The sequence below is a fragment of the Hemibagrus wyckioides genome, unplaced genomic scaffold (genome assembly GCF_019097595.1).
Source record: "Hemibagrus wyckioides isolate EC202008001 unplaced genomic scaffold, SWU_Hwy_1.0 Contig2, whole genome shotgun sequence".
Lineage (NCBI taxonomy): Eukaryota > Metazoa > Chordata > Actinopteri > Siluriformes > Bagridae > Hemibagrus > Hemibagrus wyckioides.
Window position 1 is genome coordinate 864,988 of NW_026690780.1, and position 144,179 is coordinate 1,009,166.

The following is a 144,179-nucleotide window of genomic DNA, read 5'->3' on the forward strand; positions in this document are numbered from 1 at the left end:
ACTATTTTCTTTAATATCAGTTCATTAGAAAACTATGTTATATCTTGAATTATATCCTGATCACACTCCCACACCTGTCAATATATACCTACATTCATTCATCTTCAATAACTGCTTTATCCTGGTCAGGGTTGCAGTGGATCTAGAAGGCCACACCCAGGAAGTGATGCTGTTGGAGCATAATTTTACACAGATCATCACTTCACAGTATCAGTGACAGTGAACTGAGTCACTAATACAACACAGAACTATTCCACTGTTGCTGATCAAACCACTGCATCTGACTTCACCTCTTAAACATATCTTTCGGAGTTAGAGGTCAGGGCTGTCTCCAAAGGACACAATAACTCACTATACTTTAACCTTTGATACTTGAACTTTTGAAAATAAGTACATTTCCAAGTATGTATTTTACTTCATTTAAATAGAAAAGCTATACTTGTATTCAGGCTGTATAGGTAACAAGAGGTTTTGTGTTTTTGTTAGCTGATAATTCTGAACTACTGTATGAGTGCAGCATTTGACTCTGCAAGCTACTATTATAAACAGACATAGCTAATGTTAGCTTGCTAGCTAGCTATTGTTACGGTTACATCAGAGAACAAACAACTCCTGAAATAACTTAATATATAACTTTTACTGTTACATGTGACAGGTTACAAATGACAGTTGCAACATATACCTTGAGGAATTCAAGCTAGCTAGAAAGAAATACTGAATGGATCATTAACTTAGGGAACGATCTCACTTAGAAGTTTCCTAAACAGACTTGCTTTCTTTTACAGGTTCCACAGATGCAGGATTTCTATGGGGAACAGACACATTCCCAAAACCCACAGCAATTAAGTGCTGAAGTATTTCAATTAATGTCAAAAACACACTGGGAAATCAAATTAGGAGACATTCTTTATTGTTCAAGACTCAAGACCAAAGTAAACCTGCAAAGAAACATATGTTGAACACATCAGATCTCAAGCACAATAAAGAAAGAAATAACTGTTCATTGAATAATAAACATTTAATATCATTATTCCTGAAATGATGAAATGGGGTATTTCTGGCATGTGAACTTTACACTGTCATTTTCTAAGCTACCTAAAGTCAGTGAGCTAAATGCTGCTACCGCTGGCTATGAGAACTTGTGATTTAGTGAGATATTTTTGGATGAAGATCTTTCTGTCAGCTCAAAGGGTTTAGAGCAGAGAAGTCTTTTCTGTTCAGCATGGCCTTGTGTTTTAATTAGTTTGCTAACTTGTGCTGTCAGCCCTTGACTGATCACAAATAACATGCAACACCAACACTAACAGACAGAAGGAGCACACAGCTGCCTGAGAAAGCTGACTGGCTAATATCAGTGCTGGATCAAGTGCTATTTTATAAACTACTAAATAATGAAGAGTGAAGTCTTCAGGTCACTAGTGTTACATTAAAACTCAGTATCTTAAATTATTTAATACATATTGTTAATACATATATTGTTTATATATATATATATATATATATATATATATATATATATATATATATATATATATATATATATATATATTTATAAAAGCATTTATCAAAAGTTTGTGTATAATATAAATGACTTACCAATGTTTTTAACAACTATGAAAATAAAGAAGAGTAACATGACTGTTGTGTCTCTCTTGCAGTAGGTATAAATGACAGGATCTCTGAGAAACTTTCTAAACTGTATCTTACCACATCTAGCTCCACCCACTTTTACTTACTCATAGTCATGTCAGCTCTGGTATCATATATGCTAAATTCATTGTTTAAACAACAAGCAGTGAATGTTCATAATATATTTTATTGCTTGTTTAAATTTGTTGAGGCTAAATTTAGATATGTTTAGTGATAATATTTAGCTGTTTGCTAGCATGACAGCTTCTTTACTAATTGTTTGCATTTTGTGTCTGTAGTATAATAACTGCATTCAATCATATATTCAAATTAATATCAGAGGTTATTTGGTTGAATAAAGCATGGATCTTGAACCTCTTGAGAAACAAGCAGCCAGCCCTATAAGTTTTCATTAGTTTTATCCCACCCAGTCTATTCCACTTAAAATCAGGGTTTTGAACCCAGGACCTCTCACACCCTAAGTAACAAGCCACGACATCCTTCTCTCGCTTGCTGTATGCAGACGGATGTTCACTGTACTCTGCAACTGTACGGCCATCCTGTTTGTATGGACTTGGGTCTGATCAAAAGGTTACACAAAGTCAAGTTAACAATAAAGCAAGGGCTCTTGTAGGATTTTAACCTTTCTGCAACCCTCAAGAACCCAGCAGCCAAGTGTGAACCAAGTAAGCAGCTCTTGGCATTGGGCCAAATACATCATGAATCTTGGTTAACATGATAAGCAAAATCCAAGTCTTGCAGAACAAAGAGTTAATGGGAAAGCATAGGCTCATACAGGATTTGAACCCAGGACCTCTTGCACAAAAAGGATGAATCATTCCATCAAACCAACAAGCCAGAATGCTTTTTACTGGGTTGTCAAGCACTGATGCTATTGTACTGTACCATGCAAATGCACGTCTTCCTGTTCTATGGGCCTGTGCAAAACTTTTCAGTTGACTACTATTGCAAGTCCAAAATGCTGGAAAGGAGACATCATCAAGTAGTGTTCTTGGGTATGTGCCCAAAGAACACAAAAAAATGAAAGGTATTAAGTTGCAGGAACTTTATTTAACTTTACGTTTATTTCACGTAAATAGTCAACATTAACTAAGTACAAGTTGGTTTCTTTTCATCAAGTAGCACTGGTTCCAGTAGCCAACATAAAAAAATGCTTACACATGATTTGTGTTAGTGTCCATGTGCTTGATTCCGTTGCTATGGTGTGTTCCCTCTTTGTGCCTAGTGTGTCCATGATAGGGAGCCACCGTGACCCTGATCAGGATAAAGACTTTACTGAAGATTAATGAATGAACCCATTGTGGAATTAAGTTATGTAATGATACCAGTGGTGGACTGTGCATTTCAGACCTAGGCCTTCACTGGTGACCTTCCTGAATTAATCCACCTCTATACCATCATTATGACGCCACCATGGGCGTTGCTAGGCCATTTTCTACTCAGCCCTCTACAATTCTCTATAAATTGTACACAAATTGGTGATCGCCTCGGTCCCCTCAAAATTTCATATGAAAACGGCAGCAGACTTCGGCTCCTCCCCGTCTTTCAGCGCGTTCTTCAATCCACAGACTGCTGCGTCGCAAAGCAAGGATCAGAGGACAAGTGTGTGTGTGTGATCAGGAAGACTCGTATTTGGCTTGTTCAGTACTGTGTTATACATATCTATGCAATACAGTGGAATGCTGCAATAAGTTTACCATCTTAACCTGTTAGTCAAACCTTTATTTTATTTTATTTTTTTATTTTATTTTATTTTATTTCTATTATACCCTCACTGGGGGCTGAGCCCCCCTTAAATGAAAATTCTAGAATCGTCCCTGGATGCTATGGCAATAGATAATAATCAACCGTTAAATAGCAAAGTAATAAAGAAATTAGGCTACAGTATTTCACACCTCACAAGGAATAGTCAATTTTTTTACGGTTACATTTCTCAAAAAAGACATTCTTGATGACATATGCAGCAAAGAGCAATCTCCTGAGGACGCAGCATCCGAAATGAGACACAGCGAATATAGAAACAATGTTTATGTGCAGTTCGCTGCCTCTCTGACTACTCCAATTATCCAATCAAAGGACGGGAAATTGCTGACGTAATCGTATGCCTGCTAGATGGCCCCAGTGATGTAACAGTTTCATTGCCACTTATTTTAAGCTACGGGTGCCTGCACTATTGATTCTGAAGGCCTTAAGGCAGATTTCTTTCACCCTGGCAACACATGATATCAGCTACTGGCTGAAATATGATTGGATAAATACTCTTATCATAAATATACACTACTGGAAGCAGCGCAACCAAGAGCAAAGCTATGAAATGTAGAGAATAGACTATGGAGAATAATTTAATACACATTCATGGAAAAATATTTTAATTATATTAAAATGCAAGTCAGTGATTCGGATCACTGCTGTTTAGGCCAGCAGAGAAGGCCTTGCTGGCCCTGACAGCACACCACTGAATGATAGATATATTTTTTATATAATTAAAAAATAAAAAATTATTAAATTAAATTATTAAACTATTTTATCCCTATTTTATTTTATGCCAAATGAGCAAGCCTGTGGTGACGGTGGCAAGGAAAAACTCCCTGAGATGATATAAGGAAGAAACCTTGAGAAGAACTAGGCTCAGAAGGGAACCCATCCTCATTTGGGTGACACTGGACAGTAAATAATGTAACTGTAGCTGATTAATGTCCTTTTTACAACAGCAATAAATGGCTCATGAGGAACTATTAGGTCACTGTAGTTTCTGAGGTCATTAAAGACACTAATTCCTTGCTGTCTCAAGCTGACAGATGTAATGGCAGATCTGTGATGGTGTGAAAGTCCCCAAGTGGCTCTGTCCATGGCTGTCTCCTGGGTCAGGCTGTCCACACAGATCCATCCACAGCATCAGTGAGCACCACCAAGCGACAAGACTCTGACCAGGGGTAGAGGCAGTGGTCACACCGGAAGCTGGAAAATAGGATATTAAGATATTAAGATTAATAAGATATTAAGTATGCTTCTGATCATGTGATGTTTAAAGACTCCGGCAAGACTAGCTATGACAGCATAACTAAAAGGGAGAGCCTGAAGGTGACAGACATGAAGGCTTCCCGGGACATAAAGCATCCAACCACTTCACAGTCAGCAAACCTGAGCGACTGACCTTCCAGATCTGCTCCTTAACTTAAGAAAACTATACATTAAAAGCTTGACTAAACAAATGCATCTTCAGCCTAGACTTAAACATTGAGACTGTGTCTGAATCCTGAACACTAATTGGAAGGCTGTTCCATAACTGTGTGGTTTCTACTTGAGGTACTACCAAATAACCTGCACCCTTTGAACAGAGTAGGCGTGTCGGATCATAAAAGACTAAAGATCGCTCAGGTACTGTGGCGGGAGAACATTTAGTGCTTTATAGGTCAGTGACAGTATTTTATAATCAATGCGAAATCTGACTGGGTGCCAATGTAGTGTGGCTAAGATAGGAGTGATGTGTTCATATCTTCTGGTTCTAGTTAGGACTCTAGCTGCTGTGTTCTGGACTAACTGGAGCTAATTTATGCTCCTACTGGTACATCCAGACAGTAAGACATTACAATAATCCTATTGTAAGGACTCGTCTGAGACCGGAATGTTCGAATCCATGCGCAGATCTTTACTGATAAATCCACATGCAGAAATCGGAAACCATAAAGCGAGGCACAAGTCAAAAACCGGAAAGCAAACACTAGAAACCAAAACAGAAACTCGTAGTCAGATAATAACAGGCAAGGTTCATAGCAATATCAAGGTAGTAATTCAACAAAGGCTTGGTACATCTCGAGGGAATGATACTTTGCGTATAACAAAGGGTGTGTGCTGCTTAAATGCCCAAGCAGACCCGGAATTGAGTTTGTGTGTGTTAATACTCGGGTGAGGGCTCCCTCTGGTGTTCTGGATCTGGGCATGCTGTTACACCAACCTAGAGGTAACAAAAGCACTAAATAGCAACTAGTTTTTCTGCATCATGAAGTGAAAATAAATAAAACATTACAACTTAATCCCTATATTGCATGAGTTTAATACTGTTGCATGAAGTCAAACACATTAAATGATGTGCTTGGCCACGGAATTTCTCTCAGAAGCAGATTAAAACAAGCAACAAAGAAAGTAAACGTGTGGAATTCATATTTAACTTGGTGTGAGGTTTTATTGCGTGTGATGGAAGCGTGAAGAGCGCGTTGCCCTGCAGGCAGCTGAACACGGAGCGCGAGCCTCCATCAGGATACGTTTAAAAAAAATCTTAAGATTCTACAAATGCGCCCTTCTTCTACTTACGCACTCGTTTTGAGTGAAATGGATAAAACATATTGTGCCTAAAAGCTATTTCAAGCCATTGTTATAATATTATAGCAATATGTAAAAATTTGTTTATGGATTGGTCAAATGGCTCTAACATTTTTATGGCTCAGTTATTAATAGTTTTTACATCATACGCGTTTGATCGTTACTGTAGCACTTATATATTATCTTATGTCACGTTTATATATTCTCTAAAACACTTCTAAATATGAAATATATCTATCTATCTGAACATGGTCTCTGTTTAATAATCACTGCAGCATCTCCCTCCCGCAGCCCGCTGCTATGTACAGTACTGTAAACTCATGCACTCTGAATCTTACTTCCCACATTCATCTGAGTTTATGTAGCGCATTTCTTTGACATTAAATGGCATATAAAAAAGCTTTACAGGAGCCTCCGCCTACTACAGTAGTTCTGATATACTATCTGATTTAATATTGTTTGTTTATTGTTTCACAGCTTAAATATACATGAATATACATAGACAGCAGGATGTTTGTTAGTGGATTAAATTAGGGGAAGTTTTAGGATGTTTTTGAGGCGATCTCTTCGCCTTTCTTCCCCAAAGAGGTGCTAAATGTAATTTACATGTAAAAACCGGTTCGAGCGGTGTTCAGACTATCTGAGAGATCCTCCCCCACACTGACTTTTAGGGTTGGGGAGGGTTTACTCTTATGAGTTAGATTGTCAGAACACGGTGCCGAATTCGGGGATAAAACTGTACAATAACTCACCTTTGTATGTCACAATCTAGTCTTTAGTTAGTTTAATCGGTTTAATACTTTCTAACCAAAATGATGAGCAAGCTGAAGAGTCTGCATAATGTTTATTTTTTATTTAATGCAATCAGACCACATTTTTATTATTTTAAGGTTTTTATTGAGTGATTACATTGGTCGGCGGTTTCTTTTATGATAGCTTCCTCGAAGAAAGACCGGTCCATTATCCCTTCAAATATTGCAATCGCTCCTGGTCCAAGTCTGGATATCGCCCCCCAAACAGTGCTTAATTTGTAAATGAATAATTTCCGGAACAAAACCAGCAGTGTCTCGCCGCTGTGACCGACACCAACCACACAACTTCAGTTTTCCCGGAACATGACGTCACTAACCGGTGGTAGCGCAATTATAAACATTAATCCATTGCTGAATGGTCTCGTGTATTATTCTGTTCCATATTGATCATATATTTCAGATGATATGTGTTCCTAAATACTGACGCCCGCTACATTAGAATGTATATATGCCCCAAGTTGAAGCCATTTAACTCTTTGCCAGGGGCGATTCTAGGATTTTCATTTAAGGGGGTCTCAGCCCCAAATGAGGGTAAATAGTAAAAATAAATAAATTAATTAATTAAAATAAAGGTTTGACTAACAGGGTAGGATGGTAAACATTTGAGTACTGAACAAGCCAAATACGAGTCTTCCTGATCACACACACACCCACACCCACCCACACCCACACACACACGTCCTCTGATCCTCGCTCTGTGACGCCGTGGTCTGAGGATTGAAGAACGCGCTGAAAGACGGGGAGGAGCCAAAGTCTGTTTTTATGTAAAATTTAAAGGGGATTGGGGAGATCACCATCCTACCCTGTTAGTCAAACCTTTATTTTAATTAATTAATTATTATATTTTTACTATTATACCCACATTGGGGGTTGAGCCCCCTTAAATGAAAATCCTAGAATCGTCGCTGGTATAGAGTTTATGGAGAATGGCAGAATTTTAGGAGGGCTGAGTAGAAATGTTAGGGGGGCTAAAGCCCACCTTAAAATGGCCTGGCGTTGTCCATGCTGCTACCATATGCGATATAGTAGGACTGTGCTCAGTATCATTTATCTGATCAGTGGAGGTTTCTGTCTCCGTTACTGACCGGTGTAACTCGCTTTGCTTCTGTCTCCCACTATCTTGATAAAAGGTGTGCAGTTCCATCTTCTCAGGATCTCTTTTGATCAGGCACACCATCAGCTTTTCTCATGGATTTTAAAAAATGAAAAAATATGTTTGACAGTCTCTTTGACATTTTTAAAATATCATATTTATTTAGGTAGATCAATAAACCATTCTTTTTTCCGCTGCTCTCTGCGCGCGAAACAATAATCACCAACCAATGAGAGTAACTGTAACGAGTAAAGTTTCACTTTTATGCGTATTCTCAAAGTAGCTTAATGCATTAAGTCGTTTTATTAATACCTTAATTTCACTATACACAAATAGGCCTAATATATTATTCATCACTCTAAACATGTTAATGTAAATAATGACATTATTCTCAAAATATCACGAATTTAATCCTGTATTGCTACGAATCTCGTGATTTTTACGTTATTCTCATAGTGTTAACTTTCTTTGCGAAATATTACTACTTTGTCACAATTTTATTTAGTTTGACTTTTTTTCTGGAATAACTACCAGTTAAATTTTGCATTATAATGACTTTAATCTGAAGAGGTTTTCCATTTTAATTTTTATCTTTGCACAGGCATCTTTAAAGTTGAACAAAAACAAGTTATGTGCAAATGGCGGGACAACACCAGCGCAATTAAGTATTTACAAAGCACATAAAATACTTCGCAGCTTTACACTCACACAGTCACGGGTAAATTTATACATATTCATTTAAAATGTAAATATTATTATATATGTATTAAAGTATTAAAATATATATATATAAGAACTGCATTATACTGTATAATGTGCTCAGGCCAGAGTTGTACCATGTGCCACCTGGTGGAAATTCGGTGAAGTACAACACATGCATTTAAATACCAAAGCGCCGACTCGCAGGATCTCGCGGCACACTGCGGGCGGAATCGCGGCATACCGTGAGAAAAAGCGCGCATTTTTAAATGCCACATCTGTAGCTGCATGTGCTCCAAGTACAAGCACCTCTGTCTTGTCAGAGTTGAGCAGGAGGACGTTAGTGTTGCACAAGGTTCTGCTGCATATAGATGGTGTGTGCTTTTTTACAGTGGTTTTACTCCTAGTTAGTTTTGCTACAGTACTAAATAAAAATTTAGGATTGTTTTTGTTATCGTCGATTAGGGCAGAGAGATATGCTGATCTAGCTGTACTAGAAAGATACTTGTTGGGTCCTGTGTTACTACATGTTCCTCCGTTCAGACACGGCTGCCGGGTGCCACACGTGTTTAGGTCTAAACCGCACACACACACACACGCACACACACACACACAAACACGCACACGCGCACACACACACACACACGCACACACACACAAACACGCACACGCGTACACACACACACACACACGCACACACACACACGATCACATCTCGATCCACACCCCGCTCCAACGATCCACTGATATTAATATCAGTTAACATGTGAGCGTTAGTTATATGCTAATAACTTTAAAGTATATGGTAATATCGCGCACGTTTCCATGGAAACTGGACTACCTTTGTCACAGAGCAGTCCTCCCCAGTTGGTGTCGCAGAGACACTGCCACGGTTCCTCACAGGTACCATGCACACAGCCGGGGTATGGGATACACTGATTGCAGTACTCCCCCTGCCACCCATACGAACACCTTCACACACACACACACACACACACACACACACACACACACACACACACACACACACACACACACGGTGCTTATGGTTAGACAAGATAACCAAATGTCTCTGTAAAAATTTGCACACCAGGAATAATTTAAAGGCTGTGGATATTTGGCTAGCTATCACATAACAGTTTAGTACGAGATAGAAGTGCAGTGAAGGTGGAAATGAGACAGAACTATCAGGAACGTCAACATGTCGCTCCATACAACCAGAGTTAAACTGTAGCTAGACCTAGCATCAAGTGCTAGGAAAAAAAAAAATCCTTCATAATGAATAAATCAACATTCAGTGGCATTTATGAGCCAGGTGTTTTAACATTATGCTATTTTCCAGGTTAGCATTTAACTACACACAGAATTTGGTTAGCGCTTGATGATAACATTAGCAACTCTGAGTGTAGCGAGACTTTTCCTAGTAAATGACTACCACATCTGAGGAAAAAGTTGATGTTCCTAACGCGTCTGTCTTACTTGCAGAGTCATCGCACTTTGCATAAAACAGTTATATGATACACTATATTGCCAAAAGTATTCGCTCACCCATCCAAATAATCAGAATCAGGTGTTCCAATCACTTCCATGGCCACAGGTGTATAAAATCAAGCACCTAGGCATGCAGACTGTTTTTACAAACATTTGTGAAAGAATGGGTCGCTCTCAGGAGCTCAGTGAATTCCAGTGTGGAACTGTGATGGATCTGGAACTGGATGCCACCTGTGCAACAAATCCAGTCGTGAAATTTCCTCGCTCCTAAATATTCCACACTCAACTGTCAGCTGTATTATAAGAACGTGGAAGTGTTTGGGAACGACAGCAACTCAGCCACGAAGTGGTAGGCCACGTAAACTGACGGAGCGGGGTCAGCGGATGCTGAGGCACATAGTGCGAAAAGGTCGCCAACTTTCTGCAGAGTCAATCGTTACAGACCTCCAAACTTCATGTGGCCTTCAGATTAGCTCAAGAACAGTGCGCAGAGAGCTTCATGGAATGGGTTTCCATGGCCGAGCAGCTGCATCCAAGCCATACATCACCAAGTGCAATGCAAAGCGTCGGATGCAGTGGTGTAAAGCACGCCGCCACTGGACTCTAGAGCAGTGGAGACGCGTTCTCTGGAGTGACGAATCGCGCTTCTCCATCTGGCAATCTGATGGACGAGTCTGGGTTTGGCGGTTGCCAGGAGAACGGTACTTGTCTGACTGCATTGTGCCAAGTGTAAAGTTTGGTGGAGGGGGGATTATGGTGTGGGGTTGTTTTTCAGGAGCTGGGCTTGGCCCCTTAGTTCCAGTGAAAGGAACTCTGAATGCTTCAGCATACCAAGACATTTTGGACAATTCCATGCTCCCAACTTTGTGGGAACAGTTTGGAGCTGGCCCCTTCCTCTTCCAACATGACTGTGCACCAGTGCACAAAGCAAGGTCCATAAAGACATGGATGACAGAGTCTGGTGTGGATGAACTTGACTGGCCTGCACAGAGTCCTGACCTCAACCCGATAGAACACCTTTGGGATGAATTAGAGCGGAGACTGAGAGCCAGGCCTTCTCGTCCAACATCAGTGTGTGACCTCACAAATGCGCTTCTGGAAGAATGGTCAAAAATTCCCATAAACACACTCCTAAACCTTGTGGACAGCCTTCCCAGAAGAGTTGAAGCTGTTATAGCTGCAAAGGGTGGACCGACGTCATATTGAACCCTATGGATTAGGAATGGGATGTCACTTAAGTTCATATGCGAGTCAAGGCAGGTGAGTGAATACTTTTGGCAATATAGTGTATGTATGTATGTTTATATGACATTCTTGACATGGTTTATTTTTTTCTGGTCATCCACGTCATCCAGATGTTCTGTATTAATCATTTTATATTAGATCATATAAAATTGCATTTACAGCACTGGGTAGTGTGATGGATTTATAATTCCAAATGTATTTCTATCTGAAATGTTGCTGAGTTTGTATTTGGGCATGTTATTGTTTTAAAGAGTTGTTGAAAACAGTGATAAACCTCAATAACTAAACTGTATTGGTTGTTTCAGAAATCTATCAATTCACATGATATACTTTCTGTCCAATCAGGGGATTAAACACACAAAATTCCCTTTAGATGAATTCGCTTAAACGCCTGATCATAAATCACAGCAGGATATTTTAAACCATTCAGAAGATTTAAGAGATAATTCTGTCTTTGCTTCACACTTTCTTCTTTTTCCAAACTTTTGCTAGAGTCTCTCTAACTCAAACTGAACACTGTGCACAAGACAAAAAAAAAACTGATGGACTAATATATAAAGGCAGTTCTAGTCACTTGTGTAAAAATACCAGGAATTGGTCTGTAGTGGTTATACCATCTGAAGAGATAATTCTATGTGAAGTGCAGGTTTCCTGTGTAATGCTTTAACACAAACAGATTAAAGTACACACAAAATATAAAATGAATTGACAAAACACTGCAGTGTTAAATTACACAGATATACTCCATCCCAATAGAAGCAACAAAGCATGAGAAGTCTAATTCTTATATCCTGCAAAGCCTCAAACTCATTCCTTAGTTCTGGAGATTTCCTCATTACTTCATCACTGGTCTGAGTGAATTATCCTAGATGCTATATATAGTTCAATGTTATATATCTGGAGCCATAGCTTGTCTTTAGTGCACTTCTAATTTAATTAGAAATTGCCCCTAAGAGTGAAGGAGAGTGTGAATGTGTGTGCATGATGCACTGTGAAAGACTGGCATCCCATCAAGAAAGGAGCTGTCTCTAAATAATACAACATTTACCAGTAATATAAACTAAATTAAAAATATACATTTTGAGAGAGAAAGAAAACAGTGTCAATGTTTTTGTACAGTGCAGCTGGATTTCCTGTCACTGTGGGCGCCAGAGCACAGTAATATAGTGCAGAGTCTGATACAGCAGCAGAGGAGATGATCAGATCCACTTTCTTATCTTTAAGTGTAGCATTCATTCTTGGGGGACGGTTATCACTTAGAGCTCCATATTGGTGAATATAAAGAAGGAACTCAGGTTTAGATTTTGGATATTGTCTGTACCAGTGCAGAGAGAATCCTGTAGCACTTGTTTCATATTCACAGGACAGAGTAACATCATCACCATCATCTACAACATTCTGAGTGGAAAGTGGCTTTATTGAATCTGCCATGGAGTCACCTGTCATAGAGAAGAGAACATAAAGTTTAACACAATCAAGCCAGAATTACACACAGAAATCATGCTTTCTATAACACCAGACAATTAATAAACAATACATAATATCTAAACTAACAAAAGGTGTTAACTCACCTAGTGAAAGCCACAGACACATGAATATAACAGTGAACATGATGACTGGTTTTAGCTGAATGAAAAAGCTCTTTCTGTACTCTAATATATTACCATGATAAATGTTCAGGAAGCTCCACCCCCCAGCATCACATGACAGTGTCTCCAGTGTTGATGACGGTGAAACATCCTGGCTTTACATTAAGCCTTGTTTGGAAACTGTGCTGAAATTGTTTACATAATAAACAAACAAAAACTGACAGCAAGAAAAAATAATACTATTAATTAAATTGAGTAAATATTTGATTTTATTATTGTTTATATTTTATAAGTGGTGTCTGGACAATAAGGTATTTGAAAGCATGTTTATTAAATAGGATTACATTTTCATGAGGTGGTATTTTATTATGTGAGGAACAAACCAGGCTCTTTTCATTCTGTTATCTATTATTCTTTATTGCCATTTAACTCATTGCTTAATAAAACCGCTGTGTAAAACTAGTTGACTTGATCTCATATCTGCTGATTGGTCATTTAAACATGAAACTGTGTTTATAAAGAAAGGGTAAAGTTTCTTATCCTATGATGAGAGAATCTGTCCAGAGCCCATTTTATTCAATGCAGCTGTAATGTGCTTGTCCTTGCTGGAGACAAATATATTACAAATATAAGTCAAACATTTTTAATGATATTGTATGTAATAACTGCAAATTCTACATATAGGTCTAGCACTATGTATGTAGGATTGAACAACAGATAGAGTCTATATTATTTTGCAAAGAATTATGTATAATCACAGAAGTCTACATATTTGGGCATGTGAGCAGGGTTCTAGTATTTGGCCCACAATAAGATAACTCACTACACCATCTTCTAACATCTCTAGTGCATTGGTTTTCACTTAGAGTGTGTTTAGTAAAGTGAGAGTAAACTGAAAGTCTGCACTTTAATCTCATATCCATTCATTAATTTCAGCTCCAATATTTCACTTCACACAGTTACATTAACCATAATAATATTTGATTTTCTGTCTCAGATGTCTCCAAATGTAGCTCTGCCCACTCATATTTATTCATATTTATTACATTCTGCAATGTAATATTTCACTCATCTACTACACCATTAGTACAGCCTAGAATGAAAAAAAAACTACAGCTTTAAACCTTGTGGAACCAAGCCCCAGATCCACCCTGAAAAATCCCCAACCTTGCTATGAGGAGGAGGAGGACAGAAAACTGATACAGGACTTTGTTGCATGGTGTGACTGTAACCATCTGCACCTCAACACAACAAAGACCATGGAGATGGTGGTGATGCTTCAGGAGGCCCAGGCCTCAACTGGAGCCTGTGACCATCAACGGTGACTGTGTGGAGTTTGTCAAGACCTACAGATACCTTGGAGTACAGCTGGATGATCAAATGGACTGGACTGCCAACACAGACACTCTGTGCAGGAGAGGACAGAGCCGCCTGGACTTCCTTAGAAGGCTGGCGTCCTTTAACATCTGCAGATAGATAGATAGATAGATAGATAGATAGATAGATAGATAGATAGATAGATAGATAGATAGATAGATAGATAGATAGATAGATAGATAGATAGATAGATAGATAGATAGATAGATAGATAAAACTTTGTCATTGCAAAGTACAGGTACATAGTGACAAAATGCTGTTTAGCATCTACCAGAACAGTTGCAGATAAATATGTAAATATGTACAACAATAAATAAGGCTATGTCAGAGTGTGCATAGAGAGGTATGTGCAGTTTGTATTTACAACAGATAAAGTGTAACGTGTAATCATAAAGCACAGTAGTATAGAGCAGAGTCTGATACAGCAGCAGAGGAGATGATCAGATCCACTTGTTTATCATCATGAACTTTAACAGACATTCTTGGGGGAGTGTTGGGACTTAGATCTCCATTGTGATAAATATAAAGAAGGAACTCAGGTTTAGATTTTGGATATTGCCTGTACCACTGCAGATTCTCTACAGTACCACTGAAGTGTTTGTAGCTGCAGGACAGAGTAACATCATCACCTTCATCTACAACTTTATGAGGGAAAAGTGGCTTTATTGAATCTGCCATGGAGAAGAGAACATTATGTTTTTAAACTTTACATAATAAAGCCTAAACTGCAAAAGTCAGACTCATATTTTGCCTTGGACTAATTAATCACGAAATCAACACATATTTTAATAATAAGAAAAATTCAAAACTTTATGCCAGAATCAAGCCAGAATTACATACAGAAATCATGATTTCTAACAGCACACAATTAATAAACAACACATAATATATAAACTAACAAAAGGTCAATGTTAACTCACCTAGTGAAAGCCACAGACACATGAATATAACAGTGAACATGATGAATGATTTTAGCTGAATGAAAGTTAAAAGCTTCTGAACTCTTTTTGTACTCTGAAATATTAACATGATAAATGTTCGCGAAGCTCCACCCCCCAGCATCACATGACAGTGTCTCCAGTGTTACTGACAGATTGTTGATCTTTACTGAAACATTCTGCCTTGTTTGGGAAACTCTACTGAAACTGTTTACATAGTAAACAAAGAAATTATTCTATTATTGTATTTATTCAATTTTATACAAATTTACTAACAATTAAAATTAGTAAATATTTTAGTTTTTATATTTTATAAGTAGTGTCTTGACTTGTGGCATTTATTTGTTTGTTGTGATAAAGCATGTTTATTAGAGTTCATATTATTCTGCAAAGAAGTATTTATAACAGAGTCTACATCTTTGGAGGATGTGAGCAGAGTCCTAGCACCTGACCCACAATAAGATAACTCACTACACCATCTTGTGGAGAAATAAGAAAGACTTGGTTTTTAAGGTAATTGAAGGTAATTTATTTATTAATGACATTAATAAATAAACTTCTGAACTATAATTAATATTATATAATGTATATATTTAGTATTTTTTGCATTTCTTTGTATAGCCTTCCCATACAGAGTTCCATAGAGTTCCTGGACTAAATCGCTGTTCCAGTTCACTTCAAATATTTTTCCATCTGATTTTATTCAGTAGGGTTAATTAAGTGTAGTGACCAAAGAACAAAACTGGAGCTATGATTGCACTGGTGTTAATTACAATCATACAGGTCTCACAAACAGAATATTGTCTATAGAGAAAAAGAGCTGCAGAGGAACAGAAACTTTTCCTCCAACAATTTTCTTCATCTATTGATCAAGAGGAGAATAAACTGTGCACCTGAGCCTTTCCTCATTAATGTTCAAGAACACGTCTGTTATAAACAATCAGCTAAAAGAACATTCTCACTCTAACTACATTTCACTGGCAATCAGAAACTGATATGTATTTATTTTATAGTTATGTTTGGTTACTTAAAGATGATTGTGATTACATTAAACAGTGTATTCTGGGTGGATGAATTGTTGTCAACAGCCTTTAATATAAATACACCAATTTATTTGAATTTATTGACAACAATTTATTATTAAGCAACTTTTTAAAATACTTGTTCTTTTGGTTTGTAACTTGCAAACTAAAGGACTTAGCAATATCAGCAATAGTGAAGAAAACCAAGTGGGCATAATAACATTGTTATCCTGAGTGTTTAGTTAGTTTGTGTTTATTTTTTGAAATAAACATCATATTTATTCATATTCATGACAACTCTGCTTTACCTCACACAGCAACTCTTTCTCATCTACTAGACAATTAGCAAATCTTAGTTTGCTAAAACTACAGTAAAACCAAGCCCCAGATCCATAAGCTGCAGCTGCAACCTAATGAATGGTCATTCAATCAGAGTTTATTTTTAGTACCTACTTTATCCTGGTCACAGTTCCACAACTGTCTATATACATTATATATACACACCTTCATTCATTCATTCATGCTTTGTCCTGGGCAGGTGAATCTGGAGCTTTTCCCAGCAACACTAGGGATGATGCAGGAATACACCCTGGATGATACAGCAGTCTAATGCAGGACAAAATGCACAGACACATTCACACACTCATTCAGACTTAGGGGAAATTTAGTGTCAGCAGTCCACCTTAAGTTGGAACGTTTAAATCACAGTACAAATAAGAAAACAGAGGACAAGCTCAAAAGGCTAGAGTCATCATCCCTCCATCAAATAATTATGTTTAAGATTATAGACATTACCCTTATGTGCAATCAAATCTTGTCACTAATTTTTTTTATATTATTATATTTATCTGTATGATCAAACTCACATCTGTTCAAATGAACATGCAGAATAAACATTTAATAAATGAATGTAGATGTAGATTTATGAATTAAAGTATAGTTGTGTTAATCCCTCATGTTTCTTTTCAGGCTATTAGCTCCAGCTGCAAATGTTTTCACAAATGTTGTTTGTGTCTGTGGTTAACTGATAAGTTGGTAAAGTGAGTCTCTTTCATCTTCTGTGGTTTTAGAAACTTAATATACCATGTTGATGTTTTTGTAAAGCCTTTCAGTGACTCTGTATCACTGTGTTCCAACTCTAAGAGCACAAAGATAGAGTGCAGAATCTGAGAGCTTTAGACCTCTGATAGTAAGTTCAGTAGAGTCTCTGCTTGTTTTCGACTCTAGTCGACGATCATCAGGAGTGCTCCCAGTACCTGCATTTGACCTTGCACCTTTATACAGTAAAAACTGTGGTGCGCTGTTAGGATATTGTTTGTACCAGTAAAGCAAAATATATTCACTGCTTGCCTCATATGAACATTTCAGAGTAACAGTCTCTGCTTCTTTCCTGACAATGTTTGCATCTGTTGGCTGAATTTTATCTGCAAAGCTACCTGGTGTGACAAAAATATAAAGAAACATGTCAGTGAAGTATTTTTTGTAATTCCAATATTGACTTAAGGAATCAAGAAATTACTAGATTAATACAAACATGCTTATTAATTAATGCAATTATTTAACTGATTAAATATCATTGTAATAATTAATAACTGATTGAAAATTACCTGTAACTAGAGTGAGAATCAGTGGTATGTATCTCACTATGTACAGTAAGTTGTATAGTTGATCCATTTCTGAACACAGCTCTGTGAGGATTCTGTATAATAGTGCTGTATGTGCTGAACTTTACACGTCTCTAGAAGGCCACACCCAGGAAGTGATGCAGTTGTAGTATAACTTTTTACAGATTATTACTTAACAATATCAGTGACAGTGAACTGAGTAACCAGTACAACACAGAACAAAAACACTGTTACTTCACAAACCATTGCATCAGACATGCTATTTTATCACTGTAAAATATTTATTCCTAAATAAAAGGATATAAAGGTTTGACAGCGGCACACGCAGCACCGCACGCGAGTGGTCTCCTTGTTTGTAGCAGTATCCATTGTTCAACTTAAACTGAATTGACTTTATTTTACTGTGAATACTGTGCACAAGAGCAGAAAACAAATGATGCACTAATAAATAAGGCAGTTATAGTCACTGCTAAAAAACCCCAGAATTGTTCTGTAGTGGTTATACCATCTGTAGAGATATTGCTATGTGGAGAGCAGGTTTCCTGTGTCAAGCTTTAACACAAACGAATGAAAGTACACACATTGCAGTGTTAAATTACGCAGATATACTACATAACTAATAAGACTAATTAAATCTAATTAAAAACAATTTCTGAATCTACAAAAATCAATGTTAACTCACCGAGTGAAAGCCACAGACACATGAATATAACAGTGAACATGATGGATGAGCTTATAAATGAAAATAAAATTTCTGCAGTCTGATATATTAACATTATAAACATTCATGAAGCTCCACCCCCCAGCATCACATGACAGTGTCACTAATGTTACTGACAGATTGTTGATTCTTACTGAAGCTTTCTGGCTTTACATTCAGCACCACATGGATAAATTTTCCTGAACACATGGTAAACAAACACAAACTGATAGCATGAAAAATACTTAAATAAAATAAATGAACTAATGAATGTGGAAGTGAGTGTGCATTGTGGGAAGTGGAGTCTGGTACAATGCAGGATGGGAAATGGAAATTTAGGTGTGTGTAGACCTAATGACCTGTTTATTAAATAGGATTACAAACAGTTGAGGAGTATTTTACTGTGGTGAGGAACAAACCAGCCTCTTTTCTTTCTCTAATCTATCAATTTTTATCAATATCATCTGTATTGATGGATTTTTATATCATTATTTTTCATTTAAGCATGAAACTGTGTACAAATAAAGAGTGTAGTATTTATATTATTTCATGACAAACATCCCATTGCAAGTGAACATGTACATTTCATTTTTACAGAAATTGCATGTATAGCCCTACAACAAGTTCAGTTTCCTTTCTGGATTCAAGCAAACTCCTTTCAAGGCTTGATGATGTGTTGAAAATGACACTAATTAGCTTGATTGTACAAGCAGAGATTATTAAAACATTCTGATTGGTTCTAGACTTTTTTATATATAAAAGTATTATCTATGTAAGGCTGAAGAATAGCTGTAGTCTTTATAATTGTGTAAAGTATTCATAATCATAATGTCAGCATCTCTGGGGGATGTAAGCAGAATCCTAGTACTTGTCTAACAATAAGATAACAGCCTCCACCATCTTGTGGTGAAAGGAAAGAGACTTTAACACACCAAGGTCTTTTCTGTTTGAACTTAGTTATTTATTTATTTTTTTACTCAATCATAAAACTAAATCCCAATTTGCACATAAAAAAGCCTGCTGGGAAAAAGAAGCCATGGTTTTGTTTGATTGTTTGTTTTTTTCACAAATTATGACAATAATAATTTTCAGAACATTACTTTATTCAACTCCTGAACTTGTACAGAGCCTCAGCTGCTTCACTGAAGTTCAGAAATGGTCCCATTTGGACCCTCTGAGTACCTTTCTGTTTAACTTTCTGTCTAATGTAACTTCTGGTTTCCTGGCCAAAATAGAATAGTTATAGAAGAATAGAAGAAGAATGAATGAATGAATGAATGAATGAATGAGCTGTCTACTAATAATCAAATATTATAATAATATAAACTCTTTATAATATAAATCTTGAGAAAGAAAGAGAGACTTCCCCAAAAGGACATGTAGCAAAACTGTGTGAAAGTTTTTGTACAGTGCAGCTGGATTTCCTGTCACTGTGGGCCTCAGAGCACAGTAGTATAGAGCAGAGTCTGATACAGCAGCAGAGGAGATGTTCAGATACACTTGTTTATCATCAACTTTAACAGACATTCTTGGGGGAGGATCAGAATTATAAGTTCCACTTTGATCAATATAAAGAAGGAACTCAGGTTTAGTTTTTGAATATTGCCTGTACCAGTGGAGGTAGTTGTTTGCTGAACTTGTGCTGGGTTTGTATTTGCAGGACAGAGTAACATCATCACCTTCATCTACAGCTTTATGAGGGAAATCTGGCTCTATTGAATCTGCCATGGAGTCACCTGTCATAGAGAAGAGAACATAAACTTTAAATAATCAACAGGAAATACTTAAGTCAGACCCACACTCTGCATTTTCACACTGCATCACCACACAGACTAATATTTAATATAATATAGTTAATATTTCTGCAATAACAAAAAGTCAATGTTAACTCACCTAGTGAAAGGCACAGATACATGAATATAACAGTGAACATGATGACTGGTCTTAGCTCAGTGAAAATAGTGGAGATCTTTCTGTAATCTAATATGTTAACACCATAAAGCTTCAAAATTGCTCCACCCCACAGCATCACATGACAGTGTCACCAATGTTGTTGTCAGATTGTTGATTCTTACTGAAACATCCTGGCTTTACATTCAGCCTCATATGGGAAACCTGTCCAGAGGACATTTAAGTAAACACATACTGAAAGCAGGAAATTAATGTATTTATGTAAAAATGATCAATTAAATCTAGTAAAAATCTAATCTAATAATTACATTGTCAGTATTTTAATTATATATGTTAGTGATGTCTCTAAATTAGAGAATTATTTTATAAACACCAGCAGGCAGATTAATGTTAGAAACACTAAGTGGAAGAGAATCAGGTTTAATTGAGAATAAGGAATATTTTTTTTACTTGATAATTAAGGTTTAAACTCACAATAGCATCAGAAGAAGAGAAAGAAGAGTAAAGGCAGATTTACAGATAAGTTTCCAGTTTTCAGTGTTTCTGACACAGAAGGTGCTTTTGCTTGTCAGAGAAATGACATTAGATGATTATTTATTCTTATGACAGTTTAGTGTTAAGTGGACAGTTGTGTTGTTTAATCAGAATGGTATCTCTGAAATTAGCTTAGGCACTAAGAGTAACCAGGGCAGGGGTTAGGATATTATATCAGCAGTATGTATGATAGAAGAACAAGTATACTCTATGTCACAAAGGTTTCACTGTGAAAAGTAACTTCCATCATCTCAGAGAATGTGAGCAGGTTGTGTGGTAGTGTCTCTAGAACTTAACCCACAATAAGATAAGTGACTGCACCATCTTGTGTTCACTGAAGAGAAAAACCTTAACTTGGACAAAATAAAAACCTGCAAACAGTTCATACAGCCATACATATATATTCATACTGTGGATTAGTAATTATATATTAGAACTTACATTTAAATTGTATTTACAACACCAGGTTATGTTATTTAATGTAAAGCACAAAAAGAAATAATAATAGAAAACTAAAAGGAAACAGATGTTGAAAAGAGTTGTATATCTCAACAACTAAACTGAACTGGCCATTGAGAAATACTTTATGTTCACATGACATACTTCCTTTCCTATCAGGGGATTAAACACACACACACACACACACACACGCACACACACACAAACAATTCCCTTTAGATAAATTTACTCAGATGCTTGATCATGAATCACAACATAATGATTATTTCTCACACTGAACACTGCAAAAGAGCAGAAGACAACAATGCACTAATGAATAAGACGGTTCTAGTTACTTGTTTGAAAATACAAGGAATTGGTTTGCTGATAATAAGATAATCCTTAGTTTTGAAGATGATCTCCTTCTGTTGAGGTTGAACTTGTTGAACATTGGGCTATAACTGATTTGTTTGACTATTATATATGTGAAGTTACGACACTTAGACAATAAAATGCCCTTCATCTGCAGTGTAATTACTCCAGACAGAACAGAGAGGATCATGAGTCCACTGGCATTGTGGAATTCTGCTATGAGGATTGACCTGAGCCTTGTCTTTAGTGCACTTGTTATCAGTCAATATGGAATTGTACCATGAGGGTAGAAATCTTTCTTTATTACAAAAATTACACCATACTGCAAGAAAATACTTTAAGCAGAAGGATTTTAACAGGAGTTTAGGTTAGTGTCAGTTTGTATGCACTTTTGCATCACTTCCAAAAAAACATGACAGTAGGAAGATTTGCTAGGAGAAATTGCACTTTAGTGTGAATGAGTGTGTGAAAGGGTTTGTGGAGTGCAAAGGACTGACATCCCATTCAGGGTGTTTTCCCACCTCATGTCTGGGACAGACTCTGTATCTACTATGACCCTGACCAATAGAGAAAAAGATAGAATCCCCCAAAAGGGCATGTAACTTTCTCTAAACCATTGGAAGAGCTGCTTTTAATATAACAAAACTGTGTGAAAGTTTTTGTACAGTGCAGCTGGATTTCCTGTCACTGTGGGCCTCAGAGCACAGTAGTATAGAGCAGAGTCTGATACAGCAGCAGAGGAGATGATCAGATCCACTTTCTTATTCGTTTTATCTTGCTCTTTTTTAAGTTGTATGGACAATCGTGGATGAGGTGGTTGAGCCTCAGTGACAGTTTCACTGGCTTCAAGAATCAGCAGCAGAAACTCGGGTCTTGATCCAGGTTTTTGTCGATACCAGTGGAGACTGTAAACTGATCCAGTATATGTGCAGGACAGTGAGATGTTGCTGCCTTCCATTGAAAATACATTGGTGTGATCTGGTTTAATGTTATTGTCAGCAGCCTCTGCTATAAAAACATTACAACAATATTGTGATATTTTAATCATAAATGACACATTTCACATGGAAAATTGTGTCTTCTTAATTAGAAAAAATAATATTTTGTGTGCAGTGTATATGACTTACCAACATCAGCAAGAGTGAAAAACACCACGAAGAGGAACAACATTGTTTTCCTGAGTGTTTAGTTCAAACCTCTAGCTTTAGAAATGAATGTCAGTGTTACTATTTGATGTACATCTCCACCTCTAGCTCCACCTACTTGTATTTATGTATATTCATGATAACTGTTGTATACTGTAAACTGTTTATATAAATCTGTAGAAATGTTTTTGCATCAAGGGTGTAACTTTGGTTTGAGAAGTGTGTGTGTGTGTGTGTGTTGTCTTACAAAATGGGGAAAAATGTTTTTGATTTGAATCCTATTTCCTGCATTTACATACATTTAGAGACTATGGTGATACAAAATCCAGGAAATAATGAAGTTATTAAATAAATTCGGCCAAAAACAATAGTAGGCGTACTGTGTATATAAAAGGGCTTTTATCTGATCTTATAACTGCTGGTTGTCATGTAAAGAGTTGGGTATTTTCATTATCCCATGACAAACACCCCCATAACAAGAGAACATGTACAAAGTTGCTTTTATTTATTGTAGCTGTAATGTGCTTGTCTCTGCTGGAGTAAAAATATATTAGGTCACACTTATTTAAAGAAATACTGAAGCCAAAACTGGAAGGAGTGGAGTTTACTGAAACTGAAGCCAAAGCTTTCTTTAGTTGCTTAAGACTGCAATAAAATTGTAAATCATATACAATCTATTTTTATGCAATGCATGATATCTGAAAGTACTATGTGTGTATGATTGAAGAAAGGGTATAGCCTATATCATTGTGTTATTCATAATCAAATAAATCTACATCTCTGGGGTATGTGAGTAGGAACTAGTACTAGTATTGTACTTAGCCCATGATAAACTAACTGACTTTGCCTTCTTGTGAAGAAAGGAGCCACTAGCACAAGTTAGTTTCCTGAGTCCTGTGTGTGTTTTCTCCAGGTTATCCAGTTTCCTATCACCTTCTTAAAACACGACAGTAAGTGGATTGGAGACACAAACAGAATATCATCTAGACAAAAAAATTGTTAAGGAACAGAAACTTTCTCCTACAATTTTCTCAGTTAAAAGAACATTCTCACTATAACCACATTTCACTGACAACCAGAAACTCATAAACAATTCATTTTGTATTCATCTAATAGTTATGTTTTGCTACTTAAAGATGTCCTGTGTGACTTCATTAAACAGTTTATTCTGAGTGGCTAAATGAGCAGAATGTTCCACCAATCAGGCATAACATTATGACCACCTGCCTAATATCATGTTGGTCCCCCTTTTCCTGCTAAAACGGCCCTGACCCGTCATTCACTGTGTATTCTGACACCTTTCTATCAGAACTCACATTAACTTCTTCAGCAATTTGAGCAACTGTAGCTTGTTTATCAGATTGGACCACATGGGCCAGCCTTCGCTCCAACCACTGTTCCTTCCCTGGACCACTTTTGATAGATAATGACCACTGCAGACCGGGAACACCCCACAAGAGCTGCAGTTTTGGAGATGCTCTGATCCAGTCATCTAGCCATCACAATTTGGCCCTTCTCAAACTCACTCAAATCCTTACACATGTCCATTTTTCCTGCTTCTAACACATCAACTTTAAGGACAAAATGTTCACTTGCTGACTAATATATCCCACCCACTAACAGGTGCCATGATGAGGAGATCATCAGTGTTATGTCACTGGTCATAATGTTATGCCTGGTCGGTGTATACACTCAATAAATGTAGAGCTGTGAGGCTATTTTGTTTAACATCAGTTCATTAGAACAGTATGTAGTTTTTGTTGGTCATGTACTATACAAAATGCACAGGACTAACACATTAATGAGTAAGAAAATGGAAAGGAGAATCTTTTTCTCTGTTAGCTTTGCTATCACTCTGTCCCTCTTCTCTCTCAGCTCTTTTTCCTGCTTTCACCAAAAGAGCCTGAGCTGCATCTACCAACATAATATAAAGAAAGCATTTCCACAGAATGAATGAATCATGTGTAGTACATTGTCTACAGTCTAGTTGGGTTTCCTGTCACTGTGTGCACCAGAGTAGTACAGTTTAGAGTCTGTCACTGCTGCAGAGGAGATGAACAGATCCATTTTGTCAAACTTAATGAACAATCATGGATGATGTTGTATGGCTGGTGTTACATGTTCACTAGCTTCATTAATTAGCATCAGAGGCTTTGGTCATAATGCAGGTTTTTGTTAATAGGTTTGCTAGGATTTACTAGGTTTTTGTTTGCTATGAGACACATTGCATGATCACACCAACTATACCTTATAAATAATATAAACAGCTGCTTACTGTCCTAATAAATGATCATTAACTCAGAAATTGGAATAGAAAAGCTGTACTTGTATTCAGGCTGTATAGGTAACAAGAGGTTTTGTGTTTTTGTTAGCTGATAATTCTGAACTACTGTATGAGTGCAGCATTTGACTCTGCAAGCTACTGTTATAAACAGACATAGCTAATGTTAGCTTGCAAGCTATATTCTCACAGTTATATCAGAGAACAAACAATTCCTCAAATAAATGAATACATAACGTTTACCATTACAAATGAGATATTAAATAACAGTTGCAATATATGCCTTGAGGAATACAAGCTAGCTAGCAAAAATAACTGGAAAATGCTAACTGGAAGTCTTACAAAAAAAAGCACAATTTTTTGAAAAAGGCATCAAAGTTTTAAGAACATTTGAAAACAAGAATATAAGATAATGTTACATTTACGAAATTTCTAAGTTTTAAAGTTTTGGTAGACCAACATTAACCTGCTCTGGCTAGTCAGCATTATCATCTCAGCTAGTATAATTGTCTCCTCATGGTAACTAGCTAACATTAGCTAAACAATGGTTTCAGTTATACTTAGCATGAAAAGCTAACAGGACATTACTCTTGAAAACTGCTATAGCATAAGAAAATATGATATGCTATTATTCATAATGTTAGCAGAAGCAACTGAATAAACATCATCTAATTAACATGGTGAGCTAACATTAGAGATAATCTTAAAGGTTAAGTTTAGCCTTCTTTCCATTTTAATTAACTTTAGAAGAGTCCCCCATTATAGACTGTAATAATGTCATAGAAAATTACAGTGGAAATGTGTTCCTGTAGTCAAACTGGTAGATGAAGGTGCTAGCAATGCCAGTAGTCATGGGTGTGAAAGTTCAGATTGAGCCAGCCTCTGAACTTTCAAACCCATGACCACCTAATGAAATGGACCTAATGAAAATTCACTTGTTTATGATTATTGATCACTTCATTTATTAAATATGTTCATGATTTCTTAACTATAAACAGCCTGACAGTAGTTACAGGGTCATTTACATGTTTCAGTGTCTGAAAATCCAGCCTTGTCCAGTCCAGTGGAGTGTACCTCTGAGCAGGGAAATGTTCACATCCAGTGAGTATTCATCACATTAAACCAGCTACCTTTTCATTTATCAATCAAACATTAAATCTAAGTACATTCTTTGTGTGTTTTTGAGACTCTCTACATGCAAAACCTAAGAAAGCTAGAGGTCTAAAATCCAGTGACAGATCCAGGCTCAGTGTCAGGTCAGGGTATAGTGATGGTTCCAGACACAGTGACATGGTCAGGGCACACAGTCGGGCACAGTGTTAGGTCATGATAATATGACACTTTATTAATCTCCTAAAGGGAACTTGTTACAGCAGCAGCATGTAAAATAGACAAAATAGACATGTGACATAATAGTGCCATAATAAAGATGAACAGAATATGACAATTAGACTAATAGTAGACATAATATAGTAGTAAACATGCAGCAAACAAACAAATATACACTTAACATGAGGTATTTAAGACTATAGTTTGAAGCAAAGGAAAATGTACATTTTTTAATTGCCCATACTATGCCCCAGTAACATCTGATAAAACAATTCTGTTATTGTCATTAAAATAGCATGATGTTTGTGAATATACTATGATTCTTGTGTAGGTGTTATTTTAATCTCTTTTCATTTTTTCCCCACCAGCTGCATGTGTTACCACAAATGTTGTTTGTCTGTGGTTAACTGATATGTTGGTAAAGGGGCTTCTGTGGCTTTATAAATTTAGATATTCCATTGTTATGTTTTTGTAAAGCCTTTCAGTGACTCTGTATCACTGTGCTGCTACTTGAAGAGCACAAAGATAGAGTGCAGAATCTGAGAGCTTTAGACCTCTGATAGTAAGTTCAGTAGAGTCTCTGCTGGTTTTCGACTCTAATCGACGATCATCAGGAGTGCTCTGGCCAGTACTTGACCTTGCGCCTTTATACAGTAAAAACTGTGGTGCGCTGTTAGGATATTGTTTGTACCAGTAAAGCAAAATGTAATCATTGCTTGTCTCATATGAACATTTCAGAGTAACAGTCTCTGTTTCTTTCCTGACAATGTTGGCATCTTCATCCTTTGGTCCAATTTTATCTGCAAAACTGCCTGGTGTAAGAAGAACATAAAAAATATATCAGTGAAGTATTTTATGCAAATCATATAATAAAAAATTTAAAAAATGACTAGATTAATACAAATATGGTAATTAATCAATATAATTTATTAACTGATTAAATATCATTGTAATAATTATTATAACAGATGAAAAAAATGACCTGTAACTAGAGTGAGAATCAGTGGTATGTATCTCACTATGTACAGTAAGTTGTATAGTTGATCCATTTCTGAACACAGCTCTGTGAGGATTCTGTATAATAGTGCTGTATGTGCTGAACTTTACACGTCTCTAGAAGGCCACACCCAGGAAGTGATGCTGTTGGAGCATAATTTTACACAGATCATCACTTCACAGTATCAGTGACAGTGAACTGAGTCACTAATACAACACAGAACTATTCCACTGTTGCTGATCAACCCACTGCATCTGACTTCACCTCTTAAACACATCTTTTGGAGTTAGAGGTCAGGGCTGTGTCTCTAGAATCTAACAAAAAATGACACAATATCTGACAATACTATAACCTTTGATACTAACTTTTAAAACTAAGTACATTTCCAAGTTTTTTCTACTTTATTACGAGTAGAAATTGGAATAGAAAAGCTATACTTGTATTCAGGCTGTATAGGTAACAAGAGGTTTTGTGTTTTTGTTAGCTGATAATTCTGAACTACTGTATGAGTGCAGCATTTGACTCTGCAAGCTACTGTTATAAACAGACATAGCTAATGTTAGCTTGCTAGCTAGCTATCCTCAGTGATATCAGAGCACAAACAACTCCTTTTGTTGTTTATACTTTTATATATTTTTTTGTATATTTTTGAAAAATGTGTAATGAATTACTGTAAATATTTACTATGATAATGCATTTAAAAAACTAACAACAGTCAATTTAAGCAATTATTTAATGTACATTTGATGTACAATAATATCCTGTTCATGAGTTTATTCTGCTGTGTGAGTTTATTTCACTTGAAAATTGTGAGAGTCAAAAACTAGCAGAGTTCCTGATTTGATGGAATGTAAATTATTGAGTTTAAGCAGTTTATCTACCTTCAATATAACAAAACTGTGTCAGTGTTTTTGTACAGTGCAGCTGGATTTCCTGTCACTGTGGGCACCAGAGCACAGTAGTATAGAGCAGAGTCTGATACAGCAGCAGAGGAGATGATCAGATCCACTTGTTTAGTTTTATCATCAACTTCAGCAGACAGACGTGGTGGCATAGGGTCAGTTTTATCTCCATTCGGTAAGATGTAAAAAAGGAACTCAGGTTTAGATTTTGGATGTTGTTTGTACCATTGTAGGCTTTTTACTGTAGCACTGTTTTTGTAGCTGCAGGACAGAGTAACATCATCACCTTCATCTACAACTTTATGAGGGAAACGTGGCTCTATTGGATCTGCCATGGAGTCACCTGTCATAGAGAAGAGAACATAATCATTTTTATTTTTCAGTTATATAACTCATATTATAATTTTTCTTAACATCATAAAGGCTAATTAATCATTAATGTAACACTTCCTTTCTGAGAAGGTCAATGATAACTTACCTAATGAAAGCCACAGACACATGAATATAACAGTGATCATGATGAATGGTGTTAGTAAAATGACAATATTCTGAGGTCTTTCTGTACTTTATTATATTAACATTTCAGAGGTTCATGAAGCTCCACCCCTCAGCATCATATGACAGTGTCACCAGTTTTACTGACAGATTCTTGACTTACTGCATCCTGACATTACATTCAGTCTCACATGTGGAACAAGACATTTATCATTCATCTAATAATTAAGGTTTTACATATTATACCAGGGGTCTCTAACTCCTTTTTGGACTCTTAGTCAAATATTAAGTGGTTTAGACAATCAATAATTCAATTAACCAATTAATTACTTTTTGTGTATTTATGTGACTAACAACATTACACTTAAATGTGTTCATTTATCAGCTTTTATCTGAAAGCTTTATCTTTAATGTAAAAATAAATTAATTAGGCAAAAAATGAAAAAATGTACAAAATCTACAATGTTGAGTTTGTTGAACATTTCCTGATAGAGACATGGTTACAGAGTGACAGCAGCACATGTTTATTAGTGGCTGGGTTTATTGTTTTATTCTGCCTCCTTGTGGAACAATAGAAACTGGCGCTGTTTTCTGAATATTTTCATTCAATTACTTTCAATAGATGATTTTAATGTAGAATAAAGTTACTTTCTAAATTTATTCAGTAGGACAGATTAGCCAGGATACCACTGGATAAATGGATAAATGGTAATTGCTAAATTTTGTATAGCTAATATTCATTTATTACATTCTGGCTATTTAAAATCAACTTCAATTACTTTATAAAACCTTATAAAAATATGCATGTAACATGTACAGTTCTTTTTGTTATTGATCTAGACATCACTCTGCTTCAGTAAAGAAATTAAATTCCCTAATGTCTTGTCTTTTGTTGTGTATGGAACACGGGAGCCTGTGTTAGCTACACACACCATTTTATTCTTTTTTAAAAGTTTTTTTATTTTGTGTATTATATCACTTTATGGATTTGTTATCTTTTCTTTCTCTTTTTTGTGTTATTTTGTTTAGCTTTTTAGGAGGTTTTGTTTTCCTTTTGCTCTCTGGATCTTCATAAAGCTTCTTGAAGCTCCACCCTGCAGTATCACATGACAGGGCTGATTGTTGATTCTTACATTTGAATCCAGGATTTATTGAATTTATTTTTTGAATGAAAATTTTTTTTTGTCAAATTTCTTGCTAATGTTAACATCATAAAGGTTCATGAAGCTCCACCCCACAGCATCACATGACAGTGTCAGCAGTGTGGCTTTACATTCAGGAGTGAGGTGGACTGGAAGACTCTAACAACACAAGGTTAAAGGTAGTTACATATGAAAAATACAGCATTAGTACAACTGCACTAGAGATTTTAAAAACAGTTGTGGAGAGTTGTTTTATGTGGACTGGTATATCTGAAATTATCTACTACTGAGATGAACCATGGCAGGGGTTAAGATAATATGTGTGCAGTATGTATGATAGAAGTAGAGGTAGAGTCTATATCACAGAGGGTTTATTGTGAAAAGTATGTGAAAAGAATGTGCAGGTTTATATGGTGCTCTAGTATTCGGCCCATCATAAGATAACTGAGTTCACCATCTTTGTGTTCATCAAGGAGAAAACCCTTAAGACACAAAGAAATGTTCACAGACAAAAAGAGGCTTGAGTCATCAAAAAGAGTATTTAAACTTTGCACTTCATATATTTATAAAGGATTTTTTCTCTGTAACACTGTAATACATTATGTGTTAGTTTTTGCCTCTTCAAGGCAGTGGTGGTGAACTTGCTGTTGTTCACTGCAACAAACTCAAAAGATTCAGTGCTGCCTTCCATGATATAGTGTTGGTATATTGTATATTGTAAAATTCTGCTGTGATGATTGAACCAAGCTTTTACTTTTTATTTCCAGGTTATCAAGGAATATGGAATAGTATCATCAGTGTATAAAGATGTATACCTGACTATCTGAGTAAAGTGTCTGGAAGAGGCTCGGAGGCAACATCCACAAAGTTGTATATATTTTCTGGTAAGGATCCTCAATGGTGGATAGATAGACCCTAATCATCTTTCTAGTGGTTTTCATTATCTTCCATAGAGTCTTCTGCTCTGACACGGAGTGCAGTTTAATATTAAACAGCTGAATTTTCACATGATGCTATCAATATTTCCCTGAATGTAATGATGAGGATGGGAGAGAGGGGTCTGCTCTCCTATCTCTACATGAAATTGAGACACTTCTGGGATTTTCTGGCTCAGATAAGATCCTATGTGATGCACCATAAAAACTGTCATCACTGTGATGCCAACAGTCATGTATTTTTTAACCTGTGGATTGTTGCTTTTACATGGCTTTAAGCCTCTTCTTCTTCTTTCTGCATGTAGACTCATCAGAGCATCTAAAGAAATCCCCAAGAAGATTGAATACCAAAATAAGGAAAAGCTACTTTTAAAAGTTATATTAATAATCCCTCTCTAAACCAAATATTATACAATTAATGAATGCAAAATATTTAACTAATTTTTACTTTTCAGGCACTGATGAACTGTCAGACAAAGACAGCAGATAGTATTGCTGCCTCACAGTTCCATGGTCCCCAGTTCGAGATTGAGCTCAGGTTTCCCTCATTTCCAGTGTTGCCAAGAAAAGCTATAGATCTCTGAACAGGATAAAGTGGTTAATGAAGCTTAAAAAACAATTAGCTATCTCCTAATAATCCAACATTTGTCAAACTATAACATATTTATGAACCCTTTATAAATTGCAAGAGAGACAGAATTCGCCAAAAATAGCATGTAAATAGCAGCTCAACATCATCAGCAGAACTGCTTTCAATATAATAAAACTGTGTGAAAGTTTTTGTACAGTGCAGCTGGATTTCCTGTCACTGTGGGTGCCAGAGCACAGTAGTATAGAGCAGAGTCTGATACAGCAGCAGAGGAGATGATCAGATCCACTTTCTTATCTTTAAGTGTAGCATTCATTCTTGGGGGACGGTTTTCACTTAGATCTCCAGTTTTGAAAATATAAAGAAGGAACTCAGGTTTAGATTTTGGATATTGCCTGTACCAGTGCAGGTAGAAGTCTGTAGCACTTGTTTCATATTCACAGGACAGAGTAACATCATCACCTTCATCTACAACATTCTGAGTGGAAAGTGGCTTTATTGAATCTGCCATGGAGTCACCTGTCATAGAGAAGAGAACATAAAGTTTAACACAATCAAGCCAGAATTACACACAGAAATCATGCTTTCTATAACACCAGACAATTAATAAACAATACATAGTATCTAAACTAACAAAAGGTGTTAACTCACCTAGTGAAAGCCACAGACACATAGGACTCCAAAAAGACTATCTATAGTGGAGAGATGTACAATAATATCCTGTTCATGATTTTATTCTGCTGTGTGAGTTTATTTCACTTGAAAATTGTGAGAGTCAAAAACTAGCAGAGTTCCTGATTTAAAGGAATGTAAATTATTGAGTTTAAGCAGTTTATCTACCTTCAGTATAACAAAACTGTGTGAAGGTTTTTGTACAGTGCAGCTGGATTTCCTGTCACTGTGGGCTGCAGAGCACAGTAGTATAGAGCAGAGTCTGATACAGCAGCAGAGGAGATGATCAGATCCACTTGTTTAGTTTCATCATCAACTTCAGCAGACATTCTTGGGTCAGTGTTGGAAATTAGATCTCCTTTTTGGTCAACAATAAGAAGGAACTCAGGTGTAGATTTTGAATATTGCCTGTACCAGTGGAGGTAGTTGTTTATTGAACTTGTGCTTGTTTTGTATTTGCAGGACAGAACAACATCATCACCTTCATCTACAGCTTTATGAGGGAAATCTGGCTCTATTGAATTTGCCATGGAGTCACCTGTTATAGAGAAGAGAACATAATGTTTTTAAACTTTAAATAATCAACAGGAAATACTTAAGTCACACTCTGCATTTTCACACTGCATCACCACACAGACTAATATTTAATATAATATAGTTAATATTTCTGCAATAACAAAAAGTCAATGTTAACTCACCTAGTGAAAGCCACAGATACATGAATATAACAGTGAACATGATGACTGGTCTTAGCTCAGTGAAAATAGTGGAGATCTTTCTGTAATCTAATATGTTAACACCATAAAGCTTCAAAATTGCTCCCCCCCACAGCATCACATGACAGTGTCACCAATGTTGTTGTCAGATTGTTGATTCTTACTGAAACATCCTGGCTTTACATTCAGCCTCATATGGGGAACCTGTCCAGAGGATATTTAAGTAAACACATACTGAAAGCAGGAAATAAAGTTTTGTTGTAAATCTGAAAAATAAAACTTTCCTGTACTCATGATAGCATCAGAAGAAAAGAAAGTAGAGTAAATGCAGATTTACAGAAAAGTTTCCAGTTTTCAGTGTTTCTGACACAGCAGGTGCTTTTGCTTGTCAATGAAATGACATTAGATGATTATTTATTCTCATGACAGTTTAGTGTTAAGTGGACAGTTGTGTTGTTTAATCAGAGTGGTATCTCTGAAATTAGCTTAGGCGCTAAGAGTAACCAGGACAGGGGTTAGGATATTATATCAGCAGTATGTATGATAGAAGAACAAGTATACTCTATGTCACAAAGGTTTTACTGTGAAAAGTAGCTTCCATCATCTCAGAGAATGTGAGCAGGTTGTGTGGTAGTGTCTCTAGAACTTAACCCACAATAAGATAAGTGACTGCACCATCTTGTGTTCACTGAAGAGAAAAACCTTAACACCAAAAAAAATTGTTTTTTAACTTACCAAATTTATATATGTGCAGAAATATAACTGAAAAAAATAATTGTTTCTCTTTCTCTCTCTCTCTCTCTCTCTCTCTCTCTTTCACACACACACACACACACACACAGCCATTTGCTCACCCATTCACACGTAGGGGCAATTTAACATTATCAATCAATCTACTTAGACTAGCTTTATTTAGATATTACTTCAAACTTGTTGCAAAATATACACTAATAATATTAAAAATTAGATGATTGTTCAGTAAGTGGCAATATACAGTATCTCACAAAAGTGAGTACACCCCTCACATTTTTGTAAATATATGGCAACCTGTAGCTCTGGTGAACTCCATGCCCAAGAGGGTTAAGGCAAAGCTGGAAAATAATGGTGGCCACACAAAATATTGACACTTTGGGCCCAATTTGGACATTTCCACTTAGGGGTGTATTCACTTTTGTTGCCAACGGTTTAGACATTAATGGCTGTGTGTTGAGTTATTTTGAGGGGACAGCAAATTTACACTGTTATACAGGCTGTACACTCACTACTTTACATTGGAGCAGAGTGTCGTTTCTTCAGTGTTGTCACATGAAAAGGTATAATAAAATATTTACAAAAATGTGAGGGGTGTACTCAATTTTGTGAGATACTGTATGTCCATGTGTCCATACAGCCCTAAAACATCAGGCATGTGTGGCTTGGGGTGCAGTCAGAATTCTAATTCATCCCAAAAATGTTGAGTGGGTTTGAGTTCAGGGCTGTGTGCAGGTAACTCAATTTATTCCACACCAAACTTGTAATAAACATCTTCATTGAGCTGGAACATGTTTTTGTAAGAATATAAAAACATCCTATACAATTGTGCAGCAGTTTGGAGAATGCCCACATACTGGTGTGATGGTTAGGTGTCCACAAATATAGCCATATTGTACATATTCAGGACTTTGTTAGAATTAGTATTGTTGTAATAATGTTGTAATAATTGGTTGTGCATGTCAATAAAGAAACATATGTAAAAATATGTTAATATAAATACTGAACCCTTCTCAATATCTCAGTACCTCAGGTGTGAGACTTTGTTGACCTGAAGTGCTGCCCAGATGGCAACAGGTCAAACAAGTGATGAGCAGGATGTGAGGAGTCTCCTGTGATGGCCTTGATTTTTCTGAGGCAGCGGGACCTGGACATGTCATCCAGGGAGGGCAGAGGGCAGCCGATGATTTTTTGAGCTGTTTTTCACCCTCTGCTCAGTTTGTCTGTCCTCATCTGTGCAGCCTGTGTACCACACACCCAGACAGTATGTCAGTGTGCTCTCCACAGAGGTCTATAAGGCTTGAGCTCTCGGGTAGAGTGGTCGAGTGGTCTGAGGAGCTGGATTTAGGATTTAGGCTCCAGTGGGTTCAAATCCCACTGCTGCCATCTGAGCCTTTTCAAGGCAGTGGTTGTGGGCTCTGGCACCACAAAGGCTTTACAGGGGTTGTGGCTCCTGTGCCTTCTGCAAATGTGCTTAAGAGTTGCCATTAGCTGGCTGCCTGGCTGCAAAAAAACACGAGCACGCTCACACCATACCGGAGCCCCCAGACCCGGGTGCTGAAATAGCTCCCCGGTTTCGGCAACTGGTGTCAACGCCTGGCTTTGAGATGCTGCTCTGTTTCACACCTTGCTTTTTCAAACAGCAAGTCCAAACAACCACAGAACGGTACGCAAAACACGGTTTCTGCGTGTGAGCTGCATCAGTCGTGCCCTTACCATGGTTACGAGCTACCAACAAAACAACAATTCAACCAAGAATAAAAAATCGACATAAGAAGTGGTGCCCAAGAGGTTTGGGCAATGGAGTGCAAGTGCCAGGTGCACTGAGGTGTAAGGTCATGTGGGTGAACTAGGACGCCAAGAGGTTAAGGAGACAGACTGCTAATCCACGTGGGATGGGCTCCAGTTGCTTTGGGAACAGGCTTGTTTAAACGTGTTGGGTTACGGCGCTCCTCTACAGAATTGTCGCGGTCTCTGTGGACATTTGGCCGTGGGTGCCACACCTGCGTCTGACGAGGTGGCTGAGAGGTTAAGGCGATAGACTGCTAATCCATTGTGCTCTACACGTGTGGGTTTGAATCCCTTCCTTGTTGCTTGTGTGCCCTTTAACCTCCTCTTTACCACAACTCCTCATGCGGACTGCTTCGTACCTGGTCTGTGAGACTGCGCTAGAGGGGAGTGAGAAAAGCTAGCCCTGGGTCTAGGGTTTCGCAAACGTGGGCTATATTTCCATGATGGTTGGACACAGATGCTGTAAGTCTGACGGGTCGCCACTGGAGATCCATGCAGATCAATGCAGTGCACAGTCCCGAAGACAGCGGCACGGATCGTGCACCTTGATTGCAACAGACTGGGATTCAAGTTCATATCAGCAAACCTTGTCAACAAGAGCCTAAGGCTGTCAATCCACTTTGCCAAACCTTTCCTGGGTTTGGATCTTGAATCACGTCTGGTAATGGAAGCGTGCGTGGTACAACCATTGCGACCGCCTGCCAGAGTGCCTCTCTTTCCCAACCTGGCAGGCCTCCCTTGACCACAGCCCCCAACCATTCAATTGCATGGGTAGTGTGGCCGAGCGGTCCAAGGCGCTGGATTAAGGCTCCAGTCTCTTCGGGGGGCGTGGGTTCGAATCCCACTGCTGCCACCCAAACTTTTGGGTCGACGACAGCAGAAGGTTGTTCCTTCACCCACACCTTCAGGGGTGTGTGGTTGAGTGCGAAGCCTTAATGCTGAGTTCACACTGCAAGATTTTCAAAGTTTTTGGGTCACCATTGTTTTCACACTGCACGACTATCTATCGGCTTTATTTCTGTTTATTTATGATAAAAACCTATAACCTCTGATTAACTATAACATCGTGCTCCAACACTCCGTCCAGCGTGTATCCAGCCTTGATGCCCAATGATGCCTGAGATAGACACAGGCTCCCCGTGACCCGAGTATAGATCAGATAAGCGGTACAGACAATGAAATGAAATTGTGCTCCAACCAAAGCCATGTTTGCTGATATTGAATAGAATAGAATAGAATAGAATAGAATAGAATAGAATAGAATAGAATAGAATAGAATAAATTTTATTGTCATTGCACATAAGGAGTACAACGAAACTGTGGGTGCTCTTCTCAACAACAGTGCGCTGAAATATAATACAATGAAGAGCATAGCAAGTAGTATAGAAAAATAAGAAATAAATAGGAAAATAATGAAATATTTAAATAAATACAAAAAACATTAAACTGTCCAAGCATTTCCTATGAAAATGATACAAATCTAACCCAAAAATAATCTGTTTGCTGTTTAAAAACAGATAAATTATATAGTTTAGAGATTTCTGTTTTTCAGGATCCTTTGATAAATGCAGTCTGCACCTCGTTGCTCAGGCTAGAATCTGTCAGTTTTGTATTCAACTGAAGTTGTGAATACTGTCACTGTCCAATCTTCTGCTGTAAGTCTGTTTCCAGTGTAACCTCAGAGTCCTGCTCTTCAATAACAGCAGAGGATCCTGAAGTCCTGTAGCTCATCCACATCAAGATTGGACATCTTTTATTGTTATAGATGCTTCTCTCTTCACCGTGATTGTAAAGAGGGGTTATTTATAGACTGTTGTATCAAAATCCAAAAAAATTCTGTTCAGAACAGTTTCAGAAATACTCAAAATCCTCATCTTAAACCAAAAAACATGCCACAAACTCAGTCAGATCACATTTCCCTACATTTGGATAATTAATATGAATAAATCTGGATGATTAAACCCACATCTGCTCTGATTGTTTGTAAAAGGCCATTGCCTTAGCACACATCCTGCAAAGCAACACGCATTTCCAGGATGTACATGCATAATTACACATGAACAAAAAAAATAATGAATGAAAATGCAAGAGAAAATGTCAATAAGTTTTATTAAAAATAGACAGCAACAACACGTGACCCAATGGCTCTGATAGCATCAGGAAAATATATTTTAAGCCTGAAACATGTAGATTTGTGAATTTATTGTAATTAATGTGTAGTTGTCATGTCTGAACCCACTTTGTTTTCATTTACTATTTCTTTCAGCTGCATGTTGCCATATTTTTTTTTATTTATGTCTGCGGTTAACTGATAAAAAGTTGCTGTAGTTTTTAGAAACCTTTTGTATGTGTATGTGCTATTTGATGTTTTTGTAAAGCCTTTCAGTGACTCTGTATCACTGTGCTGCTACTCTAAGAGCACAATGATAGAGTGCAGAATCTGAGAGCTTTAGACCTCTGATAGTGAGTTCAGTAGAGTCTCTGCTTGTTTTTAACTCTAATTGACGATCATCAAGAGTTCTCTGATCAGGTCCTGACCATGCTCCTTTATACAGTAAAAACTGTGGTGCGCTGTTAGGATATTGTTTGTACCAGTAAAGCAAAATGTAATCACTGCTTGTCTCATATGAACATTTCAGAGTAACAGTCTCTGTTTCTTTCCTGACAATGTTGGCATCTTCATCCGTTGGTCCAATTTTATCTGCAAAACTGCCTGGTGTAAGAAGAACATAAAAAATATATCAGTGAAGTATTTTTTGCAAATCATATAATAAAAAATAAAAAAATGACTAGATTAATATAAATATGGTAATTAATCAATATAATTTATTAACTGATTAAATATCATTGTAATAATTATTATAACAGATAAAAATGAATTACCTGTAACTAGAGTGAGAATCAGTGGTATGTATCTCACTATGTACAGTAAGTTGTATAGTTGATCCATTTCTGAACACAGCTCTGTGAGGATTCTGTATAATAGTGCTGTATGTGCTGAACTTTACATGTCTCTAGAAGGACACACCCAGGAAGTGATGCAGTTGGAGCATAATTTTACACAGATCATCACTTCACAGTATCAGTGACAGTGAACTGAGTCACTAATACAACACAGAACTATTCCACTGTTGCTGATCAACTTTTTTTGTCTATTTCTGCACCTTAGTTTATTAGTTATTCCTCTTTTTTTATGTTTTTTTTATTTTTTTTTTATTTTTTACCATGAATGGTCTTAGCTGAATGGAAATATTCTTTCTGTACTCTAATATGTTAATTTCATAAAGATTCATGAAGCTCCACCCACAGCATCACATGACAGTGTCACCAATGTTACTGACAGATTGTTGATTCTTACAGATAAATCCAGGATTTACTTACAGTAAATAAAGTAATTAAAGTTATTTAATTACACATTAAATTAGTGGTGTCTGCATCTACATCTGGAACCAATATTCCATTTAACTCCAAACTAGTTTCGAAAGTAATCAAACATAACATTTAAAACTAATCCATTTGACATAGTCATGTTGTTTGTATGTATTTTTCAGATTCCATCTAGAATAAACCAAATAAATCAAATGTAGCATTAATATTCTAACTTTAATGGTACAAGAATGTCCAGAACAGAGCATTTACTGGGTTTCTGATCCACAGTGTCCACTGGTTCCATGCAATAATAACCAGTTACACAACAAACTAGCTGTATGAGGAGTTGTTAGTGAAGTGCAGTTTGGGCTTTATTCTACAAACAATACAACATTAATTAACCTCTAATATTGTGTCCATTAAAATACACTGTTACTACAGAGTATTGGAATAGTGTAGTTTAGTTTCTGTGGTTCTACAAAACCTACACAGAATCCTGCACTTCAACAGAGGACCTGTCAAGCTGATTAGATGGGTTCGAATCCCACTTCTGACATTGCTTTCTTTCATTATGACCCTGTACAGAAGTCTGTTGTTGTATGTTGAAAGGAATCCTTCAGCAGTGGTGGTTCAAGTGGTTAAGGGTTGCTGGTTTGTTGAATGACAGAATGGGGTTTAAGCCACATGGTCAACTGAGCAGGGCCCTTAATGTAATATACGTTCTCCCATTGAAAAAAACTATATACTAATTCATCGATTTTTTATAGTCAGATGTAAGTATTGGGGCATTCAGTCCTTTTGATGTGTAATTTAATTTCAATAGAAAACAATAACATGAACACGTACACCTAAAAAAGAAACACGCTCATTTATTTGAATATCCCGCCCTACCACTATTATGTATGCAAATATATACAGGTCACATGACCTTAAAAGCATGTGTCCGAACATGACGGACATTTCCCAAGAAAGCACAAACACGGTCAGTTAGATAGTTGAAAACATTAAATCAATAAACAAACAAAGCTAGTGGCTCGATGCACAACTTTATTATTTTAAACTTTAATATTTTAAACTATTTATTGCATTTGAACTCTTAAGAAATATACACCAATTCAATTCAATTTTCAATTCAATTTTATTTCTAAAGCACATTTAAATTCAACCTTAGTTTGCCAAAGTGCTGAACAAAAAGAAAGGGAAAAAAATAAAAATAAAAAGGATGAAAGCAGGAAAACACATACACATTACAAACAATTAACAGCAGAAGAAAAGAGATGCGTTTTTAACATAGATTTGAATTCAGCTAACGTGGAAGCAGTTCTAATGGGTGATGGCAGGCTGTTCCACAGCTTAGGACCAGCTACTGCGAAGGCTCTGTCTCCCCTGCGTTACAGGCGAGACCATGGTATTCACGAAAGATGACCATCTTGGGATCTAAGTGACCGAGCAGGATTGTAAGTGGTGAGTAAATCGGAGAGATATCTTGGAGCTAAGTTGTGCAAACACTGTGCAAAGATCAGAAAACTAATGATGCACTAATAAATAAGGCAGTTCTAGTCACTTGTGTAAAAATACCAGGAATTGTTCTGTAGTGGTTATACCATCTGTAGAGATAATGCTATGTGGAGAGCAGGTTTCCTGTGTAATGCTTTAACACAAACAGATTAAAGTACACACATAAAATGAAGCAACAAAACTTTAAATCACACACATTGCAGTGTTAAATTTCAGATATACTCCATCACAGCAGAAGTGACAAAGCATGTGAGGTCTAATTCTTATTTCCTGTGAAGCCTAAAACTCATTCCTTAGTTCTGGAGGTTTTTCTCATTACCTCATTGCTGGTCTGTGTGATTGGTGTTAGATGATATATACAGTTCAAGGTGATAAATGTGGAGCCATGCCTTGTCTTTAATGCACTTCTAATTTAATTACAAATTGCACTTAGGAGTAAAGGATTGTCACCAGCAGAACTACCTTCAGTATAACAAAACAGTGTGAAGGTTTTTGTACAGTGCAGCTGGATTTCCTGTCACTGTGGGCGCCAGAGCACAGTAATATAGAGCAGAGTCTGATACAGCAGCAGAGGAGATGATCAGATCCACTTTCTTATCTTTAAGTGTAGCATTCATTCTTGGGGGACGGTTTTCACTTAGATCTCCATTTTTGTAAATATAAAGAAGGAACTCAGGTTTAGATTTTGGATATTGCCTGTACCAGTGCAGGTAGAATCCTGTAGAACTTGTTTCATATTCACAGGACAGAGAAACATCATCACCTTCATCTACAACATTCTGAGTGGAAAGTGGCTTTATTGAATCTGCCATGGAGTCACCTGTCATAGAGAAGAGAACATAAAGTTTAACATAATCAAGCCAGAATTACAAACAGAAATCATGCTTTCTATAACACCAGACAATTAATAAACAATACATAATATCTAAACTAACAAAAGGTGTTAACTCACCTAGTGAAAGCCACAGACACATGAATATAACAGTGAACATGATGACTGGTTTTAGCTGAATGAAAAAGCTCTTTCTGTACTCTAATATATTACCATGATAAATGTGTTTCCAGTGTTGATGACAGTGAAACATCCTGGCTTTACATTAAGCCTTGTTTGGGAAACTGTGCTGAAACTCTTTACATTGTAAACAAACAAAAACTGACAGCAGGAAAAAATTCTACTTTATAAAAATGTTGTAATAATTAAAATGAGTAAATATTTTTGTTTTTTAAATATATGTATATATTTTATAAGTGGTGTTTGGATATTAGGGTACTTGATTGTTGTGATAAAGCATGTTTATTGAATAGGATTACATTTCATAAGGTGGTATTTCATGAGGTGTGGAACAAACCAGCCTCTTTTCTTTCTCTTATCTATTATTCTTTATTGTCATTTAACTCATTGCTTAATAAAACCACTTTGTAAAACTAGTTGACTTCATCTCATATCTGCTGATTGGTCATTTAAACATGAAACTGTGTTCATAAAGAAAGGGTGGAGTATTTACCTTATCCTATGATAAGAGAATCTGTCCAGATCCCATTTTATTCAATGCAGCTGTAATGTGATATAATAATAATAATAAAAATATAATATTAATTTACACCAATCAGGCATAACATTATGACCAGTGACAGGTGAAGAGAATGACACTGATGATCTCCTCATCATGGCACCTGTTAGTGGGTTGGATATATTAGGCCCCAAGTGAACATTTTGAACAAGTTAATGTGTTAGAAGCAGGATAAATGGGCAAGCGTAAGGCCAAATTGTGATGGCTGGACGACTGGATTAGAGCATCTCCAAAACTGCAGCTCTTGTGGGGTGTTCCCGGTCTGCAGTGGTCAGTATCTATCAAAAGTGGTCCAAGCAAGGAAGAGTGGTAAACCGGCGACAGTGTCATGGACGGCCAAGACTTATTGATGCACGTGGGGATCGAAGGCTGGCCCGTGTGATCCATTCCAAGCTGCTGAAGAAGTTAATACTGATTCTGATAGAAAGGTGTCAGAATACACAGTGCATGATGGGCTTTTCTGGCAGAAAAAGGAGGACCAACAAAATATTATGCAGCTGGTCATAATGTTATGCCTGATCAGTGTAGGTCACACATTTGTAATGAAATTGTACGTATAGGCCTACTGTACCTATAGGCCTAGTACTGTGTATGTAGGATTAAACAACAGATAGAGTCGATATTATTTTGCAAAGAAGTATTTATAATCACAGAAGTCTACATTCTTGGGGATGTGAGCAGGGTCCTTGTATTTGGCCCACAATAAGATAACTCACTACGCCATCTTCTGGAGAAAAGAGAAAAACTTTAACAAACAAGTCTTTTTTCTTTAAATTCACAAATTAGAACAACAAATAGTCATTTCTGAACTTCTGTACAGAGCCTCAGCTGCTTTCATTAAATTCAGAATTGGTTCTGTGGACATTTCTGAAAAACTCTAATCTAATGTAACTGAGTAAACTAGGGAAATACAGTATCTTTTAAAACAACAATATTTTTCCCAAATCAACAAACTGTTGTTTATAGAGTAAAGCAATTATTATTATTATTATTATTATTATTGTTATTATTGTTGTTATTGTTATTATTATTATTATTATTAATAATAATAATAATAATAATAATAATAATAATAATAATAATAATAATAATAATAATAATAATAATAATAATTCTTGCTTCAATTACAAACAAACAAAACAAGGTACATACTCAAGTTACACAATATGACGATATATAGCCAGCAATAGGTTGAACAAACCATTAACAAAGCTGATTAAATATCATAATATCATCAAAAATGAATAAACAGATAAAAATGAATGACCTGTAACTAGAGTGAGAATCAGTGGTATGTATCTCACTATGTACAGTAAGTTGTATAGTTGATCCATTTCTGAACACAGCTCTGTGAGGATTCTGTATAATAGTGCTGTATGTGCTGAACTTTACACGTCTCTAGAAGGCCACACCCAGGAAGTGATGCTGTTGTAGTATAACTTTGTACAGATCATCACTTCACACAGTTTCAGTGACAGAAAACTAGAGTCATTAATGTAGCTGTGTTGTATTTTAAGATTTATCATCTATACAATACTATAAGCCTTTACTTGTTTTTGTGGTGTTTACATTATTTGAAAACTATAAACAATTATGATATTTTGCTGTTAATCTGTAAATGTGATAAATAGGCTCATTGGCCACTACATCAAGATATTTGTATGAAAAGTAAATGCAAACTTTTTATAATAATGATCATAGAACAACAGAACCAGATTCGTACAAAATCTCTCTTTACACATACATTTGCCCAATAGGTAAGTATAGGAAAGCTGATTAGTGTAATTATATCTAAATAATAATTTCATGTCATTGCTTATTCACAATTACTATCATTAATTAATCTTTAAATTTATATAGCCTTTCTTCAAAGCTAAGTAATAAAATATTGGTACTCAAAATTGACATAGTTGCTAAAAATCCAAAACAATCCCTTTATATACCTGTGTGTTCACAGTTTAGGATGAGAAGTAAATATCTATTCTACTTTGAAGGTGCTGATAGTAAGAAATAAAAGACCAAAATTATTTAATTATTGTTCATAACATACAATAAGTTAAGCGTGTGAGAGAAATGTCTGAGGTGGTGTGTCTGTGCTACATTTACAGGAATCTCTTTTGAATTTTGGAGGTTTTATTTAGATTTTTAGTTTAAAGTAGACTAATAAAAAGGAATTGAGGAGCCAGTAAGAAGAGTTTTACTGAGTGTGAGTTTAAATCTGGAGACACAGCACAGAGACATTAACTTATTATTTTTGTTCCTTCAGCTAGAGTTTATAATGTGCAGTCAGTAAACACAAACCTGATATCACCTGATACTACAAATGCACTAGCCTCTGTTTTATATATATTACACAGTAGCTACTGAACCCCTTCTAAAAGTAATTAATTCTTCTCTAAGCACTGGCTATGTGCCTAAATCTTTTAAGCTAGCAGTTATCAAACCCTTGATTAAAAAACCGGACCTCGACCCCTGCCAGCTGTCTAACTATAGACCGATATCAAACCTGCCCTTTATCTCCAAGATCCTAGAAAAGGCTGTAGCACAGCAGTTATGTTCATACCTGCATAGAAATAACATTTATGAAATGTATCAGTCAGGATTTAGACCTCATCATAGCACAGAGACAGCACTGGTTAAAGTAATAAATGACCTGTTACTGGCTTCTGATCAGGGTTGTGTCTCCCTACTGGTGTTACTCGATCTTAGTGCAGCTTTTGACTCCACTGACCACACTGTTCTACTTGATAGACTAGAACATGTTGTTGGTGTTAAAGGAACAGCCCTCTCCTGGCTCAGGTCTTATTTGACTGACCGTTATCAGTTTGTAGATCTAGATGGTGACTTCTCCATGCATACCAAGGTTATGTTCTGTGTTCCACAAGGTTCTGTCTTAGGCCCACTGCTTTTCTCCCTATATATGTTACCCCTTGGTGCAATTATTCGTAAACATGGTATTAGCTTCCACTGTTATGCAGATGACACACAGCTATATGTTTCAGCTAAATCAGATGAGAGACACCAGCTTATTAAGACAGAAGAATGTGTAAAGGACATTAGACATTGGATGGCCACTAACTTCCTCTTGCTTAATTCGGACAAGACAGAGGTGCTTGTACTAGGACCACAGGCAGTTAGAAGTGAGCTTTCTGATTACAGAGTAATGGTGGATGGTCTTTTGGTTTCATCTTGTCCAGCAGTAAAAGATCTTGGTGTGATTATTGACTCTGGTCTTTCGTTTGAAGCTCATGTAGATAATATCACTCGGGTAGCCTTCTTCCATCTTAGGAATATTGCTAAGATAAGAAATATGTTGTCGCGTCATGATGCAGAAAAATTAGTTCATGCTTTTGTTACCTCTAGGTTGGATTATTGTAATGTCTTACTGTCTGGATGTTCCAGTAGGAGCATACACAAGCTCCAGTTAGTCCAGAATGCAGCAGCTAGAGTCCTAACCAGAACCAGAAGATATGAACACATCACTCCTATTTTAGCCACACTGCATTGGCTCCCAGTCAAATTTCACATTGATTATAAAATACTGTTACTAACCTATAAAGCACTAAATGGTCTCGCGCCACAGTACCTGAGCGATCTTTTAGTCTTTTATGATCCGCCACGCCTACTCCGATCAAAGGGTGCTGGTTACTTGGTAGTACCTCAAGTAGCAAAGGCTACAGCAGGGGGCAGAGCTTTCTCCTTCAAAGCCCCACAGTTATGGAACAGCCTTCCAATTAGTGTTCGGGATTCAGACACAGTCTCAGTGTTTAAGTCTAGGCTGAAGACACATTTGTTTAGTCAAGCTTTTAATGTATAGTTTTCTTAGGTAAAGGAGCAGATCTGGAAGGTTCATGGGCATAGAGTGTTTGGTGTACTGGGATTTATTGGATGCTGTCATCTTACCACCCTCGCAAGTCGCTCAGGTTTGCTGACTGTGAAGTGGTTGGATGCTTTATGTCCCGGGAAGCCTTCATGTCTGTGACCTTCTGGCTCTCCTTTTTAGTTATGCTGTCATAGTTAGTCTTGCCGGAGTCCCTGCCTGCACTTTACATTTAATTCTACACTGTCTTTAAGCATCACATGATCAGAAACTTAATATCTTTCTCTTTCTCTCTCTACCTTCTCTGTCGAGCTATACACCCCACTCCTGAGCTCCCAGTGTTTGCCAGTTTCCAGTGTGACCACTGCCCTACCCCTGGTCGGAGTCTCGCCGCTTGATGGTGCCCACTGATGCTGTGGATGGATCTGTGTGGACCAGGAGACAGCCATGCACACAGCCACTTGGGGACTTTCGCACCATCACAGATTTGCCATTTCATCTGTCAGCCCGTGACAGCAAAGAACTAGTGTTTCTAATGACCTTAGAAACTACAATGACCTAATAGTTCCTCATGGTCATTGATTGCTGTTGTAGAAAGGACATTAATCAGCTACAGTTACATGATTTACTCTTTAGTGTCACCCGATTGAGGATGGGTTCCCTTCTGAGCTTGGTTCCTCTCAAGGTTTCTTCCTTTCCATCCCAGGGAGTTTTTCCTTGCCACCGTCGCCGTCGCCACAGGCTTGCTCATTAGGGATAAAATAGTCTAATTATAGCATTTAATAATTTATTCTTATTTCTAGTTAATTAGTTATTTTTATTTTTTATTTTTTATTATTATTTTTCATTTTCCCCTCCTTTTTCTCTGTTTTCTTCTCTTGTAAAGCTGCTTTGAGACAATGTTCATTGTAAAAGGCGCTATACAAAATAAACTGAATTGAATTGAATTGAATTAACTAATGAAAATGAATGACCTGTAACTAGAGTGAGAATCAGTGGTATGTATCTCACTATGTACAGTAAGTTGTATAGTTGATCCATTTCTGAACACAGCTCTGTGAGGATTCTGTATAATAGTGCTGTATGTGCTGAACTTTACACGTCTCTAGAAGGCCACACCCAGGAAGTGATGCTGTTGGAGCATAATTTTACACAGATCATCACTTCACAGTATCAGTGACAGTGAACTGAGTCACTAATACAACACAGAACTATTCCACTGTTGCTGATCAAACCACTGCATTTATACATTATTATGATTTTTTGCTGTGGAACTGCATATGTGATGAATAAGCTCACTGGCCACTACATCAAGCTTTTATATGAAAAATGAATGCAAAATTTCCATAGTGATCATCATAGGAAACTAGATCTAGATTTAAACAAAATCTCTCATGAGTAAATTTGCTGTGTCTATTTCCAAAAGGAATTAAATTCAATTCACTTCATTTTTATTTCTACATCACTTTTAACAATGGACATTGTCTCAAAGCAGCTTTACAGAAATACAGAAATTCAGAATAGAAATTACAAAGTTGAAAATTAACTTTATTTATAATGAGTAAGTGTGAAGCAATGGTGGCAAGAAAAAACTCCCTGAGATGATTTGAGGAAGACCCAAAAGGAAACCCATCCTCCTCTGGGTGACACCAGAAAGTGTGATTATAAATACATTAACTTTTACAAGTGTATATATAGTCAAACATTAAACATGCAAATCAAATCAATTGCATATATCAATTAATTGATGTGGATATGTAAGATACACAGAGAGAGTCCAACATCTAGGATCTAGCATTCTATCACTGTGGCCTTAGTACAGAACCAACCCAGCCACTGGGATCAGCTAAACCAACCCTAATGGGATCAGCTAAAAGAGGAAAAAACAGTAGTATATTTGCCTTCAGTGTAGTTAAACTGTGTGAAAGTTTTTGTACAGTGCAGCTGGATTTCCTGTCACTGTGGGCTGCAGAGCACAGTAGTATAGTGCAGAGTCTGATACAGCAGCAGAGGAGATGATCAGATACACTTTTTTATCATCGATTTTAGCAGACATTCTAGGGTCAGTGTTGGAAATTAGCTCTCCACTTTGAAGAATATTAAGAATGAACTCAGGGTTAGATGTTGGATATTGCCTGTACCAGTGCAGGTTGTTGCTTCCTGAAACAGCACTGAATTTGTAGCTGCAGGACAGAGTAATATTGTCACCTTCATCCACAACATTATGAGTTGAAAGTGGCTCTATTGAATCTGCCATGGAGTCACCTGTCATAGACAAATGAACATAATGTCAGTGACATATGTGTGGATCAAGCCAGTGTTATGTAAGTCTCACATTCTGCTTTTTCTCATCACCACACAGACTATTTAACCATTAATTCAACTTTTAATATTTATGCAATAGAAATGTCAATGTTAACTCACCTAGTGAAAGCCACAGAGACACGAATATAACAGCGAACATGATGAACGGTTTTTGCTGAATGTAAATATTCTGAGGTCTTTATGTACTCTGATATGTCAACATCATAAATGTTCATGAAGCTCCACCCCACAGCATCACATGACACCAATGTTACTGACAGATTGTTGATTCTTACTGAAACATTGTTGCTTGTGGGGAATCTTTCCACATTGTATTCAACTGCAGACTACAAGCTGGATAATTACGTATTTAATTAATGTCACAAAAGGCAGATGCAAGTGTATACACTTTATTTTTATTTATAAAGTATATAACCAAAAAAGGACTATGGTTACACACAACAAATACAACTAGAAGTCATTTTTTATTCACAAAGCATAAAAACAAATAGCAGTTTGAGAACATTACTTTATTCTCCTGAACTCCTGAATTTGTAAAGCTTCAGCTGCTTAACTTGAGCTTGCTTCAGCTTCTAACTGTCCTCACAGTCAGACATTTCAGAAGTGAATGTAAACATGTAAATAGCTCCATCTTGTGAGAAAAGCATGGCTCTGTTCCAGTCATGTGTAGTGCTTTTTGTACAGTGTGGTTGGGCAGCAACAGTAAAGAAAAGCAAGAAGAGGAGTAACATTGTTATCCTGAGTGTTTAGTTCAGGTCTCTAGCTTTAGAAATAATTGCCATTGTTTTGTATGTGAAATGTGTCTCTGATGTCTTCACATATAGCTCCACCCACTCAGATTTATTCATATTCATGACAATGCTGCTTCAGCTCAGGTCAACTATTAATGTACTATGGATTACATTTTTTTTCTTTTCATTTTATTTTTTGTCTGCAGTATATACAATAAATGTTTTTTTAAATATATTCAATCTACAGTAAAATGCACTATACTTAAAATACCAATAATTCTCATGTTTTATTTAATCTTTTTTGTGATAATCAATTAATTGATTTTTAATCATCATTTAATCATCTGTTTGTTTGTTTTTTTTTTACTTTTTTATGAATATATTGTCTCTAGTAGGATAAATATAAACATAAAATACTTATGAAACATTACACTTCAAACAGAAATACAAAAGTACAAAGCTCAGAGGGTCTGTTTCCATATGAGCCATTAACCCCCACTGTGGAGTGTAACCTGTCAAAGAAATTAAAATACTGAAAATGGACACAACAAAACAGGTGGAAATTCCATCTCATGCTTGTTTATTGACCAGTTAATTGACTTACAAAGATTAGCAACATCTAATATCTGAATGGGATCTAGAATGACTACAACATTTGATTTATTTATCAATAGTAAGACAGAAAACAGTAGGATTTTGATATACTTGGGTTTTCATAGCTTGTTCTGTGCTACTATATAGAATCCTACACTTTAACAGAGGACCTGCCAAGCTGATTAGATATTGTTTCATTTATTTTAGTTCAGTTACTAAGCATAACAATCTTAGGGAAAAAGCTGTTACAGAGTCTGGCAGTGGTAGTTCATATGTTCTCATTCATTCTGCCAGTGACTGAGGTTAAGAGTCTGGTAGAAGGGGTGGCTGTGAATACAAATAAAATAAATAGATCTGTCAAATATTTTTGTGAGCAAACTACTCACTTTACTATTTGGACCTTTTAAAAACTTATGTGTCAGGTTGGCCGAGCAGTCTTAGGTGCTGTGTTCAGGTAGCAGTCTCCTTTGGAGGCATGGGTTCAAATTACAATTCTGATGTTGGTTCTTTTCCTTTATGTTGTGATCCTGGGCACAAATCAAACCTGTTGCATGTCGAAACAATCCTTTGGGGTAGTGGTGGTTAAAGGTTGTTGGGTTGTTGATTGGCAGATTGGGGTTAGAGCAACAGCACTCCTAAGCTGTTGGGCCCCTGAGCAGGGCCCTTAACTCTCATTGCTCCAGGAGTGCTGTATAATGGCTGATGCTGTGCTCTGACCCAATTTCCAAAGATGGGATATGTGAAGTATAGATTTCACTGTGTTGCCTGCTGTCTTGTAGCTCATCCACATCAAGATTAGACATGCTGTGCTTTTATAGATGCTTCTCTGCTCACTGGGATTGTAAACAGGGGTTATTTATAGATTGTTGTGCATGAAAATCCAGGGGATTAACAGTTTCTGAAATACTCAAACCATCTCATCTTAAACCAAAGAACATGCCACAAAGTCAGATTTTATTTATGTCTGTGGTTAACTGATAAAAAGTTGATGTGGTTTTTAGAAACCTCTTGTATATATGTGATTTGGATGTTTTTGTAAAGCCTTTCACTGACTCTGTATCGCTGTGTTACTACTTCAAGAGCACAGTGATAGAGTGCAGAATCTGAGAACTTAAAACCTCTGATAGTAAGTTCAGTAGAGTCTCTGCTTGTATTTGTCTTTGTGCTCCTAGAACTATATGACATTGTACCTTTATGTAACAGTAAAAACTGTTGTGTGCTGTTATGATTTTGTTTGTACCAGTTAAAAATAAATGTATTCATTTTCATTTATTGGTCCAATTAGAGGTTTTGTGTTTTGTTAGCTGATAATTATGAACTACTGTATGAGTGCAGCATTTGACTCTGCAAGCTACTGTTATAAACAGACATAGCTAATGTTAGCTTGCTAGCTAGCTATCCTCAGTTATATCAGAGAACAAACAACTCCTAAAATAACTTAATACAAAAATTTTACTGTTACATATGAGATGATAAATGGCAGTTGCAATACCTTGAACTAGCTTTTATAGCCTTTGTCTGGCCTGGAAGCGTGCCCTGTTTAAGAAAAACAGTCGACAGATTGTAGTCAACTAAAGCCTTGTGAAACTCTGATGCTTTATATACTGGATGTAGACAAATAAATCAGAAATTAAGCAAAACTCCATTACCTTAGACGTTTTAGAACATTCTTCACCCACACCTCCTTAGTGTTTGCACACACCTTCTTGTTGCGCTTTGTAATGAATCTGGAAAAGAACATAGAAATTGTCCATATATTGTATTGTAATAGTGTGATAATAGTATATATATATATATATATATGTTGTACCATATTGTATAAATACTACTCTAATGTTATATGTAATAGGTTAGGTCAGATCTGTTTTGTTTATTAGTAGTCTGCACTTAAGTGTAAAGAATGTAAAGAATGTGTAACCACAATGAATAGTGGGTAAAATTGGCGGCAGTTTGTGGTGATATGACTCACATGATCACATCAACGCAGCGCACGTTACCAAAACTCGGCTGTGCAAAACCTTTGATCAGTTTGAAATCCAGTGGTCTGTGAATGTACTTGATGCAGCAGCCATGGCTCAGTGGGACATCTAACATCACATACAGACAAAAAAAACCACACACACACACTCATGTTCATCATCGTCTAATAACTATGTAACTTACTGTAAAGAACCAAAACCAAATATTAATTTTTAAAAATATTGGAAGAAAAATCACAGATCACAAAAGTGACAAAATAAATTTAGATTTAAAAACAATAACTTTCACACTGTACAAAACAAAAGATACCAGAATCAGACTAAAACATTACCCAATGTGTAAATTTTAAACAACCAAACCAAAAAAAAATACAGATTTTTTGTTATATTTTTTGTAGATATAGCACACACACACACACACACAAACACACAAACTTTGCTTTTATGATAATTCAAAGAAACATTGTTTAGATCACTAATAATTGACGTTTGTGTTTTTAGGTACCATTTTGCTATGAAGTTAAGAAAAACCTACATAATTAAAAAAAAATATATCAATCAATGAATCTCTCAGTCAAGCTGGTTAAACAGAACTTAATGCAGATCTCCAAAAAATATTTACTGTAAATATCTGTATATGAAGTATTTCACTCATATTGGTAGTTAAAGTTTTACAAGTATTACAATAAAAATCCTGTGACCTTTATTTTCAGGTCCAGTTGTTCCTGACACAGCAAACAATGTTTGTATAAACACATGTGAGACACAATATCCAAGTAACAGTGAACAAAAAAAAAAAAAAAAATACTCACAAGCATCTGTCTTCAGACAAAGCATGCACAGTAGCCAAAATCCAGCAAAGACAATGGTCAGGGTACCTTTCAGAAACATAATGGCAAGTGGGCTAGTGACACATGTGCTGCTGTCTTATATATCCCCCTCAAAACACACACACAGACACACACACACATACACACACACACACACAAATCGAATGTGTGTATTTTTCAGAGTAAAGTGCGGTAACTAAAATGGGGACGACATTTTCAAGTTAAAGGGCACAGGAAAGCCAAGAGGTATTTCCAAAATATGCTTGCAGTGAAAAAAAACCACAGACATGTTTTTTTGTGTCTGTGTAGGAGTACAAGACATCCATCATCAAAAAAGTACATTATATACAAAAAATACTATGTATTCATTATTATTATTTTAGTTACATACAGTTAGATCACATACAAACCCTCTAAACCCTGCCCTGCAGCTGCAGCCTAATAAATACTCATTCACTCAGAATTTATTTTTATTAACCACTTTATCCTGGTCACACTTCCACAACTGTCTATATACACCTACATTCATTCATCTTCAGTAACTGCTTTATCCTGGTCACACTTCCACAACTGTCTATATACACCTACATTCATTCATCTTCAGTAACTGCTTTATCCTGGTCACACTTCCACAACTGTCTATATACACCTACATTCATTCATCTTCAGTAACTGCTTTATCCTGGTCACACTTCCACAACTGTCTATATACACCTACATTCATTCATCTTCAGTAACTGCTTTATCCTGGTCACATGTCCACAACTGTCTATATACACCTACATTCATTCATCTTCAGTAACTGCTTTATCCTGGTCACACTTCCACAACTGTCTATATACACCTACATTCATTCATCTTCAGTAACTGCTTTATCCTGGTCACATGTCCACAACTGTCTATATACACCGACATTCATTCATCTTCAGTAACTGCTTTATCCTGGTCACACTTCCACAACTGTCTATATTCACCTACATTCATTCATCTTCAGTAACTGCTTTATCCTGGTCACACTTCCACAACTGTCTATATACACCTACATTCATTCATCTTCAGTAACTGCTTTATCCTGGTCACATGTCCACAACTGTCTATATACACCTACATTCATTCATCTTCAGTAACTGCTTTATCCTGGTCACACTTCCACAACTGTCTATATACACCTACATTCATTCATCTTCAGTAACTGCTTTATCCTGGTCACATGTCCACAACTGTCTATATTCACCTACATTCATTCATCTTCAGTAACTGCTTTATCCTGGTCAGGGTTGCAGTGGATCTGGAGCTTCTCCCAGCAACACTAGTCATGAAGCAGGAATGCTTCTGTGCTACTATATAGAATCCTACACTTTAACAGAGGACCTGCCAAGCTGATTAGATATTGTTTCATTTATTTTAGTTCAGTTACTAAGCATAACAATCTTAGGGAAAAAGCTGTTACAGAGTCTGGCAGTGGTAGTTCATATGTTCTCATTCATTCTGCCAGTGACTGAGGTTAAGAGTCTGGTAGAAGGGGTGGCTGTGAATACAAATAAAATAAATAGATCTGTCAAATATTTTTGTGAGCAAACTACTCACTTTACTATTTGGACCTTTTAAAAACTTATGTGTCAGGTTGGCCGAGCAGTCTTAGGTGCTGTGTTCAGGTAGCAGTCTCCTTTGGAGGCATGGGTTCAAATTACAATTCTGATGTTGGTTCTTTTCCTTTATGTTGTGATCCTGGGCACAAATCAAACCTGTTGCATGTTGAAACAATCCTTTGGGGTAGTGGTGGTTAAAGGTTGTTGGGTTGTTGATTGGCAGATTGGGGTTAGAGCAACAGCACTCCTAAGCTGTTGGGCCCCTGAGCAGGGCCCTTAACTCTCATTGCTCCAGGAGTGCTGTATAATGGCTGATGCTGTGCTCTGACGCAATTTCCAAAGATGGGATATGTGAAGTATAGATTTCACTGTGTTGCCTGCTGTCTTGTAGCTCATCCACATCAAGATTAGACATGCTGTGCTTTTATAGATGCTTCTCTGCTCACTGGGATTGTAAACAGGGGTTATTTATAGATTGTTGTGCATGAAAATCCAGGGGATTAACAGTTTCTGAAATACTCAAACCATCTCATCTTAAACCAAAGAACATGCCACAAAGTCAGATTTTATTTATGTCTGTGGTTAACTGATAAAAAGTTGATGTGGTTTTTAGAAACCTCTTGTATATATGTGATTTGGATGTTTTTGTAAAGCCTTTCACTGACTCTGTATCGCTGTGTTACTACTTCAAGAGCACAGTGATAGAGTGCAGAATCTGAGAACTTAAAACCTCTGATAGTAAGTTCAGTAGAGTCTCTGCTTGTATTTGTCTTTGTGCTCCTAGAACTATATGACATTGTACCTTTATGTAACAGTAAAAACTGTTGTGTGCTGTTATGATTTTGTTTGTACCAGTTAAAAATAAATGTATTCATTTTCATTTATTGGTCCAATTAGAGGTTTTGTGTTTTGTTAGCTGATAATTATGAACTACTGTATGAGTGCAGCATTTGACTCTGCAAGCTACTGTTATAAACAGACATAGCTAATGTTAGCTTGCTAGCTAGCTATCCTCAGTTATATCAGAGAACAAACAACTCCTAAAATAACTTAATACAAAAATTTTACTGTTACATATGAGATGATAAATGGCAGTTGCAATACCTTGAACTAGCTTTTATAGCCTTTGTCTGGCCTGGAAGCGTGCCCTGTTTAAGAAAAACAGTCGACAGATTGTAGTCAACTAAAGCCTTGTGAAACTCTGATGCTTTATATACTGGATGTAGACAAATAAATCAGAAATTAAGCAAAACTCCATTACCTTAGACGTTTTAGAACATTCTTCACCCACACCTCCTTAGTGTTTGCACACACCTTCTTGTTGCGCTTTGTAATGAATCTGGAAAAGAACATAGAAATTGTCCATATATTGTATTGTAATAGTGTGATAATAGTATATATATATATATATATATATGTTGTACCATATTGTATAAATACTACTCTAATGTTATATGTAATAGGTTAGGTCAGATCTGTTTTGTTTATTAGTAGTCTGCACTTAAGTGTAAAGAATGTAAAGAATGTGTAACCACAATGAATAGTGGGTAAAATTGGCGGCAGTTTGTGGTGATATGACTCACATGATCACATCAACGCAGCGCACGTTACCAAAACTCGGCTGTGCAAAACCTTTGATCAGTTTGAAATCCAGTGGTCTGTGAATGTACTTGATGCAGCAGCCATGGCTCAGTGGGACATCTAACATCACATACAGACAAAAAAAACCACACACACACACTCATGTTCATCATCGTCTAATAACTATGTAACTTACTGTAAAGAACCAAAACCAAATATTAATTTTTAAAAATATTGGAAGAAAAATCACAGATCACAAAAGTGACAAAATAAATTTAGATTTAAAAACAATAACTTTCACACTGTACAAAACAAAAGATACCAGAATCAGACTAAAACATTACCCAATGTGTAAATTTTAAACAACCAAACCAAAAAAAAATACAGATTTTTTGTTATATTTTTTGTAGATATAGCACACACACACACACACACACACAAACACACAAACTTTGCTTTTATGATAATTCAAAGAAACATTGTTTAGATCACTAATAATTGACGTTTGTGTTTTTAGGTACCATTTTGCTATGAAGTTAAGAAAAACCTACATAATTAAACAAAAAATATATCAATCAATGAATCTCTCAGTCAAGCTGGTTAAACAGAACTTAATGCAGATCTCCAAAAAATATTTACTGTAAATATCTGTATATGAAGTATTTCACTCATATTGGTAGTTAAAGTTTTACAAGTATTACAATAAAAATCCTGTGACCTTTATTTTCAGGTCCAGTTGTTCCTGACACAGCAAACAATGTTTGTATAAACACATGTGAGACACAATATCCAAGTAACAGTGAACAAAAAAAAAAAAAAAAATACTCACAAGCATCTGTCTTCAGACAAAGCATGCACAGTAGCCAAAATCCAGCAAAGACAATGGTCAGGGTACCTTTCAGAAACATAATGGCAAGTGGGCTAGTGACACATGTGCTGCTGTCTTATATATCCCCCTCAAAACACACACACAGACACACACACACATACACACACACACACACAAATCGAATGTGTGTATTTTTCAGAGTAAAGTGTGGTAACTAAAATGGGGACGACATTTTCAAGTTAAAGGGCACAGGAAAGCCAAGAGGTATTTCCAAAATATGCTTGCAGTGAAAAAAAACCACAGACATGTTTTTTTGTGTCTGTGTAGGAGTACAAGACATCCATCATCAAAAAAGTACATTATATACAAAAAATACTATGTATTCATTATTATTATTTTAGTTACATACAGTTAGATCACATACAAACCCTCTAAACCCTGCCCTGCAGCTGCAGCCTAATAAATACTCATTCACTCAGAATTTATTTTTATTAACCACTTTATCCTGGTCACACTTCCACAACTGTCTATATACACCTACATTCATTCATCTTCAGTAACTGCTTTATCCTGGTCACACTTCCACAACTGTCTATATACACCTACATTCATTCATCTTCAGTAACTGCTTTATCCTGGTCACACTTCCACAACTGTCTATATACACCTACATTCATTCATTTTCAGTAACTGCTTTATCCTGGTCACATGTCCACAACTGTCTATATACACCTACATTCATTCATCTTCAGTAACTGCTTTATCCTGGTCACACTTCCACAACTGTCTATATACACCTACATTCATTCATCTTCAGTAACTGCTTTATCCTGGTCACACTTCCACAACTGTCTATATACACCTACATTCATTCATCTTCAGTAACTGCTTTATCCTGGTCACACTTCCACAACTGTCTATATACACCTACATTCATTCATCTTCAGTAACTGCTTTATCCTGGTCACATGTCCACAACTGTCTATATACACCTACATTCATTCATCTTCAGTAACTGCTTTATCCTGGTCACATGTCCACAACTGTCTATATTCACCTACATTCATTCATCTTCAGTAACTGCTTTATCCTGGTCACACTTCCACAACTGTCTATATACACCTACATTCATTCATCTTCAGTAACTGCTTTATCCTGGTCACATGTCCACAACTGTCTATATTCACCTACATTCATTCATCTTCAGTAACTGCTTTATCCTGGTCAGGGTTGCAGTGGATCTGGAGCTTCTCCCAGCAACACTAGTCATGAAGCAGGAATACACCCTGGATGGGACACCAGTCCAACACAGGACACTAAGCAAAGACACACATTCACACACTCATTCAGACTTAGGCAATTTATTGTCACCAGTTTGTTGTTTATTAATTTAATTACACATTGTACACACCAGTAGAACCTAAAACATGTAGATTTGTGAATTAAAGTGTAGTTGTGTTAAGCCCTTCATTTTCTTTTTTGCTACTTGCTCCAGCTACAAATGTTCTCACAAAAGTTGTTTGTATCTGTGGTTAACTGATAAGTTGGTAAAGTGAGTCTCTTCAAATTCAAATTTTATTAGTCACATACATAAAGGTACACAGTGTGATGTGCAGTGAAATGCTTACACCACTGTTATGACCCTAGGAAAAGGAAAAGGAATAAGGACAGAACAAAGACAAGATAAAAAATATAAAAATAAAATACAAAAATATGAAATATAAAAAATAAGAATACGAATTATACTAAAATACGAAATATAAAAATATAAAAACAAGTTCACAGTAGCAAAAAATATAATAGAATAAAAAACAGAATAAAATATAATAAATATAAATAAAGTAGGGTATGTATATATAATATGTATATAAAATAAGAATATGTATATGTGTAAAAGTGTAAAATGTACATACAGGAAGTGTAAAATACAACAGCTGTGATGCAAAGTTATGTAAAATTATAAATTTATATACAGTTATATAAAGTGTAAAGTGAATAGAGTGTAGTGCAATAGTGTCCAAGGTGCAGACAGCAGCAGTACAAAATTATTGCAAAAATTATATAGAGTGGAGTGTGTAGTGTGCAATAGTGACCAAGGTGCAGACAGCAGCAGTACTGGGTGGTCATGAAGTGGAATGAGGTGATGAGAGCAGTGGTATTGTCCATCTTTAAAGTGCAGATGTGCAAAAGTTCTCTTTGTATGTAACGGGAGCAGACTGTGCAACATGTATGTTATGTGTTGTATTGTGTGCACAGTCTTGAAATGTGCAAAACAGCGAAGAAGCTGTTACAGAGGTTGCCATTGGTGATCCAGATGTTCTGATACCTTCTGTCAGATAGCAGGAGAAGGGTAGGGGTTATATCCATAAAAGTGGTGGCTTTATAAAAGCATGTTCTATTTTGTAAGGATCTTCATTAAAGTTCAGAGAGATCCTGTTGTTTCCTGTGTTTTTTACAATCTGCTGTAGGTTCTTGTGCTCTGAGACTGAGTTTCACATAATAATAATAATAATAATAATAATAATAATAATAATTTTCCTGAATGTACTGATGAGGATGAGTGGGAAATGTGTATTCTTCTGTCTCTGCAGGAATTTGAGACTCTTATGGGATTTTCTGGCCTAGATTCTCTGTGTTGTTCATCCAAGACTGTCTCCATGATCAGACCAGTAGGAGAGCACAGACTGATCACTGAGGATCAATAGTGATAGATTTGTCACTAAATGAACATACTGTCTCCTAATAATACAACATGTGTCAAAAATATAACCTATGATTCCTAACAGAGAAAAAATTCCCCCAAATATGGTATATAAATCCAAAATCGTCAGTAGAACTGTTTTCAATATAACAAAACTGTGTGAAAGTTTTTGTACAGTGCAGCTGGATTTCAGTGCAGCTGGAGAGGAGATGATCAGATCCACTTGTTTATCATCAACTTTAACAGACATTCTTGGGGGATTGTTTGGACTGATTGGTGTTCCTCTTTGGTGAATATACAGAAGGAACTCAGGTTTAGATTTTGGATATTGTCTGTACCAGTGGAGGTAGTTGTTTCCTAAAGAATTACTGAATTTGTATCTGCAGGACAGAGTAACATTGTCACCTTCATCTACAGCTTTATGAGGGAAATCTGGCTCTACTGAATCTGCCATGGAGTCACCTGTCATAGAGAAGAGATCATATTAATTTTAACCTTTTAAATAATCAACAGGAAATACTTGTCAGACCCACACTCTGCATTTTCACACTGCATCACCACACAGACTAATATTTAATATAATATAGTTAATATTTCTGCAATAATAAAAAGTCAATGTTAACTCACCTAGTGAAAGCCACAGATACATGAATATAACAGTGAACATGATGACTGGTCTTAGCTCAGTGAAAATAGTGGAGATCTTTCTGTAATCTAATATGTTAACACCATAAAGCTTCAAAATTGCTCCACCCCACAGCATCACATGACAGTGTCACCAATGTTGTTGTCAGATTGTTGATTCTTACTGAAACATCCTGGCTTTACATTCAGCCTCATATGGGAAACCTGTCCAGAGGACATTTAAGTAAACTCATACTGAAAGCAGGATATTAATGTATTTATGTAAAAATGATCAATTTAATCTAGTAAAAATCTAATCTAATAATTACATTCTTAAATATTTAAATTATATATGCTAGTGATGTCTCTAAATTAGCTAACTGTTGTGTAAACACCAGCAGGCAGATTAATGTTAGAACCATTAAGTGGAAGAGAATATGGTTTATTTAAGAATAAGAAAGAGTATTTTTCCTTGATAATTCAGAAAAAAGCTTTCCTGTACTCACTGAGATCAGAAGAAGAGAAAGAAGAGTAAAGGCAGATTTACAGACAAGTTTCCAGTTTTCAGTGTTTCTGACACAGCTGGTGCTTTTGTTTGTCACAGAAATGACATTAGATGAGTATTTATTCTCATGACAGTTTAGTGTTAAGTGGACAGTTGTGTTGTTTAATCAGAATGGTATCTCTGAAATTAGCTTAGGCACTAAGAGTAACCAGGGCAGGGGTTAGGATATTATATCAGCAGTATGTATGATAGAAGAACAAGTATACTCTATGTCACAAAGGTTTTACTGTGAAAAGTAGCTTCCATCATCTCAGAGCAGTTGTGTGGTGTTTTAGTACTTGACCCACAATAAGATAAGTGACTGCGCCATCTTGTGTTCACTGAAGAGAAAAAAACTTAACACACTAATAAATAGATTTTTAATTTGGCAAATTTTATATATTTGCAAAAATATTGTATTGTTTATTCTGTGATTCATCCCAAAAGTGTTCAGTGGGGTTGAGGTCAAGGCTTTGGCAAGACCACTCAAGTTCTATGCCAAACATTGCAAAAAACATCTTCACTGAGTTGAACCATGTTTTTTAAAAATACAAAGACATCCTATACATTTGTGCAGCAGTTTGGAGAATGCCCAAATATTGGTGTGATGGTCAGGTGTCCACAAACATAGCCATATTGTACATATTCAGGACTTTGCGAGAATTAGTATTGTTCTTTTTCCAGTCATTTGAACCCTTCATGGCATAGGCATGTCAGTATGACAAGACCAGATTTCTTTGTGACATAATGTTGTAATAATTGGTTGTGCAAGTCAGTAAAGTATATGTGTAAAAACAGAATTAATTTACTGAACCCTTCTAAATATCTCAGTACCTCAGGTTATGGACTTTCCTTTTATACATATGCATACTTGCACCCATTTTTAAAGGGCTACAGTAATATAAGCAGAACATACATAAAGCTGCAAAAAAATTTCCCAAGTATATATTTGTTTGAAATCTAATTTGTGCAAAGCCAATATTAAGGTAGGCCAGACTATCATTAGAGATACACTTTTGTTCAGAATTGTCTTGGTGTCCAAAATGCTCATTTACAAATTATTGTCCAACTATAATTTGTACTTAATTCACAGACAGATTACAAACAGACCAATTATATATAATATAAACATTTTTTTTTAAATAATTGCACAGTTTTGATTTTCCGGATCAGGAAAATGAATGAATGAACAGAACAGAAAATGCCTTGAACAGAAGATGTTGGAATCTTCATCTGTTGGTCCAATTTTATCTGCAAAACTGCCTGTGTGAAAACAAATATCATCACTTTACAGTATCATTGACCATGAACTGAGTAACCAGTACAACACAGAACAAAACACTGCACAAGAGAAGTAAACAAATGATGCACTAATAAATGAGGCAGTTCTAGTCACTTGAAAATAAATACCAGGAATCTGTCTGTAGTGGTTATACCATCTGTAGAGATAATGCTATGAGGTTTCCTGTGTAATGCTTTAACACTAACACATTAAAGTACACACCATATAAAATGAAGTAACAAAACGTTAAATCACACACATTGCAGTGTTAAATTTCAGATATACTCCATCACAGCAGAAGTGACACAGCATGTGAAGTCTATTTCTTATTTCCTGCAAAGTCTAAAACTCATTCCTTAATTCTGGAGATTTCCTCATTACGTCATTGCAGGTCTCATGGAATGGTCTTAAATACTATATATTGTTCAGTGTTATATATGTGGAGCCATGCATTATCTTTAGGGCAATTCTAATTTAATTACAAATTGCCTCTAGGAGTGTGTGAATGTGATTTTTCTAAATCATCAGCAGAACTGCCTTAAGTGTAACAAAACTGTGTGAACGTTTTTGTACAGTGCAGCTGGATTTCCTGTCACTGTGGGCGCCAGAGCACAGTAGTATAGAGCAGAGTCTGATACAGCAGCAGAGGAGATGATCAGATCCACTTGTTTCACATCAACTTTAGCAGACATTCTTGGGGGAGTGCTGGATTTTTGATTTCCATTTTGGTGAATATGAAGGAGGAACTCAGGTTTAGATTTTGGATATTGTCTGTACCAGTGCAGGTAGTTTTGTGGGTAGCTTGATTCATATTTGCAGGACAGAGAAACATCATCACCTTCATCTACAACTTTATGAGTGAAAAGTGGCTCTATTGAATCTGCCATGGAGTCACCTGTCATAGAGAAGAGAACAAAGTTTTTAACCTTTACACAATCAAGACAGAATTGATTAAATCAGACTCACAATTAACTAATAAGACTAAGTAATCTAATTAAACACAATTTCTGAATATATAAGAACCAATGTTAACTCACCTAGTGAAAGCCACAGACACATGAATATAACAGTGAACATGATGGATGAGTTTATAAATGAAAATACTCTTTCTGTAGTCTAATATGTTAACATCATAAAGGATCATGAAGCTCCACCCCACAGCATCACATGACAGTGTCACTAATGTTACTGACAGATTGTTGATTCATCCTGAAGCTTTCTGGCTTTACATTCAGCCTCACATGGGTAACTTTTCCTAAGCACATGGTAAACAAATAGAAACTGATAGCACAAAAAATACATAAATAAAATAAATGAACTAATGAATGTGGAAGTAAGTGTGCATTGTGGGAAGTGGAGTTTGGGGCAATGCAGGATGGGAAATGGAAATCAGGGTGTGGGAAGACCTAATAACCTGTTTATATAAATAGGATTACAAACATTCTGAGGAGTATTTCACTGTGGTGAGGAACAAACCAGCCTCTTTTCTTTCTCTTATCTATTCATTATCTATTTTTTACATCAGTGTCATTTGAATTGTTAGATTTTAATATTACTAATTTGTCATTTAAGGATGAAACTCCTAGAAATAAAGGTTGTAGTATATAATTATCTCATGACAAACATCACATTGCAAGTGAACCTGTACAGAGGTGCTTTTATTTATTGCAGCTATAATGTGCTTGTCTCTGCTGGAGTAAACATTAATGTATTATAGATCATGCCTTTTTACAGAATTTGCATGTATAGGCATATTGCAATTTCAGTTTCCTTTCTTGACTAAAGCAAACTGCATTCAAGGCATGGTGATGTGTTGAAAATGACACTAATTAGCTTGATTGTACAGAGATTAATAAAACGTTCTAATTCTAGAATGTATTAAAATCAGAAATCATGTACAATCTGTTTTTCGTCAATGCATTATATATAAAAGTACTATCTATGTAAGACTACAGAATAGCTGTAGTCTATATTGTGTACAGTAGTATTCATAATCAAAGAAGTCAGCATCTTAGGGGGATGTAAGCAGAATCCTAGTACTTGGCCAACAAGAAGATAACAAACTGCGCCATCTTTTGGTAAAAGGAAAGAGACTTTAACGCACCAAGGTCTTTTCTATTTGAATTTATTTATTTATGTATTTGTTTGTTTGTTTGTTTGTTTGTTTGTTACTCAGTCATAAAACTGTACCCCAATTTGCAGAGAAACAAGCCTGCTGGGAATAAGAAACCATGGTTTTTGTTTGTTTGTTTGTTTTTCACAGATTATGATGATAATAATTTACAGAACATAACGTTATTCAACTCCTGACCCTGTATAGAGCCTCAGCTGCTTCACAATTGGACCCTCTGTGTACCTTTCTGTTTAACCTTCTATCTAATGTAATTGAGAAAGTTCTGGTTTCCCTGGCCAAAATAGAATAGTTATAGAAGAATGAATGAATGAATGAATGAATGAATGAATGAATGAGCTGTCTCCTAATATTTAAATATTATAATAATATAAACTCTATAAATCTTGAAAAAGAAAGAGAGAAACTTCCCTAAAGGGCATGTAAATTCCTCAAATTCATTAGAAGAATTCCTTTAAATATAGAAAAACTGTGTGAAAGTTTTTGTACAGTGCAGCTGGATTTCCTGTCACTGTGGGCCTCAGAGCACAGTAGTATAGAGCAGAGTCTGATACAGCAGCAGAGGAGATGATCAGATCCACTTGTTTATCTTCATGAACTTTAGCAGACATTCCATGGGGGATGGGGGAACTCAGATCTCCACTTGCAGTAACATAAAGAAGGAACTCAGGTTTAGAGTTCATATATTGCCTGTACCACTGCACATTATATATGGTATCACTGAAGTCTTTGTAGCTGCAGGACAGAGTAACATCATCACCTTCATCTACAACTTTATGAGTAAAAAGTGGCTCTATTGGATCTGCCATGGAGTCACCTGTCATAGAGAAGACAACATATTGTTTTTTAATTAATTTAATAATAAGGTATTACATAAATCATACTCACAATTTGCTACTTTTTAAAAACATGTGTTCATTCATATCTAAGAATATTGTATTTTGCAATAATAAAAATGTTTACTCACCCAGTGAAAGCCACAGACACATGAATATAACAGTGAACATGATGAATGATCTTAGCTGAAGGAAACTGTTCTTTCTGTACACTGATATGTTAACATCATCAGGATTCATGAAGCTCCACCCCACAGCATCACTCACATGACAGTGTCACTAATGTTACTGAAAGATTCTTGATTCTTACTGAAGCATTCTGGCTTTACATTCAGTCTCACATGGAGAACATGTCAGTTCAAACATAGACTAAAGACTTATCTCTTTAACCTGGCATACATTTAACACATCCCATAACCTTGTACTCCAGTACATGTTAATTCTGAACTAATGCATGTACTAATCTCAAACTAATAAAGAGCTAACCTTAACTATGCTGTGAGTTTTATAAATTCATGTGGGAATAATACCACCTCACATACATTTCACACACACACACACACACACACACACTCACACACACTCACACACACCCACACACACATATATACATACATATATATATATATATATATATATATATATATATATATATATATATATATATATATATATATATATATATATATATATATATATATATATATATATATATAGTGTGTGAGAGTGTGATATGAACAATGTCCTGCATTTCTGTATAGTCAGTTGTGTGATGCAGATACAGCATGTGCAGAATATTATGTTAATTAATAAGGAGGTTGTTGTCATCCACATAAGGTTGCCAGCATTGCTTTGAATACCCCAGTCCTCAAAAAGCAGAACCCGGCAGGAGCTGGTCCATCTCTGGATGCCATTGGAGCTGGAACAATCTCTGTATGCCTCAGGATGGGTAGAAAAAAGGAAACAAGTGGAAAAGATTAGCGTAGCTGCTGTTTATAATATTAGCAGTACTAGATGAATGTGCATTTAATCAGATGTACTGGCATACAAGGTTATGGGATGTGTTAAATGTATGCCAGGCTGAAGAGATAAGTCTTTAGTCTACGTTTGAGACTGTTTCTGAGCCCCAAACACGGTCAGGAAGGCTATTTCAAAGTTTAGGAGCTAAATATGTAAACACTCTACGCCCTTTTGTAGACTTTGATATTCTGGGAACTACTAGAAGTCCAGAGTTTTGTGATCTTAAAGAGCATGGTGGATTGTAATGTGTTAGAAGACTGGATAGATAGGTGGGAGCTAAACCATTTAGAGCCTTGAACGTAAGTACTGCTAGTTTATAGTCAATTCTAAACTTAACAGGTAGCCAGTGCAGGGATGATAATATTGGGGATATATGATCATATTTTCTTGATCTGGTAAGAACTCTGGCGGCTGCATTCTGGACTAACTGTAGCTTGTTTATTGAAAATGCAGGACAACCACCTAGTAATGCATTACAGTAGTCCAGTCTGGAGGTCATGAATGCATGAACTAGCTTTTCTGCATCAGATACAGATAAAATGTTCATTCATTTCTCTTCCAATCCCACTGTAATACTAGTATGTGCTCTGGGTGACTCGGGTCCAGGGCTCTGCTTCTTTGAACACAAGGGTAGAATTAATACTATAACATTCATTATTTTTCCATGTTTTAGTCTTAAATGTGGCTGTGTTAGTTTTAACTACTGGGTCTATGTTAATCAGGTCTGCTGTCTTTAAATCCTTCAACAGTTACACTGCTCATGTGTTGGGTCACTATCCTTCAAAATCTCTGCGCCACATGCCTCTGTACTTTCCAACTAAGCCATCAAATAACAGCACATAATGTGAAATAAAGTTCACAACCCTGTTACTTATCATCTAGTCAGAGATCATTTCTGTCATTTGTCAGAGAGTCAAACTTTTCCTAAAGGTGAAGAATCTTCTGTTTTTATACCATAATTGTCTGTTTTGCTTTGTTTTGCTTGTCAAGAGCAATCTGTACTGTGGGTGCTCCTTTTAACAGAGGTATCAAAGATATGTAAATTGGCTGCAGGCAAAATGATGATGGTTAAAAATTCAATTTTAAAGTACATAATTAAAAAAATCTTAACATCCACTATGTAAAAAAATCTAATTGGTTAAAAAATAATAATAGCACACCCAACTTAAAATGCAGCATGAGTAGTATCATGAATATTTCCTTGCTAGACCACCAGAGGGCAGCCCTGCACATTAGAGTTGAATTCTATTTTGGTTCTATGTTCATTTCCCCTGTTCAGTTGGTTCACCTGTTTAGTGTTATGTGAGTAGTGACACAGGAATTAGCTACCCAAGTTAAGCTCCTTTGCTGTACCTTGTAATGCCTAGCTTCTGTTTGACGCACGTTTGTTTGCCTAGCCTAACCTAGCCTAAACTAGCTTAGCATAGCCTAGCCTAGTTTATTTCCGAATCAGGTTTTGGTTTGCTTTATTTTACTGCAGTTTCTGTGTCTATGTAGTAGTTTATTCAGCAGAATAAAAGACAAATACAAAGTTATAAAAATGAAATGTTTTAAAATGTCTGTGTATTGATAAATCCTTTATTATAAGAAGAGGAATTGTGGGATCTTTTGATTCTGTTCGCCAAAAAGATTCGCTTAAATTCATTTACTGATGTTCTCAGTGACTCTTCATAAGTTACATCATTACACCAGTTGGTGTTTCAGTCTGTCAATACATTCATTTAAAAAAAAAAAGGTTTCAGGAGACAAGTCTTAGTATTATAATTGATTCGAATTGGCATGTCGACTTTTAAGAGGTCTGATAAAGTTATTTTCAAGAAAGCCATTTCAGGCAGTGAGAGAGGATCGAGCGATACAAATGTAATTTGGAAAAAAATACACATTTTTATGTTAGTGTATTAAATAGTTTTAATACAATAATTTAGCCATCTAGCCAATGTAGCCATCAGTCATTTTTACACCTTTGTTTATTAGTGCTACACACTTTTCAAACACACTTTTGCGCCTTCTTTTTTATCTTGTTCAAAGGGTGACAATCTGAACAAATGACATCAGCAAGTCAGCAAATCCTTCTTCATTCTCCTAGTTGAATAATTTAATGCACAAATAAAGCAGTTTGATCAGAATCAATAATTCTGCTACCATCAGATAAGGTAAGAGGCATAGGGCATAGGGTCTTATTCTGACACATCACCTAGGCCTTGGGAGACCCTACCAGGGGCACTAGGCCCCCAACAACATGTCACCTAGGCTCATTCGGGTACGCAAACCCCTCCACCACAATAAGGTGGCGGTTCAGGTTGGAGGGGTGTTCCTCCCTCAAGTGGAGGAGTTTAAGTATCTTGGGGTCTTGTTTACGAGTGAGGGAAGGATGGAGCGTGAGATTGACAGACGGAATAGTGCAGCGGTAGCAGCAACGCGGTCTATGTACCGGTCTGTTGTGGTAAAGAAGGAGCTGAGCTGAAAGGCGAAGCTCTTGATTTACCAGTCAGTCTGCGTTCCTACTCTCACTTATGGTCATGAGCTTTGCGTCTTGACCGACACGACGAGATCCCGGATACGAGCGGCTGAAATGAGTTTCCTTCACAGAGTGATGGGGCATTCTCTTAGAGTTAGGGTAAGGAGCTCTGTCACCTGGGAGGAGCTAGGAGTAGAGCTGCTGCTCCTCCACATCAAAGGGGCCAGTTGAGGTGGCTCGGGCACGTGATTTGGATGCCTTCTTGACGTCTCCCAAGGGAGGTGTTCCAGGTATGCCCCACCGGGAAGAGACCCCGGGGAAGACCCAGAACACGCTGGAGGGACTGTGTCTCTTGGCTGACCTGGGAACACCTTGGAATTCCCCCGGAAGTGTTGGAGGCAGTTTCTAGGGAGGGAGATGTCTGGCCATCCCTGGGCATAGACTGCTGCCCCTGCGACCCGGTTCTGGATAAGCAAGGGACAATGGATGAATAAATAGAGTGAGAATCAGTATCTTACTATGTACAGTAAGTTGTGAAGTTGAGCCATTTCTGAACACAGCTCTGTGAGGATTCTGTATAATAGTGCTGTATGTGCTGAACTTTACACGTCTCTAGAAGGCCACACCCAGGAAGTGCTGTTTTAGTGTAACTTTATACAGATCAATACTTCAAAAGAACAAGTCCACTGTTGATAATCAACCCACTGCATCTAACCTCATCTTTTTAACATATCTTTTGTTAGAGACCTGTGTTGTGTACCTACAGTACTGCAGCCTTAGATTCCTGTTATTGGCTGAAAGGAGCAGAATCCAATGTGCTCTTCTGGTGTTGTAGCTTCACCTCAAGGTTTAATGTGTTGTGCCTTCTGAGATACTATTTTTTCATCACCATGGTTGTAAAGAGTAATTATTTGACTGATCATTGCTTTCCTCTCAGCTCCAACCAGTCTGGCATTTCTCCTCTGGTCTCTGTCAGCAACAAGATATATTCATCTGCAGAACTAACACTTGCAGGAGGTTTTTGTTTTTCACACCATTTTATCTAAATTCTAGAGACTGTTGTATGAAAAGTCCATAGTCTTGGTAAGAAAAAGTGTAGATATTCTACTTTTCTTTTTCTTTGTTTAAAATATTGTTGCCAGTTTACAATAAATGAAAACAATAAATCTGATGTTTGGCCAATATATGTTATGGCCTTGTAAAAATTCCTTATGTTGTATTATATATCACATATTATGAACAGTAAATATGCCATGAGCAGTAAGTTGGTAAGAGCAGTATGGTGATGGGATTCCTGAACACATTTGTAATACTTACTATCCATCCCTGCAGGTACTGAAATATAACATGCACAGTACATCATACCTATCTTTAATTCTAAAAAAATAATGTATTGCATGCAGTGCTGGTTGTCCCAGTCTCTTCTTTTTTTGTTTCCTTTACAACAGCTATTCTGTGCTCTGTGTGTGTGTGTGTGTGTGTATGTAAGCAGACCCAATGTGTGGTAGATGAGAGATGAGTGCAGCAACCATTTCCATTTCAACCAGAACTATCCGATGTCACCCAAATGAGATGGGTTCCCTTTAGAGTCTGGATCCTCTCAAGGTTTCTTCCTCATAACATCTAAGGGAGTTTTTCCTTGCCACAGTTGCCTCAGGCTTGTTCACTAGGGATGATTTTGTCTAACATCTAGGACTTTTGCACTGTGTTTCTTATGTTTATGTTCTATAAAGCTGCTTTGAGACAATGTCCATTGTTAAAAGCGCTATACAAATAAAATTGAATTGAATTGAATCTTGCTGTTGCTAGCAGCTCATGGAGTACAGTGAAGAGCAAGTAAACTCACTGCTGGCCTGCTTGAGGAATTCTGTTCAACAAGGCCTTGTGTTTTTGTAAGATTGCTAGCTTGTTAGTTGCTGGCTTGCTAAAGTCAGCTCTTGGCTCTGTAATGATCTGAAATAACATGCAGAACAAACACAATTACAGAAACAACATACAACTGCCAGAGAAAGCTTACCAGCTTACCAGCTACTACTACTGCTCAGGTCCTGTGACAGTCTCAGTGTTGTGTACAATAATATTTTCATCTTAGGGCTTTATTCTTTTGATCTTTTATTCTCAGTATATCACTTCTGTTATACTGAGGAGATGATGATAAGTGAAGCAGAAAATTATATTCTCTTAGTCTGGAATAATTGGTGTATGTCCCCTATCCACATTAGATAATACTAAACAGTACACCAAGAGTGTCATGCTTCACTGCATTTTACACATCCTATCTAGTGTATATTATGTTTTTTAACAAATACCTAAATTTCATCTGAATGTATATACATCTTGTGTCTGCACTGATAAGAAGGACACATATTACAATATTACAAAATACTGTTTCACAGTCAGCATAAAAGGTGAAATCCCCAAATGTTACATGTAACAGCTTTAGTTTCTTTTTTGTACAGAAATTATGCGTTGACTTTTTTTTTATTCACAGAAAATACCAGACAAATTACAGTGAACACAGACTGCAAACATTGAAGATGACAATGTGGATGAAGACTTTGACCTAGTTACCAGGTGCTTTGCTGGGTCATGTTCCTTAGCTTTGGTTATATCATTTGTAGACGCAATAATCAGCAGCAAAAACTCTGGTTCTGATTGAGGTTTTTGTCGATACCAGTGGAAATATTCAGCTGAGTCATCATATGTGCAGGTCAGTGTGATGTTGCTGCCTTCACTTGAAGATATGGTCTGGTGTAATGCTGCTGTTAACAGCACCTGCTGTAAAACATTGCAACAACATAAACATTTCTATTTTTAGCAATTGATTCATCATGTTTAGGTATCAGTACAAATCTCCAACATTCACCTAAAGTTTGTGTATAAAATAAATGACTTACCAATGTTTTTAACAACTACGAAAATAAAGAAGAGTAACATGACTGTTGTGTCTCTCTTGCAGTAGGTATAAATGTCTGTATCTATGTGAAACTGTTTAAACTGTATCTCACCACATCTACCTCCACCCACTTTTTCATAGGTGTAGTCATGTTAGTTCTATCCTCTATCCCTCATCTTAAATCATGTTAATTCTGACCACATTTAATTTGAAATGACAAAGGTGGAGGTGGCGGCATAAAACCTGTGCCACATCAAAACATTCAGACCAAATGATCCACTGTGGTGAACAGCAAGCTGCCAACAGAACAACAACAACAACATCTTCAATCAGATCATTTAAAGAAATATTGAATGTTAATAATACAGTACATGATGTGTGATAATTCGGTTAATGTTCATGTTTTGTTGAGTTTTCTGATAACATTAAACCATTTACTTGTATAAGAATCTTCTGTGGTTCATGTGATTTTAGCAGTGTGGTAATTCAGTTCACTTCATTCAAGAATCAATATTCAACCATTCAAAGTGTTTATTTTCATGTGCACAGTGAGGAAACAAGTTTCCTTGTACAATGAAATTCTTTCTTTGCTGTCCACAGTGAACACCAGATGAGTTCAAAGACTATGTAAAAAAATAAGTAAATAAAACATACACATAAATACACACAAACATAATAAAAAATAAAACTATGCAGCAGAATTAGAGATAAAGATTATGTAAATATACAAATATTGACTATGTTATCTAAATATTGACTATGTTATCTGTATGTGCAAGTGTACAATGTTGACTTATGTTGCAAAAATATTTACTTATGTGCAAAACAATATTACTGTAATATGTGCAAAAATTGAATACAACTGTAGATAAAAATAGAAGTAGCAGTAACACTAACATTGTGTAACATCTAGTGAGATGTAGCTACTTGGTGTAATAGCAGCAGTAACATTAACACATATGCAATATGAGAATAAGCAAATTAGTTTAACTGATCTATGAGATAGATGAAACTATGTCCTCTGGCTACCTGTTTAAAAGTCTAATGGCTGAGGGAAACAAGGAGTCCCTTAATCTGAAAGTTCTGCATTTCACACTCCTGTTTCATATCTGCAGGACAGAGTAACATCATCACCTTCATCTACAGCTTTATGAGTGAAAAGTGTCTCTTTTGATTCTGCCATGGAGTCACCTGTTATAGAGATGAGAACAATATTTTTTTAAACTTTACATCATAAATTCAGAACCGCAGAAGTCAGACTATTCTTTTCTTAATAACAGACAGACTAATTCAATCTAATAAACATCACTGCATCAGCACAATATTTCTGAACTAACAAAAATTCAAAACTCACCTAGTGAAAGCCACAGACACATGAATATAACAGTGAACTTCTTCTTTCAGCTTTTCCCTTCATTACATCCATATACCTCCTCTTTGGCCTTCCTCTTTGCCTCCTGCCTGGCAGCTCCATGTCCAACATTCTCCTACCAATATACTCACTCTCCCTCCTCAGAACATGTCCAAACCATCTTAATCTGGCCTCCCTAACCTTGTCCCCCAAATGTTCAACATGAGCTGTCCCTCTGATGTACTTGTTCCTAATCCTGTCCAACCTTGTCACTCCCAAAGAGAACCTCAACATCTTCAGCTCTGCTACCTCCAGCTCTGACTCCTGTCTCTGTCTCAGGGACACTGTCTCTAAACCATACAGCATGGCCGGTCTCACCAATGTCTTGTACACCTTCCCCTTGATTCTTGCTGTGATATTTTTCTATCACACAGAACTCCCAACACCTTTCTCCACCCATTCCAACCTGCCTGCTCTCGCTTCTTTACCTCTTTCCCACACTCTCCATTAGTCTGGACTGTTGACCTCAAGTACTTAAACTCCTGTACCTTCTTCACCTCTTCACCCTGTAATCTTACTGTTCCACTTCCCTCCCTGTCATTCACACACATGTACTCAGTCTTACTACCACTGACTTTCATTCCTCTTATCTCCAGCGCAAACCTCCACCTCTCCAGGTTTACCTCCACCTGCTCCCTGCTCTCACTACAGATCACAATGTCATCTGCAAACATCATTGTCCAAGGAGACTCCTGTCTGACCTCCTCTGACAACTGGTCCATCACCATAGCAAACAGGAAGGGGCTCAGAGCCGATCCCTGATGCAGTCCCACCTCCACTTTGAACTCCTCTGTCTGACCTACAGCACACCTCACCACTGTCCTGCTCCTCTCATACATGTCCTGCACCACTCTGACATACTTCTCTGCTACTCCTGACTTCCTCATACAGTCCCACAGCTCTTCTCTTGGCACCCTGTCATACGCTTTCTCCAAGTCTACAAACACACAATACAACTCTCTCTGACCATCCCTATACTTCTCCATCAACATTCTCAGAGCAAAAATTGCATCTGTTGTGCTCTTTCTGGGCATGAAGCCATACTGCTGCTCACAAATATGCTTCCACTACCTTCCTTAACCTAGCTTCCACTACTCTTTCCCATAGATTCATTGTATGGCTCATCAACTTTATCCCCCTATAGTTGCTGCAACTCTGCACGTCACCCTTATTGTTAAAGATCAGCACTAATACACTTCTTCTCCATCCTCAGGCATCTTCTCACTCTCTAAAACCCTGTTAAACAAACTAGTTGTAAATTCCACTGCCGCCTCTTCTAGACACTTCCAGACCTCCACCGGGATGTCGTCAGGACCAACTGCCTTCCCACTTTTCATCCTCTTCAAAGCCTTCCTGACTTCATCCTTTCTAATCTTATCTACTTTCTCTTCCACAGAGTTCACCCCTTCTACTCTTTTTTCCCTCTCATTTTCCTCATTCATCAGCTCTTCAAAGTACTCCTTCCATCCCCTCTGTACACTGTCCTCACTTGTGAGCACCTTTCCATTTCTATCCTTAATAACTCGCTTAATAACTTGCTGCACATCCTTCCCATCTCGATCCATCTGCCTAGCTAACCTGTACAAGTCCTTCTCTCCATCTCTAGTGTCTAACCTACTGTACAACTCGTCATACTCCTTCTGCTTGGCCTTAGACACCTCCCTCTTCACTCTGCGCTGTAACTCCTTGTATTTCTGTCTATTCTCTTCAGTCCTGTCCATGTCCCACTACTTCTTGGCTCTTCCTCTGAATACTATCCTGAACTTCCTCATTCTACCACCAAGTCTCCTTATCTTCTTTTCTCCTTCCAGATGACACACCCAACACCTTTCTTCCTGTCTCCCTGATCACTTCTGCTGTAGTTTCCCAGTCATCTGGCAGCACTACCTGACCACCCAGAGCCTGCCTCAACTTCTGTCTAAATTCCCCACAACATTCCTCCTTTTTCAGCTTCCACCACTTGGTTTTCTTCTCCATCTCTATCTTTCACCTCTTCTTTTTACAGACCATCAAAGTCATCCTACACACCACTATCCTATGCTGTCTGGCTACACTCTCTCCCACTACCACTTTACAGTCACTAATCTCTTAGATTGCCTCTTCTACATAGGATGTAGTCTACCTGTGTGCTCCTACCTCCACTCTTGTAAGTCATATAACAGTGAACATGATGAATGGTTTTAGCTGAATTAAATATTCTGAGGTTTTTCTGCACAATAATATGTTAACATCGTATAGGTTCATGAGGCTCTAACAACACAAGGTTAGAGATTACATATGAAAAATACAACATTAGTACAACTGCTCTAGAGGTATAATCAGAAAAAAAATCTACAATTAGATGCATATTTTCTCTTCTGACAGTTTAGTCTGAAGTGAACAGTTGTTTTATATGAACTGGTATATCTGAAATTAGTTTAGCTAGTGAGATTAACCATTGCAGGAGTTAAGATAATATTTGTGCAGTATGTATTACAGAAGAACAAGTAGAGCCTATATCACAGAGGGTTTAATGTGAAAAATATGTGAAAAGAATGTGAGCAGGTTTATACGGTGCTCTAGTATTTGGCCCTCTATAAGATAACTGAGTTCGCCATCCTGTGTTCATCAAGGAGAACAACCTTAAGATGTAAATAAATGTTTACCCCAAATACAGTCATTTATTACAGACAAAAAGAGGTTTAATTCATATATACATTTTTTCCTCTCACTGTAATACTGTAATAAGTTCTAGGTCTGTTTTTGCCTCTTCAGTGCAGGGGTTGTGGGCTTGCTGTTGTTCACTGCAACAAACTCAAAATATTTAGTGCTGCCTTTCATGAGTATCATGAGAAGGGAACTAGGTTTTCCTGCTGTGATGGGGTATAACTTATTCATAGATTTTCATTAGACTTGTTTTCAGTATAACAAAACTATTATATATACTACAAAAAGGTTTTATATGTAACAAAAAGGTTTTAATATAATAAAACTGTGTGAAGGTTTTTGTACAGTGCAGCTGGATTTCCTGTCACTGTGGGCACCAGAGCACAGTAGTATAGAGCAGAGTCTGATACAGCTGCAGAGGAGATGATCAGATCCACTTGTTTAGTTTTATCATCAACTTCAGCAGTCATACCTGGTATAGGCTCACCTTTCCCTCCAAGTGGAGTGATGAAAAGAAGGAATTCTGCTCTAGATTTTGGATATTGTTTGTACCAGAACAGGTTTTGTACTGCACCACTATTTTTGTAGCTGCAGGACAGAGTAACATTATTACTTTCATCTACAACTTTATGAGTGAAAAGTGGCTCAATTGGATCCGCCATGGAGTCACCTGTCATAGAGAGGAGAACAAAAGTTTTTTTAACCTTCAAAGAAGCAAGCTAGAGTTAGAGTTTTTTTTTTCTTAACACCACACAGACTAAATAATCACTAACTTAACACAATTAAGTTATTTCTAAAATAACTCACCTAATGACAGCCACAGACACATAAATATAAAAGTGAACATGATAAATGGTTAGTTAGATGTCTCTCCGCACTCTACTATATTACGATCTTAAAGGTTCATGAAGCTCCACCTCCCAGCATCACATGACTGTTTCACCAATGTTGCTGACAGCTTCATGGGGAACCTGTTATTCTGATCAGATCAGACTGAAGAGGAAATAGTATACAGCCTATATCACAGAGGGTTTATTGTGAAAAGTCCTGACCAAGAAAAAAAAATAAATTTCCCAATTACTTTTATTCTTAAGTTTCCCAGTTGTTTGGAAGGCAATGAGTATACTGAAAACATTTTTTAAAGAAGCCTATGTTTTAAAAATATCATGTGTCTACTACAGTGTACATCAGAATGCAATACATGTGAAACTGTACCATAATGACAATAAGTAAATCCAAAAAAAAATACCAAAGTCAACATAAGAATTATGACTTAAACTACCACATCACTGTTCTGTGGTATATGTATGTATATTGATGTATTTGATGCACATATGTTTTGCTGTTACAACCAGATCTGTGACACCTTGATGTATGTGCTTCATCCACCATCTCTGGGAGATGTGTGGCCCCATAGTGTCTCAGAGCTGCATTCGGTTTAGGTTTCCACTTTTGACATGGGGCAGTGTAGTCAACTTCACTCTCACTGGAGATTCCTACTTGCCCCTGAGTAATCAACTGCTCACCAAAGAGCAATCTGAATTGAAGAAACCTCAGTGGTTTCTTCCCCAGGAGCGGGCAGTCAGTCTTCTACTGAAGCTATGCAATTGTGATTACTAGATCAAAAAAAGTGGAAAATTACATACACTGTCCATTTGTGGCCATCTTACAAGAACTTAGCATACTGTTGGCCTTGTCCACACCACCCACCCTTCTGTTGTACTCAGCAATTGCTAATGGTCTGACCTTTTGTCTTTCTTAGACCATCTACTGAGGCTCAGTGCCATAGGCTTAGACCACCATCTCAGATGCCCTTCTTCCTTTCTTTTTGATGGTCTGATCCCCCGTAATGTTGCACTCCTTTGGAATTCTGTTCTTTATTAGAGTTCCAGTTCCTGCCTGCCCCTTCTCCATCAGGGTGTCCAGGAGACATGAAACACTACAATTCAAATACAAATACAAAACTACAAAGATCAGTGTAACTATTTTCATATGAGCCATTAACCACCACTGTAGAGTGTAACCTGACAAAGAAATTAAATACTGAACATGGACACAATAAAACAGGTGGAAATTCCATTTCATGCTGATGATTATTGTTTATTGACCAGTTGATTGACTAACAAAAATTAGCAGTCCAATTTCTCCCAACATCTAATATCTAAATGCTATCTAGAATGAATACAACATTTGTTTTATTTATCAGTTAAAACAGTTGAGTATTGGAATAGTGTAGTTTAGTTTCTGTGGTTCTACAAAACCTTTACAGAATCCTGCACTTCAACAGAGGACCTGTCAATCTGATTAGATATTGCTTAATTGATTTTTGTTCAGCCACTTAGCAGGTGCTTTTGTTTGTCACAGAAATGACATTAGATGAGTATTTATTCTTATGACAGTTTAGTGTTAAATGGACAGTTGTGTTGTTTAATCAGAATGATATCTCTGAAATTAGCTTAGGCACTAAGAGTAACCAGGGCAGGGGTTAGGATATTATATCAGCAGTATGTATGATAGAAGAACAAGTATACTCTATGTCACAAAGGTTTTACTGTGAAAAGTAGCTTCCATCATCTCAGAGCAGTTGTGTGGTGTTTTAGTACTTGACCCACAATAAGATAAGTGACTGCGCCATCTTCTGTTCAACAAAAAGAAAAACCTTAACACAGTAACAAATAAAACTGTGCAAACACGCCGAACTTTACAGCAGAACAGAAAAAAGGTATGAGCTGTCAAAATGCTGGACCCTACACTATTTAACCATTTAAACAAACTTAGGAGTCACACCTGATAGGCTACATGCTGTTTTTTTGGTACCTGGCCCACAGGGTAGCAAAAAACAGTTACGAGTGTGTGCTATCTGTGTGAGTTTCTGCTATCGAGCGCCCTCCAGGTGCACTTCTAGCCGGAAAAAAACCCTCCAGAAGTGTGTAGGCAGCCACACACAATTTAGAAAATAAATGTTTTATAATTATCTTATTAATGTCTTTCATAGTTATCTTTCAAAGTGTGTTCTTCACTTCATTTGTTGCATATACTAAAAATTCAGGATGGTTATTATATCAAATCTAGTTTTTAAGGAGGTATTTTTTTGTCCATTCTGGCTACTTGTGTAAAGATTAAATTTTTTCAGAGCCATAATGTTCAAAAAGAAGATTTGGATACAGCCCATTGATGATGCAACACCATACATACTGTCGCCAAGGGACAAGCCATGGCTAATGGAAAAGTGTATTGATACCAACAAAGGTATGGGGATGTCCGGCTCTTTGAGGGGCAGCATATTACAGTAGCACATTTCTTAGTACTATTCATTTACATATAGTATAGAATACATAAATATTAGGGCTACATGTAAGAAACAGATGTGTGCTTTATCTGTTTTATAACCCTCCCCTAAGGGTCTCATTGGTATAACACTGTATCTGTAGCTCCAGTGTATGTTGGCAGTAGGTAAAAACATTTTTTTTATTTTATTTTTTATAACAATATCTGTAATTTTTATCCGATTTAATGGACAGCATGAGCACTGCTCTAGGGTTTTGTTGGTAAGGGCTGGGGGTTTGTTAAATGTTTTGTTTATATATATTAAAAATTGAATAAAAATATTAAAACCAAAACATCATTTTAACATATTGTGCTAATGCCACATTTAATTTACAAGCTGTTGAGCATGCTGTATATCAAAGCTTAAGATGCATCAATGATTCTTCTAATTAAATGTATATTCACTTACATGTCCTCATAGGAAGGGGAGCTTTCACTACCCAGCCAACGAACAAGGTGCTTTTGTCTTGGAGTAACAAGACTGAACCCACTTCATTGAAGGAATGCCAATAAAGACACTACTCTAAAACTCAAAGTACATTTCTGTACAAACTGAACAAAAAAAGAAAAAGAAAAAAAATGGTGATATGCTTGTTTTTTTAGAGATCACAGGAATTTTGATTAAGACGTCAAGCAATCTGGTTGAGTAGCTGATGAATAAATGAAAGCAAGATCTTTAAATTACATATGCAGGATCATTTTTAACATATTTTACTGTTAACAAATCAATAATTACCAGATAACAGAAATACAATTTCGAATCACTTAAATTTATGAAAATGTATTCACTTCAGTTTAAATAATAATTAATTATTATTTAACTGTTATTAATTAATTAAAATTAATAATTTTAATAAGTGTATTTTTTAATCCACTTTTATTATTTTATTTAGTATTGATGCATCCAAAGAAGATTCATCTTTTGGAAGAGTAGTGAATGACAACCAGAAATCCCCAGATAATAAAGTTGTGTACTAAGAAAAGTCATTGTAAATGACAGGCCACATTTGTGTCTATTCGCTGTGAGGAAAATAGAAGCAGGAACTGAAATCAATTACAACTATGGTGATTACAAATGGTCATGGTGCATAAAGGTTATCAGTCAAGGTGAGTCATTTGTTGATGGGAGTTATCCTGACACTTATCGCTTTTTGTCCAGCCCTGATGTCTCTAGTCATTCTTACACACTTAAGTTTCTAGTGTTGCCCTTGTTAGGCCCACCTAAATGGATTAATATCTTTTATTGTCTGAACTGTCTTCACACACACATTCTTGTTTCTAGTCTTGCCCTTATGGGGCCCAACTAGTTTGGACCTCACTTTATATAATTTGGTCAACATTTTTCAGTATCAAAACTTGACTTATTATACATATAATTGTATGCATTCTGAGCTAAGGTATTTTTAAGTCAATAACATTTTGAAGTCAATAACTTCAAAAACAGACAGCAACAACACCTGACCAAATGGCTCTGACAGCATCAGTAAAATATTTTTTATCCTTCTTTCTTTTTATTTCTTTTAGCTGCATATGTTACCACAGCTTTTATTATGTCTGTGGTTAACTGATAAAAAGTTGATGTGGTTTTTAAAACGTCTTGCATGTGTATATAGCATTGTTATGTTTCTGTAAAGTCTTTCACTGACTCTGTATCACTGTGCTATATCTCTTAGAGCACAGTAATAGAGTGCAGAATCGAGGAGCTTTAGACTTCTGATAGAAAGTTCAGTAGAGTCGCTGCTTGGTTTTGACTCTAATCGACGATTATCAGAAGGGCTCTGGCCAGTACTAGACCTTGCGCCTTTATACAGTAAAAACAGTGGAGCGCTGTTAGGATATTGTTTGTACCAGTAAAGCCAAATACGATCACTGCTGCTTGACTCATATGAACATTTCAGAGTAACAGTGTCTGTTTCTTTCCTGGTAATTCTGGCAACTTCATCTGTCGGCCCAATTTTATTTGCAAAACTGTATTGATAATAATAATGATAAAATAATAATCTAATAAAGACATTTTTCAAGTATTTTGTAAACAAGCATTTAAAAGACTGTTGAATTGATACTTCAATACTTTGCAATCAGTTAATATAGTGACTTAACTACTGAAAATGAATTACCTGTAACTAGAGTGAGAATCAGTGGTATGTATCTCACTATGTACAGTAAGTTGTATAGTTGATCCATTTCTGAACACAGCTCTGTGAGGATTCTGTATAATAGTGCTATGTGCTGAACTTTACACGAGAGAACACATCTCTAGAAGACACATTAAAACAGTAGTGCACATCAAATAAATGAATATATATATATATATATATATATATATATATATATATATATATATATATATATATATATATATATATATATATATTTTCCTTAACTTTTAAATGCCACAATTCAATATTTAAAAAGCTAATTACATTGTCGTGCAAAACCCCTTGAGCTTTTCCACATTTTGTCATGTTACATCCACAAACCTGAATGTATTTTATTGGGGTTTTATGTGATAGACCAACACAAAATGGTACATAATTCTGAAGCGGAAGGAAAATGATAAATGGTTTCAGGGGCATAATTTCCACTGGGGTCCTTCCCCCTTTTCAAAATCCCTGGAGGAGCAGGACCAAGCAGGACACAGAGAGTCTGTCTGTGGAGCCAGGAGTCCAGGAACATCACGTGCACACTCGCTAAAAATATCTCACTGAAAGGTGTAATGAACAGGCATGGCGGTTGTGGCACAGTCAGCAATGAAACACTAGAAGCAGCACCAGATGACTTTAATGTCATCATGGATGAAAAGAAAGAAAGGAGATGTGAGTTGGTTGATTCAGTAAATTAGCTCAACATTAAACATTGAATACCATATATTTTCATACCATGAAAACAAGTTCACTTCAAACCGTGCATTTTCTGTCGGCAATGTATGACAAGCCGACTCTGGATGATAGTTCAATGTTAGACTCAATATAATCATATTATTAACAATTATTAATCATAAGATGAGGTGGATAGTTAGGATACATAGAATGTATCCATGAGTGGATAGATGTGATTGAATGGATAGATGGAGGACAATGTTTATATTTTTTTTATGTTTGTGAGATTGTGTGCCAATCTTGCATCCTGTGTACCAAATAAGTAGTGTATCTATTGTGTTATCAATGTTCCCATCCTTTTGGATTACAGAAGTAAGGAGTACAGATGGGTATTCCTACCCTGCTATAATACAGTGTTAGATGCATAAAAATGATCTACAGTATTTTAGGTATTTGTGATGCACAAAAAATTAGCACATCCCCCCCCCCCCCCCACACACACACACTTCTCAAACCAAAGTTACACCCTTGAATGATTTTCAAAAATGTTTACATTTGTGTTTAGCCCCCTTTACTCTGATGCCCCCTAACTAATATCCAGTGGATCCAATATCCTTTAGAAGTCACCTAATAAATAGAGGCTGTGTGTAATCTCAGTATAAATATAGCTGTTCTGTGAAGCCATCAGAGAGATGGACATTAGAGATGTTAGAGAACATTAGTGAACAAACAGCATCATGAAGCCCAAGGAACACACCAGACAGGTCAAGGATAATGTTTTGTAGAAGTTATAAAAAATATCCTAAGATTTGAACATCTCACAGAGCACTGTTCAATCCATCATCCGAAAAAGGATAGAGTATGGCACAACTGCAAACCTACCAAGACATGGCCGTCTACCTAAACTGACAGGCCGGGCAAGGAGACCATTAATCAGAGAAGCTTGAGGCCCATGGTAACTCTAGAGGAGCTGCAAAGATTCGGCTCAGGTGAATCTATCCACAGGACAACTATTAGTCATGCACTCCACAAATCTGGCCTTTACTGAAAAGTGGCAATAAGAAAGCCATTGTTGAAAGAAAGTCATAAGATGTCCCATTTACAGTTTGCAACAAGCCATGTGAGGGACACAGCAAACATGTGGAAGGAGGTGGTCTGGTAAGATGAGACCAAAATTGAACTTTTTGACCTAAAGTACCTAAAGAGCTAGGTAAAACTGTTAATGCTCTGTGATTGGCTACTTCCAACCCTTCCAGCCAATAGCATGTCGTAATGGCTGTACTGCACATACGTGATATTGGCGATGTTCATTAAAATAACATTTATATTGATATTTTGTTGATTTTACTTGTATATTTATATTACAAAATTAATAAACTAATTTTTTCTTAATAAAAATTAGCCGTAAACACTTTTGCTGGATTTTGCGAGGAGTTCGAGGGTCTGCAGATGCAAATTAGTTAAATTAGTTCCAAAGAAAATTTCACGGATCAGTAAAGTGAGAAATGACATGAACAAAATCGTGAGACGCGGATCTGTGAGGTATTACTGTATTATATCCCTTCCACTTCAGAATTATGTGCCACTATGTGTTGGTCTATCACATAAAATCTCAACAAAAACCTCTGTGTTTATGGTTGTGTCAGACTCTGCCATGAGGGGTTATGTTATATGTTCATGAGGGGTCATGAACCTTAAAGGTTCATGAAGCTCTACCTCACAGCATCACATGACTGTCACCAGTGTTGCTGACAGATTTATGGGGAACCTGTTATTTTAATCAGATCAGACTGAAGGGTAAACAGTAGTTATTCAAATTGGATTTATACTTCTTACAATTTAGTCTGAAGTGGACAGTTGTTTTATCTAAACTGGTATATCTGAAATTATCTTACTGAGATTAACCATGGCAGGTGTTATGATAATATTTGTGCAGTATGTATGATAGAAGAACAGGTAGAGCCTATATCACAGAGGGTTTATTGTGAAAAGTCCTGACTACCAAGAAAAAAAGTTTCCCAGTTGTTTGGATGGCAATGAGTATACTGATCTTTTCAGTATACTCATGCTGTTTCAACCAGATCTGCAACACCTTGATGTATGTGCTTCATCCACCATCTCTGGGAGATGTGTGGCCCCATGACGTCTCGGAGCTGCATTCGGTTTAGGTTTCCACTTTTGACTAGGGGGAGTGTAGTCATCTTCACTCTCTCTGAAGATTCCTACTTGACCCTGAGTAATCAATTGCTCACTGAAGAGCAATTAGAATTCAAGGAACTGTAGTGGTTTCTTCCCCAGGAGAGGGCGGGTCTTATACTGAAGCTGTGCATTTGTGACTGCCAGATCAAAAAAGTGGAAAATTACACACACTGTCTCTTTCTGAGTGTGAGTGGCCATCCTATAGAAACTAAGCATCCTGTCGGCCATGTCCACACCACCTATGCTGCTGTTGTACTCAGCAATTGACAATGGTCTTGACACCTGGACATACCTTTTGTCTTTCTTAGACCATCTACTGCATGTGTCCCGAGGCTCAATGACATAGGCAGAGGGTGCCATCACCACTGGCTTGTTGTCATACCACTTAATGACAGAACTTCATCTGACCACCATCTCAGATGCCCCTCTTCCTTTCTTTTTGATGGTCTGATCCCCTGTAACGTTGCACTCCTTTGGAATTCTGTTCTTCATTAGAGTTCCAGTTCCTGCCAACACCTTCTCCATCAGGGTGTCCAGGAGACATGAAACACTACAATTCAAATTCAAATACAAAACTAATGCTAAAAAGCTCAATGTGACTATTTTCACATGAGCCATTAACCACCACTGTGGAGTGTAACCTGACAAAGAAATTAAATACCGAACATGGACACAACAAAACAGGTGGAAATTCCATTTCATGCTGGTGATTATTGTTTATTGACATTATTATTATTTAATTTCTTCTAACATCTAATATCGGAATGTTATCTAGAATGAATACAGCATTTGATTTATGTATCAGTATTAACAAATAAAACATTTGGGTATTGGAATAGTATAGTTTGTTTCTGTGGTACTACAAAACCTTTACAGAATGCTGCACTTCAACAGGGGACCTGTCAAGCTGGTTAGATATTGTTTAATTGATTTTAGTTCAGCTACTGAGCTTGATAACCTATGTACATTTGGTGTGTCAGGATGGCTGAGCAGTCACAGTCTCCCTTGGAGGTGTGGGTTTGAATCCCTCTTCTGACATTGGGTTCTTTCCTTTGTGTCATGATCCTGTTCAGAAAGCAATTCTGTGGGGCAGTGGTGGTTTAATTGGTTGTTAATTAGTTGATCAGCAGAAAGCCTCATGTTGGGTCCCTGAGCAAAGCTCTTTACCCTTTAGAAATGTTGTATCAAGGCTGACCCTGTGCTGTGACCCAGTTTCCAAATGGGATAAATGAAGAAAGAATTTGATTTGTGACAAATAAAGGCTTTTTCTCTATATATGTATGAACATAGATGTGAGAAAAGTACTCTTTTATTTTAAGTTCTTGAGGTGAGGTAGGAAGGTGAAGGGTGCTGTTGTCAGCTGTGTGCTCTGTGGCTATGAATTCCAGGTGGTGCTGAGCAGAGACAAGGCCGGACCCAAAGAAACTTGTGGGGCACAACAGGATTGGGGAACATCATCCTCACTTACGTAAATGGAAGCAATCATTATCACAGCCAAATGAACTCCATTATCTTTCTGTGTCAGTATATATTCTTTAGGAGCCACAACCTCACCAAATATCATAGATAGGTACAAAGTATGATTGTCATGTGACACTGTGATTGAATGTATGTGCTCCTTAAACCTAGTTCACACTACAGGATTTTAAGCCCGATTTAAGCACGATTTGCAAATTAACGAGCTGGCCGACAGATCGGTCTGTGATCGTGGGAAAATCAGCAGGTGATCAGCGCTCGGCAATCTTTATGTGTGAACTACTCAACGATGCATCAAAGAGGCTCTCTGACACGTCGCTGCCACCTCGCAGACAAAATCCAGATATCTGGCATTTTACAGTAAATATCTGGGACGGTTGGCCGACTCGACACCACATCGTGTCAAATGTAGCTACGAACTCAATACAGCCAATGAGAGAGCAAGTCAACAGGTTGAGGTCACCGGAAGAAGTTGTTGTCAGATCGTGTGGTGTGCGACCCCCTCTTGTGGGTCATTTGCGAAGCGTCACGTAGTGTGAACACCACAAGGACAAAAAGACTTACAGTGAAATTATGTAGTCTGAACAGCAAAGCGATCTGCCGATGGTTAAAGTCTTGTACTGTGAACTAGCCTTTACTCTGTTTCTTTATTTACCCATTTTTAGTTTTCATCATCTCATCATGTCTGTAGCTGTCCTCCTATAGGTGGGACTCTGTGGCAATCACCATTAACTGGGTGTCAGACTTGACCAGTGAGAGTGCAAAAACCCAAAATAGAACCAAAAGAGATGGAGCTACCAGTTTAAAATGCAGCACATTGTTTCAGACTCTTGGTTCAGTGTTAGCATGCTAGTCTGATGTTTGTTTGTTTGTTGCTTGTACTTCCTTTTACACTTATATTACCTCCTTTGGTTCAAAAACAGGTAAGACTGTGTGTGCACCTACATTCCACCATGTAACTATTTTTTTTTTAATGTCTAGACACATTAGGTTAGAGGGCAGGTGTCACTCCTTGTGTTTCTTGCTAGCTTAGCCTAGCACCATTAGCTAGTTTTTGATTGATGATATGGCAGTGAGATTTGTTATATTAAATAGAGCCTAGTGTATAATATTTTTTGGCAGCGTTCATTTGTCCATGTTATCTCTCATTGGTGAGACTAGCTTCTTTGTTGTTCTGGTTTTATGGTTGTTATAATTCAGTCAGACCACAATCTTAAACTGATATTTTTGCACTTACCCAAGGTTTTTGCTTCTCTGAAAATCTTACAATGATTAATTAGTATATTTTTCACGTGAACATATATTTTTGTATTTCTTGATTGGATAGGATAACAACCACTTTCTAAGGTATTTCAGTGAAGTTTGGAAAAACATCTGATTATCTTAATAGACAATACTATCAAAGATGGTGTGTGTGTAGTTCATTGAAGGTCAGAGAGACCCTGATGTTTCTAGTATTTTATTTATTTATTTATTTATTTATTTATTTATTTATTTATTTTTAATCTGCTGTAGGTACTTGTGCTCTGAGACTCCATGCAGTTTCACATATTAAACACTGGTACAGCTGTTCAAGATGCTAGCAATATATTTTCCTTAATGTAGTGATGATGAGGGAGATGCATGCTCTGTCTCTGCAGGAAATTTAATTGATTATGGGATTTTCTGGCCCATAAAAGATTCTAGGTGATTTGCATCCCAAGACCCCATGTCTCCATAATCAGACCAGCAGAGGAGCAATTTCTCAAAATGGCATGTCAATGCAAAATTATCCATAGATCTACTTTCAGTATAACAAACCTGTTACAGTTTTTGTACAGTGCAGCTGGATTTCCTGTCACTGTGGGAGCCAGAGCACAGTAGTATAGAGCAGAGTCTGATACAGCAGCAGAGGAGATGATCAGATCCACTTGTTTAGTTTTATCATCAACTTTAACAGACATTCTTGAGGGATTGTTGGGACTGATTGGTGTTCCTCTTTGGTGAATATACAAAAGGAACTCGGGTTTAGATTTTGAATATTGCCTGTACCAGTGGAGGTAGTTGTTTGTTGAACTTGTGCTGGGTTGGTATTTGCAGGACAGAGTAACATTGTCACCTTCATCTACAGCTTTAAGAGGCTCTAAAAGTGGCTCTATTGAATCTGCCATGGAGTCACCTGTCATAGAGAAGAGATCATATTAATTTTAACCTTTTAAATAATCAACAGGAAATACTTAAGTCAGACCCACACTCTGCATTTTCACACTGCATCACCACACAGACTAATATTTAATATAATATAGTTGATATTTCTGTAATAACAAAAAGTCAATGTTAACTCACCTAGTGAAAGCCACAGATACATGAATATAACAGTGAACATGATGACTGGTCTTAGCTCAATGAAAATAGTGGAGATCTTTCTGTAATCTAATATGTTAACACCATAAAGCTTCAAAATTGATCCCAAAGGTGTTCTATCGGGTTGAGGTCAGGACTCTTTGCAGGCCAGTCAAGTTCATCCACACCAGACTCTGTCATCCATGTCTTTATGGACCTTGCTTTGTGCACTGGTGCACAGTCATGTTGGAAGAGGAAGGGGCCAGCTCCAAACTGTTCCCACAAAGTTGGGAGCATGGAATTGTCCAAAATGTCTTTGTATGCTGAAGCATTCAGAGTTCCTTTCAATGGAACTAAGGGGCCAAGCCCAGCTCCTGAAAAACAACCCCACACCATAATCCCCCCTCCACCAAACTTTACACTTGGCACAATGCAGTCAGACAAGTACCGTTCTCCTGGTAGCCGCCAAACCCAGACTCGTCCATCAGATTGCCAGATGGAGAAGCGCGATTCGTCACTCAAGAGCTCCTTCCTGCTGCTGCCAGCTGAGACTTTTCAAGGCAGCGGTTGTGGGCTCTGGCACCACAAAGGCTTTACAGCGGTTGTGGCTCCTGTGCCTTCTGCAAATGTGCTGCCTGGCTGGAAAAAAAAACGAGCACACTCACATGGTACCGGAGCCCCCAGACCCGGGTGCTGAAATAGCTCCTAGGTTTCGGCAACTGGTGTCACCGCCTGGCTTTGAGACGCTGCTCTGTTTCACACCTTGCTTTTTCAAACAGCAACTCCAAACAACCACAGTACGGTATGAAAAACACGGTTTCCGTGTGTGAGCCACATCAGTCGTGCCCTTACCATGGTTACGAGCTACCAACAAAACAACAATTCAACCAAGAATAAAAAATCGACATAAGAAGTGGTGGCCAAGAGGTTTGGGCAATGGAGTGCAAGTGCCAGGAGCACTGAGGTGTAAGGTCATGTGGGTGAACTAGGATGCCAAGAGGTTAAGGAGACAGACTGCTAATCCACATGGGATGGGCTCCAGTTGCTTTGGGAACAGGCTTGTTTAAACGCGTTGGGTTACGGCGCTCCTCTACAGAATTGTCGCGGTCTCTGTGGACATTTGGCCGTGGGTGCCACACCTGCACCTAATGAGGTGGCTGAGAGGTTAAAGCGATGGACTGCTAATCCATTGTGCTCTGCACGTGTGGGTTTGAATCCCTTCCTTGTCGCTTGTATGCCCTTTAACCTCCTCTTTACCACAAGTCCTGCATGCGGAATGCTTCGTACCTGGTCTGTGAGACCGTGCTAGAGAGGAGCGAGAAAAGCTAGCCCTGGGTCTAGGTGTTTCGCAACCGTGGGCTGTATTTCCATGTTGGTTGGACACAGATGCTGTAAGGCTGATGGGTCGCCACTGGAGATCCATGCAGATCAATGCAGTGTGCAGTCCCGAAGACAACGGCCCGGATCGTGCACCTTGATTGCAACAGACTGGGATTCAAGTTCATATCAGCAAACCTTGTCAACAAGAGCCTAAGGCTGTCAATCCACTTTGCAAAACCTTTCCTGGTTTGGGTCTTGAATCACGTCTGGTAATGGAAACGTGCGTGGTACAACCATTGCGACCACCTGCCAGAGTGCCTCTCTTTCCCGACCTGGCAGGCCTCCCTTGACCACAGCCCCACAACCTTCCAAATGCATGGGTAGCGTGGCCGAGCGGTCCAAGGCGCTGGATTAAGGCTCCAGTCTCTTCGGGGGCGTGGGTTCGAATCCCACCGCTGCCAGCTGAACTTTTGGGTCGACAACAGCAGAAGGTTGTTCCTTCACTCACCTTCAGGGGTGTGCGGTTGAGCGCGAGGCCTTAATGCTGAGTTCACACTGCAAGATTTTCAAAGTTGTTGGGTCACCATTGTTTTCACACTGCACGACTATCTATCGGCTTTATTACTGTGAATAGAATAGAATAGAATAGAATAGAATAAATTTTATTGTCATTGCACATAAGGAATACAACGAAACTGTGGGTGCTCTTCTCAACAACAGTGCACTGAAATATAATACAATGAAGAGCATAGCAAGTAGTATAGAAAAATAAGAAATAAATAGGAAAATAATAAAAAATTTAAAGAAATACAAAAAAAACATTAAACTGTCCAAGGATTTCCTATGAAAATGATACAAATCTAACCCAAAAATAATCTGTTTGCTGTTTAAAAACAGATAAATTATATAGTTTAGAGATTTCTGTTTTTCAGGATCCTTTGATAAATGCAGTCTGCACCTCGTTGCTCAGGCTAGAATCTGTCAGTTTTGTATTCAACTGAAGTTGTGAATACTGTCACTGTCCAATCTTCTGCTGTAAGTCTGTTTCCAGTGTAACCTCAGAGTCCTGCTCTTCAATAACAGCAGAGGATCCTGATGTCCTGTAGCTCATCCACATCAAGATTGGACATCTTTTATTGTTATAGATGCTTCTCTCTTCACCGTGATTGTAAAGAGGGATTATTTATAGACTGTTGTGTATCAAAATCCAAAAAATTCTGTTCAGAACAGTTTCAGAAATACTCAAAATCCTCATCTTAAACCAAAAAACATGCCACAAACTCAGATTACATTTCCCTACATTTGGATAATTAATATGAATAAATCTGGATGATTAAACCCACATCTGCTCTGATTGTTTGTACAAGGCCATTGCCTTAGCACACATCCTGCAAAGCAACATGCATTTCCAGGATGTACATGCATAATTACACATGAACAAAAAAAAATAATGAATGAAAATGCAAGAGAAAATGTCAATAACTTTTATTAAAAATAGACAGCAAAGGATCGCTAGTAATAATCCAACATGTGTCAAAATATAAACTCTTTATAAATCACAAGAGAGACAGAGAGAGAATTCAACAACAGTAGTGTAGTGCAGAGTCTGATACAGCAGCAGAGGAGATGTTCAGATCCACTTGTTTATCTTTATTAACTTTAGCAGACATTCTTGAGGGATTGTTGGGACTGATTGGTGTTCCTCTTTGGTGAATATAAAGAAGGAACTCAGGTTTAGATTTTGGATATTACCTGTACCACTGCAGGTAGTTGCTTCCTTCACCAGTACTGAATTTGTATGTGCAGGACAACTTTATGAGTGAACAGTGGCTTTATTGAATCTGCCATGGAGTCACCTGCCAACCTGTCATAAAGAAGACAACATAATGTTGTTAAGCTTTACATAATAAAGCCAAAACTGCATAGGTCAGACTCATATTCTGCCTTAACAGCACACTGATAGATCACTAAAACACATTTCTGACATAATAAAAATTCAAAACTCACCTAATGAAAGCCACAAAAACATGAATATCAGAATCAGAATCAGAATATGCTTTATTGCCAAGTATGCTCACACATACAAGGATTTTTTTGGTGCTGGAGAATACACAGACATAAATTATAAAATAGAAAAATATAAAAGTACAGATACAAGGATGGAAACATAAATAGGGTACTTATGTACAGTATTGCACAGATATAAGTAGAATGCTTTCAATATAACAAAACTGTGTGAAAGTTTTTGTACAGTGCAGCTGGATTTCCTGTCACTGTGGGCCTCAGAGCACAGTAGTATAGAGCAGAGTCTGATACAGCAGCAGAGGAGATGATCAGATCCACCTGTTTATCATCAGCTTTAACAGACATTCTTGGGTAAGTGTTGGAAATTGTAGTTCCACTTTGAAAAATATTAAGAAGGAACTCAGGTTTAGATTTTGGATATTGTCTGTACCAGTACAAGTAGTCTGTTCCACTACTTTTTTTGTATTTGCAGGACAGAGTAACATCATCACCTTCATCTACAGCTTTATGAGGGAAATCTGGCTCTATTGAATCTGCCATGGAGTCACCTGTCATAGAGAAGAGAACATAATGTTTTTAACCTTTAAATAATCATCAGGAAATACTTAAGTCAGACCCACACTCTGCATTTTCACACTGCATCACCACACAGACTAATATTTAATATAATATAGTTAATATTTCTGCAATAACAAAAAGTCAATGTTAACTCACCTAGTGAAAGCCACAGATACATGAATATAACAGTGAACATGATGACTGGTCTTAGCTCAGTGAAAATAGTGGAGATCTTTCTGTAATCTAATATGTTAACACCATAAAGCTTCAAAATTGCTCCACCCCACAGCATCACATGACAGTGTCACCAATGTTGTTGTCAGATTGTTGATTCTTACTGAAACATCCTGGCTTTACATTCAGCCTCATATGGGAAACCTGTCCAGAGCACATTTAAGTAAACACATACTGAAAGCAGGAAATTAATGTATTCATGTAAAAATGATCAATTCTAGTAAAAATCTAGTAAAAAATCTAATCTATTTATTAAATTGTGAAATATTCTAATTATATTTGTTAGTAATGTCTCTAAATTAGAGAATTGCTGTGCAAACACAAGCAAGCTGATTAATATAAGAATCACTAAATGAAAAAGAATAAGATTTATTTGAATATAAGGAAGAAACTTTTTTACTCTATAATTAAGGTTGAATTAATCTCTTAATGCTCAGCTCTAACAGATCAATCTAAAAAAAATACAACTTTCTTTTTCATGATAGCATCAGAAGAAGAGAAAGAAGAGTAAAGGCAGATTTACAGATAAGTTTCCAGTTTTCAGTGTTTCTGACACAGAAGGTGCTTTTGCTTGTCAGAGAAATGACATTAGATGAGTATTTATTCTTATGACAGTTTAGTGTTAAGTGGACAGTTGTGTTGTTTAATCAGAATGGTATCTCTGAAATTATCTTAGGCACTAAGAGTAACCAGGGCAGGGGTTAGGATATTATATCAGCAGTATGTATGATAGAAGAACAAGTATACTCTATGTCACAAAGGTTTTACTGTGAAAAGTAGCTTCCATCATCTCAGAGAATGTGAGCAGGTTGTGTGGTGCCCTAGTTCTAGACCCACAATAAGATAAGTGACTGCGCCATCTAGTGTTCACTGAAGAGAAAAACCTTAACACACTAATAAATAAAGCCCTGCAAAAAGGTCATACAGCCACACATATTGGATTTTTAATTTTTATTAGACCTTATATTTAAATTGTATTTACAGTTTGGGGTGTCATCCATTTTTTATATTTTCTTTACATTACTTAATACAAAGCAGAAAAAATTAATAATATGGAAACAGATGTTGAACACGGTTGTAAAAAGTTTCTAAAGTATCTAAACCAATGGTGGGCCATCAGTGCCAGCAAGGCCTTCTCTGCTGGCCTAAACAGCAGTGATCTGAATCACTGATTTGCATTTTAATATATTTTTCCATGCGTGTGTATTAAATTATTCCCAATAGTCTATTCTCTACATTTCCTAGCTTTGCTCTTGGTTGCGCTGCTTCCAGTAATGATAAGAATATTTATCTAATCATATTTCAGCCAGTGGCTGACATCATGTGTTGCCAGAGTGAAAGAAATCTGTCTTAAGGCCTTCAGAATGAATAGTGCAGGCGCCCGTAGCTTATTATAAGTGGCAATTAAAATTGTTACATTAACCAATCAGATTTCGAGTTGGCGTCATTGGCGCCATCTAGCAGGCATACGATTACGTCAGCAATTTCCCGTCCTTTGATTGGACAACTGGAGTAGTCAGAGGCAGAGAACCACACAAACTAAATAAAATTATTTTAACTCACAATGACTGACAGAGGAGAAGAAATCGATTTGGTGGCAGACATCCTTACACATGCATTTTCAAGGCAGACTGTAATAAAATTGACTATTCCTTGTGAGGTGTGAAATACTCTAGCCTAATTTCTATTTTACTTTGCTATTAAACGGTTGAGGACACCAGTGAAGACCGCAGGACGCGGTAACCATAGTAACCAGTGTTTTCCGGATTGGACCTAAGATTTCCAGCCCAGCTACAGCTTAAAACCCGTCCATTTAAAAATAAAATAAAATAGCAGCCCAAAATGCATACTGTGATAACTAATACATTAACAAACAGAAAACCCAAAACAAATGGGTAAGTGCAAAGGGCACTATTTAGACACACACACACACACACACACACACACTGACAGACCCGCAGCACAGGCGATCTCACCCAGTGTCCAGCTCTTCAAGTCCTGCAGAAATCCGCGGAAGTTTTGATAATTTTATGATCATTCCTAAATATTATACAACATTACATTAGTAATATTGACTGTCAGATACTGAGTCAGGAAGTGGTTATGCCCAAGGCATAAGCGAACTAAGCGGCTGCTTAGGGCCCCGTAGCCACCAGGGGGCCCCCAAGAGTACATGAAATGACATCGTCTTTTTTTTGATATCTGTCAATGGACAATGATTATTATACAAAATGACAATAATTAGTTATAATTAGTCATATTGGTGGCACAGAGGGGCCCCCGAAATAAAATGTTAGGATATTGTTTGTACAATTAAAGCCAAACACAATGACTGCTTGACTCATAAGAAAGTGTCTGTTTCCTTACTGACAATGTTATCATCTTCATCCTACGGACCGATTTTATCAGATTAACATCATCACCTTCATCTACAAGTGTGAGCAGAGTCCTAGCACCTGACCCACAATAAGATAACTCACTAAACCATCTTTTTGCTCTTCTTTTTCGTTTTTAAGGTAATTGAAGGTAATTTATTTATTAATGACAATAATAAACAAACTTCTGAACTATAATTAATATTATATAATGTATATATTTAGTATTTTGTGCATTTCTTTGTATAGCCTTCCCATACAGAGTTCCATAGAGTTCCTGGACTAAATCACTGTTCCAGTTCACTTCAAATATTTTTCCATCTGATTTTATTCAGTAGGGTTAATTAAGTGTAGTGACCAAAGAACAAAACTGGAGCTATGATTGCACTGGTGTTAATTACAATCATACAGGTCTCACAAACAGAATATTGTCTATAGAGAAAAAGAGCTGCAGAGGAACAGAAACTTTTCCTCCAACAATTTTCTTCATCTATTGATCAAGAGGAGAATAAACTGTGCACCTGAGCCTTTCCTCATTAATGTTCAAGAACACGTCTGTTATAAACAATCAGCTAAAAGAACATTCTCACTCTAACTACATTTCACTGGCAATCAGAAACTGATATGTATTTATTTTATAGTTAAGTTTGGTTACTTAAAGATGATTGTGATTACATTAAACAGTGTATTCTGGGTGGATGAATTGTTGTCAACAGCCTTTAATATAAATACACCAATTTATTTGAATTTATTGACAACAATTTATTATTAAGCAACTTTTTAAAATACTTGTTTTTTTGGTTTGTAACTTGCGAACTAAAGGACTTAGCAATATCAGCAATAGTGAAGAAAACCAAGTGGGCATAATAACATTGTTATCCTGAGTGTTTAGTTAGTTTGTGTTTATCTTTTGAAATAAACATCATATTTATTCATATTCATGACAACTCTGCTTTACCTCACACAGCAACTCTTTCTCATCTACTAGACAATTAGCAAATCTTAGTATGCTAAAACTACAGTAAAACCAAGCCCCAGATCCATAAGCTGCAGCTGCAACCTAATGAATGGTCATTCAATCAGAGTTTATTTTTAGTAACTACTTTATCCTGGTCACACTTCCACAAGTGTCTATATACATTATATATACACACCTTCATTCATTCATTCATGCTTTGTCCTGGGCAGGTGAATCTGGAGCTTCTCCCAGCAACACTAGGGATGATGCAGGAATACACCCTGGATGATACAGCAGTCTAATGCAGGACAAAATGCACAGACACATTCACACACTCATTCAGACTTAGGGGAAATTTAGTGTCAGCAGTCCACCTTAAGTTGGAACGTTTACATCACAGTACAAATAAGAAAACAGAGGACAAGCTCAAAAGGCTAGAGTCATCATCCCTCCATCAAATAATTATGTTTAAGATTATAGACATTACCCTTATGTGCAATCAAAACTTGTCACTAATGTTTAATTATTATTTTTTTTATCTGTATGATCAAACTCACATCTGTTCAAATGAACATGCAGAATAAACACATGAACAAATGATAGATTTAATAAATGATTGTAGATGTAGATTCATGAATTAAAGTATAGTTGTGTTAATCCCTCATTTTCTTTTTAGGCTATTAGCTCCAGCTGCAAATGTTTTCACAAATGTTGTTTGTATCTGTGGTTAACTGATAAGTTGGTAAAGTGAGTCTCTTTCGTCTTCTGTGGTTTTAGAAACTTAATATACCATGTTGATGTTTTTGTAAAGCCTTTCAGTGTCTCTGTATCACTGTGCTCCAACTCTTAGAGCACAATGATAGAGTGCAGAATCTGAGAGCTTTAGACCTCTGATAGTAAGTTCAGTAGAGTCTCTGCTTGTTTTCGACTCTAGTCGACGATCATCAGGAGTGCTATCAACACCTGCATATGACCTTGCACCTTTATACAGTAAAAACTGTGGTGCGCTGTTAGGATATTGTTTGTACCAGTGAAGCCCAATATATTCACTGCTTGCCTCATATGAACATTTCAGAATAACAGTCTCTGTTTCTTTCCTGACAATGTTTGCATCTGTTGGCTCAATTTTATTTGCAAAGCTACCTGGTGTGACAAAAATATAAAGAAACATGTCAGTGAAGTATTTTTTGTAATTCCAATATTGACTTAAGGAATCAAGAAATTACTAGATTAATACAAACATGCTTATTAATTAATTCAATTATATAACTGATTAAATATCATTGTAATAATTAATAACTGATTGAAAATTACCTGTAACTAGAGTGAGAATCAGTGGTATGTATCTCACTATGTACAGTAAGTTGTATAGTTGATCCATTTCTGAACACAGCTCTGTGAGGATTCTGTATAATAGTGCTGTATGTGCTGAACTTTACACGTCTCTAGAAGGACACACCCAGGAAGTGATGCTGTTGTAGTATCACTTTTTACAGATTATTACTTAACAATATCAGTGAGAGTGAACTGAGTAACCAGTACAACACAGAACAAAAACACTGTTACTTCACAAACCATTGCATCAGACATGCTATTTTATCATTGTAAAATATTTATTCCTAAATAAAAGGATATAAAGGTTTGACAGCGGCACACGCAGCACCGCATGCGAGTGGTCTCCTTGTTTGTAGCAGTGTCCATTGTTCAACTTAAACTGAATTGACTTTATTTTACTGTGAATACTGTGCACAAGAGCAGAAAACAAATGATGCACTAATAAATAAGGCAGTTATAGTCACTGCTAAAAACCCCAGAATTGTTCTGTAGTGGTTATACCATCTGTAGAGATATTGCTATGTGGAGAGCAGGTTTCCTGTGTCAAGCTTTAACACAAACGAATGAAAGTACACACATTGCAGTGTTAAATTACGCAGATATACTACATAACTAATAAGACTAATTAAATCTAATTAAAAACTATTAAAAAAAAATTTCTGAATCTACAAAAATCAATGTTAACTCACCGAGTGAAAGCCACAGACACATGAATATAACAGTGAACATGATGGATGAGCTTATAAATGAAAATAAAATTTCTGCAGTCTGATATATTAACATTATAAACATTCATGAAGCTCCACCCCCCAGCATCACATGACAGTGTCACTAATGTTACTGACAGATTGTTGATTCTTACTGAAGCTTTCTGGCTTTACATTCAGCACCACATGGATAAATTTTCCTGAGCACATGGTAAACAAACACAAACTGATAGCATGAAAAATACTTCAATAAAATAAATGAACTAATGAATGTGGAAGTGAGTGTGCATTGTGGGAAGTGGAGTCTGGTACAATGCAGGATGGGAAATGGAAATTTAGGTGTGTGTAGACCTAATGACCTGTTTATTAAATAGGATTACAAACAGTTGAGGAGTATTTTACTGTGGTGAGGAACAAACCAGCCTCTTTTCTTTCTCTAATCTATCATTTTTTATCAATATCATCTGTATTGATGGATTTTTATATCATTATTTTTCATTTAAGCATGAAACTGTGTGCAAATAAAGAGTGTAGTATTTATATTATCTCATGACAAACATCCCATTGCAAGTGAACATGTACATTTCATTTTTACAGAAATTGCATGTATAGCCCTACTACAAGTTCAGTTTCCTTTCTGGATTCAAGCAAACTCCTTTCAAGGCTTGATGGTGTGTTGAAAATGACACTAATTAGCTTGATTGTACAAGCAGAGATTATTAAAACATTCTGATTGGTTCTAGACTTTTTTATATATAAAAGTATTATCTATGTAAGGCTGAAGAATAGCTGTAGTCTTTATAATTGTGTAAAGTATTCATAATCATAATGTCAGCATCTCTGGGGGATGTAAGCAGAATCCTAGTACTTGTCCAACAATAAGATAACAGCCTACACCATCTTGTGGTGAAAGGAACGAGACTTTAACACACCAAGGTCTTTTCTGTTTGAACTTAGTTATTTATTTATTTTTTACTCAATCATAAAACTATATCCCAATTTGCACATAAAAAAGCCTGCTGGGAAAAAGAAGCCATGGTTTTGTTTGATTGTTTGTTTTTTTCACAAATTATGACAATAATAATTTTCAGAACATTACTTTATTCAACTCCTGAACTTGTACAGAGCCTCAGCTGCTTCACTGAAGTTCAGAAATGGTCCCAATTGGACCCTCTGAGTACCTTTCTGTTTAACTTTCTGTCTAATGTAACTTCTGGTTTCCTGGCCAAAATAGAATAGTTATAGAAGAATAGAAGAAGAATGAATGAATGAATGAATGAATGAATGAACTGTCTACTAATAATCAAATATTATAATAATATAAACTCTTTATAAATCTTGAGAAAGAAAGAGAGACTTCCCCAAAAGGGCATGTAGCAAAACTGTGTGAAAGTTTTTGTACAGTGCAGCTGGATTTCCTGTCACTGTGGGCTGCAGAGCACAGTAGTATAGAGCAGAGTCTGATACAGCAGCAGAGGAGATGATCAGATACACTTGTTTATCATCAACTTTAACAGACATTCTTGGGGGAGGATCAGAATTATAAGTTCCACTTTGATCAATATAAAGAAGGAACTCAGGTTTAGATTTTGGATATTGTCTGTACCAGTGGAGGTAGTTGTTTGCTGAACTTGTGCTGGGTTTGTATTTGCAGGACAGAGTAACATCATCACCTTCATCTACAGCTTTATGAGGGAAATCTGGCTCTATTGAATCTGCCATGGAGTCACCTGTCATAGAGAAGAGAACATAATGTTTAAATAATCAACAGGAAATACTTAAGTCAGACCCACACTCTGCATTTTCACACTGCATCACCACACAGACTAATATTTAATATAATATAGTTAATATTTCTGCAATAACAAAAAGTCAATGTTAACTCACCTAGTGAAAGCCACAGATACATGAATATAACAGTGAACATGATGACTGGTCTTAGCTCAGTGAAAATAGTGGAGATCTTTCTGTAATCTAATATGTTAACACCATAAAGCTTCAAAATTGCTCCACCCCACAGCATCACATGACAGTGTCACCAATGTTGTTGTCAGATTGTTGATTCTTACTGAAACATCCTGGCTTTACATTCAGCCTCATATGGGAAACCTGTCCAGAGCACATTTAAGTAAACACATACTGAAAGCAGGAAATTAATGTATTTATGTAAAAATGATCAATTTAATCTAGTAAAAATCTAATCTAATAATTACTTTGTCAGTATTTTAATTATATATGTTAGTGATGTCTCTAAATTAGAGAATTATTGTATAAACACCAGCAGGCAGATTAATGATAGAAACACTAAGTGGAAGAGAATCAGGTTTAATTGAGAATAAGGAATAATTTTTTTACTTGATAATTAAGGTTTAAACTCACAATAGCATCAGAAGAAAAGAAATAAGAGTAAAGGCAGATTTACAGATAAGTTTCCAGTTTTCAGTGTTTCTGACACAGCAGGTGCTTTTGTTTGTCAGAGAAATGACATTAGATGAGTATTTATTCTTATGACAGTTTAGTGTTAAGTGGACAGTTGTGTTGTTTAATCAGAATGGTATCTCTGAAATTAGCTTAGGCACTAAGAGTAACCAGGGCAGGGGTTAGGATATTATATCAGCAGTATGTATGATAGAAGAACAAGTATACTCTATGTCACAAAGGTTTTACTGTGAAAAGTAGCTTCCATCATCTCTACCATCTACCATCATGTGGTAGTGTCTCTAGAACTTAACCCACAATAAGATAAGTGACTGCGCCATCTTGTGTTCACTGAAGAGAAAAACCTTAACTTGGACAAAATAAAAACCTGCAAACAGTTCATACAGCCATACATATATATTCATACTGTGGATTAGTAATTATATATTAGAACTTACATTTAAATTGTATTTACAACACCAGGTTACGTTATTTAATGCAAAATACAAAAAGAAATAATAATAGAAAACTAAAAGGAAACAGATGTTGAAAACAGTTAAAAATCTCAACAACTAAACTGAACTGGCCACTGAGAAATACTTTATGTTCACATGACATACTTCCTTTCCTATCAGGGGATTAAACACACACACACACACACACACACACACACGCACACACACACAAACAATTCCCTTTAGATAAATTTACTCAGATGCTTGTTCATGAATCACAACATAATGATTCTTTCTCACACTGAACACTGCAAAAGATCAGAAGACAACAATGCACTAATGAATAAAACGGTTCTAGTTACTTGTTTGAAAATACAAGGAATTGGTTTACTGATAAGATAATCCTTAGTTTTGAAGATGATCTCCTTCTGTTGAGGTTGAACTTGTTGAACATTGGGCTATAACTGATTAGTTTGACTATTATATATGTGAAGTTACGACACTTAGACAATAAAATGCCCTTCATCTGCAGTGTAATTACTCCAGACAGAACAGAGAGGATCATGAGTCCACTGGCATTGTGGAATTCTGCTATGAGGATTGACCTGAGCCTTGTCTTTAGTGCACTTGTTATCAGTCAATATGGAATTGTACCATGAGGGTAGAAATCTTTCTTTATTATAAAAATTACTCCATACTGCAAGAAAATACTTTAAGCAGAAGGATTTTAACAGGAGTTTAGGTTAGTGTCAGTTTGTGTGCAGTTTTGCATCACTTCCAAAAAAACATGACAGTAGGAAAATGTGCTAGGAGAAATTGCACTTCTGTGTGAATGAGTGTGTGAAAGGGTTTGTGGAGTGCAAAGGACTGACATCCCATTCAGGGTGTTTTCCCACCTCATGTCTGGGACAGACTCTGTATCTACTATGACCCTGACCAATAGAGAAAATGATAGAATCCCCAAAAGGGCATGTAACTTTCTCTAAAGCATTGGAAGAGCTGCTTTCAATATAACAAAACTGTGTGAAAGTTTTTGTACAGTGCAGCTGGATTTCCTGTCACTGTGGGCTCCAGAGCACAGTAGTATAGAGCAGAGTCTGATACAGCAGCAGAGGAGATGATCAGATCCACTATCTTATTCGTTTTATCTTGCTCTTTTTTAAGTTGTATGGACAATCCTGGATGAGGTGGTTGAGCCTCAGTGACATGTTCATTGGCTTCAAGAATCAGCAGCAGAAACTCAGGTCTTGATCCAGGTTTCTGTCGATACCAGTGGAGATTGTAAACTGATCCAGTATATGTGCAGGACAGTGAGATGTTGCTGCCTTCCATTGAAAATACATTGGTTTGATCTGGTTTAATGTTATTGTCAGCACCCTCTGCTATAAAAACATTACAACAATATTGTGATATTTTAATCATAAATGACACATTTCACATGGAAAATTGTGTCTTCTTAATTAGAAAAAATAATATTTTGTGTGCAGTGTATATGACTTACCAACATCAGCAAGAGTGAAAAACACCACGAAGAGGAACAACATTGTTTTCCTGAGTGTTTAGTTCAAACCTCTAGCTTTAGAAATGAATGTCAGTGTTACTATTTGATGTACATCTCCACCTCTAGCTCCACCTACTTGTATTTATGCATATTCATGATAACTGTTCTATACTATATACTGTTTATATAAATCTGTAGAAATGTTTTTGTATTAATAAACAATGTGGTCCTAAGCCATGGATTCACTCGTACCATTTACTCAGTTTTCCTGTGATATTTTGACATTATTAGTTACATCACTTGTTTTTGGGACTCTCTCTCTCTCTCTCTCTCTCGCTATCTCTCTGTCTCTCTCTCTCTCTCTCTCTCTCTCTCTCTAATAAATAAAATAAGAATCTTTTAATGGATGGACATTCAGGAATTGTTATAATATGTAATAAAGTCCTTTCTTTAGTAGTTGGTGTTTGTGATTGCACTGTGTGACACTGGTTTTGTTGGTGTGTAAACTAAACCCATCACTGGGTCACACGGTTATCACAGTGTCTTTGGCATAGTGTTACTTTCCATTTGTAATTTTACAGATGGTTCTATTGCCTTATTGTTCTGTGAAATTCTATCTAAGACAGTTTTACTGGATTAAATCTACTTAGCAGTGGTATTTATTGGTTTTGTGTACAGAAATCTGTTTTGTTTATTTACCTTCCTCTGTGTGTCATTTGTGCAGCAGAAGGTGGCTTATTGTTAGAACCATTAAAAGAATAAGGTTTATTTGAGAATACAGAAGAAATATTCATACAAAAGTATGTCTTCATAACCCCCATATATTTCTCTTTAAATACTGCTGAATTTGTCATTTTCATGTTTGAAAGCAGCTATAAAACTCAACTCCACTGAATTGGCCATTAAGAAAGTCCTGTCCTACATCTTGTCCTAACAGGGAAGTAAAGACACAAAATTACCTTAAATTTACTTAAATACTTGATTATTAATCACAAGATAATATTTGAAAACAAAATACAATTAAGAAATGATTCTTATTTGTTGTTTTTTTATCTTTCCCACACTGAACACTGTGTAAAACAGTAGAAAAAAGCAGTTATTTATAAAGGATTTTTTCTCTGTAATACTGTAATACATTATGTGTTAGTTTTTGCCTCTTCAAGGCAGTGGTGGTGAACTTGCTGTTGTTCACTGCAACAAACTCAAAAGATTCAGTGCTGCCTTCCATGATATAGTGTTGGTATATTGTATATTGTAAAATTATGCTGTGATGATTGAACCAAGCTTTTACTTTTTATTTCCAGGTTATCAAGGAATATGGAATAGTATCATCAGTGTATAAAGATGTATACTTGACTATCTGAGTAAAGTGTCTGGAAGAGGCTCGGAGGCAACATCCCAAAGTTGTATATATTTTCTGGTAAGGATCCTCAATGGTGGATAGATAGACTCTAATCATCTTTCTAGTGGTTTTCATTATCTTCCATAGAGTCTTCTGCTCTGACACGGAGTGCAGTTTAATATTAAACAGCTGAATAGTTTCACATGATGCTATCAATATTTCCCTGAATGTAATGATGAGGATGGGAGAGAGGGGTCTGCTCTCCTATCTCTACATGAAATTGAGACACGTCTGGGATTTTCTGGCTCAGATAAGATTCTATGTGATGCACCATAAAAACTGTCATCACTGTGATGCCAACAGTCATGTATTTTTTAACCTGTGGATTGCTGCTTTTACATGGCTTTAAGCCTCTTCTTCTTCTTTCTGCATGTAGACTCATCAGAGCATCTAAAGAAATCCCCAAGAAGATTGAATACCACAATAAGGAAAAGCTACTTTTAAAAGTTATATTAATAATCCCTCTCTAAACCAAATATTATACCATTAATGAATGCAAAATATTTAACTAATCTTTACTTTTCAGGCACTGATGAACTGTCAGACAAAGACATCAGATAGTATTGCTGCCTCACAGTTCCATGGTCCCCAGTTCGAGATTGAGCTCAGGTTTCCCTCATTTCCAGTGTTGCCAAGAAAAGCTATAGATCTCTGAACAGGATAAAGTGGTTAATGAAGCTTAAAAAAAAACAATTAGCTATCTCCTAATAATCCAACATTTGTCAAACTATAATATATTTATGAACCCTTTATAAATTGCAAAAGAGACAGAATTCGCCAAAAATAGCATGTAAATAGCAGCTCAACATCATCAGCAGAACTGCTTTCAATATAACAAAACTGTGTGAAAGTTTTTGTACAGTGCAGCTGGATTTCCTGTCACTGTGGGCGCCAGAGCACAGTAGTATAGTGCAGAGTCTGATACAGCAGCAGAGGAGATGATCAGATCCACTTGTTTAGTTTTATCATCAACTTTAGCAGACATTCTTGGGTCAGTGTTGGAAATTAGATCTCCTTTTTGGTCAACAATAAGAAGGAACTCAGGTTTAGATTTTGGATATTGCTTGTACCAGTGCAGGTAGTTTCCTGTAGTAAAGCTTGGTTTGTATTTGCAGGACAGAACAACATCATCACCTTCATCTACAGCTTTATGAGGGAAATCTGGCTCTATTGAATCTGCCATGGAGTCACCTGTCATAGAGAAGAGATCATAATGTTTTTAACCTTTAAATAATCAACAGGAAATACTTAAGTCAGACCCACACTCTACATTTTCACACTGCATCACCACACAGACTAATATTTAATATAATATAGTTAATATTTCTGTAATAACAAAAAGTCAATGTTAACTCACCTAGTGAAAGCCACAGATACATGAATATAACAGTGAACATGATGACTGGTCTTAGCTCAGTGAAAATAGTGGAGATCTTTCTGTAATCTAATATGTTAACACCATAAAGCTTCAAAATTGCTCCACCCCACAGCATCACATGACAGTGTCACCAATGTTGTTGTCAGATTGTTGATTCTTACTGAAACATCCTGGCTTTACATTCAGCCTCATATGGGAAACCTGTCCAGAGCACATTTAAGTAAACATATACTGAAAGCAGGAAATAAAGTTTTGTTGTATAAATAAAGTTTGTTTGTTGTGTTGTTTAATCAGAATGGCATCTCTGAAATGATCTTAGGCACTAAGAGTAACCAGGGCAGGGGTTAGGATATTATATCAGCAGTATGTATGATAGAAGAACAAGTAAACTCTATGTCACAAAGGTTTTCCTGTGAAAAGTAGCTTCCATCATCTCAGAGAATGTGAGCAGGTTGTGTGGTGCTCTAGATCTAGACCCACAATAAGATAAGTGACTGCGCCACCTTGTGTTCACTGAAGAGAAAAACCTTAACACACTAATAAATAAAGCCCTGCAAAAAGGTCATACAGCCACACATATATTGGATTTTTAATTTTTATTAGACCTTATATTTAAATTGTATTTACAGTTTGGGGTGTCATCCATTTCTCTCTTAAATACTGCTGGGTTTGTCACTGTATCTTTGTTTTTTATATTTTCTTTACGTTACTTAATACACAGCAGAAAAAATAAATAATAAGGGAAAACTAAAAGGAAACAGATGTTGAAAATGGTTGTAAAACTCAACAACTAAACTAAATTGGCCACTGAGAAATGCTTTATATTCACATGATATACTTTCTGTCCTATCAGGGGATTAAACACACACAACTGCCTTTAGATAAATTTACTTAGATGCTTGATTATGAATCTCAACACAATATTTTAAACCAACATACTTTTATGAAATGATTCTTAGTCTTTTCTTCAAATGTTCTCACACTGAATACAAAAACAAACCAATGCAGTAATGAATGATCCAGTTCTAGTCAACTGTAGTGTTTATAAAATCTGATGACACTGATAATGCATGATGACAGGATAATGCTAGGTGAAGTGCAGGCCAGTTGGTGGGTGCATGTGTAAAAGTTTAGGATTTAAAATAAACACCATATAAAATAAATAACAAAACTTTACATCAGACGCACTTCAGCAGTTCATTATTTTCTGTGATTTTGTGCACCATAGTTTATTAGCTTTTTTTATACCATGAATGGTCTTAGCTGAACGGAAATATTCTTTCTGTACTCTAATATGTTCATTTTATGAAGCTCCACCCACAGCATCACATGACAGTGTCACCAATGTTGCTGACAGATTGTTGATTCTTACAGATAAATCCAGGATTTACATTGAACTTTAGTTAAAGGACCTATATATATTTTAAGCAAACCCAAAGCAGGAACTATTTGTAATATACAGATAATAGCAACAATATAATTAAACAAATGTAATTATTCTAATGATAATTATACAACTGTTAAGCCATAATATAAAAATTAAACAAGTTTTAAATTAATTACACATGATATGTTTGCAATCAGGCGGCTTAGTGGTTAGCACGTTCACCTCACACCTCCACGTGTCCATCTCCATGTGTCCTGGGTTCAAGTCTTGCTCCTGCTCACTGTGTGTGTGTGTGTGTAGAGTTTGCATGTTGCTTGGTGGGTTTCCTGCGGGTGCTACAGTTTCCTCCCAAAGACATGCTTCTAGGCTGATTGGAGTTCTGTAGTGTGTAAATGAGTGTGTGTGTGCACCCTGCGATGAATTGGCACTGTGTCCAGGGTGTATCCTGCCTTGATGCCCGATGATGCCTGAGATAGGCACAGGCTCCCTTTGACCTGAGAATAGATCAGATAAGTGGTACAGAAATGAAATGTTTGTAATCAGTGGTGTCTGCATCTACATCTGGAATATTCCAATCCAAAATAGTTTCTGAAGTATCTAAACCAGTGGTGGGCCATCAGTGCCAGCAAGGCCTTCTCTGCTGGCCTAAACAGCAGTGATCTGAATCACTGATTTGCATTTTAATATATTTTTCCATGCGTGTGTATTATATTATTCCCAGTAGTCTATTCTCAACATTTCCTAGCTTTGCTCTTGGTTGCGCTGCTTCCAGTAATGATAAGAATATTTATCTAATCATATTTCAGCCAGTGGCTGACATCATGTGTTGCCAGAGTGAAAGAAATCTGTCTTAAGGCCTTCAGAATGAATAGTGCAGGCGCCCGTAGCTTATTATAAGTGGCAATTAAAATCGTTACATTAACCAATCAGATTTCGAGTTGGCGTCATTGGCGCCATCTAGCAGGCATACGATTAAGTCAGCAATTTCCCGTCCTTTGATTGGACAACTGGAGTAGTCAGAGGCAGAGAACCACACAAACTAAATAAAATTATTTTAACTCACAATGACTGACAGAGGAGAAGAAATCGATTTGGTGGCAGACATCCTTACACATGCATTTTCAAGGCAGACTGTAATAAAATTGACTATTCCTTGTGAGGTGTGAAATACTCTAGCCTAATTTCTATTTTACTTTGCTATTAAACGGTTGAGGACACCAGTGAAGACCGCAGGACGCGGTAACCATAGTAACCAGTGATTTCCGGATTGGACCTAAGATTTCCAGCCCAGCTACAGCTTAAAACCCGTCCATTTAAAAATGAAATAAAATAAAATAGCAGCCCCAAATGCATACTGTGATAACTAATACATTAACAAACAGAAAACCCAAAACAAATGGGTAAGTGCAAAGGGCACTATTTAGACACACACACACACACACACACACACTGACAGACCCGCAGCACAGGCGATCTCACCCAGTGTCCAGCTCTTCAAGTCCTGCAGAAATCTGCAGAAGTTTTGATAATTTTATGATCATTCCTAAATATCATACAACATTACATTAGTAATATTGACTGTCAGATACTGAGTCAGGAAGTGGTTATGCCCAAGGCATAAGCGAACTAAGCGGCTGCTTAGGGCCCCGTAGCCACCAGGGGCCCCCAAGAGTACATGAAATGACATCGTCTTTTTTTTGATATCTGTCAATGGACAATGATTATTATACAAAATGACAATAATTAGTTATAATTAGTCATATTGGTGGTACAGAGGGGCCCCCGAAATAAAATGTTAGGATATTGTTTGTACAATTAAAGCCAAACACAATGACTGCTTGACTCATAAGAAAGTGTCTGTTTCCTTACTGACAATATTATCATCTTCATCCTACGGACCGATTTTATCAGATTAACATCATCACCTTCATCTACAAGTGTGAACAGAGTCCTAGCACCTGACCCACAATAAGATAACTCACTAAACCATCTTTTTGCTCTTCTTTTTCGTTATTAAGGTAATTGAAGGTAATTTATTTATTAATGACATTAATAAACAAACTTCTGAACTATAATTAATATTATATAATGTATATATTTAGTATTTTTTGCATTTCTTTGTATAGCCTTCCCATACAGAGTTCCATAGAGTTCCTGGACTAAATCGCTGTTCCAGTTCACTTCAAATATTTTTCCATCTGATTTTATTCAGTAGGGTTAATTAAGTGTATTGACCAAAGAACAAAACTGGAGCTATGATTGCACTGGTGTTAATTACAATCATACAGGTCTCACAAACAGAATATTGTCTATAGAGAAAAAGAGCTGCAGAGGAACAGAAACTTTTCCTCCAACAATTTTCTTCATCTATTGATCAAGAGGAGAATAAACTGTGCACCTGAGCCTTTCCTCATTAATGTTCAAGAACATGTCTGTTATAAACAATCAGCTAAAAGAACATTCTCACTCTAACTACATTTCACTGGCAATCAGAAACTGATATGTATTTATTTTATAGTTATGTTTGGTTACTTAAAGATGATTGTGATTACATTAAACAGTGTATTCTGGGTGGATGAATTGTTGTCAACAGCCTTTAATATAAATACACCAATTTATTTGAATTTATTGACAACAATTTATTATTAAGCAACTTTTTAAAATACTTGTTCTTTTGGTTTGTAACTTGCAAACTAAAGGACTTAGCAATATCAGCAATAGTGAAGAAAACCAAGTGGGCATAATAACATTGTTATCCTGAGTGTTTAGTTAGTGTGTGTTTATTTTTTGAAATAAACATCATATTTATTCATATTCATGATAACTCTGCTTTACCTCACACAGCAACTCTTTCTCATCTACTAGACAATTAGGAAATCTTAGTTTGCTAAAACTACAGTAAAACCAAGCCCCAGATCCATAAGCTGCAGCTGCAACCTAATGAATGGTCATTCAATCAGAGTTTATTTTTAGTAACTACTTTATCCTGGTCACACTTCCACAACTGTCTATATACATTATATATACACACCTTCATTCATTCATTCATGCTTTGTCCTGGGCAGGTGAATCTGGAGCTTCTCCCAGCAACACTAGGGATGATGCAGGAATACACCCTGGATGATACAGCAGTCTAATGCAGGACAAAATGCACAGACACATTCACACACTCATTCAGACTTAGGGGAAATTTAGTGTCAGCAGTCCACCTTAAGTTGGAACGTTTAAATCACAGTACAAATAAGAAAACAGAGGACAAGCTCAGAAGGCTAGAGTCATCATCCCTCCATCAAATAATTATGTTTAAGATTATAGACATTACCCTTATGTGCAATCAAACCTTGTCACTAATTTTTTATTATTTTTTTATATCTGTATGATCAAACTCACATCTGTTCAAATGAACATGCAGAATAAACATTTAATAAATGAATGTAGATGTAGATTTATGAATTAAAGTATAGTTGTGTTAATCCCTCATTTTCTTTTTAGGCTATTAGCTCCAGCTGCAAATGTTTTCACAAATGTTGTTTGTATCTGTGGTTAACTGATAAGTTGGTAAAGTGAGTCTCTTTCGTCTTCTGTGGTTTTAGAAACTTAATATACCATGTTGATGTTTTTGTAAAGCCTTTCAGTGTCTCTGTATCACTGTGCTCCAACTCTTAGAGCACAATGATAGAGTGCAGAATCTGAGCGCTTTAGACCTCTGATAGTAAGTTCAGTAGAGTCTCTGCTTGTTTTCGACTCTAGTCGACGATCATCAGGAGTGCTATCAACACCTGCATGTGACCTTGCGCCTTTATACAGTAAAAACTGTGGTGCGCTGTTAGGATATTGTTTGTACCAGTGAAGCCCAATATATTCACTGCTTGCCTCATATGAACATTTCAGAATAACAGTCTCTGCTTCTTTCCTGACAATGTTTGCATCTGTTGGCTCAATTTTATTTGCAAAGCTACCTGGTGTGACAAAAATATAAAGAAACATGTCAGTGAAGTATTTTTTGTAATTCCAATATTGACTTAAGGAATCAAGAAATTACTAGATTAATACAAACATGCTTATTAATTAATGCAATTATATAACTGATTAAATATCATTGTAATAATTAATAACTGATTGAAAATTACCTGTAACTAGAGTGAGAATCAGTGGTATGTATCTCACTATGTACAGTAAGTTGTATAGTTGATCCATTTCTGAACACAGCTCTGTGAGGATTCTGTATAATAGTGCTGTATGTGCTGAACTTTACACGTCTCTAGAAGGACACACCCAGGAAGTGATGCAGTTGTAGTATAACTTTTTACAGATTATTACTTAACAATATCAGTGAGAGTGAACTGAGTAACCAGTACAACACAGAACAAAAACACTGTTACTTCACAAACCATTGCATCAGACATGCTATTTTAGCATTGTAAAATATTTATTCCTAAATAAAAGGATATAAAGGTTTGACAGCGGCACACGCAGCACCGCACGCGAGTGGTCTCCTTGTTTGTAGCAGTATCCATTGTTCAACTTCAACTGAATTGACTTTATTTTACTGTGAATACTGTGTACAAGAGCAGAAAACAAATGATGCACTAATAAATAAGGCAGTTATAGTCACTGCTAAAAAACCCCAGAATTGTTCTGTAGTGGTTATACCATCTGTAGAGATATTGCTATGTGGAGAGCAGGTTTCCTGTGTCAAGCTTTAACACAAACGAATGAAAGTACACACATTGCAGTGTTAAATTATGCAGATATACTACATAACTAATAAGACTAATTAAATCTAATTAAAAACAATTTCTGAATCTACAAAAACTCTAACTCACCGAGTGAAAGCCACAGACACATGAATATAACAGTGAACATGATGGATGAGCTTATAAATGAAAATAAAATTTCTGCAGTCTGATATATTAACATTATAAACATTCATGAAGCTCCACCCCCCAGCATCACATGACAGTGTCACTAATGTTACTGACAGATTGTTGATTCTTACTGAAGCTTTCTGGCTTTACATTCAGCACCACATGGATAAATTTTCCTGAGCACATGGTAAACAAACACAAACTGATAGCATGAAAAATACTTCAATAAAATAAATGAACTAATGAATGTGGAAGTGAGTGTGCATTGTGGGAAGTGGAGTCTGGTACAATGCAGGATGGGAAATGGAAATTTAGGTGTGTGTAGACCTAATGACCTGTTTATTAAATAGGATTACAAACAGTTGAGGAGTATTTTACTGTGGTGAGGAACAAACCAGCCTCTTTTCTTTCTCTAATCTATCATTTTTTATCAATATCATCTGTATTGATGGATTTTTATATCATTATTTTTCATTTAAGCATGAAACTGTGTACAAATAAAGAGTGTAGTATTCATATTATCTCATGACAAACATCCCATTGCAAGTGAACATGTACATTTCATTTTTACAGAAATTGCATGTATAGCCCTACTACAAGTTCAGTTTCCTTTCTGGATTCAAGCAAACTCCTTTCAAGGCTTGATGATGTGTTGAAAATGACACTAATTAGCTTGATTGTACAAGCAGAGATTATTAAAACATTCTGATTGGTTCTAGACTTTTTTATATATAAAAGTATTATCTATGTAAGGCTGAAGAATAGCTGTAGTCTTTATAATTGTGTAAAGTATTCATAATCATAATGTCAGCATCTCTGGGGGATGTAAGCAGAATCCTAGTACTTGTCCAACAATAAGATAACAGCCTCCACCATCTTGTGGTGTTTTACTCAATCTTAAAACTATATCCCAATTTGCACATAAAAAAATCTGCTGGGAAAAAGAAGCCATGGTTTTGTTTGATTGTTTGTTTTTTCACAAATTATGGCAATAATAATTTTCAGAACATTTCTTTATTCAACTCCTGAACTTGTACAGAGCCTCAGCTGCTTCACTGAAGTTCAGAAATGGTCCCAAATGGACCCTCTGAGTACCTTTCTGTTTAACTTTCTGTCTAATGTAACTTCTGGTTTCCTGGCCAAAATAGAATAGTTATAGAAGAATAGAAGAAGAATGAATGAATGAATGAATGAATGAACTGTCTACTAATAATCAAATATTATAATAATATAAACTCTTTATAAATCTTGAGGAAGAAAGAGAGACTTCCCCAAAAGGGCATGTAGCAAAACTGTGTGAAGGTTTTTGTACAGTGCAGCTGGATTTCCTGTCACTGTGGGCCTCAGAGCACAGTAGTATAGAGCAGAGTCTGATACAGCAGCAGAGGAGATGTTCAGATACACTTGTTCATCTTTAACGTTAACAGACATTCTTGGGGGAGGATCAGAATTATAAGTTCCACTTTGATCAATATAAAGAAGGAACTCAGGTTTAGATTTTGGATATTGTCTGTACCAGTACAGGTAGTTGTTTCCTGAAACACCACTGAATTTGTATTTGCAGGACAGAGTAACATCATCACCTTCATCTACAGGTTTCTGATTGAAATCTGGCTCTATTGAATCTGCCATGGAGTCACCTGTCATAGAGAAGAGAATATAATGTATAAATAATCAACAGGAAATACTTAAGTCAGACCCACACTCTGCATTTTCACACTGCATCACCACACAGACTAATATTTAATATAATATAGTTAATATTTCTGCAATAACAAAAAGTCAATGTTAACTCACCTAGTGAAAGGCACAGATACATGAATATAACAGTGAACATGATGACTGGTCTTAGCTCAGTGAAAACAGTGGAGATCTTTCTGAAATCTAATATGTTAACACCATAAAGCTTCAAAATTGCTCCACCCCACAGCATCACATGACAGTGTCACCAATGTTGTTGTCAGATTGTTGATTCTTACTGAAACATCCTGGCTTTACATTCAGCCTCATATGGGAAACCTGTCCAGAGCACATTTAAGCAAACACATACTGAAAGCAGGAAATTAATGTATTTATGTAAAAATGATCAATTTAATCTAGTAAAAATCTAATCTAATAATTACATTGTCAGTATTTTAATTATATGTTAGTGATGTCTCTAAATTAGAGAATTATTGTATAAACACCAGCAGGCAGATTAATGTTAGAAACACTAAGTGGAAGAGAATAAGGTTTAATTGAGAAAAAGGAATATTTTTTTACTTGATAATTAAGGTTTAAACTCACAATACCATCAGAAGAAGAGAAAGAAGAGTAAATGCAGATTTACAGACAAGTTTCCAGTTTTCAGTGTTTCTGACACAGCAGGTACTTTTGTTTGTCACAGAAATGACATTAGATGAGTATTTATTCTTATGACAGTTTAGTGTTAAGTGGACAGTTGTGTTGTTTAATCAGAATGGTATCTCTGAAATTAGCTTAGGCACTAAGAGTAACCAGGGCAGGGGTTAGGATATTATATCAGCAGTATGTATGATAGAAGAACAAGTATACTCTGTCACAAAGGTTTTACTGTGAAAAGTAGCTTCCATCATCTCAGAGAATGTGAGCAGGTTGTGTGGTAGTGTCTCTAGAACTTAACCCACAATAAGACAAGTGACTTCGCCATCTTGTGTTCATTGAAGAGAAACACCTTAACTTGGACAAAATAAAAACCTGCAAACAGTTCATACAGCCATACATATATATTCATACTGTGGATTAGTAATTATATATTAGAACTTACATTTAAATTGTATTTACAACACCAGGTTACGTTATTTAATGTAAAGCACAAAAAGAAATAATAATAGAAAACTAAAAGGAAACAGATGTTGAAAACAGCTGTAAATCTCAACAACTAAACTGAACTGGCCATTGAGAAATACTTTATGTTCACATGACATACTTCCTTTCCTATCAGGGGATTAAACACATACACACACACACACACACACACACACATCTTATTATTTGCTGATACTTTACTTATGGTTTGCTGATAATAAGATAATCCTTAGTTTTGAAGATGATATTCTGTTGAGGTTGAACTAACCCTAGGAAAATGTGCTAGGAGAAATTGCACTTCTGTGTGAATGAGTGTATGAAAGGGTTTGTGGAGTGCAAAGGACTGACATCCCATTCAGGGTGTTTTCCCACCTCATGTCTGGGACAGACTCTGTATCTACTATGACCCTGACCAATAGAGAAAATGATAGAATCCCCCAAAAGGGCATGTAACTTTCTCTAAAGCATTGGAAGAGCTGCTTTCAATATAACAAAACTGTGTGAAAGTTTTTGTACAGTGCAGCTGGATTTCCTGTCACTGTGGGCTGCAGAGCACAGTAGTATAGAGCAGAGTCTGATACAGCAGCAGAGGAGATGATCAGATCCACTTTCTTATTCGTTTTATCTTGCTCTTTTTTAAGTTTTATGGACAATCGTGGATGAGGTGGTTGAGCCTCAGTGACAGTTTCAGTGCTTTCATCAATCAGCAGCAGAAACTCAGGTCTTGATCCAGGTTTTTGTTGATACCAGTGGAGACTGTTAACTGATCCAGTATATGTGCAGGACAGTGAGATGTTGCTGCCTTCCATTGAAAATACATTGGTTTGATCTGGTTTAATGTTATTGTCAGCAGCCTCTGCTATAAAAACATTACAACAATATTGTTATATTTTAATCATAAATGACACATTTCACATGAAAAATTGTGTCTTCTTAATTAGAAAAAATAATATTTTGTGTGCAGTGTATATGACTTACCAACATCAGCAAGAGTGAAAAACACCACGAAGAGGAACAACATTGTTTTCCTGAGTGTTTAGTTCAAACCTCTAGCTTTAGAAATGAATGTCAGTGTTACTATTTGATGTACATCTCCACCTCTAGCTCCACCTACTTGTATTTATGTATATTCATGACAGATCTGCTGTTCTGAATACTGTTTATATAAAGCTTGTAGAAATATTTTTGTCTTAATAAAACAATGTGGTCCTGAGAAGCAATGGATTCACTCATACCATCTAATCAATTTTTCTGTGATATTTTGACATTAAAAGTTATAACACATGTTTTTGGGTCTCTCTCTCTCTCTCTCTCTCTCTCTCTCTCCTTTCTTTAGTAGGTGGTTTTTGGGATTGCACTGTGTGACACTGATTTTGGAATATGGAAGAAATATTTATACAAATACCTATGTCTTCATAGGCCCCATATATTTCTCTTTCAAATACTGCTGAATTTGTCATTTCCATGTTTTTTTTTTCCTCACAAGAAAACAGATGTTGATAGTAGCTGTAAAACTTAACAACTCCACTGAATTGGCCATTAAGAAAGTCTTGTTGTACATCCTGTCCTAACAGGGAAGTAAACACACAAAATTACTTTAAATTTACTTAAATACTTGATTATTAATCAGAAGATAATATTTGAAACCTCTTCTTCTTCTTTCTGCTTTTCCCTTCAGGGGTCTCCACAGTGAATCATCTCTCTCCACCTATCCCTATCTTCTGCATCCTCAACACTTGCACCCACTAGCTTCATATCCTCCTTTATTACATCCATATACCTCCTCTTTGGCCTTCCTCTTTGCCTCCTTCCTGACAGCTCCATGTCCAACATTCTCCTACCAATATATTCACTCTCCCTCCTGTGAACATGTCCAAACCATCTTAATCTGGCCTCCCTAACTCTGTCCCCCAAATGTTCAACATGAGCCGTCCCTCTGAAGTACTCGTTCCTAATCCTGTCCAACCTTGTCACTCCCAAAGAGAACCTCAACATCTTCAGCTCTGCTACCTCCAGCTCTGACTCCTGTTTCGTCCTCAGTGACACTGCCTCTAAACATACAGCATGGCCGGTCTCACCAATGTCTTGTACATCTTCCCCTTGATTCTTGCTGTGAACATTTTCTATCACACAGAACTCCCAACACCTTTCTCCACCCATTCCAACCTCCCTGCTCTCGCTTCTTTACCTCTTTCCCACACTCTCCATTACTCTGGACTGTTGACCCCAAGTACTTAAACTCCTGTACTTTCTTCACCTCTTCACCCTGTAATCTTACGGTTCCACTTCCCTCCCTGTCATTCACACACATGTACTCAGTCTTACTATGACTGACTTTCATTCCTCTTCTCTCCAGCACAAACCTCCACCTCTCCAGGTTTTCCTCCACCTGCTCCCTGCTCTCACTAAAGATCACAATGTCATCTGCAAACATCATTGTCCAAGGAGAATCCTGTCTGACCTCCTCTGACAACTGGTCCATCACCATAGCAAACAGGAAGGGGCTCAGAGCCGATCCCTGATGCAGTCCCACTTTGAACTCCTCTGTCTGACCTACAGCACACCCCACCACTGTCCTGCTCCTCTCATACATGTCCTGCACCACTCTGACATACTTCTCTGCTACTCCTGACTACCTCATACAGTACCACAGCTCTTCTCTTGGCACCCTGTCATACGCTTTCTCCAAGTCTACAAACACACAGTGCAACTCTCTCTGACCATCCCTATACTTCTCCATCAACATTCTCAGAGCAAAAATTGCATCTGTTGTGCTCTTTCTGGGCATGAAGCCATAAAGCTGCTCACAAATTTCCACTACCTTCCTTAACCTAGATCCACTACTCTTTCCCATAGCTTCATTGTATGGCTCTTCAACTTTATCCCCCTATAGTTGCTGCAACTCTGCACGTCACTCTTATTCTTAAAGAACGGCACTAATACACTTCTTCTCCATTCCTCAGGCATCTTCTCACTCTCTAAATCCCTGTTAAACAAACTAGATAAAAATTCCAAAATTCAAACTTGCCCATCACCTCCTCATCACCTGTGTTCCCCTCACCAACATGTCCATTAAAATCTGCTCCTATCACCACTCTCTCACCTGTGGGAATACTCTCTTTCACCTCATCTAATTCACTCCAGAATCTCTCTTTCTCCTCTAACTCACAACCTACCTGTGGGACATAACCACTAACAACATTCAACATCACCCCTTCAACCTCTAACTTCAGACTCATCACCCTGTCTGACACTCTCATCACCTCCAGAACATTCCTCACAAACTCCTCCTTCAGGACCACACCTACCCCATTTCTCTTACTATCCACACCATAATAAAACAGCTTGAATCATGCTCCTATACTACGAGCCTTGCTACCCTTCCACCTGGTCTCCTGTACACACAGTATATCCACCGTCCTTCTCTCCATCATATCAGCCAGCTGTCTACATTTCCCTGTCATAGTACCAACATTCAGAGTTCCTATTCTCAGTCCTTCACTCTTACCTTTCCTCTTCTCTCTCTGTCTACACACTCTCCTCCCTCCTCTACTTCTTCGACCAACAGTAGCCCAATTTCCACCAGCGCCCTGTAGGTCAACGGCGCCAATGGTGGTCATTGTTAACCCGGGCCTCGACCGATCCGGTATGAAATTTAGAGTACTGACGATGCGCATGGTTAAATTTGGCAATGTTTTATGCTGGATGCCCTTCCTGATGCAACCCTCTCTGGGCTTGGGACCAGCACAGAAGTCACTGGACTGTGACCCCATGGCTAGATTAAGATACTATTTGAAACCAAAACACTTTAATAAAATTTTTCTTAGTCTTTTTTTTATCTTTCCCAAACTGAACACTGTGCAAAAGCAGTACACTAATGAATGAGTTCTAGTCAACCTTGAATGAGGAACCTGTCCTAAGCACATAGTAAACAAATACTGACAGCATATCATTTTTAATAATTAAAACAATCAACCTATTATAAATTGGACAGTAAATAGCTAAATATATACCTGCCATAAATAAGACAGTTTGGAGGGTATTTCACTGAGGTGATTAAATAAATGATTTCTTTGTCTATTTTACTTTGTGATTTGACTCAATTGTTTTTTTAATATAATTAATATAGCCATCTGCTTAATAAAGCCACTATGAAAACATTAGTTTACCTGACGGATCCAGGTACAGCCTGAGGCTTGCCGAATCGTCCACAGAAATTTATCAACAACACTTTGCTGTTCACAGAGTAGCATTGGTGAACCCCTTATTATTAACAGTAGTGCAGATTTATTATCAGATATAATTAGGATCATCTGTTTCATGGGGTAAAAACAAAAATCTCACTTAGAAATTTGCTAAACAGACTTTATACAGGTTCTGCAGATGCAGTGTCTCAAAGGGTAATAGACACATTCCCAATACCCACAGCAATTAAGTGCTGAAGTATTTCAATCAATGTCAAAAGCACACTGGGAAATCACACTAGGGGACATTCTTATTATTCGAGGAGTCTTATCTGTTCAGCAAGGCCTTGTGATTTATTGAGCTTGCTGTCAGCTCTTGACTGATCACAAATAACATGTAACACCAACACTAACAGACAGAAGGAGCACACAGCTGCCTGAGAAAGCTGACTGGCTAATATCAGTGCTGGATCAAGTGCTATTTTATAAACTGCTAAATAATGAAGAGTGAAGTCTTCAGTTCACTAGTGTTACATTAAAACTCAGTATATTAAATTATTTAAATATGTATTGTTATTTAACTTTGGGTTACCTTCTTATTATTACATCAGGGGAATAACAGCATGAAACTTAGCAGACATAATTATTTTTGATTAAACAATTATTAGATTAAACGATTAATTAGAACTAAGACAGATAAGTGTACTTAAATAAAACAGGTAAACATCTCCCCCTGCTGAGAAAAAACATGCAGCTTGACTTTTTGTACAGTCTGTTTGAGTTTTGTGTCACTGTGGGCTCCATGGTGCAGTAGTACAGTGCAGAGTCTGATACTGCAGCAGGAAAGATCTCCAGATCTACTTTGTTCTCCGTTTTAAGAACTTTGGTGGATATTCGTGGGTCGTGTGCAGCTTTAGTGACACCATCTGAGTATTTAGAAGTCAGCAGAAGAAACTCTGGTTCTGATTGAGGTTTTTGTCGATACCAGTGGAGATTTCTAGCTGAGTCATCATATGTGCAGGTCAGTGTGATGTTGCTGCCTTCACTTGAAGATATGATGGTTTGTTCTGGTGTAATGCTGCTGTCAACAGCACCTGCTGTAAAACATTACAACAACATAAACATTTCTGCTTTCATTGTGTAAGGGTGTTCATTTCTTTAAACTGAATTATGTTTAGGTATCAGCTCATTTCCAGCATTCACCTAAAGTTTGTGTATAATATAAATGACTTACCAATGTTTTTAACAACTATGAAAATAAAGAAGAGTAACATGACTGTTGTGTCTCTCTTGCAGTAGGTATAAATGGCAGGATCTCTGTGAAACTTTCTAAACTGTATCTTACCACATCTAGCTCCACCCACTTTTACTTACTCATAGTCATGTCAGTTCTGGTATCATATTGATCGAAATAAGCAATGAATTTTCATAATAGAATTTATTGAATGTTGTTTACATCTTTTAAGGCTGATTTTTACTAAATATAGTGACAGTGACCCTATCACCATCACCTTGATCCTGGTCAGGTGTTTACTGAAGATTAATGAATGAACCCTTTGTGGACTTTAGTTATGTAATGATACACATATTAATGCAAATTGTAATTCGTCATATTAACATATCTGTGTCACAGCCTGGGAATTATGTTCTGTTGGTTAAATGTCCCATCTTCTAAATAGGTCAATAGGTCAGGTCTAATCCACATGAAGCCTCTCACCAAAATGCATATAAGATGCTCAGTCATTTGAATTGATGTGCTCCCTGTGCTAAAAAGAGAAAAGATTTTTTTTAATAAGTAAATGAAATATGAAAACATCTTGGAACTAATATGAAGTGTTACATCCTGTGAGGTTGTGTTGTATATTCTGTCTTATATGTGTTTAGTCCTTCAGGTTGGTCCCCTCTGTACTCTAGCCCTCCTTACTGCTTCAGCTCCAGCAGTTAACACTTCTGCCAAGGCTGGGATGGAAGCCAGTAACCCCAACTTCAATGCTCACTTGGTGTGTTGTGCTTGTGTGTGTGTTGAGATTCAGTGTTGTGTTTTACTGTTCTGATTTTGACCTTTGCCTGCCTTGACTACAAGTTTGATCTGCTTCTTGTTAATCGTTGCTGCCTTGTGTATATAATCTTTCTTTGCACATATTGAGACATTGTATGTATTCACTGGCACGAGGGCTATGACTGCCATTTTTGTTGGAGATGTTCATTTCTTTCTTTTTTCTTTTTGTTTAGGTTAGATAGCTAATCTCAGTTTGTTTCTGTTTTGTTATGTTTGGTCTTTTGGTCTGTGTTGTGACTCGTTCCTGTTAACTCTGGGGCATCACATACATGTTCTGTTCTACCTCCTATATATATAACCCTGTACTATTTCTCACACTTCATGTCCCAACTTGGTCATAAGAACTAATATTAAGATGAACATACCTAGAAGAAGCATTAACAGTAAAAGATTAAAGATCAGCATGATAGAGATGGTAATCTGCTGAAAGATAAAGCTGAAGGAGTTTATTGTCATAGCCTGTGGAGCTCCACACTTCCTGCAGCTGACACTGTTGATCAGAATATGTGTCACCAGGGGGCAGAGTGATGCCAGGGTTTATTTTAGATGTAATGTTTTAGTTGTAATTACTGCATCACACTGAGCCACTGACAATGTTATTTTAACTTAGAAAATATTTTTCTTCACTAGATTATACTACACCTCTTGATTTAGACACTTCTGAATGTTGTGAATTGTTGACAACAAATCTTAGTTTGTTTTTATACATGTAAATGAATATAATTTATATATAATTTAAATGAATCATGGGAAAAACTGGCCAGCAAAGTACAATGAATATAAAACAGTACACACCAGCAACAAGTGACACAGTGCCTCTTTATTTTATTCTCTTTCTTCAGCTGCATATGTTACCACAAATGTCTTTTGTGTCTGTGGTTAACTGATAAGTTGGTAAAGGAAGTATCTTTGATATTAACTTCAAATGAATTATTTCATAGGTTTTTGTACAGTCTCTCAGTGACTCTGTATCACTGTGCTACTACTCTAAGAGCACAGTGATAGAGTGCAGAATCTGAGATCTGCAGATGTTTGATAGTGAGTTCAGTAGAGTCTCGGGATGTTTCTGCATTGAATCGAGAGCCAGAGGGGTTGTAATCATCAGAAGCTCTTGACCTCGCTCCTTTAAGCAGTAAAAACTGTGGTGCGCTGTTGGGATATTGTCTGTACCAGTAAAGCCGAATGCTATTACTGCTTGATTCATATGAACATGTCAGAGTAACACTGTCTGTTTCCTTCATGACAATATTGGCATCTTCATCTTTCGGCCAAATTTTATCTGCAAAACTGCCTGTTATACAGGAGAATATTAATAAAGATATAATACAGATATCAAAACATTTTAAAAATATTTTTGTGTAATACCCAACATACCCCAAAAATAATGTAAAACATTAAATTACATTAATTCTATAGATCATGAATTTGGTTAATTCCAATAGTAAATTGATGAATTGATGAAAATTACCTGTAACTAGAGTGAGAATCAGTGGTATGTATCTCACTATGTACAGTAAGTTGTATAGTTGATCCATTTCTGAACACAGCTCTGTGAGGATTCTGTATAATAGTGCTGTATGTGCTGAACTTTACACGTCTCTAGAAGGACACACCCAGGAAGTGATGCTGTTGGAGCATAACTTTATACAGATCATCACAACACTGGTGAACTGAGACACCAACACAATACAACATTATTCCACTATAGCTGAATAATCACAGTTATTTTTGATCTTTTCTCCCTCATTTGCAGTCAGATAATACAATGTGAATGTACACAACAGCCATGACTGAATACATTTTCTCTATTACACACAATTCATTTCCACGCAAGTGCTCATATATTCTGTAGTATGCTTCCTCAGAGCTTCTCTTATTAAACTGTTTAAACACATAAATACATTTCAGATGTATTGGACTGTATCTTGTTTGCACATGAATATACACATACGATATGAATCACTTAAAAACATTCAAATGGAAATTAGTATGTCATGTTAATATGGACTTATTGATATTAATAACAGCTGTTATAACAGGGTGGATAAGTAGCATTGTTTTGTCAGTTCAGAGCTCTCTTATATAAATGACAGATTTATATCTACATTCACTGTTGCAGAGAAATTATTTAATATGAAAATAAAGTAATGAATAATATAAATGACCTACTAACATCAGTTATAGCTATGTATGTATAATCATGTATAAGTACATACAAACCCCCTCTACCCCATAAACAATATAAGAAGCTGCTTAGTGTCCTCCAACTGCAACCTAAAAAATGTTGGCTGATGAAAATATGTTGTCAATAAAGCACGAGTACTAGTATTATAATCAGGTCAGATATGATCATAAAACAAACGGAAAGCAAATTCCACTGAGAGTTTTCTTTTTCATCCATTTCATCTATTTATACAATCATACTCATTCATGACTCCGTGTTTTGTAAAAGGACATTGCCTTAGCTCACATGCAGCAAAGTAACATGCAGTTGTGTTTACATGCATAATGACTGTCTGAATAGATTAATAAACATTTGTTACAATAAATCATATAAACTGTAAAGAAACTACATCCCTTTATATATTCATATGTATACATGTATATACACGTGATATGGTTCATTTTTTTCTAGACATCCACACATTGTTTTATATTAGATCTAATATTTACATTTCATTTACAGCACTGGGTAGTGTGTGATGGATTTATAATTCCCAATGTATTTCTATCTGAAATGCTGCAGAGTTTGTATTTGTGCATATAATTGTTCTTGTATTTTTTATATAAAAACAATAACATTACTAAATGAAAAGCAATAATTTATTCATTAGTAACTTTAGTTATTTATTAATAAACCAAAAAGTAAAAACAAAAAGGAAACAATTGTTGAAAACAGCCATAAATCTCAACATTTAAAAAATCTATCAATTCACATGATATACTTTCTGTCATATCAGGGGATTAAATAAAGAAAACTGAATTGAATTTAACTTTCTCCCACTGAACACTGTGCACAAGAGCAGAAAACAAATGATGCACTGATAAATAAGGCAGTTCTAGTGACTGGTCTGTAGTGGTTATACCATCTGTAGAGATAATGTTATGTGGAGAGCAGGTTTCCTGTGCAAAGCTTTAATACAAACAAATGAAAATATACATGGCATATAAAATGAAGCGACAAAACAATGCAGTGTTAAATTACACAGATATACTCCATCACAACAGAAGTGACAAAGCATGTGAGTCTAATTCTTATATCCTGCAAAGCCTAAAACTCAGTCCTTAGTTCTGGAGATTTCCTCATTGTTACTGAGCCATCAGTAGTCTTTTTATTGCATTATACACTGAAGATGGCATGTACCAACATGACATTAAAATCCAGCCTGGTTCGCCTGTGAAACAGCAACTGCGTCGAATGGCATTTGAAAAACAGCAAAGTGCCGATGAGCAGATCCAACAGAGTCTAGATGCTGGTTTAGCCTCCCAAAGTAATAGCTGCTGGGCTTCACCCATTGTAATGGTACGAAAGAAAGATCAAACGTACCGACTATGTGTAGACTACAGGGCACTAAACGAGCGCACTGTAAAAGACGTCTATCTGATCCCAAGAATCCAAGACACACTAGACACACTGTCCACGGCAAAATGGTTTAGCATATTGGATCTTGCTTCCGGGTACTGGCAAGTGGAGTTGACCCCACAGGTGAGACAGGCAGCTGCGTTCTACAGCAGGAAGGAGCTGTTTGAGTGGAACATCATGCCGTTTGGCCTTTGCAATGCTCCGGTGACGTTCCAGCGATTAATGGACCGTGTCTTTGCTGGAAGGCAGTGGGAAATCTGCCTGGTATACCTAGATGACATCATCGTCCTGGGCAGGAATGTAAAGGAAATGCTCCAGCGGCTGGCACAGGTGTTCAAAAGGCTGTGCCAAGCGAACCTGAAGCTGAAACCCGCCAAATGTTGTCTCTTCTGCTGCCAGGTAATCTACCTTGGCCATGTCATCTCAGAGCATGGTATAGCCGCCGACCCAGAGAAGGTGCAGAAAATTTGAGAATGGCCACAGCCCGTGAGTGTTCCCGAAGTTCGACAGTTTGTGGGTCTCGCATCCTCCTACAGGCGGTTTGTCAAAGATTTTGCTGCAGTTGCAAAGCCCCTTCACAACCTGTTGAGGAAACATGCCCGATTTCACTGGACCCCTGAGAGCCAACAGGCATTTGATGAGTTAAAGAAGCTGCTCACTACCACCCCCATCCTTGGCTACCCTATGGACAGTGGTGATCTTGTTCTGGACACAGATGCTAGCAATTTCGGAATCAGAGCTGTGCTTTCTCAATTACAGCAAGGGGAAGAACGTGTACTAGCATATGGGAGTCGGAGTCTGACGCCAACTGAGCAGAATTACTACACCACACGTAGAGAACTTTTAGCTGTGGTGGAGTTCACAGCACATTTTCATCAGTACCTGCTGGGCAGATCCTTCACTGTACGCACAGACCATAGTAGCTTACACTGGCTCCTGAGGATGAGAGAACCAAAGGGACAATTGGCCAGATGGCTCGAGAAGCTTGGGTAGTATGACTTCAAAGTTGTTCATCGCCCGGGGCACTGTCACGAAAATGCTGATGTGCTTTCTCTGAGGGCATGCCATTCAACTTGCCCATGTAACCTTAAGAATCCCACCTTGAGTAGCCCTCAGCTCTGTCACCAAGCGGTCCAGTGTGACCTTGATGGCAAACCTATACATGATGAACCTGCAGCCGTTACCCCAGAGTCTTGTCCAGTGGGGGTAGTACAACCTGCCATTACTGCCAGTACCCTTCCATTCTCTGGGTGGACTACCGACGAACTGCGTTCTGCTCAGACAGCCGATCCGGAAATTGCTCCCATCAAGAGGTGGATGGAGGAAGGCAATGAATGACCTTCCTGGGAGAATGTGTCCCCCTATGGCCCAGCAACAAAAGCCTACTGAAGCCAGTGGCAAAGACTGTACCTGAATGAGGGCCCTGAGTTTTGTCCCCAGATAATCCTGCCACGAGTTTTCTGAGAAGATGTAATGCACCAGATGCACGAGGAGCCAGTGGGTGGACATTTCGGTGTGGAGCGAACACCGTCTTGGTTGCGGACCAGATATTGTTGGTACCAAATGCGAGATAGATGTTTCACTTTGGTGTCGCACACGCACATGGGTCTGCTGTTATGGAGCACCACTTACACTCCATAGTGACCAAGGCACCAATTTTGAATCGGAGGTCTTCCAGAGCATGTGTGAGTTGCTAGACATTGACAAAACCCGCACAACACCTTTCTGACCTCAGTCAGATGGACAGGTTGAGCGATTTAACCCTCTGGGGTCGACGGCATTGTCAACGATGCCAATCACTTTTTTTCTCTTTGAAAGTGTTTTTGTAAATGAAATTATATTGTAGCAACCCAGAAAAAAACATGCACACAAACGGTAGACGGTTGTCTTTCCAAAAAGATTATTGCCAAATGTTTGTTATTAAATTAATGTTAAAAATAAAAAGCAAAGGTATGTCAAATTCTCGTCTCCACACTCACCGGAGCCCCGCCCCCGCACTTAGCGCTCCATTCACATGCAGGATTTATGTAAACGACTCTATTCAGATGGAAGTAAATGCTAATTGCTGTGTTGTTTGTGGGGAGTGATGTGCTAATGCATGCCCGTGTCTAACAGAAAAAAAGGGCTTGAATGAAGAAACAAACCAAAAAAAATCTTCCACTCTTTGTGATCTGAGTATATAATGACTGAAATAAAGCTGTCAGAAAGTCAGAAAGCGTGCACCGATGTGAACAGCTTTATTTCAGTCATAAACCGTGGCAACTTTTGCTAAGCAGACGAAATGTAGAATCAATAATAGTACCACAGAAAAACAACATAGCACAAATATATACTCACTAAATAAACGCTAAATAAAAGTGAAAGCATGCGCTGATGTGAGCAGCTGTATTCCAGTCATCATATACTCAGATCATCCCAAAAAAATAGCACGATATGAACAGCTTTATTTCTGTCATAAACAGTGGAAACTTTTGCTAAGCAGACAAAATTTAAAACAAATAATATAATAGTACCCCAGAAAAACAACATAGTTACCTGTGAATGGCTTCAATGTGGTTGTGAATATGCCTTTTAGCAAACGTTCTAAAAGCATTGCATTTCAATGAAAATTTCAGAAACCATGCTTTATTTTTTGTTTCTCTCAACAAAACCTGGCCTCAGTGTACCCTGTTTTTGTAGGAGGAATCTGAATGTATAGGTGTTAACAGCTGAGACATCAATAGGAGTCCTGGGAAAACCTGGTGTCACCTGAGCCAGGTGTCAATAGGTCTTACATTTTCATGAATAGTCATTGATTATTCAGTGAAACAGAGGCTCTGTTGAAAAAAGTTAGGCACATCAGTCACTTTACTCCAAATAAAAGGTCTTTCTGAGTGTTATAATTTAGCTGTTTTTCTATGGGCCCACACCCAAGACTTTCATGAACTCAGTCCTGTGTTCAAAACAATCTGCAAGGTTTGTTTATTCTCCATTTTCACTGTTTTTCTGCTAGAGTTCAAAATTCTATTTTCATGTATGTGTACTTTGACATATGCTTAAAAGTCACACATGAATCTAACATACTTACATCAGCCATATTATGAAAGCCCAGTTTGTGCTCTATGTAAAGTTGAAATGTATTAGATACTACATTGGTAAAGATTTGAAATTTACACAAATTTAAGAAGAGCCCAGATTCACTGCAGGTCTTCAAAAAGGCTTCAGACCCCAGAGGGTTAAAGGTACTGCAAAGCAAGCCCAGCAGGGGGCACCTGGATTTGAACCAGGGACCTCTTGATCTGCAGTCAAATGCTCTACCACTGAGCTATACCCCCACAGGTAAGTGCTAGCAACTGACAACAGGTGTGTTCTAAATGGATGTCATTTTTATATTGGTCCAAGGATTCATAGATTAAAAGTTTTATCTACACATGACATCATTTGTAGGCTGGGTCATTTCCAGACGACTTTTAATGTTGTAAACTGTTAACCAGTTAAGGATACCTGAATCAGTGGAGTCAGGCAGGGGTATACGGATTCGTCCAAGGGACCTTCTGATCCGTAACACAAATCAATCACCCCTTGAAAGCCAAAGCCTATTTGAGCATCTTTGCTATCCAAGAGCATCCCTTCAAGGCCACAATTTACCCATCTTTGTAAACTCACCACGTTGTGTAATCTATTCCACGGATAAGTTAGGGTGTCGGAGGACGAAGGTAGGTCTTACCCTGGATTACATTGTTGTCGTTGTTAATACTTTTATTTAGTGAGTCCCTGCAAGTAGAGCTGGTATAATGATCAAGGGAATTTTTTAAATGTGGTGACAGTCCTTGTAGATGGTGGAGGTGTTTGGAATATGTTCTTGGCCATCAATGGCACAAATCAATTGTCTCTTGAAAACCAAACCCTATTTGAGCATATTTGCTGACCATCAGCATCCCTTCATGGTCACAATTTACCCATTTTCGTGAATTCCCCATTTTTTAATCCATTCTAAGAATAAGTGAGTTTGTCGGAGAGCGATGGAAAGGCCTACCCTGGATTACGATGGTGTTGGAAAGAACGCCTTCATTGAGTAGTGCGGAACAATGTGCTCAGAAGTGTGTGCGCGCTCGCGGTTCATCTAGTTTGGAAAGCAGAGAAATAAAAGCTTATTTGCTATTTATTTTAGAGTTCATGTAAGTTATTTCATCCGGGAGTAAATTCTGAGGGAAGTTAAATGGCATGCATCGGCTAACTTTGTCCGTCTCATCCTTTTTTTCGAACACTGAACTAACGAACTGCTACCCTGCCGCTGTGAGTTATCAGAGCAGAGGAAGTAACACAGGGTTCTTAAAGGTGTCCTACTACTGGGGTAAATATTACATTGTATTGTATATTATGTTATATTATATTATATATTTATTGTTTATTGTATATTTATTGTAAAATCAGTGTGACATTAAAGGATAAAGATCGTCCTACCGTGAGGGGCTGAGTGTTGTCAGAAGGAGCTCTTTCTCCCCGCAGGACGCGGTAACCATAGTAACCAGTGATTTCCGGATTGGACCTAAGATTTCCAGCCCAGCTACAGCTTAAAACCCGTCCATTTAAAAATGAAATAGCAGCCCCAAATGCATACTATGATAACTAATACATTAACAAACAGAAAACCCAAAACAAATGGGTAAGGGCACTATTTAGACACACACACACACACACACACACACACTGACAGACCCGCAGCACAGGCGATCTCACCCAGTGTCCAGCTCTTCAAGTCCTGCAGAAATCTGCAGAAGTTTTGATAATTTTATGATCATTCCTAAATATCATACAACATTACATTAGTATTATGGACTGTCAGATACTGAGTCAGGAAGTGGTTATGCCCAAGGCATAAGCGAACTAAGCGGCTGCTTAGGGCCCCGTAGCCACCAGGGGGCCCCCAAGAGTACATGAAATGACATCGTCTTTTTTTTTATATCTGTCAATGGACAATGATTATTATACAAAATGACAATAATTAGTTATAATTAGTCATATTGGTGGCACAGAGGGGCCCCCGAAATAAAATGTTAGGATATTGTTTGTACCATTAAAGCCAAACACAATGACTGATTGACTCATAAGAAAGTGTCTGTTTCCTTACTGACAATGTTATCATCTTCATCCTACGGACCGATTTTATCAGATTAACATCATCACCTTCATCTACAACTTTATGAGGGAAAAGTGGCTTTATTGAATCTGCCATGGAGAAGAAAATGTAATGTATTTAAATTATTCTATTATTGTATTTATTCAATTTTATACAAATTTACTAACAATTAAAATGAGTAAATATTTTAGTTTTTATATTTTATAAGTAGTGTCTTGACTTGTGGCATTTATTTGTTTGTTGTGATGAAGCATGTTTATTAGAGTTCATATTATTCTCCAACGAAGTATTTATAACAGAGTCTACATCTTTGGAGGATGTGAGCAGAGTCCTAGCACCTGACCCACAATAAGATAACTCACTACACCATCTTGTGGGGAAATAAGAAAGACTTGTTTTTTAAGGTAATTGAAGGTAATTTATTTATTAATGGCATTAATAAATAAACTTCTGAACTATAATTAATATTATATAATGTATATATTTAGTATTTTTTGCATTTCTTTGTATAGCCTTCCCATACAGAGTTCCATAGAGTTCCTGGACTAAATCGCTGTTCCAGTTCACTTCAAATATTTTTCCATCTGATTTTATTCAGTAGGGTTAATTAAGTGTAGTGACCAAAGAACAAAACTGGAGCTATGATTGCACTGGTGTTAATTACAATCATACAGGTCTCACAAACAGAATATTGTCTATAGAGAAAAAGAGCTGCAGAGGAACAGAAACTTTTCCTCCAACAATTTTCTTCATCTATTGATCAAGAGGAGAATAAACTGTGCACCTGAGCCTTTCCTCATTAATGTTCAAGAACACGTCTGTTATAAACAATCAGCTAAAAGAACATTCTCACTCTAACTACATTTCACTGGCAATCAGAAACTGATATGTATTTATTTTATAGTTATGTTTGGTTACTTAAAGATGATTGTGATTACATTAAACAGTGTATTCTGGGTGGATGAATTGTTGTCAACAGCCTTTACTATAAATACACCAATTTATTTGAATTTATTGACAACAATTTATTATTAAGCAACTTTTTAAAATACTTGTTCTTTTGGTTTGTAACTTGCAAACTAAAGGACGTAGCAATATCAGCAATAGTGAAGAAAACCAAGTGGGCATAATAACATTGTTATCCTGAGTGTTTAGTTAGTGTGTGTTTATTTTTTGAAATAAACATCATATTTATTCATATTCATGACAACTCTGCTTTACCTCACACAGCAACTCTTTCTCATCTACTAGACAATTAGCAAATCTTAGTATGCTAAAACTACAGTAAAACCAAGCCCCAGATCCATAAGCTGCAGCTGCAACCTAATGAATGGTCATTCAATCAGAGTTTATTTTTAGTACTTTATCCTGGTCATACTTCCACTTCCTGTTCTATATCCAATATATGTACACACCTTCATTCATTCATTCATGCTTTGTCCTGGGCAGGTGAATCTGGAGCTTCTCCCAGCAACACTAGGGATGATGCAGGAATACACCCTGGATGATACAGCAGTCTAATGCAGGACAAAATGCACAGACACATTCACACACTCATTCAGACTTAGGGGAAATTTAGTGTCAGCAGTCCACCTTAAGTTGGAATGTTTAAACCACAGTACACTGTAAAACCTGATAAGTTAGGTTAACTCAAACCATTTGAGGAAACCGATTGCCTTAAACCATTTATGTTTTGAAACTAATAAATATAAGTGCTGTAAACTTATATGTATTGAGTCTTATGCAATTTTATTTTAGTGTTGGTATAGTCAGTCATTTAGAGTATTGGCAACTTAAGAACTTAAGTTCAAAAAACAGATCTGTTTGTGTTCAGTTAATGGATATAATTAAGTTCGAATAACTATATAGTTACTTAAATGGTTTGAGGAAATCGATGGCCTTAAATGGTTTGAGTTGACGGAACACAAACTAATAAAGTTAGTGTTGATTAATTTGAGTTCAGTCAACTCAAACCATTTAAGGCAATCGGTTTCCTCAAACCATTTGTGTAGCTAAAAAGTTATTTGGACTTAATTACATCTGTTACCTGAACACAAACAGATTTAAAGACTAAGTAAAATCTAACATGTATAAATCAATAATTACAGAATCAGCAAGTATTTTAAGAAATAGAATTTATTGAAATAAAACACTTATTTGAGTCACATATAGAAAGTTTAACACTGCACAAACAGCACAAAGGTTTTAAAATCCTAAAATTTCAACTTGAAAATAGAACCTTCTTCCCTCTTAATGGTACTCAAAACAGTACGAATTCTATGACACTAATTCAGCGGTTCATTTTTAAATGCCAGCAACTTTAGCCTAGCCGTGCCGTCACCAAGATTCAGCAGTACCTTTTGCAGGAACTAAAAAAAACCTGTCAGCTTCTTGGGGTAGCTGATATGAAGGGCATAAAGCAGCCCAAAAAGCAACATCAGAGCACTGACCCAGGATTTTGAAGACATCACCACATCATCTTCAAGGACAATCAAGACATACAAACAAAAAAACAAAGAGGCAAAACAAAATTAATACCAGTGGTTCCCATTAGAATGAACTAAACCTTATAATTACAACATAACAAGCCTCTGCAAATAGTGCAGATCATGTTCATGACTTTGGAGTATGAGCTTTACATATGACAATGATATAAACATACAGAAAACAATGCACATCAAATTTAGATATTATATTTAGATAATGTGTTTAATGTGTGTGTTGAACCATGTTAATATTTTAGTAAAGTCTAAATTAAAGTAATTTTTGAAGCTTGAAAATACAGATTGCCTTTAATTGGACAGACAAAAGGAGAGAAAAAGATTTAAACGTACCTTTAACAAAAATCTAATGGAATTACACGAGGGTGAGTAAATGAATTATATAATCATCATTTGAGTAAACCTTTCCTTTAAGATTACTGAAATGATCAACTGTACAGCTACTCTAGCTGTATTTTTTTCGATGTGAACAAAAAGATCAAAATGTTTCAGAAAGTAGTCCTGATGAGCCTTACCGTGTGTGTCTTGAAAACATCTGACGAGTCTTCCTTCAAGTAAAGCGGCAGTCCAGCCAGGACAAGAGTTCCAATGACACTGATGTCATCCTGATCCTTAAAGACAAAACAAAAAATGACCATACTTTTAATTCCCAACTAAGCAACATTTTGAATTTATTAACATGATTAATGATGAGACAACATTCTAACACTGCAAACCTAGCTACAACATGTAACAGCACTAGTTATTACCTGGCACTTTCTTACTAATCCACATAACAGGCAAATTCCTTTAGGCAGTTTAATAACAGCACAAGCACATTTTAAGGATTAGTTCATCCACACACAAAAATTGTCATCATTCACTTACTTGCATGTTATTCTACACTACTTTGTGTAATTTATTTATTTTGTTTGTATAGACTACTGTTTTAGAATGCCTTCATGTTTTTGTCTTTTCTGGCAACTGAAAACATTCATCATTATTATATTTAACTGATTTTAATTATTGATAATGTGACAATTTTTTTCCACTTACTTGTTCATGATAGTCTTTTAATATTTTAGCCATCTGGTTGCCAATGGTACCATCCTTCAATGCCTTAGCTCTGACAAGTGTCAGGAGTTGTGGAGTGTGCTTGTCCAGGGAAATGTAAAAAGTTTGCTGCAAATTTTGGTTTGTGATGCGATGAAACTGCAAGCACCTACAACAATAAATGGAAAACGCACCAGCTGACAAAGCTGTAGAGAATTTTAAAAACAAAAAATAAAATAATTCACAGTGGTTTTCTAACCTGTAAGCATTACCGGGGGCAGGGATGTGCATAAAGAAATAGTTCACCCAAAAATGAACCTTGTTTTGCCTATTCTAAGGACTTTTCATGGCCACGTGTCTCTTTCTTCTCAGAGTGAAATCTTGTCATGTGTATGTTGAGGGAATGATGTCACTGTACACATACAGCCCGCATACAAACATGGTACTGGACATACAGCTGAATGCAAAAAATGGTACAGTCTGTAGTGTTTTAAAAGGCTTGGCCTGGTAAAGCAAACAAATGGGCATAACTTGCATTGCATGACAATGATATGTCTATAAGAGCTTCAATAAAAAAAAAAACGTGAAAAGTAAATAGCTTCATCTTACATGCTAAAACAGCATGAAAATAAACTCAGTGGCAAACTCGTGTATTCCCGTTTAACCGCCCATTTTACATTGTTAGCTAGACGAGCTTGTTCACTCACGTTATAGGCCTCCAGATTAAGAATCACACGGAAACGCGAGTTGTAACTAACAAAACGCATAAAAATTAAAGACACAAATGGACACTTTCGATGGATTTTTCTTTTCACGTGAAAAAAATGCCCTGTCAGTGAACAGTACTTAAAAGAATAATTTTTATTAAATTAAATAACTTTTGGTTGAATCTAAAGTTCCATGGGTGTTACATGTTCTTCTGGGAAACACTAAAGGCAATAAAAAAAACTTTGTGTACTTGCTTGTAATATCTTTTGAATATTTTTTTAATTATTATTGTGTATGCTCTTGATATAAACTAGATTAAATAAATTATTAAACTTAAACCATTAGAGTTAAATTAACACATAAATTATAACTAATTAATTCATAACTCATTGAGTTTGAGTTCTGTTTAAAATAATCAGTTGCTCATAACTTTTTTTCATTAAGTGAAAGTAACTTTTTAAAAAAAATAAGTTTAATTAACTCCATTTCATTTAGCGGATTTCACTGTTAGGTTTTACATTGTACAAAAAAGAAAACAGAGGACAAGCTCAAAAGGCTAGAGTCATCATCCCTCCATCAAATAATTATGTTTAAGATTATAGACATTACCCTTATGTGCAATCAAATCTTGTCACTAATTTTTTATTATTATTTTTTTTATCTGTATGATCAAACTCACATCTGTTCAAATGAACATGCAGAATAAACATTTAATAAATGAATGTAGATGTAGATTCATGAATTAAAGTATAGTTGTGTTAATCCCTCATTTTCTTTTCAGGCTATTAGCTCCAGCTGCAAATGTTTTCACAAATGTTGTTTGTATCTGTGGTTAACTGATAAGTTGGTAAAGTGAGTCTCTTTCATCTTCTGTGGTTTTAGAAACTTAATATACCATGCTGATGTTTTTGTAAAGCCTTTCAGTGTCTCTGTATCACTGTGCTCCAACTCTTAGAGCACAATGATAGAGTGCAGAATCTGAGAGCTTTAGACCTCTGATAGTAAGTTCAGTAGAGTCTCTGCTTGTTTTCGACTCTAGTCGATGATCATCAGGAGTGCTATCAACACCTTCGCTTGACCTTGCACCTTTATACAGTAAAAACTGTGGTGCGCTGTTAGGATATTGTTTGTACCAGTAAAGATAAATACGATCACTGCTTGATTCATATGAACATTTCAGAATAACAGTCTCTGCTTCTTTCCTGACAATGTTTGCATCTGTTGGCCAAATTTTATCTGCAAAGCTACCTGGTGTGACAAAAATATAAAGAAACATGTCAGTGAAGTATTTTTGATTCAGTGAAGTAATTCCAATATTGACTTAAGGAATCAAGAAATTACTAGATTAATACAAACATGCTTATTAATTAATGCAATTATTTAACTGATTAAATATCATTGTAATAATTAATAACTGATTGAAAATTACCTGTAACTAGAGTGAGAATCAGTGGTATGTATCTCACTATGTACAGTAAGTTGTATAGTTGATCCATTTCTGAACACAGCTCTGTGAGGATTCTGTATAATAGTGCTGTATGTGCTGAACTTTACACGTCTCTAGAAGGCCACACCCAGGAAGTGATGCAGTTGTAGTATAACTTTTTACAGATTATTACTTAACAATATCAGTGACAGTGAACTGAGTAACCAGTACAACACAGAACAAAAACACTGTTACTTCACAAACCATTGCATCAGACATGCTATTTTATCATTGTAAAATATTTATTCCTAAATAAAAGGACATAAAGGTTTGACAGCGGCACACGCAGCACCGCACGCGAGTGGTCTCCTTGTTTGTAGCAGTGTCCATTGTTCAACTTCAACTGAATTGACTTTATTTTACTGTGAATACTGTGCACAAGAGCAGAAAACAAATGATGCACTAATAAATAAGGCAGTTATAGTCACTGCTAAAAAACCCCAGAATTGTTCTGTAGTGGTTATACCATCTGTAGAGATATTGCTATGTGGAGAGCAGGTTTCCTGTGTCAAGCTTTAACACAAACAAATGAAAGTACACACATTGCAGTGTTAAATTACGCAGATATACTACATAACTAATAAGACTAACTAAATCTAATTAAAAACAATTTCTGAATCTACAAAAATCAATGTTAACTCACCGAGTGAAAGCCACAGACACATGAATATAACAGTGAACATGATGGATGAGCTTATAAATGAAAATAAAATTTCTGCAGTCTGATATATTAACATTATAAACATTCATGAAGCTCCACCCCCCAGCATCACATGACAGTGTCACTAATGTTACTGACAGATTGTTGATTCTTACTGAAGCTTTCTGGCTTTACATTCAGCACCACATGGATAAATTTTCCTGAGCACATGGTAAACAAACACAAACTGATAGCATGAAAAATACTTCAATAAAATAAATGAACTAATGAATGTGGAAGTGAGTGTGCATTGTGGGAAGTGGAGTCTGGTACAATGCAGGATGGGAAATGGAAATTTAGGTGTGTGTAGACCTAATGACCTGTTTATTAAATAGGATTACAAACAGTTGAGGAGTATTTTACTGTGGTGAGGAACAAACCAGCCTCTTTTCTTTATATCATCTGTATTGTTGGATTTTTATATCATTATTTTTCATTTAAGCATGAAACTGTGTACAAATAAAGAGTGTAGTATTTATATTATCTCATGACAAACATCCCATTGCAAGTGAACATGTACATTTCATTTTTACAGAAATTGCATGTATAGCCCTACTACAAGTTCAGTTTCCTTTCTGGATTCAAGCAAACTCCTTTCAAGGCTTGATGATGTGTTGAAAATGACACTAATTAGCTTGATTGTACAAGCAGAGATTATTAAAACATTCTGATTGGTTCTAGACTTTTTTATATATAAAAGTATTATCTATGTAAGGCTGAAGAATAGCTGTAGTCTTTATAATTGTGTAAAGTATTCATAATCATAATGTCAGCATCTCTGGGGGATGTAAGCAGAATCCTAGTACTTGTCCAACAATAAGATAACAGCCTCCACCATCTTGTGGTGAAAGGAAAGAGACTTTAACACACCAAGGTCTTTTCTGTTTGAACTTATTTATTTATTTATTTATTTTTTACTCAATCTTAAAACTATATCCCAATTTGCACATAAAAAAGCCTGCTGGGAAAAAGAAGCCATGGTTTTGTTTGATTGTTTGTTTTTTTCACAAATTATGACAATAATAATTTTCAGAACATTACTTTATTCAACTCCTGAACTTGTACAGAGCCTCAGCTGCTTCACTGAAGTTCAGAAATGGTCCCAATTGGACCCTCTGAGTACCTTTCTGTTTAACTTTCTGTCTAATGTAACTTCTGGTTTCCTGGCCAAAATAGAATAGTTATAGAAGAATAGAAGAAGAATGAATGAATGAATGAATGAATGAGCTGTCTACTAATAATCAAATATTATAATAATATAAACTCTTTATAAATCTTGAGAAAGAAAGAGAGACTTCCCCAAAAGGGCATGTAGCAAAACTGTGTGAAGGTTTTTGTACAGTGCAGCTGGATTTCCTGTCACTGTGGGCCTCAGAGCACAGTAGTATAGAGCAGAGTCTGATACAGCAGCAGAGGAGATGTTCAGATACACTTGTTTATCATCAAATTTAGCAGATATTCTTAGTTGAGTGTTGGAAATTGTAGTTTCTCTTTGAACAATTTGAAGAAGGAACTCAGGTTTAGATTTTGGATATTGTCTGTACCAGTACAGGTTGTCTGTTGCACCACTTTTTTTGTAGCTGCAGGACAGAGTAACATCATCACCTTCATCTACAGCTTTATGAGGGAAATCTCGCTCTATTGAATCTGCCATGGAGTCACCTGTCATAGAGAAGAGAACATAAACTTTAAATAATCAACAGGAAATACTTAAGTCAGACCCACACTCTGCATTTTCACACTGCATCACCACACAGACTAATATTTAATATAATATAGTTAATATTTCTGTAATAACAAAAAGTCAATGTTAACTCACCTAGTGAAAGCCACAGATACATGAATATAACAGTGAACATGATGACTGGTCTTAGCTCAGTGAAAATAGTGGAGATCTTTCTGTAATCTAATATGTTAACACCATAAAGCTTCAAAATTGCTCCACCCCACAGCATCACATGACAGTGTCACCAATGTTGTTGTCAGATTGTTGATTCTTACTGAAACATCCTGGCTTTACATTCAGCCTCATATGGGGAACCTGTCCAGAGGACATTTAAGTAAACTCATACTGAAAGGAGGAAATTAATGTATTTATGTAAAAATGATCAATTTAATCTAGTAAAAATCTAATCTAATAATTTCATTGTCAGTATTTTAATTATATATGTTAGTGATATCTCTAAATTAGAGAATTATTGTATAAACACCAGCAGGCAGATTAATGTTAGAAACACTAAGTGGAAGAGAATAAGGTTTAATTGAGAAAAAGGAATAATTTTTTTACTTGATAATTAAGGTTTAAACTCACAATACCATCAGAAGAAAAGAAAGAAGAGTAAAGGCAGATTTACAGATAAGTTTCCAGTTTTCAGTGTTTCTGACACAGCAGGTGCTTTTGTTTGTCAGAGAAATGACATTAGATGATTATTTATTCTTATGACAGTTTAGTGTTAAGTGGACAGTTGTGTTGTTTAATCAGAATGGTATCTCTGAAATTAGCTTAGGCACTAAGAGTAACCAGGGCAGGGGTTAGGATATTATATCAGCAGTATGTATGATAGAAGAACAAGTATACTCTGTCACAAAGGTTTTCCTGTGAAAAGTAGCTTCCATCATCTCAGAGAATGTGAGCAGGTTGTGTGGTAGTGTCTCTAGAACTTAACCCACAGTAAGATAAGTGACTGCGCCATCTTGTGTTCACTGAAGAGAAAAACCTTAACTTGGACAAAATAAAAACCTGCAAACAGTTCATACAGCCATACATATATATTCATACTGTGGATTAGTAATTATATATTAGAACTTACATTTAAATTGTATTTACAACACCAGGTTACGTTATTTAATATAAAATACAAAAAGAAATAATAATAGAAAACTAAAAGGAAACAGATGTTGAAAACAGTTGTAAATCTCAACAACTAAACTGAACTGGCCATTGAGAAATACTTTATGTTCACATGACATACTTCCTTTCCTATCAGGGGATTAAACACACACACACAAACACACACACAAACAATTCCCTTTAGATAAATTTACTCAGATGCTTGTTCATGAATCACAACATAATGATTCTTTCTCACACTGAACACTGCAAAAGATCAGAAGACAACAATGCACTAATGAATAAAACGGTTCTAGTTACTTGTTTGAAAATACAAGGAATTGGTTTGCTGATAATAAGATAATCCTTAGTTTTGAAGATGATCTCCTTCTGTTGAGGTTGAACTTGTTGAACATTGGGCTATAACTGATTAGTTTGACTATTATATATGTGAAGTTACGACACTTAGACAATAAAATGCCCTTCATCTGCAGTGTAATTACTCCAGACAGAACAGAGAGGATCATGAGTCCACTGGCATTGTGGAATTCTGCTATGAGGATTGACCAGAGCCTTGTCTTTAGTGCACTTGTTATCAGTCAATATGGAATTGTACCATGAGGGTAGAAATCTTTCTTTATTATAAAAATTACTCCATACTGCAAGAAAATACTTTAAGCAGAAGGATTTTAACAGGAGTTTAGGTTAGTGTCAGTTTGTGTGCAGTTTTGCATCACTTCCAAAAAAACATGACATTAGGAAAATTTGCTAGGAGAAATTGCACTTCTGTGTGAATGAGTGTGTGAAAGGGTTTGTGGAGTGCAAAGGACTGACATCCCATTCAGGGTGTTTTCCCACCTCATGTCTGGGACAGACTCTGTATCTACTATGACCCTGACCAACAGAGAAAAAGATAGAATCCCCCAAAAGGGCATGTAACTTTCTCTAAATCACTGGAAGAGCTGCTTTTAATATAACAAAACTGTGTGAAAGTTTTTGTACAGTGCAGCTGGATTTCCTGTCACTGTGGGCTGCAGAGCACAGTAGTATAGAGCAGAGTCTGATACAGCAGCAGAGGAGATGATCAGATCCACTTTCTTATTCGTTTTATCTTGCTCTTTTTTAAGTTTTATGGACAATCCTGGATGAGGTGGTTGAGCCTCAGTGACAGTTTCACTGGCTTCAAGAATCAGCAGCAGAAACTCAGGTCTTGATGCAGGTTTTTGTCGATACCAGTGGAGACTCTGAACTGATCCAGTATATGTGCAGGACAGTGAGATGTTGCTGCCTTCCATTGAAAATACATTGGTGTGATCTGGTTTAATGTTATTGTCAGCAGCCTCTGCTATAAAAACATTACAACAATATTGTGATATTTTAATCATAAATGACACATTTCACATGGAAAATTTTGTCTTCTTAATTAGAAAAAATAATATTTTGTGTGCAGTGTATATGACTTACCAACATCAGCAAGAGTGAAAAACACCACGAAGAGGAACAACATTGTTTTCCTGAGTGTTTAGTTCAAACCTCTAGCTTTAGAAATGAATGTCAGTGTTACTATTTGATGTACATCTCCACCTCTAGCTCCACCTACTTCTATTTATGTATATTCATGACAGATCTGCTGTTCTGAATACTGTTTATATAAAGCTTGTAGAAATATTTTTGTCTTAATAAAACAATGTGGTCCTGAGAAGCAATGGATTCACTCATACCATCTACTCAATTTTTCTGTGATATTTTGACATTAAAAGTTATAACACTTGTTTTTGGGTCTCTCTCTCTCTTGCTCTCTCTCTCTCTCTCTCATTACAAAAATAAGAATATTTGAATGGTGAAACATACAGGAATTGTTATAATATGCTAAGTCCTTTCTTTAGTAGGTGGTTTCTGGGATTGAACTGATTTTGGAATATGGAAGAAATATTTATTCAAATACCTAAAATGTCTTCATAGCCCCCATATATTTCTCTTTCAAATACCGCCGAATTTGTCATTTCCATGGATTTTTTTTCTCACAAGAAAACAGATGTTGATAGTAGCTGTAAAACTTAACAACTGTTGACCCCAAGTACTTGTACCTTCTTCACCTCTTCACCCTGTAATCTTATTGTTCCACTTCCCTCCCTGTCATTCACACACATGTACTCAGTCTTACTACCACTGACTTTCATTCCTCTTCTCTCCAGCGCAAACCTCCACCTTTCCAGGTTTACCTCCACCTGCTCCCTGCTCTCACTACAGATCACAATGTCATCTGCAAACATCATTGTCCAAGGAGACTCCGGTCTGACCTCCTCTGACAACTGGTCCATCACCATAGCAAACAGGAAGGGGCTCAGAGCCGATCCCTGATGCAGTCCCACCCACACTTTGAACTCCTCTGTCTGACCTACAGCACACCTCACCACTGTCCTGCTGCTCTCATACATGTCCTGCACCACTCTGAAATACTTCTCTGCTATTCCTGACTTCCTCATACAGTACCACAGCTCTTTTCTTGGCACCCTGTCATACGCTTTCTCCAAGTCTACAAACACACAGTGGAAAGGAGAATCTTTTTCTCTGTTAGCTTTGCTATCACTCTGTCCTTCTTCTCTCTCAGCTCTTTTTCCTGCTTTCACCAAAAGAGCCTGAGCTGCATCTACCAACATAATATAAAGAAAGCATTTCCACAGAATGAATGAATCATGTGTAGTACATTGTCTACAATCTAGTTGGGTTTCCTGTCACTGTGTGCACCAGAGTAGTACAGTTTAGAGTCTGTCACTGCTGCAGAGGAGATGAACAGATCCACTTTTGTCAAACTTAATGAACAATCATGGATGATGTTGTATGGCTGGTGTTACATGTTCACTAGCTTCATTAATTAGCATCAGAGGCTTTGTTCATAATGCAGGTTTTTGTTAATAGGTTTGCTAGGATTTACTAGGTTTTTGTTTGCTATGAGACACATTGCATGATCACACCAACTATACCTTATAAATAATATTAACAGCTGCTTACTGTCCTAATAAATGATCATTAACTCAGAAATTATTTTTATTAACTGCTCTATCCTGGTCACATGTCCACAACTGTCTATATACACCTACATTCATTCATTCATCTTCAGTAACTGCTTTATCCTGGTCAGGGTTGCAGTGGATCTGGAGCTTCTACCAGCAACACTAGTCATGAAGCAGGAATACAAATTACAATGGACTACACTGGGTTGTGGGTTTTTTATTAATTTATTAATTTAATTAAAAGACCAGCAACATCTAGTATCTGAAACATGTATATTTGTGAGTTTACCATGAATATTGTGTAGTTGCTGTGTTAATCCCTCATCATTCTTTTTTTCTCAGCTATTTTCTCCAGCTGTAAATGTTATTACAAAAGTTGTTTGTTTCTGTGGTTTACCAAAAAGTTGATAAAGTGAGTCTCTTTGATCTCGTGGTTTTATAAACGTCATATATGCCATTTACAGTTTTTGTAAAGCCTTTCAGTAACTCTGTATTACAGTGCTACTACTTCAAGAGCACATTGATAGAGTGCAGAATCTGAGAGCTTTAGACCCCTGATAGTAAGTTCAGTAGAGTCTCTGCTGGTTTTCGACTCTAATCGATGATCATCAGGAGTGCTCTTCCTATCAGATCTTAACCTTGCGCCTTTATACAGTAAATACTGTGGTGCGCTGTTAGGATATTGTTTGTACCAGTAAAGATCAATGTCATTGCTGCTTGACTCATATGAACATTTCAGAGTAACAGTCTCTGTTTCTTTCCTGACAATGTTGGCATCTTCATCTGCTGGTCCAATTTTATCAGCAAAACTGCCTGGTGTAAAAAAAAAAAAATACAAAAAAATATATCAGTGAAATATTTTTCTTAAACCAAATATTGACTTAAAATATCAAGAAATGACTGGATGAATAATAAAAAACATGGTTATTAATTAATGCAACTCATTAAATATGATTGTAAGAATTAAAACTTTTGATAAACTGATGAAATGAATGACCTGTAACTAGAGTGAGAATCAGTGGTATGTATCTCACTATGTACAGTAAGTTGTATAGTTGATCCATTTCTGAACACAGCTCTGTGAGGATTCTGTATAATAGTGCTGTATGTGCTGAACTTTACACGTCTCTAGAAGGCCACACCCAGGAAGTGATGCTGTTGGAGCATAATTTTACACAGATCATCACTTCACAGTATCAGTGACAGTGAACTGAGTCACTAATACAACACAGAATTATTCCACTGTTGCTGATCAACGTTTTGTGTGATTTGTTTTGGATATTTTTGGATGTTTTATTTACCTTTTGCTCTCTTTTTGATCTTTTGTCTATTTCTGCACCTTAGTTTATTAGTTATTCCCCCTGATAAATCCAGGATTTACTTACAGTAAATAAAGTAATTAAAGTTATTTAATTACACATTAAATTAGTGGTGTCTGCATCTACATCTGGAACCAATATTCCATTTAACTCCAAACTAGTTTCTATAGAAAACAAACATAACATTTAAAACTAATCCATTTGACAGTCATGTTGTTTGCATGTATTTTTCAGATTCCATCTAGAATAAACCAAATAAATCAAATGTAGCATTAATATTCTAACTTTAATGGTAAAAGAATGTCCAGAACAGAGCGTTTACTGGGTTTCTGATCCACAGTGTCCACTGGGTCCATGCAATAATAACCAGTTACACAACAAACTAGCTGTATGAGGAGTTGTTAGTGAAGTGCAATTTTGGCTTTATTATACAAACAATACAACATTAGTTAACCTCTAATATTGTGTCCATTAAAATATTACATTTGATGGTTAAATGATGGTTAATGTGAAAGGATGATGATGAAGTGAATGTAAAAGTGTAAATATCTCCATCTTGTGAGAAAAGCATGACTCTTAAGTGGGTAAAAGGAAAAGAAGAGTAAAGCTCAGTGTAATCACTGCTTGACTCGTATGAACATTTTAGAATAACAGAGTCTGTATCTTTTCTGACAATGTTGGCGTCTTCATCGGTCAGCCCAATTTAATCTGCTAAACTGCCCATTATAAAGAAGAATATAAATAAACTATTTAGTAGAATAACAAGTAAACTCTATGTCACAATTGTTTACTGTGAAAAGTAGCAACATCATCTCAGAGAATGTGAGCAGGTTGTGTGGTGCTCTAGTTCTAGACCCACAATAAGATAAGTGACTGCGCCATCTTGTGTTCACTGAAGAGAAAAACATAACACACTAATAAATAGTTTTATAATTTAGCAATTTAAAATTTCTCCTTCTCTCTCTCTCTTTCACACACACAGACACACACACATTTTCATGAACACACCCCTATTACACCAATAAACTTATCACATGCAATTACAATTTTGTAGAATGAAAGGTTCAGTGACAACAGCCTATGCAGGATTATAAAGTAAGTAAAAGATTTAAACATTGCTTGGTGAAATATGTTTATGGCTTTTTAAAGTTGGGCTGTCAAAATACATAATACTTAAAATAAGTAATTGTTCTTTATAATAACAATGACACAACACCACACTACAAGAACACACTTTAAGCAGAAGGATTTTAAAAATGTGATAGCACAGTGACACAGCAGGTAGTGTTGCTGCATCACAGCTTCAGGATCCCCAGTTTGATGATGAGTTCAGGTTACTGTCAGTTTGTGTGCAGTTTTGCATCACCTCCAAAAAACATGACAGTAATAAATTTACTAATAAATTCACTATGTGTAAATAAGTATGTGAAAGGGTTTGTGTATGGAGCTCTGCAAAGGACTGACATCCCATTCAGGGTGTTTCCTACCTCATGTGTGAGACAAACTCCATATCAACCACGACCCTGATCAGTAGAGAGAAAGAGAGAATCCCCCAAAAGGACATGTAACTTTCTCTAAAGCATTGGCAAAACTTCTTTCAATATAACAAAACTGTGTGAAAGTTTTTGTACAGTGCAGCTGGATTTCCTGTCACTGTGGGCGTCAGAGCACAGTAGTATAGAGCAGAGTCTGATACAGCAGCAGAGGAGATGATCAGATCCACTTGTTTAGTTTTATCATCAACTTTAGCAGACATTCTTGGGTCAGTGTTGGAAATTAGATTTCCTTTTTGGTTAACAATAAGAAGGAACTCAGGTGTAGATTTTGGATATTGTCTGTACCAGTGCAGGTAGTCTGATGTACGACTTGTTTTGTATTTGCAGGACAGAGTAACATTGTCACCTTCATCTACAGCTTCAGGAGTGAAATGTGGCTCTATTGAATCTGCCATGGAGTCACCTGTCATAGAGAAGAGAACATAATGTTTTTAATCTTTAAATAATCAACAGGAAATACTTAAGTCAGACCCACACTCTGCATTTTCACACTGCATCACCACACAGACTAATATTTAATATAATATAGTTAATATTTCTGTAATAACAAAAAGTCAATGTTAACTCACCTAGTGAAAGCCACAGATACATGAATATAACAGTGAACATGATGACTGGTCTTAGCTCAGTGAAAATAGTGGAGATCTTTCTGTAATCTAATATGTTAACACCATAAAGCTTCAAAATTGCTCCACCCCACAGCATCACATGACAGTGTCACCAATGTTGTTGTCAGATTGTTGATTCTTACTGAAACATCCTGGCTTTACATTCAGCCTCATATGGGGAACCTGTCCAGAGGACATTTAAGTAAACACATACTGAAAGTAGGAAATTAAATGTATTTATGTTATTTTACATATGTTAGTGATATCTCTAAATTAGAGAAAGTTTGTGTAAACACCAGCAGGCAGATTAATGTTAGAAACACTAAGTGGAAGAGAATATGATTTATTTAAGAATGAGGAAGAAATGAGTAGTTTCCCTTGGTAATTAAGGTTGAATTAATCCCTTATTTCTCAGCTCTAACAGTTAAATCTGAAAAATAAAACTTTCCTGTACTCACAGTAGCATCAGAAGAAGAGAAAGAAGAATAAAGGCACATTCACATATAAGTTTCTAGTTTTTAATGTTTCTGACACAGCAGGTGCCAAAGAAATGACATTAGATGAGAATTTATTCTTATGACAGTTTAGTGTTAAGTGGACAGTTGTGTTGTTTAATCAGAGTGGTATCTCTGAAATTAGCTTAGGCACTAAGAGTAACCAGGGCAGGGGTTAGGATATTATATCAGCAGTATGTATGATAGAAGAACAAGTATACTCTATGTCTCAGAGAATGTGAGCAGGTTGT

The 144,179-nt window shown here is 36.7% G+C and overlaps 3 long non-coding RNA genes, 3 other non-coding genes and 3 gene segments (V, D, J or C); 2 read left to right on the plus strand and 7 right to left on the minus strand.

The window, feature by feature from the left end:
* Window positions 1-4,002: 4,002 nt before the first annotated feature.
* Window positions 4,003-9,594, minus strand: LOC131349999 (uncharacterized). The gene is made up of 2 exons (XR_009204124.1): window positions 9,416-9,594; window positions 4,003-4,608 (listed from the first exon to the last, which is right to left on the minus strand). It is a non-coding gene; the product is annotated as an uncharacterized LOC131349999 (long non-coding RNA).
* Window positions 9,595-28,391: 18,797 nt separating this feature from the next.
* On the minus strand, window positions 28,392-28,988 carry LOC131349995 (T cell receptor alpha variable 12-3-like). The segment is given in 3 exon segments: window positions 28,392-28,403; window positions 28,524-28,813; window positions 28,949-28,988. Coding segments are annotated over 3 exon segments (342 nt in total).
* A 6,306-nt stretch (window positions 28,989-35,294) lies between these two features.
* Window positions 35,295-48,327, minus strand: LOC131349996 (T cell receptor alpha variable 20-like). The segment is given in 3 exon segments: window positions 35,295-35,497; window positions 47,828-48,103; window positions 48,263-48,327. Coding segments are annotated over 3 exon segments (519 nt in total).
* On the plus strand, window positions 36,331-36,413 carry trnal-aag (transfer RNA leucine (anticodon AAG)). Its single transcript has one exon. It is a non-coding gene; the product is annotated as a tRNA-Leu (tRNA).
* A 1,052-nt stretch (window positions 48,328-49,379) lies between the features above and the next one.
* On the minus strand, window positions 49,380-52,679 carry LOC131350004 (uncharacterized). Its single transcript, XR_009204126.1, has 5 exons — window positions 52,280-52,679; window positions 51,458-51,575; window positions 51,138-51,215; window positions 50,981-51,024; window positions 49,380-50,321 (listed from the first exon to the last, which is right to left on the minus strand). It is a non-coding gene; the product is annotated as an uncharacterized LOC131350004 (long non-coding RNA).
* A 932-nt stretch (window positions 52,680-53,611) lies between these two features.
* LOC131350006 (uncharacterized) lies at window positions 53,612-56,424 on the minus strand. The gene is made up of 5 exons (XR_009204128.1): window positions 56,297-56,424; window positions 55,470-55,587; window positions 55,148-55,225; window positions 54,991-55,034; window positions 53,612-54,331 (listed from the first exon to the last, which is right to left on the minus strand). It is a non-coding gene; the product is annotated as an uncharacterized LOC131350006 (long non-coding RNA).
* An 18,732-nt stretch (window positions 56,425-75,156) lies between these two features.
* LOC131349997 (T cell receptor alpha variable 12-3-like) lies at window positions 75,157-75,692 on the minus strand. The segment is given in 2 exon segments: window positions 75,157-75,515; window positions 75,653-75,692. Coding segments are annotated over 2 exon segments (399 nt in total).
* A 12,995-nt stretch (window positions 75,693-88,687) lies between these two features.
* Window positions 88,688-88,769, plus strand: trnal-aag (transfer RNA leucine (anticodon AAG)). The gene has a single exon. It is a non-coding gene; the product is annotated as a tRNA-Leu (tRNA).
* Window positions 88,770-125,803: 37,034 nt separating this feature from the next.
* On the minus strand, window positions 125,804-125,875 carry trnac-gca (transfer RNA cysteine (anticodon GCA)). The gene has a single exon. It is a non-coding gene; the product is annotated as a tRNA-Cys (tRNA).
* Window positions 125,876-144,179: the final 18,304 nt, after the last annotated feature.